This window comes from Amblyraja radiata, chromosome 22 (genome assembly GCF_010909765.2).
Source record: "Amblyraja radiata isolate CabotCenter1 chromosome 22, sAmbRad1.1.pri, whole genome shotgun sequence".
Classification (NCBI taxonomy): domain Eukaryota; kingdom Metazoa; phylum Chordata; class Chondrichthyes; order Rajiformes; family Rajidae; genus Amblyraja; species Amblyraja radiata.
Window position 1 is genome coordinate 17579052 of NC_045977.1, and position 139673 is coordinate 17718724.

General features: G+C 41.4%; 2 protein-coding genes and 1 pseudogene across 3 annotated transcripts; 1 reads left to right on the plus strand and 2 right to left on the minus strand.

Moving 5' to 3' along the window:
- The first annotated feature begins 234 nt into the window (after positions 1–234).
- b9d1 (B9 domain containing 1) lies at positions 235–17215 on the plus strand. 2 transcript variants are annotated; one of them, XM_033040492.1, is made up of 7 exons: positions 235–367; positions 1785–1853; positions 10800–10911; positions 11368–11464; positions 12798–12860; positions 13885–13952; positions 15071–17215. In XM_033040492.1, exons 1-7 carry the CDS (start codon positions 305–307, stop codon positions 15193–15195), a joined length of 597 nt encoding a protein of 198 aa, XP_032896383.1. In that variant the 5' UTR covers positions 235–304; the 3' UTR covers positions 15196–17215. The 2 variants fall into 2 exon arrangements, with proteins under 2 accessions (XP_032896383.1, XP_032896384.1); XM_033040493.1 differs by lacking the exon at positions 12798–12860.
- A 2154-nt stretch (positions 17216–19369) lies between these two features.
- epn2 (epsin 2) lies at positions 19370–83696 on the minus strand. Its single transcript, XM_033040495.1, has 9 exons — positions 83386–83696; positions 56144–56924; positions 48000–48112; positions 39688–39795; positions 38462–38615; positions 36753–36911; positions 35283–35378; positions 32503–32715; positions 19370–24858 (listed from the first exon to the last, which is right to left on the minus strand). Exons 2-9 carry the CDS (start codon positions 56739–56741, stop codon positions 24539–24541), a joined length of 1761 nt encoding a protein of 586 aa, XP_032896386.1. The 5' UTR covers positions 56742–56924; positions 83386–83696; the 3' UTR covers positions 19370–24538.
- A 34203-nt stretch (positions 83697–117899) lies between these two features.
- Positions 117900–118006, minus strand: LOC116986034 (annotated as a pseudogene).
- Between the last annotated feature and the right edge of the window lie 21667 nt (positions 118007–139673).

A 139673-nucleotide genomic window follows, 5' to 3' on the forward strand; every position in this document is an offset into this window, starting at 1 on the left:
GTCATGTAGAGATGTAGAGATAGAACAAATGAATGAAAGATATGCAAAAAAGTGAGTGATAAAGGAAAGAGGCCATTGTTAGCTGTTTGCCATTTAGTGTGTCTACACTAGTAGGCACAGTCAATGCTGTGTCTATACTAATAGCAATCTGCTTTTCTTTATTAGGTGGTCAGTGTAGATGTGGTATCAGACCCAGGGCTGGCGTTCACATGATGCGCATGCGCAGTGGCGAGGGAAGGGGGCGTTGGCCTGGAGACGCGACGCCGGCAGCGGGAGGCGCGTTGCAGGCACCAGATCCACGGTTATGCTGGGCGTAAAACCCTCTGTGTTCCTGCTGATGGTCAACGGACAGATCGAGAGTGCAGATGTGCGTATGATATTTGTGTCATTTCAGCGAATAGATGTAAAAATTTAGAGCAAACCAGATCTGTGTACGGCGCGCAAGGCCGCTGGGAGTTGTAGTTCGCTGTCTCTGACGATGCGCTGGAAATGAGCAGCGGGCCGAGTACGTGGACTACAACCCCCAGAATGCCCCGCGGCCCGGGCCTGACCATCCCCGTGGTAACTGCTGCAGGAGTTGCAACTCTTTGTATCTCGCAGTAGTTTGTATCCTTTTCTCTGGATACATTCTGCTTCAAAGGCTGGTGTTACTTTTTGTCACTAATTGTAACCTTTTAAGATCTAAACTCTCCACGGAGAGACCTTTTACATTTAGAAAATTCTAAATGCCTCACATGCTGCAGGGAGAGTGGGAAATCTCCAGGTTAGAATTATTTTTAATTATCCTAGGAATAATATTACTATTTAGCTTCAATTATGTGTGCAATGAAAGACCTAATTATTTATGGGATGTCGGAAGATCACGAAGATGCTGAAATGATGCAAAATCTTTACATAAATCTTTACACAGACTACTCCACCCAATCTTCCACCTAGTTGCCCAACTTTTCAAATTTGTTATCATTCCTTTTCAAATTATCATTACGTTTCCTTTTAATATAGACTGATTCTGTATATTTTGCTTCTGTATTCAGAGATGAGTAGAACAGGAACAGACACTTCAGCCCACAATGTCTAGTTTAGGGACACAGCGTGGAAACAGGCATTTGAGTCCACCGAGCCCGCACCGACCAGCAAACACCCATACACTAGTTCTTTCCTACACACTAGGGACAATTATATAGAAGATAATTAACCTACAAACCTGCACGTCTTTGGAATGTGGGAGGAATCTGGAGCACCTGGAGAAACCCCAGACAGTTCATACGGAGAACGTACAAACTCTGTACAGCCAGCACCCGCAGTTGGGATCGAACCCAGGTCTCTGTCAACTCTACTGCTGTGCCACTGTGCCCCCCCTGTACTAACCATGATGCCAAGTTAAATTAATTGCATCTCCATTTCCAGCAAGCGCATGTGCCTCTTATGTGTATGTTTAAATGCCTCTTATACGTCACTATCATGTCGGTTTCCACCACCACCCATGGCAGTGCATTTTAAGCACCTTCCACTCTCTGCGTAAACCAACCTAAACCTAGGTCGGAAAGGAGTGCAGGAGAGTGCTGGAATCTCGATGAGTTGGAAGTAGATGAGCAAATTTGCCATACACCAGGGTATAGATGATGCTGACAGAATGTTCAGAATGTTCAGAATAATGTGTATGCATCTAAGTCTACACTAAACTTGCATCAGTTGTTAAATATCAATTCCTTAGATTATATTAGTCGGATAATTTTCCAATGGCAATTTATTGTTGTTTAAATTTGCATATCCTCTATTTCTAGTTTCCTGAATTTGATGAACTGTATTGCAAATATTCTTATGTCTATGGACATGACTGGGCTCCAACAACTGTGAGTATTCAATCTTGTTTGTTCAAAATAATTAAATGACAAACTTCCTACTGAGGGCCTGAGCTGTCGGGAGAGGTTGGCAAGCTAGGACTTAATCCTTGGAGCACAGGAGGGTGATGGCAGTTTTTATAAAATGTATAAGACGATGAGGGGATAGATGGGATAGATACACAGACTTTTACCCAGAGTAGGGTAATCAAGAACCAGGTGACATATACAGTGCCCTCCATAATGTTTGGGATAAAGACCCATCATTTATTTATTTGCCTCTGTACCCCACAATTTGAGATTTGTAATAGAAAAAATCACATGTGTAATAGAAAAAAAATCAAATCACATTTGTAATAGAAAAAATCACAAGCACTTTGGTCAACAGAGTTGTTTTTAAATGTGCTATAGAAATAAAATTGACTTGACTTGACATGTGGTTAAAGTGCACATTGTCAGATTTTAATAAAGGCCATTTTTATACATTTAGGTTTCACCATGTAGAAATTACAGCTGTGTTTATACATAGACTCCCCCTCCCCCTCCCCATTTCAGGGCACCATAATGTTTGTGACACAGCAATGTCATGTAAATGAAAGTAGTCACATTTAGTATTTTGTTGCATATCCATTGCATGCAATGACTGCTTGAAGTCTGCGATTCATGGACATCACCAGTTGCTGCGTGTCCTCTCTGGTGATGCTCTGCCAGGCCTGTATTACAGCCATCTTTAGCTTATGCTTGTTTTGGAGACTAGTCCCCTTCAGTTATCTCTTCAGCATATAAAAGGCATGTTCATTTGGGTTCAGATCAGGTGATTGACTTGGCCACTCTAGAATTTACCATTTATTAGCTTTGGAAAAACTCCTTTGTTGCTTTAGCAGTATGTTTGGGGTCATTGTCTTGCTGTAGAATGATGTCTTCTGCAGACAGTAGTCATTGACAAATCCACATCTGACTACTGACGACTGTCTCTGATCTGTCGGACAGGTGTTTGGGTTTTTACTTTATTATAGAGAGAATTCTTCTGTCATCAGCTGTGGAGGTCTTCCTTGGCCTGCCAATCCCTTTGTGATTAGTAAGCTCACCAGTGCTCTTTCTTCTTAATGTTGTTCCAAACAGTTGATTTGCGTAAGCCTAAGGGTTGGCTGATGTCTCTTAATGGCTTCTCTAACTTTCATTGACATAACTTTAGTCCTTATGTTGATAAACAGCAATAAAAGTTTCCAAAGGTGATGGAAAGACTGGAGGAAAGACTAGGTACTGATAGCTCTCTTATACCTGCATCAAGGAGGCATTTAAATACACCTGAGCAATTACAAACACTTGTGATGCCATGTGTCCCAATCATTATGGTGCCCTGAAATGGGGGCACTATTTTCTACATGGTGAAACCAAAATGTATAAAAATCCCCTTTAATTAAATCTGACAATGTGCACTTTAACCACATGTGATTTTTTCTATTACAAATCTCAAATAGTGGAGTACAGAGGCAAATAAATAAATGATGGGTCTTTGTCCTAAACATTATGGTGGGCACTGTACGTAAGATGAGAGGAGAAAGATTTAATAGGAACCCGGCGGACAACTTTTTCCACACATGTTGATGGGTATATGGAACGAGCTGTCAGAGGAGGTAGTTGAGGCAGGTACTATAGCAACATTTAAAATATATTTGGACAGGTACATGAATAGGAAAGGTTTAGAGGGATATGTGCCACATGCAGCAAGTGGGATAAGTGTAGCTGGGGCATCTTGATCGGCATGGGCAAGTTGAGCCAAAGGCTCGTTTCCATGCTGTATGATTCAATGACTATTATTAATTGCAGGCTCAATTGCTTTGATTATCCACATTTGAGTGTTTGACCAAAGTAACATAACTTATAACCTAGCCTCTTGAAACAGCCGTTGTTGATTTCCAGTTGTCCTGCAACATTATTCTTGCAATCTAGTAGCTATTTAAAAAAAAATGAAGACATAGGAGGTGAATTAGGCCATTCAGCCATTGAGTCTGATCCATTTTTCTCTCTCAATTCCATTTTCCTGCCTTCTCCATGTAACCTTTGACGCCCTTCCTAATGAAGAATCAAGTGAGCATGTGAAATTTTCAAACGTGAAAAGCACCAATAGCTTAATAGGTTTGATACTTTGTAGTGAACCTGAAGAAAGTATTTTGAGTTGCTATTCAGTGTGCTAATTTCTCTTTTGTTAATTTTTTGACAAATTGTATTGTAAATTCATAAGAGGTTTATTCATAACATAGCTGGAAGTGAAAGCCTGTTTACTTGGCACAGAAAATTTGGGAAGAGGTTACAAGCATATTTTAGTTTAGTTTAGAGATACAGCATCGCGCCGACCAGTGATCCCCGCACACTAGCACTATCCTACACACACTAGGGACAATTTATAATTTTACCGAAGCCAATTAACCTACAAACCTGTATGTTTTTGGAGCATGGGAGGATATGGGATCACCCGGAGAAAACCCACGCAGGTCACAGGAAGAATGTACAAGTTTCGTATAGACAGCACCCATGCAAAGGAATACTTTGTTATCTGTTTTAGTTTAGCTTAGAATTACAGCGTGCAAACAGGTCCTTTGGCCCACCTAGTCCACACCAACCACGACCACTAGGGACAATTTACAGAAGCCAATTAACCTACCAACCTACACATCTTTGGAATATGGGAGGAAGCCGGAGCAGCCAGAGAAAACCCATGCGGTCACAGGGAGAATGTACAAACTCCATACAGACAGCACCCATAGTCAGGATCGAACCCAGGTCTCTGGGGCTGTACGGCACTTGACATTATGGAGCATCACAAATGGAGTCATACAGCATGGAAACAGGCCATTTGGCCCACCATGCCCAGGCTGAGCAGGGGGCTCCTATCCATATTAATCTCATTTTCTCTAATACTTGGCATGTGGCCGAGACGATTTCAGGGCTCATCGAGATGCTTCTTGTTCTTGTCAGTGACTCTGCTCCCACATCTCGCTCTCTCTGCCGAAAGAGCACAAAAAGTGCTGGAGTAACTCAGCGGGTCAGACAGTGTCTCTGCAGGACAGACGACATTTCGAATCGGGATCCTTCATTAAACTCGAAACGTCACTTATCCATGTCCTCTAGAGATGCTGTTTGACCCGCAGAGTTACTCCAGCACTTTATGTCTGTGTCTGTGTGTCTAACTCTGGCAGAGCATTCCAGCTGCTCATCACTCTCTGGGTGTAAAAGCTCCTCCTCCGATCTCCTCTAAATTTCTCATTCTTTACCCTTAAATTTATATTCTCTTTTTTTTTTATTCACCTCTGATGAGGGGCTTAATACACATGGGTAATGTGGATGGAACAGTTATAGTGAGCAGTTATTGCCTTTATTTCTCACTCTGTGGTTCAGTGAGGTTTATTAGATGCATCATTAACACTAATATAAACTATAAGGAAATTATCTGATTTTTCTACAACTATTAATCATTTGGTTAAAAGCAAAAGAAAATAGTTTAAAATTCAGTGTACCAATTCAATCATGCTCTCAATTTGAAAAGGAGTTATTGAATCAATCTTTGAATTAATCTTGAGTCCAGAAAATTAGGGTTGAGCTGGCTGCTTATTGAAATTCAATTTCATAGATAATTGATTTTTACTTGTATTCTTTGAAACCATTAACCATATTAATGAATTAATGGGATTGTGCCTGAGCTGCGTTTCTTGTTAACAGGTTTATTCATTTAGATTAATTCATTTAAAAATTATTTTTTTCTAGTTATCAGCTTTCCAAAATTGCTTGACTAAATGCTTAAACTCCTCTAAGATACTATCATGTCAGAATGTGTGTTATACCAGTCCAAAGATGTAAATATCTGAGAAGGCGGCACGGGCGCAGCGGTAGAGTTGTTGTCTTACAGCGTCAGAGACCAGGTTTGACCTTGACTACGAGCGCTGTCTGTACGGAGTTTTACATTCTCCCTGTGACCGCATGAGTTTTCTCTAGGTGCTTCAGTTTCCTCCCACATCCCAACGACGTGCAAGTTTGTAGGTTGTAAAATTGCCCTTAGTGTGTAGGATAGTGTTGGTCGGCGTGGACTCGATGGGCCGAAGGGCCTATTTCTGTGCTAAAGTTTCATCCCTAAAGTTTAAATGTCTAATAGATGGCATAAAGAAGGCAGAGTTTTTAATTTGAATCCATATGCCTGCTAAAATCAAGGCCGATTTGTATTATAACCTTCACGTACACCTTAATTCGAATCTGCAGTACGGTGGCACAGCTGGTAGAGCGACGTTCAATCCTGACCTATGGTGCTGTCTGTGTGGAGTTTGCAAATTCTCCTTGTGACCGCATGGGTTTCCTCCAGGTGTTCCACTTTCCTCCCACATCCCAATGACGTGCGTGTTTGTAGGTTCATTGACTTCTGTAAATTGCCCCTAGTGTATGGAGAGTGGATGGGAAAGTGGGATAACATAGAACTAGTGTGAACGGGTGATCAATGGTCACCGCGGACTCGGTGGGCCAAAGGGTCTGTTCTCATGCTGTTCTCAAAATCTAAAAGTTTATGTAATGGAAATTTTACCAGGAACCTACTGCACATTCATACGGTACTCTTTCACACCTGGGCATGGATTTTGATTGTGATTTAATCATGTCACCCTGGCATGAAACTTTAACTAATAGATAGAATTGAAACTTTTATCTGCAGAGGTTGGTGTTTATTTTGTACCAAGGCACACCTTGTACAATGACCTGGAAACTCCTCAAGCTTCAGTATCATGACAGAATATGGTTACACAGGTAGTTCTGCTATAATGCAATAATTGATTATTATTAAACGACACATCATGGAAACATACCCTTCGGCCCACCAAGTCCACGTTGACCATCGATCACCCATTCACATTAGTTTTATGTTATCCCACTTTCGCATCCACTTCCTGCACACTTGGGGAAGAGGCTGAAGAAGGGTCCTGACCCAAAACTTGTTCAATCCATGTCCTCCCACTGATACTGCTTGACCTGCTGAGTTACTCCAGCACTTTGTGTTCTACACAAGATTACAGCATCTGCAGTTCCTTGCATCTGCCTCGTTAGATTGCTAAATTGCTTTGTAATACTGCCACTAATATCAAATATTAGTCACATTTAATAAGTTAAACTGTAATGGTTCATAGATCTATAACATGGTGTTGCGTCTTATATAGTGTGCTTTAATTTTAACTGAATTTATCAACGCAATAATTGTAAAGCAAGTATAAAGTATTATTATTAAATGGTGGCAGAGTGTTCATCTAATTCATTTTTTCATTTGTTGGAATTCTAAGAAATTTTTTTTTTTTCATTGATTGCAAATTTTTTTTTTTTGTTATAAATATCTCATCTTTATGTCCCTTCTTGTGCAAAGGTGGTGTGGATTTGGCAAAGTAATATAGGAAGCTTTGCCAGACATTGCACAGTGACCCATAACAGTGGAATAATTGTAAAGTAAGAAGTATAAAGTATTAATTATTAAATGGTGGTCTTGTCATTCAATTTTTCATTTGTTGGAATTGTAAGGAATTTTTTTTCAATTTTTTAATTTGGAAAATTGTCATTTTTGCTAGACTACTATCCCATAACTTTTTGCAGCCTTCAAATATCTCATCTTAATGTATTTCATGTGCATACCTGTGAATCTGGCAAAGTAACATTGGAAGCTTTGCCAGTCCTTGCACGGCGTCCTAAGTATATCCTTCGCAGAAGAGACTATTTGATCAAAGGGGTATTATTCTTCCCAATGATAAGGTCCCAACAGCAGTCCAGACTGGAATCTGCAATACATTTAAGATCAGAATGCAAATCTTAAAACATAGTTTACTTGATAATACAACATACAAGTTCTCAGATTCTTAGTGCTATGTGGAGAGGCCATTTAGGTTTCACCACAGAAAATGTCTTCCTTATACCAAATATTAACTGTTCAAGAAGGAACTGCAGATGCTAGTCTGACGAAGGGTTTCGGCCCGAAACGTTGCCTATTTCCTTCGCTCCATAGATGCTGCTGCACCCGCTGAGTTTCTCCAGCTTTTTTGTGTACCAAATATTAACTTGTAACTTATAAATGAGTTTGTGAGAAATTAGAACACAGACCAATACAGCTCAAGAACAGGCCTTTCAGCCCACGATGTCTGTGCCGAACATGATGCCAAGGCCAATGCTAATCTCCTGTACATAATCCATATCCCACAATTCCCTGCACATCCATGTGCCTGTGCAAAATTCTCTTAAATGCCACTATCACATTTGCCTCGGCCACTATCATATCTGTCTCATCCACCACCTCCAACCAAAGATCTTATAGCAGCTCTGCTATAAGATCTTTGCCTCCAACAGCACGTTCTAGGATCATGCCACTCTCTGTGTAAAAAGATCTTTCCCCACACATCTCGTTAATGCACATTTAATTAAAAAATGCACATGTCTGATGTTGGCCTATTGTGACTCGGCTTCACTTGGATTTCTGCATCTGCTCGGCCAAACGCAAGGCAAACCTGAGGTCAAATGCCTGTGATTCTAACCTGTGCCCTCCACTGTGGGACTCGTCAATTGATGAGAGTGGCTTGATGCACTTCTCATCCAGCTCCCGAACATGGTGACCCATTGAATGGAGTTACTGACCCAGTAGAGGAAGATATGTGCCTTGGTAGAGTTGCTTCCTTACAGTGCCAGATTCCCAGGTTTGATCCTGACTACGGGTGCTGTCTGTACAGAGTTTGTACGTTCTCCATGTTACCGCATGGGTATATCTTCAAGTGCTCTGGTTTCCTCCCACACTCCAAAGACATACAGGTCTGTAGGATAATTGGCTTCGGTAAAAAGTGTAAATTGTCCCTGGTATCTAGGACAGTGCTAGTGTACGTGGTGATTGCTGGTCGACGCGGGCTAGGTGGGCTGAAGGGCCTGTTTCCACGCTGTATCTCTAAAGTCGAAAGATTGTTTACTTTACTTTTTAGTAGTTTAAAGTCTCTTTTATTGCATATTTTTGATAACTTTTTAATGTCTGCATCACAAATATCTTTGATGCTGGAGGTTTGTTGTGGTAGGAGTTCAGTCGTTGAACAGTTGAAACCCACATGCTGCTTGAAGCCCGCTAATACTCATGGGGCACTCACTGGGGGCAGAGGTATGGCTTGTACAGTCCTCAGCATCTGAAAAAGATTAGTCCGGATGGATGGGGATCAAGGTCAATAAGCCCAGGCAGACAGCCAGCCAGCCAACTCTGATTCGATCTACTCGCAACTGTTTTGTGTTTTTTTCCTTATTGGAATGATTTCTACACCTTTCTAAATATAGCAGTTTAATTACTCAAGGGAACAGAGCAATTTAAATAAAAATCTTACTGCTGCTGATTGGCAAATTTCCCATTGCTGGAAAAAAGGTTACATGGAAAATAATTAGTGAGCTATGTGGAAGTTTATAGTAGTGCTTTAAGTGGGAAATTAAAGACCCAGGAATGCAGATCAACTTAGTGTGTGCCTGTGTGTTTAAATGCATAAGCACGTCGTTTCTGCATCCAGCTAAATCCACAATATATGGATATCCTATACAGACTGTTCTCTGAAACACACTGTCCTTCACATGCATTTTTTCTTCAAACAATTGTTAACATCATTTAACTAGCTTTTATCTGGTATGATTGTTCCCACGCAAAGACACAAAGTGCTACAGTAACTCAGCTGGTCAGGCAGCATCTTTGGAGAACACGGATTGGTGATGTTTTGGGTCAGGAGCCTTCTTCAGACTGATTTTTTCAACAATCCTTTGTAGCAATGAATATTTAAAGGGAAATAAAGATAGAGCCGTAGGTTAATTGGCTTCTGTAAATTGCTCCTAGTAAGGGATGGATCCAAAATTGGGATAACATAGAACTAGTGTGAATAGATGAGGCCTGTTTCCATCTCTATCTCTAAACTCTAAATGACAAATAAATTGTATTGTATTGTATTAAACTGCCTATGTAAACTTCTTACGTTTCCCATATATTCCATACTTTTAGTGCTATGCAACCAGATGCGATAATGAATCTGCCTGTTTTTTTGCAGTTGGGGAATGTTATTCCCATTTAAAATAACAATTTAATGTTTGTTTTGTTCCCAGATGACCTGTGGCAATGTAATTTCTGGTCCAAAGAAAATCAGATTTAATTTAAAAGCAGTAAATGATGAAGAAGGGTTTATGTGGGTGAATTTTCTAAGCAAGCAAATCTTCCCCTACCCCAGTTGTAATTTTTATTTCAATTTAATGTCTGGATATATTGTCTATTGTCTATTGCCTTGTACAGAGCGAATTTAACAAGCAAAAGGGGTTCTCTAGCTCATTCACTATTGTAGGATGGGTGAAATGAGTGTGAATATAATTACATACCAGGCAAATTAGATAATGCTTTTTAATCAAATACCACACATGCATTTCAAAAAGTGTCTCCACCCCAAAGTCTTGAACCATAGGGGTTGAAATAGGCAACATTTATTAGTGATTATTAAACATTCTGCAAGAATTAATTAAAAATGCATCATACATTAGAAAGTATCTTAACTTTTTAATATGATAGCAATTTATTCTTGCTATCATATTCAAAGGCATTAGAGAAACAGTAATAAACACAGATTATGTTGCAGGATTGTCGATTAGCAATCCAGTTGTAAAATTTGACCAACTGTCATCCTACTTGTCATTGTAAACTGTGATTCACTTAATATATTACATTAAGGTGGTTGTTGTGGTGTAGAATTACAAAAATACATTGCAGTCAGGTTCCAAAACTCAGCAGAGGTTTTAATGAGTGGCTTATTAGCCAGATACAAACCATCAGCAACTAAAATAAAACAAGTGGAATGTAAAACCATCTGCTGGAATAGAAAGCACTTAACTCTTTTTAATGGCAATTGCTATTTTATCAGCTATCGATTTTCATCTTGAAATGTGTAGGGTCTAGAGGAAGGGATATCCCAGATCACATCTAAAAGTAAGGATTGCAATCAAGGCTTTGTGTGGAATTTCCCCATGGAGATCACATTCAAGAGCACCAACCCATATGGTTGTAAGTATGTCTCTAAACTTCTACTGTTAAACAAAACTGCATATATTTTAAGTTATTTACTTTCACACTATGTGAAACAGTAATGTCTCCGGTAAAAGGGAAAGGGTGGCACGGTGGCGTAGTGGTAGAGTTGCTGCCTTACAGCACCAGAGACCCGGTTTCGATCCTGACTACGGGTGCTGTCGGTATGGAGTTTGTACATTCTCCCTGTAATCGTGTGGGTTTTCTCTGTGTTCTCCAGTTTCCTCCCACACTCCAAAGACATGCAAGTTTGTAGTGTCCCTAGTGTGTGTAGGATAGAACTAGTGTATGAGTGATTGTGGTCAATGCAGACTTGGTGGGATAAAGAGCCTGTTTCCACACTGTATCTCTTCTAAACCTAAAAACAGCTGAATTTATGCCAAATGTTATTGGAAACCTTTGTAGCAGTTGAATACCTGTGTTTGTTTTCCAAAGGGCCTCAGATAGTAATTAGTGTTTACGGAGCTGATCTGTTTGGGAATGATGTGGTCCGTGGCTACGGAGCTGTTCATGTTCCCATGACTCCTGGAAGGTGAGTCATTAACTTTTTTTAAATATATAAGTATGCTTTGATAGGGTACTAAAATAAATTGGAAAGCTTTGTAAACCCAACCTTTGTCTACCTTCATTTCAAAACTATAATGAAATCTAGAATGAAGTGGTTCTATTAAAACCAGACTTATTCGGTGTGTGATAAGTGGTGTCTCTTGACGGGATATCTGATCATTTTCCAATTCCTTGCCAATGATCAAGTTGGATTGGGGCCACGTTGTCAGAATTTACAGGGACAGTATTTGGATGAGATCTGCAGCTCCGTCCAAAACAATGATTTAAATCCTAGCAGTTGAACAGGTCTATTAAGAATTAAAATTGCTAATTTTTTTTTAGCAATGTCAATTAGAAAAAAGTGCTGGAGCAACTTGGAGGGTCAGGTAGCATCTCTGGAAAACATGGATACGTGACGTTTCGGGTAGTGACCCTTCTTCATACCCTTCTGCAGAAAGGTCTCTACCCGAAATGTCGCCTATCCATGTACTCTAGCGTTGCTGCCTGATCTGCTGAGTTACTCCAGCAGTTTGTGTCTTTTTCTATTAGTAACTTATCAGTCAGTGTCTGTTTTCCTTGCTAAATTACTGGTCACTTAAAGGTCATAGTACATTGGAAAAAGGAACAGAAAATAATCTTGGTAACTTTACAAAAGGAAAAACAGACCAAAAAGATATATACCCAAATCATCTACGACCATCAGAATGAAGAAGGGTTCCAACCTAAAACATTGCCTGTCCATTTCTCTCAGGAGATGCTGCCTGACCTGCTGAGTTACTCCAACTTTTTGTGTTTCTAATATTCCTCCTAATATAAAACTCCTAATAATGCTTATGCTATAAACTTTATCTAAATGTGCTTAGTCTAATGTCACATCCATGATTTATCTATACATTTTGATGCCAATGGCAGTGTAGTTAAACAACTGATAATACATGGTCTGCAAATAACTTTGTCTCATTGCAAAGTACTAACTATATTTTACTTGGTGAGGGGTTGTTTAGAAATGTTAATACCTGCAACCATCATAATTACTAGAGTAGTTCAAGTACAGCACTTTAGCACAGATGCATTCTCCCATCAGCACCAATGGTTTGTGGGCTTCAACAGATATTGTTGAAGCCCACAAACCATTGTGTCCAACTCATTGATTTTTTTTTAGTGGTGTGGATTTTGCATCCAGCATGTGCTTTAATTTTAAGAATGTTGGAAGAAATCTACAATTAATTGCGATAGAGAAGTTGAATGAACTGTTTTAAAAAAGGTGAAATATTTATAGGTGCATTAATAATTTACTTTTGAAAACTGCTTTTATCTAGGCACAAGAGAACCATTCCAATGTTTGTCCCAGAGTCTTCGTCCAAACTGCAAAAATTTACAAGGTATTAAGATTAAGATATAACAGTTTGAGAAAATTGAGATCAATCTAAATGTTGCAGATCGCAAAATATGCAGAACTGTAAAAAATGAAAGAAAACTCGCTTGAATATTTTTTTGCTTCTATATCCAATATAGTTGAAATAATTAATTTAGCTGGTTCATTCTCTGGCATCTTGTCCAAGTCATCATCCATTTGTGCACTTTGACACTAAATGCTGCCAAATTATTTTACTGCATCATCTTGGTACTTAATTTACAACCGAGATATAGAACTGCCATAACAGCAATACTTTAAGCCGCTGAAATGAAAATCAATTTCTAGAACTACTGTGTAGGAAGAAACTGCAGATGCTTGTTTAAAAACGAAGATAGAAACAAAGAGCTGGAATAATTCAGCGGGTCAGATAGCATCTCTGGAAAAAAGGAATAGGTGAAAGCGATTTCTGTAACTTCAAGTAACCATTGAATCCCCCCTCTCTCTCTCTCCATCCCTCCCCCACCCTAATCGTTGTCCTGGTTTCAGTGTCGTCCTGGTGAGTCTCATTGTCTGTAACTTGTTTTCATCTAGCACACAGCTAACAATGGCCTGTTCCTTTTATCATCGTTAATTTTTTGCATATCTTTCAATTTGTTCAATATCACTATACAGTCTATATATATAATTTTCCTTTCTCCTGACTCTGTCGGGAGAAAGGTCTCAACTCGAAATGTCACCTATTCCTTTTCTCCAGAGATGCTGTCTGACCCACTGAGTTACTTCAGCTTTTTGTGTCTATCTTCTAGAACTATTGCCAATGGTTCTTACAGCGGGGGTTACTGGAGATAATGAGTAGTTTTAACCCCAGAGGGCTGGGATCAGAATTTGCACAAACTACTAATGTTTAAGTCTACATGGTTTTGCTCTACAGTAAGATTCTTGTTCTCAGGACAGAAATATCTTTGCCGTGCCTCCAAAGAAAAACATCCTTTGAGATTTTAAGAGGCTGTACTTTTAAGAATCTGTTTTTCTTTTCTTCTTTGGTTTAGTTGGCTCATGGGAAGACGCCCAGAATTCACAGATCCTAAAGTGGTTGCACAAGGCGAAGGAAGAGAAGGTGTGCCTTAAATAAAGTCTAGTTTCTAGTTCACATATTGTTGGTTGGACAGGAGATGACAGCTGAATTTGTTCACGTTATATACGTGATATAGAAATTTAAAATTATATAATCCACTATTATCATAGTAGTTTTGATGCATCACTTGATTTTCATATTTAAAGTCAGTGTTAAAGCTGATTTTTTTTTTTTAAACTGCATTAGGGAAAATTCACATTGTGCTTCCTTGGTCCCAACAAGTATCTCCTGAGTAAGGACTGCTTAATTAGGGTAAAAAAAAAAAGTTCTGCACTAAGCCGGTTTACGGAATTGATCATGCTGTCACGACTTGTATATAAGTTGCAGGTTTCTGGACAAGTAATTGGATGGTTATTTTGTTAATGGTGTAATCTTAATTTACCTAATTTGGGTCTTCTAATTTCAAATTGGGCTGCAATTTTAAGGATTTTCTGTAGATTCTACTAATTGTAGCCATTGGATATCTTGATGACATGAAGACCAGAAATACTGTCACCAATGAGAACAGTGGAATACAAAATTTGTTTCAAGTCTCTCATATTCTGTATGCAACATTGAGTTGTTCTAATTTACTTTGCAGTAATGGAAGGTGCAAGAAATTTGTCTAACAAAAGAACCCACAAAGTGTCCTTATTGAGGCTAGCATGATAGGGCGGCACAGTGGCGCAGCAGCAGAAATGCTGCCTTACAGCACCAGAGATCTGGGGTTGATCCTGATGACAGGTGCTAGCCATACGCAGTTTGTACATTCTCCCTGTGGCCATGTGGGTTTCCTTACACATTCCAAAGATGTGCTGGTTTATAGGTTAATTAACCTGTAAAATTGCCCTAGTGTGTAGGATAGAACTAGTGTATGAGTGGTGAGCCTGAACAAGGCGGGCCACAGGGCCTGCTTCCACACTGTATCTCTGAACTAAACTAAAACTAATAACAAAGAAATCCTTTGCATGCTAGCATCTGCATGGTATTAGTAAACCTTTCATAAACCCTTTAAGTAGAGTAGATACAGGAATAATTTTGCAACCTATTTCTTAAAGCTTAAACGTTTATAATAATTGCTGATGGAATTAATAAGTCCACCATTTATCTTTGCATTTTAGTTACACGGGTTCTGTCGCAAGGATTTGTTACCGTCTCTTTCAACATTGTCACCAAGGATTTGAAGAAGCTGGGATATGACACCATCCCTCCTAACAATCAGACTTCTGCCATGTCCGATGGTTAAATGGAATTGCAGCATGATGAACCAAAAGCAGAATTTCTAATTAGGCATTTAGAGACAAAGAAAGAGTTAATGTTTTGGGTCAGTGCCATCTCATCTGAACTGGGAATAGTTAGATTAAAAACATACTTGTCTATCTATTCCCCATTTGATTCACGGAAGTCATCCTCCACAGATGATGCCTGATCTGCTGAGTATTCTTGGCTGATGAATTTCTATTTGATTGTCTGGTGACTATTTAAATTTTGTTTCTCCCAAAATGCCATTTAGTTCCCGATTAAATATGACTCATGGCCGCAGATTGATTGGAATATATTTCACAACACTATAGTTTCTAAAAGATCACTCTATCATGAAATAACACAAAGATACGTTGACGTGTTCTTAAATTATTTGTGACTTGTACTGGCATAAATCCACACTCGCACCCTAAAATTAAATAATTTCTGTGCTGTAAGTAAACTTTATAAATGGAATTGTCACTTTGAATACAAGAACATACACTAAAATATCTTCCAGGCAATTTGTACGTATCTAAATGTTAATTTGAAAAATTTAAAAGAAACAAGATTTAAAAAGTGGTGAAATCTTTTTTTAATGATATGACTATTTTTATTCAAAATTTCTCCATGCATTAATTTTGTCTCGGTAATACCATTATTACCCATGAGTTAATCGTACACAGGAAGCAAAAAATTGTCCTGCCTCATTGTAAATATTTTAATATGGGCAAAGATTTCAAATGGAGTATTAAATCAGATTGACAAAACAAAGATGAATTTACTGTATTCTTGATGTTCTTTGCTACAACAGTGCCTGAAATAAGTTACTGTTAAAGCTCACCAATAACTACAGTTATGTTAGTGTGCATTTTAATAAGCCTATCTTCAACACAAAGCTTTTTATATGAACTATTTATCACAACACTGAAAATGTGACTTGTTGTATCCATGTTTGTCATTAAATGTCTATGAAACGAATATTTAATGGACCAATAAAAATAATTATTTAAGAATAATTAATTCTATACAATGGAAATAATTTCATAAGTGCTCGTGAATGGTAACTATTTAGAAAACACGAAGATCGCCACGAACAAGTGGGAAATCTAGTTTCCTGGTTTAGAATGTCTTATGAGCTCTTGGTAAAATATGGAGGGAGTGGGTGGAAACACGCATCACCTACGTTAAGAGGTGCAGAAGGTCGTGTTGAAGGGACATTATGATCCAAAAATAACCAGTTAACAGATTTAAATGGTTTTAGATTCCTCTAAGCAGCTGGCATCTATTTTGTTTGCTGTTTCCAAGTGAATTTGCATTTAAAATCAATATTTCTCCGATTCACCCAGTTGTAGCCAATTTGCAGCCCATCCATTCATCTGATTCCATACAATCAGATCTTTAGTCATGGATTCGGAAGGTGTTTCACCAATAACCTTTTACAAAGCCAAATATCTTGTCATCTACAAGACAATGTCCATCTTTCATTACTTTAAAAAAGTTCAAGCTTCGTCAAATTAATTCCCGTGTCAAAATCCATGCCGACTATATTTTCAGTTTATCAATGTACTTAAATTATTCCTTCCATTATATTTAATGCCATCCACATCACAATAATTAATCTGTTATTACTGAATGTTATATCTTATATTTTACAATTAGCAATCAAATTTGTTGGCTCCAGTCATTCAGCACTAATCCCTTTACCAGAAATTTTCTTTATTCCAAGATGCACAATTATCTTCTTTTTTTTTTTAAAGAAAAGGTAGATTGATGAACTGGGTGTTATCTTCAAATGCTTATTAAATAGACTTATTTTCTAATCTGGTAATTACTAGAAAGTTATTTATTGCTTTAAACTTTGCTTTAGGCAGTTAAGTTTTATATTTGGATCCTAGTAACAAAGTTAAAGGTGACTAAAATTTGTTAGATACAGTAAGAATTTGCTTCTAATTTTGCTGGAATCCATTCATCCTTATCATTCTGTGCTGTTGTGGATGTGATTATTTTGCCTACACCTTAAATCTGTCCCTTGTGCTTATTAATATTGAACAATTTCTGCTTATTAATACTATTCATGCTTTGACCATCCTCAAACCTAAAGAAATACACCTTCTCCATTCACTCCACATAACCGAGCTTCCTCATTTTTATAACAGCTCTCGTGCTCTTTTCTAAAGCCTTGACAGGACTTAGAACTCTAGTCGAGGTGCATCTTTTATTTAAGTTAATGTTTGTTCTTCCCACTCTGTATCATTATGACTAAATCATGCTCTAATTGCAGAAATGGAACTTGTAATATGTATGGGCAAGACTTCTAAACACTTGCTCTCCAGCATAAATTTGGTAAGAAAAAGCCTAGGATATATATACCATTGAGCCTAACATCTGTGGTAGGCAAATTATTGCAGAGGACTGAGGGAAAAGACATGTATGCAGGGTTAATTAAGGATAATTAGCAGCATTATTTTGTACATTGGAGAGCGTCTTGATTGAATCTGTTTGAATTTTTTGATAAAGTAATCTAAAAGGTTAACCAGAGCAAAGTCGTAGATGTTGTCTATATGGACCTGCAAGGTTCTGCATGGTATGCTGCTATGGAAGGTTAGAGCACATGGGATCCAGTGAGAGCTTGCCAACTGGATCGAGAATTGACTTCATGGAAGGAAGCAGATAGTGATGGTGGAAGATTGCCTATCTGACTGGAGGCCTGTGACTGGTGGTGCTCGTCAGGGACTGGTGCTGGGCCCATTACTGTTTGTGATTTATATCAACGATTTGGATGAAAATGTAGGAAGCATGATTAGTAAGCTTCCACATAACACTACAGTAGGTGGTATAGATAGTGAAGTTGGTTATCAAAGATTACAGCAGGATCTTGATTTGTTGGGTAAGTAGGCTGAGGAATGGTTAATGGAATTTAATGCAGACAAACGCGAGATGTTGCACTTTGGTAAGTCAAACCAGGACAGGATCGTCAATGTGAATGGCAAGGCCCTGGGGAGTGTTGTATAGCAGAGGGATCTAGGAGTACAGCTACATATTACTCTAAATGTCACGTCACAGGTAGATAGGGCGGCTTTTCGTACATTGGCCTTCATCAGTCAGGATATTGAGTATAGAAGTTAGGATGTTATGTTACAGTTGTACAAGACATTGGTGAGGCCACATTTGGAGTATGTTCAATTTTTGGCACCCTGCAATAGGAAGAATGTCGTTAAGCTGGAACAAGTGCAGAGAAGATTTACAAGGATTTAGCCATGACTCGAGGGGTTGAGCAATGGTGAGCAATTGGGCAGGCTAAGATTATTCCTTGGAGAGGAGGAGGCTGAGGGGTGATCATATAGAGGTGTACAAGATCATGAGGGGACTAGAGTGAATGCACACTTTTATCCAGAGTAGGGGAATCCAGAACTAGAGGTCATAGATTTAAAGTGAGAAGGGAAAGATTTTATAAGAGACATGAGAGTTTTTCACACAGAGGGTGGGTAACCGAATGAGCTGCTAGAAAGGGTAGTTGACGCAGGTAATATAACATTTAAAAGACTTTTGCATAGGTATATGAATAGAAAAGGTTTAAAGGGATATGGACAATGGGACTGGTGTAGATGGGGACATCTTGGTCGGCCTGGGAATGTCGGGCCAAAGGGCCTGTTTCTGTGCTTTATGACTACACTTTCCTAAGTTGCCTGATATCTTGAAAGGCACAGATTTTCCAGGTAGGTTGGTGGACAAACTGGACAGGAATCACTTATATTATTTTCTATTTAGACAATTAAAAATGAGTTAGTTACAAAACACAGTCTTTTGCAATATTGTTTCTGAATCAACATGGCGATTCCACTAATTGGTAAAAATTTTATAGTTAAGGATATTGCATTCCATGCTATGCAATGCCAGAAAGGCAACAACTTTCATTTATACAAAATCTGCATCCGAGGGAGTTGCCAAAATACTTCACAATCAGTTCATTACAGTAGAATTGCTATCTACTGTTAGGTCATAGGCCAAGTAATATTCCCGATTCAAACACTTGGCACTTAAAGCCCACATGTTAATACAACAGCAGTTTACCTTGCTAATTAAACATAATCAGGAACATGTTTAAGATCTTAATGGAAGTTAGTACGATTGCAATTGTGTATTTCTAATGTAAAAGAAATGAACTAAAACTATAGTTCAGATACCGACAATTTAATTTCCTTTTTTGAGCAACAGGCCCCTGATCTTTGCTGCTGTTTAAATGGCAGAAACAATAACTGCGTGATTTGCTACAAAACCATTACATAGAAAAAAGGATACAGAACATATGTTACAATAGTACAAATGATAAGTTATATAATACAGTAATGACAGTTGAGCACAATAACATATAAAGCAGCCTGCTCCCAGCATCATGAATAAGTTTGTGGATGAACAGAACAAAATACATGAAAAATGTGGGTACTCACCATTATGTGCAGCAGTCCTCATTCTTTAAACATAGTTATCTTTGCCTAATAAAATGCAAGCCAAATAACTGGAAAATCAATAAGTACCAGTCCCTCTAGTGGCCTTTAAAATTAAATTCAGATTTATTTTGTTCATCTCAGCATAATACTGGTGCCTCACCCCACTGTTTCTCACCAAATGAAAAATAGGTTAGCCAATCTCAAGGGTTGTCAAGTTGGTGCATTCAAAATTAAGATGTCTTGACTACATTGTCTCCACTACAATGTATCAACTCCAAGCTAGTCTAACTTGCATCATGATAATCACAAAACCAAATGCTGGTGACAGCACAAATTAAATTGGTATAGAACACAGCAACCAGCTTATAAATGATTATTCAAATAAAATAAAATGGAGATCCCTGAAACCAAGCTAAAGAAATAAATCCTGAATGAATCTGGGACATGTTCACCAAGTTTTGGAGGAAACCAAAGTTCTCCACTGTGACGGAAAGACAAAACTTTTTTTTGTTCAAAGAATTATTGCGGGCTGCACTGGAGCGCAGCTGGCAAAGCTGCTGCCTCATAATGCCAGACACCCAGATTTATTCCCGACCTCGGATGCTGGATGTGCGAACTCTACACGTTCTCTCTCTGACTGCGTGGGGTTTCTCTGGGTGCTCCGGTTTCCTCCCAAAGTGCAGGTTTGTAGTTTAACTGGCCTTTGTGAAATTGCCCCTGGAGTGTAGGGAGTAGATGAGAAAGTGGGATAACATAGAACTAGTGTGAACGTGTGATTGATGGTCATGTGGACTCAGTGGGCCGAAAGGCCCGTTTCCATGTATCTTTACAGTAAAATAAACACCCATTCCAAAGTGATTAGATGAAATGAATTCACTCATATTTGGAGGATATCAGGTCATTTAGGGCTAAACAGGTGCTATATCATATCAAGAAGTTAAGGCTATAAATCAAAGAGTAGTTTCCTTGTTAGTCCATCAGTTTATTGAACATTTCTATTGTTTCCTCGAGGATTGGGAAAATCACGATTCAGTGTTGTTACCCGTAAGAAAATAATCCAAGTGCATATTACCATGATGATAGTAATACATAACCTGAAGACCTAATAAGAAACATGATATACACTTATTAGGGTATTGGATTGAGTTCCACCAGTGTCAGAATTTTTTTTAACAGGTTCTTAAAATATAAATATGCATCAAGAATGGATTTTTTCGAGCTGTAGTAACCACTTATTGTATACCTTTGCTAATTAATACAATCATTGTTTTTATCTCGGAGGCTACAAAATGTTTTTATGAGTATTATTGAAGAAAAGCTGTGGGTGAAGGAGATCTACTGATCTAGTTTTATGTTGCATATAAAATGTAAAATACTGGTAGATAGTTTTTCAATGAGAAATTGTTTTGACAATATTTTGAAAGAATACAAACAATAAACAAAAATGATCTGGTGACTAAAATAGTTTGGTGTGACTTTGCAGCTTAATGCACCATATTTATTTCCACCACCCCAGTTACCCCAACCCCACAGCCCAGAAAATTGTCTTCTGATAAAAAAGCCTTTTTGTATTCTGGGACCCAGCACTTTTAAAGGAATTCTGTGGCATCTCTCCTGACTTATTCACCACTGGGTTTGGAGCACCCTAGCTCTCTCTAATCTGTTAGCATGTTTAGGGGTAAATATGTAAATTCTTGAAGATCAGATACGTAATAAATAAATGGAGCCAACCAACAGTGGGTGCAGATACCACAGGACAAGACCACTAATTAATTTACAGGCCGTTAGGTTATTCATCACCTCGATACACCCCAGCCATGAAAAAGAATATTTGAATACTGAATTAGCCAAGTTCTTTGAAATATTTTGTTTTACAAGACCCCTAGAACTACTTCTCTGGTCTTTGTAAAGCTTGTGAGAAACTGAGCTTCTGGTACATTGCTACGTCAAAAACACGCTGGGAATATCCATCATAACATTAAAAAGAAATGGAGTGAGTGCGGTACAAAATATCAACTGGGTCCTGCGTGGATAAATAAAAAGGCGCTTGTTGCGAAGTGTCAGTTTCCATCTTCTAGAAAGAGAGTCATGACTTTTTCAATTGAGATGTCTCACACTGATTTTCCAGTTGCTTGACTTTCTTAATTTGTGTGTCAAAGATTTTTTTTAAAGGCTTTAAAGATATAACTATGCTAGTGAACTATGAAATTCTACTACATGACTTATTTTAGTAAATCCAATACAGTTACAGTACACATGAAATTACACAACAGGTACAGATGGTAGACTACAATACATTACATTGATGCAGAGTTATTAACAGAATGACAGCAAAGACATTTTACAGTACATGATGAAAACAATTAATACAAATCTTACCAGAAGCTTTGTATACATTTTAGTGACTAGATGCAAGACTTTACAAGTAGTGGCTGCACTCTCAGCATGCATATTCTCACGCACTCACATGAACCCTTTGAAGAACTAAAATCAATTCAAATAACTGGAATCATAGAATATAAATATATATGTGCAAGGTCAAACAGGGTTATGTTTCAAATGAACTTGCTTGGCATGAATTTCATTGTGGCATTTCCATATCTGGTATATAGATGACCACTTTCTGGATATAAAAATGCATATACTTATGTGTCAATCTTAAAAGCAATAGAATTTTCATTTTCAGAAATTTGGAAAATTCTAAGTTATATAATATGCCATACTTGTATTGCTAATAGTGACTTTTTTTAAAATAAGGTGCATACCACCATAGCTATATGCTATAACTAGACAAATTACTTTGACACATGAACAAATATTCCACACCCATATTTTAAAATAATTATTATTGTAGGTATTTTCTTTTTCTCTATCTTAAGCAAAATGATATCAGCTGAAACTCAGTATTTTATTTAAGCATGAATGACAGGTGATAACTTCCAAATGTAGATCCGAGAAGCATTAAGTTCATAATGGTCTTTAACGTGGGTATGAAATATATGCACGTCAAGTGAATACTAAAAGATAGGGTCTGGCAACTGATTTTACAATGAGTAAATACTGACCACTACTATTATAATGCCAGATTGTTCACTATCAAATCACTCAAGACATATTATTTAATGAATGGTATAGAAATCCAAGTTATTTTATAAAAGTAAATGAACTGTGGAAGGAGAACAAATACAAGCTTTTAACTTTCCCTTTAAAAGAAATACTAACTTGCTGTTGGCCATGTCTCCAAAACTCATTTCCTAGCTAAAAAAAACAAAACCAAATGAAACTGTAAAACACACACACTCCAAAATGTCAAGATAGAAAATTTCTCACTTGTTAAGAGCACAGACTGATCATGCTTGTTTTCCCATAAGTTATTAAAATAAAACTTTAGGACTACTATCTACCTTCTCTGCATAGCAATTCATCCTTAAGTAACCAGTCTGACCATTCATTCATTTCCAAAGAAAATCTGTTATCAATTACAAAACTCAATAACTTGCTATGCACTTAGTGTTGAACCAACATGGCAGACTAAACACAATAATACAAGTACACTCTCAATTGCAGGATTCCCTTTTCTCTTTCTAAAATACAGGTCTTATTCTCTCAACAATGAAGCAAAGATACAGTTTGGACTGCACATATGGCACCTGTCAACACAATGTTTTAAAGCAGATAAAAAACACGCTTGCAAAATCTTACCAAAACCCCTAGACTGAAAGATTAAAAATAGCATTAAGCTTGTTTTAAACTAGAATATGGTTGCAAAGAACAGACTCATAACTTGGCTCCTTGACCTTTACATGAAGATTTATCTATTAAAAATGCTGTGCAAAGTGTACAGGATTAACTGCTTATACGGATGTCGAGTCTGAAGTAGCTTAATGTTTGCTTTACTTAGTAAAATCTAAAACAAAAGAAAGTAAAAAAGCACCTAGAATCCAAGGTTACACTGATGTATTTTTCCTTCAAACTCTATACTTTACTGCATTAACAGTGATGAACACTACAACCTCTCACCTAAATGTGTTTTATACTGGAGAATAGCCAGAAAGTAGCAAATTTTAGATTTCAATAACTGACTGATGCATGCAACTTTTCTTTTACATTAAAAAAAATCCTCCTTGATGTTACTTGTATGTACAGTTTGTCCCTATTCACTGCATTTATTTTTTAATTAGAACTCTACAAAAAATTCAATCTTTTCAGTGCTCAACCATTATTAATACTGAATAGCCAATACCATCTTCCAAAATAGCATCCAGAGCTTGGAATGATATTCCAAAAAGCAATTAAAGATGCATGCAACAGTCCAAATTCAAAAGCAACTATTCAGCAGCATATTTAAGACACAACACGATTCAAAAATCTTTACTGCTATAAAAAAATTGGAAGAATTTATCAATTATGAAATCTATGATGTAGGCATTCTGATTTGGGATCCTTGTTTCAGATTTGCTTTTTTTTTTAAATTAGGAAGCAAAGCTCTAATTTTTAAAAACAGTCAGTGGTCTTTATATTTTTTTGAAAAAGATGACATGAGAAATATGCAAAAACTTAATATACTGCACAGAAGACTATGTTACCTTTGGACAAACTGTAATATGCACTTAAGGACTGAAGGATTCAGGAGGTATGAATATTAGATTCATTTTACTGGTATTCAACTACATGTTCAGTCACCAAACGATACCTCCATTGGCAGCAAATAGCTTCTTCAGAAAATTGAGAAAAGTAACCCACTGTCAATATGTATTTCATAAAAACCAACACAGCAAAACCTAAATCCACTGTGACGGTTTCCTCATCTCACCCATAAATGTAGTCTAGAATACATTTAACTCAACTAACCGCACTCCTGTCTAGGTTTTCATTCTAATGACGATCTCTCATCTTTTATAATAGGAAAGGGTTAGTTGTGGTGGTCTGAGATGTAGATGGAGGAATGCCTGTTGATACAAGTGGCTGGGGCATTGTTCCAGTAATGTTCATTCCTGTACCCATCCTACCAATCATTGGCACTGGAACCATGCCCATTGCCACCTGTGGTGCTGACATGGAGGTGCATGGCATGGGCTCCATATTAACTGTAGGCATAGTACCGAACGTCGACTGTCCTGGGGCCAAAGGGCTGGCTCTCATTTGGTTCAGTGTTGGAGGCTGTGGTTGGTTAACTTGAAAGGGATTTATCTGAGTGACTTGGACTGGAGCTGAACCTACAAGGAAAAAAAACACATTATTAGAATGGAACACAAATATAATAAATTTTAAAATAAAAACATATTACAAAGTAAGTCTTTGAAAGTAGACAATTTTATATCCTTTGTCAAATCAAACAATGCAAGAATTAAAAACATTTTCTTTATTTCACTTTGCCACAACTCAAGTCATCCTTAAAAATACCATGCTCCAATTATATCCGATCTAAGCCATAATGTATATTCCAAGTACAAATTGGCATCCAGTCTAATGCTATATGCAAAAATAAATCAGTATTAAAGTTAGTTTTAAGCAATTCAGAAGCAATAAATTCTAAGCAAGCAATCCTATCTCCAAATTGATCTAGCTAATTAGGAGACCTTTCGCTAAATGACAAATGACAAAGACACACACCCCTCAAAATGGCGGCGGCGCGGGCACATCGCAACGCCCCGTGTCTCCCAAGAATTGGAGAAATAGCGACAATTCCCCTACCTGTTTCAAGGCTGCTCACACGGAGCAGTCTTGTATCCGTCTCGTACAGCCGACAGGAACTTCTGGACTTCGGTTCCTGCGGCTGCAACAACTTTCTGGGCGATCTCCGTCTCTCTCCTGAGCTCGTCAGAGCAACGGAGCACCGGAGCCGCGGGGCTGGAGAACTCCTGCGAAGCCGCGGGGCTGGAGAACGCCAGTGAAGCCGCGGTGCTGGAGAACGCCAGCGAAGCCGCGGGGCTGGAGAACGCCAGCGGAGCCGCGGGGCTGGAGAACGCCAGCGAAGCCGCGGGGCTGGAGAACGCCAGCGAAGCCGCGGGGCTGGAGAACGCCAGCGGAGCCGCGGGGCTGGAGAACGTCAGCGGAGCCGCGGGGCTGGAGAACGCCACTGGAGCCGCGGGGCTGGAGAACGCCAGCGGAGCAGCGGTGCTGGAGACCGCCACCGGAGCAGCGGGGTTGGAGACCGCCACCGGAGCAGCGGGGCTGGAGACCGCCAGCGGAGCCGCGGGGCTGGAGAACGCCAGCGGAGCAGCGGGGCTGGAGACCGCCACCGGAGCAGCGGGGTTGGAGACCGCCACCGGAGCCGTGGGGCTGGAGAACGCCAGCGGAGCAGCGGTGCTGGAGACCGCCACCGGAGCAGCGGGGCTGGAGAACGCCAGCGGAGCCGCGGAGCGGCAGAACACCAGCGCGCACCAAGCCAGCTCGGCCGACCGGAAGCACCAACAGACGGCGACGCGTACGAAAGCACCGCAGAGGTGGGTTAAAGGCTAGGTTAGAGCTAGCCCCACACAGGCTAGCGATTCCTAGCCTTTTCCTCGCCAACGTGCGCTCACTGGCAAACAAAATGGACGAACTCCGGCGAAGGATCATCTCCCACAACTAGACCCAAGACTGCAACATCCTGATCTTCACGGAAACTTGGCTCAACATCGGCGTTCCTGATAGCGCCATCCAGCTAACGGGGCGTCATTTACTCCGAGCGGACAGGACAACAGAGGTGGGGGTCTGTGCATTTATGTAAATAAAGCATGGTGCACGGACTCCACCATCATCGAGAGTCACTGCTCAGCTAACCTTGAGTTCCTCATGGTTAGATGCAGACCGTTCTATCTGCCCAGAGAGTTTACCTCCACTGTTGTGACTGCAGCCTATATCCCTCCTGATGCTAATGCCAAGCTTGCAATGAAAGAGCTGCATACTGACATTAGCAAACAACACTCACAACCCCGAGACAGCCTTCATTGTTGCGGGTGACTTCAATCACTCCAACCTGAAGACTGTACTCCCCAAATTCCACCAACATGTCTCCATCGCCACTAGAGTAGACAAGACACTGGACAAAGTCTACACTAACATGGCTGAAGCTTACAAAGCCGTCCCCCTCCCCCACCTTGGTCAGTCTGATCACGTCTCATTGTTCCTGCTCCCTAAGTACTCCCCACTCATCAGACGGGTTAAACCCATTGTGAGGACAGTTAAAGTCTGGTCAGAGGAGGCGGACTCCACACTTCAGCAGTGTTTTGGAAACACTGACTGGAAGGCGTTTGCAGCCCAGGCCACCCTTGACTCCCACACGGACATTGATTCCTACACATCCTCCGTTCTGGACTTTATAAACTCCACCATCAATAGTGTCACCTCCCTCAAACGGGTGACCATATTCCCGAATCAGAAGCCATGGATGAACAGCGAGGTCAGGCTACTGCTGAAAGCACGGGACACCGCTTTCAGGTCAGGCGATGCTCGAGCCTATAGTTCATCCAGGGCTAACCTGAAGAGGGGCATCAAGAAGGCCAAGCACTGCCATAAGCTCAGGATTGAGGAGCACTTCAACAACAACTCCTACCCCCGACGCATGTGGCAAGACATCCAGGCCATCACGGACTATAGACCCACCAACACCACCCCCACATCCAGCGGCGCCTCCTTCCTTGAGGAGCTTAACCACTTCTATGGCCGCTTCGACAGGGACAATCTAGAGACAGCCATCAAGGCTGTGCTCCCTGCTGATCACCGACCCCTCACACTCACCCCCTACGACGTGTACGTGGCACTGAGTAGGACTAATGCACGTAAGGCCGCTGGCCCTGACGGCATCCCCGGGCGCGTCCTCAGGGCCTGTGCTGCGCAACTGACAGACGTCTGGACTGACATCTTCAACTTGTCACTTGCCCAAGCAGTTGTCCCCACGTGCCATAAAACCACCTCCATCGTGCCGGTGCCAAAACACTCCACTGCGGCAAGCCTCAACGACTTCCGCCCAGTTGCACTTACTCCCATCATCACCAAGTGCTTCGAGAGGCTGGTCCTGGCACACCTCAAAGGCTGCCTACCCCCCACATTGGATCCCTATCAGTTTGCCTACCGCAAGAACAGGAGTACGGAGGATGCCATCTCAACGGCACTTCACTCCGCCCTCTCCCACCTCGACAACAGAGACACTTACGTAAGAATGCTGTTCATCGATTACAGCTCAGCATTCAACACCATTATATCTTCTAAACTGATCACCAAACTCGGTAACCTGGGCATCGACCCCTCCCTCTGCAACTGGATACTGGACTTTCTAACCAACAGACCCCAGTCTGTTAGGTTAGACAAGCACACCTCTTCAACCCTCACCCTGAACACCGCTGTTCCACAGGGCTGTGTGCTGAGCCCACTCCTCTACTCCCTCTTCACCTACGACTGCACACCTGTACATGGTACTAACACCATCATCAAGTATGCAGATGATACAACGGTGATTGGCCTCATCAGCAACAACGATGAGTCGGCCTATAGGGAGGAGGTCCAGCTCCTAGCAGCATGGTGCGCTGACAACAACCTGGCCCTTAACTCCAAGAAGACCAAGGAGCTCATTGTAGACTTCAGGAAGTCTAGGGGCGGCACGCACACCCCCATCCACATCAACGGGACAGAGGTGGAACGTGTTTCCAGCTTCCGGTTCCTGGGGGTCAACATCTCCGATGACCTCTCTTGGACCCACAATACCTCAACTCTGGTCAAGAAGGCTCACCAGCGTCTCTTCTTCCTGAGGAGACTGAAGAAGGTCCATCTGTCTCCTCAGATTCTGGTGAACTTCTACCGCTGCACCATCGAGAGCATTCTTACCAACTGTATCACAGTATGGTATGGCAACTGCTCTGTCTCCGACCGGAAAGCACTGCAGAGGGTGGTGAAAATTGCCCAACGCATCACCGGTTCCTCGCTCCCCTCCATTGAGTCTGTCCAAAGCAAGCGTTGTCTGCGAAGGGCGCTCAGCATCGCCAAGGACTGCTCTCACCCCAACCATGGACTGTTTACCCTCCTACCATCCGGTAGGCGCTACAGGTCTCTCCGTTGCCAGACCAGCAGGTCCAGGAAAAGCTTCTTCTCTGCGGCTGTCACACTACTCAACACTGTACCTCGGTGACTGCCAATCACCCCCCCCCCTCCCCCCCCGGACACTCCTCCCACAGGAAAAACACTATGACTGTATGCATGTAAATAGATTTATTTATTGAAATCATATTCTATGTCGCTCTCCAGGGAGATGCTAACTGCATTTCGTTGTCTCTGTACTGTACACTGACAATGACAATTAAAGTTGAATCTGAATCGTTGAATCTGAATCTTGTGGTAGGGATTTCATACCATCACTGACTACAAGCCCCACCCCGCTGCGGATATGCCAAAACGAACCCTCTCTACCAGATGAACTGAACGAGTTTTACGCACGGTTTGAGGTTAAAAATACCACCCAGATACAAGCACTCCTGCCATCACCCAGCGACCAGTCACTCAGGCTGTCCACAGCCGGAGTTAAAAAGGCCTTTGCCAGCATCAACCCACGCAAAGCTGCAGGGCCGGATAACACCCCTGGATGCGTTTTAAGGGATTGTGTCGAGCAACTAAAAGATGTCTTTACAGACATTTTTAACATCTCACTCAGCCAGGCAGTAGTGCCCAACTGTCTTAAAAGTGCCACCATCGTTCCTGTCCCGAAGAAACCCAACCCAGTCTGTCTCAATTACTTTCGTCCAATGGCTCTCACACCCATATTAATGAAGTGTTTTGAGCGGCTGGTTATGCAGCATATTAAAAATTGTCTCCCTGCCGCCCTAGACCCACAGCAGTTCGCTTACAGAGCCAACCGGTCCACAGAGGACGCAGTCTCCACAATACTCAACCTCGCACTATCACATCTTGACCGGAAGAATACCTATGCCAGGATCCTCTTTATAGACTTCAGCTCCGCTTTTAATACAATCATCCCACAACAGCTGGTGGAGAAGCTGAAGCTATTAAAGGTGGATACTGGCACTTTCAACTGGGTCCTTAACTTTTTATCACAACGGCAGCAGACAGTCAGGGTGGGCAGTCGGACATCAAGAACCATCGCTGTGAGCACTGGCTCACCCCAAGGCTGTGTCCTAAGCCCCCTGCTGTTTAGTCTGCTTACACATGACTGTACTGCTAGACTCAGCAACAACTATATCAACAAGTTCGCTGATGACACAACAGTGGTGGGTCTCATCAGCAACAATAATGAGTTGACGTACAGGATGGAGGTGGAGCTGCTCACAGAATGGTGCAGATCCCACAACCTCACTCTCAATGTGGAAAAAACTAAGGAGATGGTGATCGACTTCAGGAGGGCTGGAAAACAACATCACACTCCGCTGCATATTGATGGAGCTGCTGTGGAGAGGGTCAGCAGTGTGAAGTTCCTAGGACTCCGGATGACCTGACCTCTACGACCAACACCACAGCAGTGATCAAAAGAGCTCAGCAGCGGCTCCACCCTCTCCGGAGACTAAGGAAAGCAGGTCTCCCTACTGCTCATCTAAGGACCTTCTACAGGAGCACCATCGAAAGCATAATGACCTACGGCATCACTTCCTGGTTTGGGAGCTGCAAGGCTTACGAACAACATCAACTCAACAGGATAGTGAAGACAGCCAGCAGGATCATTGGTGCCCCACTCCCTTTCCTGTTGGAGATCTACAAGAAGCGGAGCATCAGTAGAGCCATCTCCATCATCAAGGACCCCTACCACCCATCACACCACATCTTCTCCATTCTGCCATCTGGGAAGAGGTACAGGAGCATCTGCTGCAAAACCAGCAGGATGCTCCACAGCTTCTTCCCAAAGGCAATAAGACTGATTAACGGACTGTCCCCTCCCCAAATATCGTTCACCAACACATTCAACCTCGTCCATACTTTTACAGCTAGGCACCTGTCAAAGTAAAGCCACTGTCGGTCGGAATGTCTGTTTTTATTCAATTGTAAATTTTAGGCCTACTTTCTGTTTTTAGACGGTAATTTTAATTTGTTTTTAAAGCTCTATGTATTTATCCTTTTTTACTAACTACACTGAATGGAAACTGATCGAGCAACGTTTTTTCGTTTCCTCTGTGTATGCAAGTACTCAGTGAAAATTATATTAAAGAAATACTGAATACTAAATACTGAAATGAAAGTCTCCTATTTGTATTTTGAGCATGTAGGGAACTGGACCAATTAAATATTTTTCTTTAATTTTTAATTTTCTTGGTGGCTTATTCTGACAAAATTCAGTGCAAAAAGACTTGCGAAGGAACATTTAAACACATCTGTGGTTACTGAATAGATTACATTTTTGTAAGCTCTTACAACTTTTCAAAATGATGGTAACACATTTATTGAACTTACTGCAGAATTCCTATAATGCAGATTGATTCATGAGAAAACTCTAAAGTCTAGGCTGGCATTCCTGTGCACCCCTGAAAGGAATGCCATAGCTGGTCTTTCAGGAAATAAACTTTATTTGACGAGCAGGGATTAGGATTCCTTACTTTCAGTTTACAAATGAGAGGCCTCATTTATGATGCTGATCCCAAGTGAGAATGTAAGAATAACAACCACAAGAACAAAGAAAATAGTTAGGTCACATTTTCAAAAACAGAAGCAAATTAAAACAACTGGACCAAAAAATACAGGACACATCTGCTACTTCCTTTTGTAATGTGGCTGCAAAAAAGGTTGTATTTTGATTTGTTTGCAAGCTTCTCAGTTTAAGGGGACACCATATAGAAAATGCTGGTCTTGCAAAATGTGCCCAAAAACACATGAACAAATAATAATAAAACAAAACAAATAAATATTTTTTCTATTTAGTAGAGGCACATTACAAAAAAAAGGTAGAAAGCAACAGTGTATGATGTATGATGTCACAGATCAGTTGGTGAAGTTAGGCTGCAGAAAGCAATTTATTTTGTCATTATATTTCCTGAGCTCCCATTCTCGTAGCAGTACGATTCAATTGCAATGGTGGTAATGACATATTTATTAAAATGCCAGAACCAATTTCCAAAGCTGTTTTATATCAAATACATCAGGTTAACCCATGTCGGATAAGTAACAAAATGGCCCAGCATTTACAGTCTTGCTGCTGACTGATGAATAAAGTTCAGACTTACATTATGCAGTTCCCCAAGTGGGAACTTGTAGAGAGAAGCGAACTCCATCAGTCGCAATGGGCCCTCTGCAGCGACAGGGCCTTCCATGACATAAATGTCATCACATGGAGGGTCAGAATAAGCCTTACCCATAAAACAGATGGAAAAATGACAGCTGGTTAAGCTATACCCCACTGTCAAACACCCTGGCATTCAAACATGAGGCAGAAGTTGTTCAAGTGGATTCTCCAACACATGGTCAGGAACTAGCGTGGACATCAAGTTATGTGGAATCAGAATGCAATTGAGGAAACTGCAATACAAGACTTAGGACTTTGCATTGTGAGCAGAAATCCTGAAGTTGCAGAGTTATGCAAGGAATATTTTGCAGTTGCACAAGGCACTGCCAACATTTCCCTACAAAATTTGAGCTATTATTTCTCAATGCATGCAAATACCTTGAGGAAAGTACAAATAACCACAGTAAAGCCATGATGGGCCTGGGGATATTAGATTGGATTGGATTAGGAATCAGCCTGCAATATTGTTGAATGCTGGTATGAAAACCCTCAAGTCTACTTTTCAATCAGTTTAAATTTTGAATGAATTTCACCTTTTAGAGAAACTAGTTTAGAGCCTCACCATACCACAACACTCTGAACAAATCAGATTTTTATGATGTTTTAACTTCAAAGCAGGTAGAAGAGTTCAGTTTAAAAGGAAAACAAATTCTCAAATTCATACCTGTAGCTAGAAAAGGATTAGATATACTGGATGGGTGTATAGGTTTGGATACCAGGGAATCCAGATTCACTAATGCTGCATTAGGACCAAGGAAGGATTCTGGTGTTTTCCGAGCTGCAGTCTGTTGTGCTGAACTACCAAACTGAGTGTCAAGTAAATCTGGGCTAATCGAACCACTTAGCCGGGAACTCCCTCCCAACACATCAGTCTCATCTAAAGAAACAAAATCATAAACACAGCCATAATTAAAAACATTTTTTAGATCATTTAAGACAGCCAATTCCCAAATGTTAAGAGCAAGTATTTAGATCCACAGGTCTATGTAAACCTATGTTCCATTTTCTGCACACATCTTCTGTCCTCCTACGCACAAGGATAGAAATCCCCTTTCCCTATCCCACCAGTCTCCACATTCAACGGATCATCCTCTCTTTCAATTCAACGGTTCTTTATTGTCATGTGTGCACTGCCCAGTGAAATTCTTTTTGCATAGAGCACACTTGCATGAGTCGCCGTATTTTGGCGTCATTTACAAAAAGTCCAATGTTCGGCCCACATGCTCAATGTATTGAAGCAGCTCCCGATCCAGGTAAGCCCCAGGCTGCAGCAGGGACTACTCCATCATCTTCGACCGGCCCGGTCCGTGGACTGATGTCTCTCTCCTAGCCCGACCTCCTTTGTGTCCCGGAGGCACCTCTTGCAGCCGACCTTGAATGCGTTGGAGGCAATACCCCCGGTACCTCTCCTACTCACCTAATTGTAATTTATGCCTTCCCCAACGCAAATGTCACCATCAAGTACATTTTCTCCCCCTTTCATATTTTTGAAAGAACCATTCCCTGTGTAAATCCAGTCAACCCTTCTATTTCCACCAAAATTCACTTTCCCTCTCACCTGCCTTAATAAGCAAATGCTGCCAATTCCAGTTGGAGGTGATAAGTACAGACGACAAAAGAGTGCAGATGTTGCGATTTACTAAGGAAGGTGGAAGTGAAATGCGGAATCCGGAGGGAGGGTTGGTGGTTAGAACAGAAGTGGGAGGAAAATGGGGGGGTGGGGGTAGAAGATGAGCAGGTGGAGGAGGGGAAAGGAACAGGCAGTAGAAGTAGAGGGGAAGGAGAAATAGAAACCAGAAGATGCGTCTGGTGGTGGGTTCCCATTGAAGCTGGAGGAAATGTCAGATAATGATGAATAGGATGCTGTTGGAGGGGGCAATAGGTTAAGAAGGTTAAGGACCAGAAGAACTCTATCCCTGTTCTGTCTTTGGGGAGTAGAGAGGAGTGAAAGCAGAACTGCAGGAAACAAAGAATATATAGATGGGAACTCCATCCACTGCTGTTGGAGTGGAGTGGGGATCCATGTATTCTGAAGAACAAGGAATTTCACATGTCCTAGAATGGAAAGCCTCTTCCTGAGAACAGATGTGGTGAAGACGGAGAAACTGCAACAAAAGGATGGCATCCTAGCAAGAATTGAGGTAGAAGGAGGTATAATGAAGGTAGCTGTATGAGTCAGTGGGTTTGCTGTAAACATCTGTGGATAGTTTCTCCCTTGATATGGAGGCAGATCAAAAAAGGGGAGAAATGTGTCAGAGATGGTCCAAGTCAATTTAAGGGCAGGATGGAAGTTGGTGTGAAGCTGATGAAATCAATGAATTCTACATGGGTGCAGGAGGTAGCCCCTCTGCAGTCTACGTAGTGGAGTATGATTTTGGCAATGGTGCCAAGATACGTTGGGAACAAAGTGTGTTCAATGTAGCCAATGTAAAAACGATGGTTGGCAATAAATTCTTGAGTAACTCAGCGGGACAGGCAACATCTCTGGAGAGAAGAATTGGGTGAAGTTTCGGGTCGAGACCTTTCTATGTAAAAAAGCGGCATAGCTAAGGCCCACACAAACACCCATGACTACACCTTTAATTCGAAGTGAGAGGATCAGCGTAGATCAGACTTAATTGAAACTTAGTTCAAATGGTCAAGTGGCTTTTTCCTGCTTCTATTTACTGTGTTCTTGCACACTTAACCATGGCCTGGGAGCTTGCACAGTAATTAGTAACATACACTCTGCATTTTGGTTTTAAGATACCAAGTTTTAAGTTTGATATGTGGGACAAGTTTAATGTATTCATGAGAACAAAGTGTATGTAAAGGGCCTCCCACTTTCGCGACCTTTACAGGCGACTGCTGGCATCCGTGATAGGCCGCCAAAATTTTCAACATGTTGAAAATTCAGCGGCGACCAGAAAGACTCTGGAGACCTCTCACAACCATAGGAGACCTCTCACGACCATACAGGCTGTATGGTCGTGAGAGGTCTCCTACGGTCGTGAGAGGTCACCCACGGTCGTGAGAGGTCACCCGCGACATGTTGCCAGGGGTCGCTTGTATGGTCTCCTATGGTCGTGAGAGGTCTCCAAAGAGTCGTAGCGTCTTTCCGGTCGCCGCTGAATTTTTAACATGTTGAAAATTTCGGCGACCTATTACAGGTGCCAGCAGTCGCCTGTAAAGGTCGAGTAAGTGGGACAGGCCCTTTATTGAGAAAACTATTTATATTGTGTTCCCTAATTGGGTTTCCTCATTATTGATATACGGTTTTCAACAAAACTGTTTCTCTTTCTACAGATGCTGCCCGACCTGCTTTGATAACAAGCTGGTGAGACATTTTTCTTGAATATCATACATTGAGTACTTACTTAATATGATTAACATTCTAGAAACTATTAAAGTTGCACTGACCAAGGTTAACTGGGTAAAATACTGAACAAATAATCACTTTAGTACCTGGCTTTTTTGATGAAGCTCTAAGGTCCTCAAAATCAGCAAAGTCATCCTTTGCTGCACCATTTAACGTGCTGAAGGGATCAAAAGCTGTACTGCCTGTAGAGGGAATTGGAAAGAAAACGCAGAAGGAATATTACAGTGAATTACAAAATTTCTTCTAAATTACAATTCATTCAAATCAGTTTTGTTCCCCATTATGTACTTTATTCATGTTTAGACTATACCAAGCTCAATTTAAATAAACAATCAGAATACTACTCAAATACAATTATGTTAAAAATTCTGTCAAATCCTGTTACATATTTTAGTTTTCAATTCAATTTTCTATTTGCCCAGAAAAGATAATCGTATGAAATGTTTGCTGTCAATTGGCAAATTATCAAGTAGAAGAAAATTACAGCCCTGCAGTGCTAAATAATTTAAATTAGCCACAGATAAACCAAAGGCAGTAAACAAAAATGTTCTCTATATGTATCTGATATGCTTTGTAAATAAAATTTGATGAGTTCCTTGTTGTTTAACTACAGTTATGTTTAAAAAGATGACGGGCTTCTGAATGCAGGCTGGATCAATTTGAATGCAGGCTGGATCAAGTTAAATAGCTTAAAATTGCTGGCATATGAAGGTTTGGGTTTTCACTATTCAGTAGAGTTTAAAAGAAGAATGAGAAGGACCATGACAGGACAGGGCAGATTAGATAAATAAAGGATGTTCCTTATCTTGTGAAGTTCTAAACCTGTGGGTCACAATGTAAACTGGGAGAAAGTCTATGACAGAAGGTAGTTGAGGCTAAATCATTAAAATAATATTCAATATAGAATTAGATAAAGTTGTTATGGCTCAATAGATCAAATGGTATAGGGAATACAAAGCAGGAACAGGATACTGAATTCGGCTGCAATTGTACTGAATAGCAGAGCAGGTCAAAGGGCCAAATAACCTATTGCTATTTTCTATATTTCTGTTTAATTGAATGGTTGCCATTGGACCTGAACCTACAATTGACAAATGACAAACACATCTACTATTTCAAACATAATTTTTCTTTGAAAAACATAGTTAATGGAAACAAATATTACATTATTAAAAAAACATTCAATTTGACAGGTGTGTGCAATATAACATGGTAGCATGTTTTCCTTTCACTTTTAAACAGAGGTTTTAATTTTGGCTATGTAGATTCAATGGAGAAAAATAATTTTAGACAGCATGAATTTCACATTCAATAGGTATTAAAAACTGCTCAATTCAGCATTAACTGCAATTTATCAGGTTTCACACAGGCAATTCAAAGATGAAAGTATCCCACTGTTGTTGTAGGAAGGGTCTTGAGAAACAGAGGCGGGACAAATTCTAAAACAGTCTTCAATGTCCCTGTACCCATATTATGCCTACATATGGGTGTGCATGATACTATCAAAATACATCAAACAAAAAAATTACAATTTCCAGAGTTTTAAACAGGCTTACCAGAAATAGTATCAGCTGAAGGGCCTGGTCCCCATGGATCAGCTGATGGTGTCACGACAGTAGAGGTGGTCTGTGAACTCCATGGGTCTACGCTTTTAGTAAGTGTCTGTGGGGCAGATGAAGCACCCCAAGGATCAATGGCAGCAGTGGGTTTTGTATCTAATAAAAGACAAAAATGTTTACACCATCTGACAAAATGTATTTATTGTAACGTGTAACATAGCTGGGAACAAGAACATTCAGACAAAAAACAGATAATTTGGCACATTTCAAGTCCTTCCAACAACTAGGGAGCAGTCCTGAGCTACTGTCTACCTCATTGGAGACCTTCGGACTATCTTCATTTGGACTTTATCTTGCACTAAACATTGATCACGTTATTCCCTTTATCATGTATCTGTACACTGTGAATGGCTTGATAGTAATTATGTATTGTCTTTCTGCTGACTGGTTAGCAGGCAACAAAAGCTTTTCACTGTACCTCGGTACACGTGACAAAAACTAAACTTCACACATTTTGGGCACCGACCTGTAGGGGGTATGGCTGCCTAGCCTGCAGCTGTCTGTTTTTCATCTGTTTTTTCTTATTTTTAGTTAGTTTAGTGTTTTGTTTTTAAGGAGTTCTAGCTTTTTTATGTGTGGGGAGGGGGGGGGGGGGGGGGGGGGGGAAGGGGGAAACTAATTTTCAGGGTCCCTACCTGGTCGGAGATGCAGCTTTTCTCCGGGCTGCACTTTCGACCCGTCCTCGCGGCCTACCAGCGGGCCTGGAGCGGCATTTCCTGAGGGTACCGCCCGGAGCCTCGGCATCGGCTGCGGAGCTGCGGGTCCGAGGAGCGACGGGGCCGTCCGGAGCCTCGGCATCGGCGGCGGCGGCATCGGCACCGGCGGCGGCACCGGCGGCGGCGGCACCGGCATCGGCGGCGGCGCTGCGGGTCTGAGGACGGCGGTGCAGCGCTGGAGCGCCATTGCGGGGCGGGCGGTGCCTTGCCTGAGTCGCCGCGTTGGAACTCCGGTGAGCTGGGACCGGCGTTAAAAACATCGCGGAGCTGCGGGCGGCGGCGCTGAAACTTTACATCGGGAGCCTGGGATCTCGCGACGAGATCGCCAGTTGAGCTCCTTTCGGCGCGGCCTTGTCGGCTCCGGAAGCCACGGTCTCGAGTAGAGAGGCGGCCGTTCCAGGGTTCCCAGGCCGCTGGGAGGACTCTCCCGACGCCGGAACATCATCACCCGGCGAGGACGGTCTGGAACATCGGGCCTCCGTAGAGGCAACTGTGGAGGCCTCAATAGGCCCGACTATGGGTGGACATTGGGGATGGGACTGGACTTTGTGCCTTCCCCCATAATGGGAACCATTGTGGGGGGATGTTTTTTATGTTAAAGCTATTTATTATTGTTATGTTTGTATTCCTTTTTAATGTGCTGCATTGGCAAAAAGAATTTCACTACATCTAGGTGTATGTGACAATAAATCAACCTTTGAACCTTTAACATAAGCGTATTTTGAATTAAGTTAATTATCTTGCCAATTCCTGGCTATAATAAAAAATATCATTTAAAAGTAAAACTTGAGTATCTATTTCAATTTCAAGATATCCTGCATACTGAATTTTAGATTATTAATTACTATACTTCGGATTTAGTGTGTTATGATTGTTAGGATATGCGTGTTATTCATCTTAGAGAAACTTGCCTACTTCCACATTACTTACCAAGTGTTTGCCATGGGTCAGATGCTACTGGGCTATCTGCTCCTCCCCAAGGGTCAGGTTTTTCTATTAGAACCGGTCGGACAGATATTTCCCAGAGTCCATTTTTCTTTGATGTTGCAGCTGGCAAGGGATCCGTGAGAGTAACCATGGATGCCTGATAATGTGATATTTAATTTAAAAGATTAAGAAACATAATTATCTGATAGAAATATAACAAGAAAACAAAAATGTGATCTGCAATAGACATGATGATGTATTATTCAAAGTAATTTGCAGATTTATAGAATTTCAGATTAGGGTTTTATAAAAAAAAGTATACCATTTAAAAAAAAAATCATTCTATGTTTATATTATTGTACTTTTACTCTCAGGACAAAAAAATCATGTATGATAGATAAACTAAATTCTCATTGTCTGATACTTCTCTTCTACATTAACCATGTGCGAATGACAGTAAGAAAATTACTCTCAATTATAATTTCATACCTGGGGATTGGGGGTAAAATTATGCAAGAAGAATACAATTGATTATTTTCAATGGAAAAAGAAAGGTGCTCAGTTTCTGGTTTCCACCTCTCATAACAGGATAACATATGATGAAATTAACAAATATAAATTGATTTGGTAATGCACCCCTACTTCAAGGGGAAAAACAAATCTTGAATATTGATCTAGCAGCTAGATCAGTTTTGGCTTTTAATCAATCTGAAAATGATCTACTCGAAAATTGAATTATTAGATATGATTTTTAAATTGATATTGTAAGCCAGTTTTATTTTATTTTATTTTATTTTCTGATCAAAGACATCAAGATCCATTCCCCAACTAACAATGCCACATTTAAATGTTCTCCTAACTGCAGGCCAAACCTATCTACAAACCATGAAAATGGAAAAAAACCCATAATATTAACTATGAATAAACTAAATTTCACAATTAATTCAACAAGCCTTTCAGCCCAACAAATCCATGCTCCATATGCATCTCCTTGTACCTTTCAACAACTAAACCACCAACATATCCTTCCACTCTATTCTTGGTTGCATGCTTAACTACCTTCTCTCAATGTGTTTCTATTAATTTCCTCATTTAATTATTATGTAAAAAAATCCTGTTTTCCCACCCTATGTTTAAATAACATTCCATGGAATTCCCTAATGCAATTTGTGACTCTCTTATATTTATGACTTGCGTGCTACTTTGGGTGCAGGCAGCACTACCCTCACCTTTTTCTTCTTTGGAGCTGTGCTGCCCACTAATACAACTGAATTTCTGCGACTCTCCTCCAAGGCCATCTGAAGTCGTAGATCATCACCACGGCGGAGGCGGTCCTCCTACAAAGATTACCATGCAAAATTGTAAAATATTAGCTCTTTTGTTTTTAAAAACTTTCAAAAAGAAAAGTTTTAACCAGCGAAAGGGACAGCACTAAACCAGAAAAATCCGATTAAATTTATCCTAAAGTGTCAAAGGGGCTGAATAATCTTCTTTCCCTGACCAAATGTGTAGTTATTAATAATGGCATATTTGAAGATTAGTAACATCTGCCTTTTCATATGGCTGTTCATATTTTAATCTGATTACTGTGTAGAAAACATACCTGTCATTTATCTTTAGTCAATATATATTTGCTTTTAAATTCAATTCTTAAGTACAATGAAAAAAATAAAATACCATTTAGCAAATTTGACTTGCAATTCAAAATTGCCTTGTTAAAAGTCGATAATGCAAGTTACTACACGTGGTATCATCAAATTCCAAACTGCACAATTAATTTTCATTGTTCTGAGATGGGACACCTGGCAATTATGTCACTGTTCTAAACTAAAATACTAACAAAACAGATGTGAACATATTTTCTCCCATATTAGATTCAATTCTATCTCACAAATTTCCAGTATTCAATATTTTCTCTGCTGCAGCCTATCTTGTTTTGTACAATGGGATCAATGTTGTTATGATCAGCACTCTTCAGAAATGTCCTTACTTACTCGAGAAAATTCTACATTGTTCAGAAAATTAATTACCGTATTTTAAACTCACACAGTTTTCAAGTTTCACAATATAATGCAGCACATGTATTTCTGCTATGCACAAAATGCTCCCTAAATGGTATCTAAATGTGTACAGCAGTTGAAATTTAAATAGCAAGTTTCACAAGATATCCCTTTTAGGAGAACAAATAAATCAATGGTTATTTGATTAACCGTTACAGAGTGCAGAGTTATATTTACTGTGCACTTTTCCCACCCAAAATATCATCAGCAACATATGTTTAACAAAAGATCCAAAAGTTTTTTTACAGATTATTTAACACCGTCTACCTAAGGTGTCAAATATAATCTGTTACTAAATTTCAAAGCATTCAAATTTTTGGTTGGAATTTGATTAATTTTCAAAGATCCATTGGAGATATCATGGAATAGGCAGAAAAGCACAATTTAAAACAGTGTGTAAATTACAAACCGTGCATAGCTGGTTAGAGCGTGTAAATATAGTAGACACGATTTGATAATACAACAACATTTAAATTGGAGATAAAGTGCACACTCTTGTAATCCTTTTTGTTCATTAAATGTTTTTCAAACAATAATCATACATGGCCACATTTGATAAGCAAAAAGTGGAACAATGGGAACTGGGAGCAGAACAACATAGCCAATAGGACCCAAATTGTCTTGGAACTGCTTTTTCTCAAATTAGTGAATACATTTACTACTTAAATATCATTGACATTGTTTTCATAATCCTAGTGAGGCAAAAAAATAAAAATGTGTTTAAAAAAATAAAAAATTCCGAGTAGCTGTTCAGATTATTAACATTCGGTACTGTGCCCTCCATAATGTTTGGGACAAAGACCCATCATTTATTTATTTGCCTGTACTCAGAGCTTGCACACCTCCATTTTTTTGTGTGCTGAAACTGATCCCCAAATTTCCTGAAATTTAATGGTATTTCCTGAAATTTAAACCTTCCCCAACTGCGCACGCGTGGATACCGGGCCCACTGCGCACGCGCAAGAAAATGGCGTCATTTTGCGTCCCTACCGGGTCACCGGCGCCAATTTCCTCCAAATCCCTTTGCGTCATCCCGCGCGTGTGTAGTGGGCCGGGTATCCGCTCGTGATCAGTTGGGGCAGCAGTCGCACATGCGCAGTTGGGAAATGTTTAGCGGGCCGGGAAATTTCCCAAATTTATTTAATTTCCCTAAAATTACCTGAAGACAACCAGAATTTTGGGTAATTCCCTTCAAAGTGGAAACACTGTCTGTACTCCACAATTTGAGGTTTGTAATAGCAAAAATCACATGTGGTTAAAGTGCACATTGTCAGATTATATTAAAGGGTATTTTTATACATTTGGTTTCAGCATGTAGAAATTACAGTTGTGTTTATACATAGACCCTCCATTTCAGGGCACCATAATGTTTGGGACAAATGGCTTCACAGGTATTTGTAATTGCTCAGGTGTGTCGAATTGTCTCCCTAATGCAGATATAAGAGAGCTCTCAGCAACTGGTCTTACCATCACCTATGGAAAGTTTTATTGCTGTTATCAACATGAGGACCAAAGATGTGCTAATGAAAGTCAAAGAAGCCATGATGAGACTGGGAAACAAGAATAAAACTGTTAGAGACATCAGCCAAACCTTACTAATTGCAAAGGGACCTGCAGGCCAAGGAAGACCTCCACAGCTGATGACAGAAGAATTCACTATATAATAAAGAAAAATCCCCCAAACACCTGTCCTACAGATCAGGAACACTTTTCAGGAGTCAGGTGTGGATTTGTCAATGACCACTGTCCGCAGAAGACTTCATGAACAGAAATACAGAGGCTATTCTGCAAGATACAAACCACTGGTTAGCCGCAAAAAAAGGTTGTCGGTTACAGTTTGCCAAGAAGTACTTAAAAGAGTAACCACAGTTCTGGAAAAAGGTCTTGTGGACAGATGAGACGAAGATTAACATATCAGAGTGATGGCAAGAGCAAAGTATGGAGGAGAGAAGGAACTTCCCAAGAACAAAACATACCACCTCTTATGTTAAACACAGTGGTGGGGGTGTTATGGCCTGTGCATGTATGGCTGCTGAAGGTACTGGGGCTCACTTATCTTGATTGATGATACAACTGCTGATGGTAGTCGCATAATGAATTCTGAAGTGTATAGAAACTTAGAAACATAGAAATTAGGTGCAGGAGTAGGCCATTCGGCCCTTCGAGCCTGCACCGCCATTCAATATGATCATGGCTGATCATCCAACTCAGTATCCCGTACCTGCCTTCTCTCCATACCCTCCGATCCCCTTAGCCACAAGGGCCACATCTAACTCCCTCTTAAATATAGCCAATGAACTGGCCTCAACTACCCGTGGCAGAGAGTTCCAGAGATTCACCACTCTCTGTGTGAAAAAAGTTTTTCTCATCTCGGTTTTAAAGGATTTCCCCCTTATCCTTAAGCTGTGACCCCTTGTCCTGGACTTCCCCAACATCGGGAACAATCTTCCTGCATCTAGCCTGTCCAACCCCTTAAGAATTTTGTAAGTTTCTATAAGATCCCCTCTCAATCTCCTAAATTCTAGAGAGTATAAACCAAGTCTATCCAGTCTTTCTTCATAAGACAGTCCTGACATCCCAGGAATCAGTCTGGTGAACTTTCTCTGCACTCCCTCTATGGCAATAATGTCCTTCCTCAGATTTGGAGACCAAAACTGTACGCAATACTCCAGGTGTGGTCTCACCAAGACCCTGTACAACTGCAGTAGAACCTCCCTGCTCCTATACTCAAATCCTTTTGCTCTGAAAGCTAACATACCATTCGCTTTCTTCACTGCCTGCTGCACCTGCATGCCTACTTTCAATGACTGGTGTACCATGACACCCAGGTCTCGCTTCATCTCCCCTTTTCCTAATCGGCCACCATTTAGATAATAGTCTGCTTTCCTGTTTTTGCCACCAAAATGGATAACCTCACATTTATCCACATTATACTGCATCTGCCACTCACCCAGCCTATCCAAGTCACCTTGCAGTCTCCTAGCATCCTCTTCACAGCTAACACTGCCCCCCAGCATAGTGTCATCCGCAAACTTGGAGATATTGCCTTCAATTCCCTCATCCAGATCATTAATATATATTGTAAATAGCTGGGGTCCCAGCACTGAGCCTTGCGGTACCCCACTAGTCACTGCCCGCCATTGTGAAAAGGACCCGTTTACTCCTACTCTTTGCTTCCTGTTTGCCAGCCAGTTCTCTATCCACATCAATACTGAACCCCCAATGCCGTGTGCTTTAAGTTTGTATACTAATCTCTTATGTGGGACCTTGTCGAAAGCCTTCTGGAAGTCTAGATACACCACATCCACTGGTTCTCCCCTATCCACGCTACTAGTTACATCCTCGAAAAATTCTATAAGATTCGTCAGACATGATTTACCTTTCGTAAATCCATGCTGACTTTGTCCAATGATTTCACCACTTTCCAAATGTGCTGCTATCCCATCTTTAATAACTGACTCTAGCAGTCTCCCCACTACCGATGTTAGACTAACTGGTCTGCAATTCCCCATTTTCTCTCTCCCTCCCTTCTTAAAAAGTGGGGTTACGTTTGCTACCCGCCAATCCTCAGGAACTACTCCAGAATCTAAAGAGTTTTGAAAGATTATTACTAATGCATTAACTATTTCTGGAGCTACTTCCTTGAGTACTCTGGGATGCAGCCTATCTGGCCCTGGGGATTTATCGGCCTTTAATCCATTCAATTTACCCAACACCACTTCCCGACTAACCTGGATTTCACTCAATTCCTCCAACTCCTTTGACCCGCGGTCCCCTGCTATTTCCGGCAGATTATTTATGTCTTCCTTAGTGAAGACGGAACCAAAGTAGTTATTCAATTGGTCCGCCATATCCTTGTTCCCCATGATCAACTCACCTGTTTCTGACTGCAAGGGACCCACATTTGTTTTAACTAATCTCTTTCTTTTCACATATCTATAAAAACTTTTGCAGTCAGTTTTTATGTTCCCTGCCAGTTTTCTTTCATAATCTATTTTTCCTTTCCTAATTAAGCCCTTTGTCCTCCTCTGCTGGTCTCTGAATTTCTCCCAGTCCTCTGGTATGCTGCTTTTTCTGGCTAATTTGTACGCATCATCCTTCGCTTTGGTACTATCCCTGAGTTCCCTTGTTATCCACGGATGCACTACCTTCCCTGATTTATTCTTTTGCCAAACTGGGATGAACAATTTTTGTAGTTCATCCATGCAGTCTTTAAATGTCTTCCATTGCATATCCACCGTCAACCCTTTTAGAATTAATTGCCAGTCAATCTTGGCCAATTCACGTCTCATACCCTCAAAGTTACCTTTCTTTAAGTTCAGAACCATTGTTTCTGAATTAACAATGTCACTCTCCATCCTAATGAAGAACTCAACCATATTATGGTCACTCTTGCCCAAGGGGGCACGTACAACAAGACTGCTAACTAACCCTTCCTCATTACTCAATACCCAGTCTAAAATAGCCTGCTCTCTCGTTGGTTCCTCTACATGTTGATTTAGATAACTATCCCGCATACATTCCAAGAAATCCTCTTCCTCAGCACCCCTGCCAATTTGATTCACCCAATCTATATGTAGATTGAAGTCACCCATTATAACTGTTTTGCCTTTGTCGCACGCATTTCTAATTTCCTGTTTGATACCATCTCCAACTTCACTACTAATGTTAGGTGGCCTGTACACACCCACCAGCGTTTTCTGCCCCTTAGTGTTTCGCAGCTCTACCCATACTGATTCCACATCCTCCAAACTAATGTCCTTCCTTTCCATTGCGTTAATCTCCTCTCTAACCAGCAACGCTACCCCACCTCCTTTTCCTTTCTCTCTATCCCTCCTGAATATTGAATATCCCTGGATGTTCAGCTCCCAGCCTTGGTCACCCTGGAGCCATGTCTCCGTGATCCCAACTATATCATAATCATTAATGGCTATCTGCACGTTCAACTCATCCACCTTATTACGAATACTCCTTGCATTGAGACACAAAGCCTTCAGGCTTGTTTTTACAACGCTCTTACCCCTTATACAATTCTTGAAAAGTGGCCCTTTTTGATTTTTGCCCTGGTTTTGTCTGCCTGCCACTTTTACTTTTCACCTTGCTACCTATTGCTTCTACCCTCATTTTACACCCCCCTGCCTCTCTGCTCTTGTACCCATCCCCCTGCCACATTATATGTATATATGTATATGTATAGACATATCCTACCTGCTCAAGTTCAAACAAATGCCTCAAAACTCAACCAGCGGTTGGCCAGCGGTTCATTCTACAGCAAGACAATGATCACAAACAGTTGGTTCAAGAAGGAACTATAGATGCTGGAAAATCGAAGGTAGACAAAAATGCCTGAGAAACTCAGGGGGTGAGGCAGCATCTATGGAGCGAAGGAAATAGGCAACGTTTCGGGTCGAAACCCTTCTTCAGATCGCAAACATACTGTTAAAGCAACAAAGGAGTTTTTCAAAGCTAAAAAATGGTCAATTCTTGAAAGGCATTCAATCTCCTGATCTGAACCCAATTGAGCAGGCCTTTTATATGTTGAAAATGAAACTGAAGGGGACAAGCCCCCAAAACAAGCAAAAGTTAAAGATGGCTGTAATACAGGCCTGGCAGAGCATCATCAGAGAAGACACCCAGCAACTGGTGATGTCAATGAATTACAGACTACAAGCAGTCATTGCATGCAAAGGATATGCAACTAAATATTAAACATGATTACTTTCATTTACATGACATTGCTGGGTCCCAAACATTATGGTGCCCTGAAATGGGCAGACTATGTATAAACACTGCTGTAATTTCTACATGGTGAAACCAAAATGTATAAAAATACCCTTTATTAAAATCTGACAATGTGCACTTTAACCACATGTGATTTTTTTCTATTACAAAACTCAAATTGTGAGTGCAGAGGCAAATAAATAAACAATGGGTCTTTGTCCCAAACATTATGGAGGGCACTGTATATTGTAGTCTCCAGAATTTAAATGAATGAGATCATCTGGTTAAAACTTTAAAAAATATTTGACACTTTGGCAGGATGTTTCCCTTGGCTGAGTACTGTAGAACCAGGAGATCACCGTCTCAGAATAAGGAGTATGCCATGTAGAAACAGTCACTGTCATTCGTTTATTGTCACGTGTACCAATGTACTGTTAAAAGCAGCGTGGAGAATCTTTGGATGTGGGATTGAGTAGATGCGATTGTTGGATATCTGCATATCAAATAAATTATGGGATATTAAAATAGAAGAGGTAAATGGCTTTTGAGGCAGAAGATTGGCTATAACAGAGCCGGCTTAAAGGACCAAATTATACGTTTCTGCTTCAATTTCTAATGCTTTCATGTTTGCGTTGTATGATAGCATTAGAAACTTGCATGGTAATTAGTAATACAAAGACTGCATTTTGGTTACAGGCAATCTGTGGGACAGGCTTAGTGTTTATGCAAGACAGCTAATTGTTCAGATTGTCAAGAAATGTACTTACATTAACTTCTTCAATTGAATTAAAAAGGGTTGGTAACTAATGTTAAAGCTCCCATCTATTCAATGAAATGTTATGCTGATATGATAAAGGTTAAGTGGCAATGCTTTCGGAAATGAGGTTATTCATGATGCTTACCATGCTGCTGGTAAAAGATTGCTGATGAGGGCTTGGTCCCTTTTCAATCAATTAACAATTACTGACTATCCCAAATAAGAAGGGGAGGAAATACATAAGCATCTTTAGCATCAGGATATTTCCAAGATGATCTGTCATTCTGGAAAAGGCGAACTTTTTAATATCTGACAACATCAACCTATACTTAAATTGGTCAATCAATTTTACCAATGATTGCCTACCTAAGTTGTTAATGGAACCTGTAGAACTAGCCCGTCCTTGAAGCTGGGATTCTTTCCACTGAGCTCCAAGAATCCTGCAAACCACTGCATATTGGATAGCAGTGGGAAATTTACCAAGCGTAGGAAGGTAGAACAGCCAGGAATTAAACAGAGTACACAAAAGGATCTGAAATAGAAATTAAGAATCGGAAAGAGAGAGAACTGCAACAGAAGGCAGGTAGGAGAAAAAAAAAAGGTAGGATTTTAACATTATTTTCTGTTTCTTGCACAGGGTGTTTCTGCATAAATCTGAAAACTAGTCTCAGTGCTTCCTTATCAAAAGGAAAGCATTCATCAATTCGCTTGCAAATATGATAGAATTTCACAAGCTTTGTTTTTGTATGAAATAACTGGGGAGCAATAAATCCATCAAAAAACTGCTTTTAAGGTGCCTTAAAAGACTCTGATGTATTTCCTGGAGTCCCCAAGCCTTATGAAACTCAAGACTTGCAAAAAATATGTAACCTGTTAAAATATAATAACCTTACATGTCATGCATAGACATCAGCAAATAAGTTCCTATTACATAGGATCACAAATCTGATTGACAATAATAACATACCAGGATGATGGAATGGTTAATTAGTGTGAAGAATACCTGTTCTGCTGCTTCCCTACTCATGGCCAATGCCAATTGCAGCTGAAGTTCTTCCTCTCCACTTGTTTGTGGTCTGGCCTGTTCCAACTCTGATGAAGCTCGTGGAGAGGTTGCTAAAAAGAAACAAATACACCAATGCTAAAGATCAAAAATAAGACTCGATTGTATATTGCACTACAGCTATCAGAAATGGTATGAACCAGCATATTTACCAAACAATTAACCGTAATGGGATACTGTCAACAGCTTAAAATACAGTTAAAATACATCCATTGTAAAGGAAGCAGAACACAACCTGAGAACATACTCATGCTAAAATAAGATGCACTCAATCTACATTAAAAAATAGTTTACAAGTAAATTTGGGCTTTGATATTAACTAGAAATTTAGATTCAGTAATGGCCATGAGGGGAACATTCTTATGTTTAATATTTCCCATGCTCATGGCCTCAGTTTTGCAGATAAATTTAAAAGAAAGACGCCCTTAGCTTACCACACTAGTTATGAATTGTAAGCAATTGTTTATGATAGATAAATACTTTATAAATGTACCCTACACTGTTGCACAAAACTGTGCAAGTTTACTAAACAATTACTTGGAATCACTAAATAAAATGTTATTTGCATTCCTGTTCAGTTTTTGGGCTAGACATCTGACAATTCAAAGTCTGCATAACTTTTACTCTCATAACTGAATATGTTACTAGAGTACGTGACTGAGCTACCTTTTATTATTACACTGTTGGCCTTCCTCCATTGCAAGAGGTTTATCATGTCTGTGGAAAGTTATACTCAAAACACACATCCTTAGTAGAGAAAAAACATCAAAATATTTCACAAATGGAAATATGAAAAGATAATTGACTGAGCAAAGGAAAGGGAGTCAAAAACTGACCAAGATCTTGGTGGAAAGCATGGTAAATGACCAAAGCTTGGAAAAAGTTCTTAAATATGGGAAATTATGACAGACAAATCAAGAGAATACCAGGAAAGAGTAAAAAGACGGCCGAAGACTCTGCCCATTAATCATGATATTTCGCTTAGTATCACTTTATGGTCCTTGTTAATTGATGGGAATTAATTTCTTGAGAAAGATGACTAACGCAGGATATTAAGAGTAAACTATTAGTTTAGAGATACAATGAATAACTCTGTTATGCATATTATCCAGCCAAATCATACCATATATGAGGAGATCAGGTAGTATAAAAGAAAAGTGCATAAGGTGTAACAGCTATAGAGAAAGTTCAGGTAGTGCAGGGAATTAAAGGCTTTGCGGTCAAGTTTGCAGATGATACGAAGATAGATGGAGCAGCAGGTTGAGTAGAGAAAGCAGGGACTCTGCAGAAGGACTTGGACAGGTTGCGAGAGTGGGCAAAGAAGTGACAGATGGAATACAGTGTAGCAACGTGTGGAGTCATGCATTTGGCAGTAGGAATAAAGGCGTAGACTATTTTCTAAATGGGGAGAGAATTCAGAAATTGGAGGTGCAAAGGGATTTGGGAGTGCTGGCACAGGATTCCCAAAAAGTTAATTTAGTCAAATAGGTAGTAAAGAAGGCAAATGCAATGCTAGCATTTATTTTGAGAGGCTGGAGTATAAAAAAACAGGGATGTAATGCTGAGGCTTTATAAGGCACTGATCAGACCGCAATTGAAGTGTTATGAACATTTATGGGCCCCATATCTGAGGAATGTTATGTGCTCACATTGGAGAGGGTCCAAAGGAGGTTTTCACACAGAGAGTGGTAAATCTCTGGAACTCTCTGCCACAGAAGGTAGTTGAGGCCAGTTCATTGGCTATATTTAAGAGGGAGTTAGATGTGGCCCTTGTGGCTAAAGGGACCAGGGAGTATGGAGAGAAGGCAGGTACAGGATACTGAGTTGGATGATCAGCCATGATCATATTGAATGGCGGTGCAGGCTCGAAGGGCCGAATGGCCTACTCCTGCACCTATTTTCTATGCTTCTATGTTTCTATGTTTATGAGAATGATCGGGTTAACATATGATGAGGGTTTGACGGCACTGGGCCTGTACTTACTGGAGTTTATTTAGAAGGATGAAGGGAGGACCCCGTTGAAACTTACCGAATAGTGAAAGGCCTAGATCAGTGGTTCCCAGCCTTTTTTTGGCCATGCCCCACCTAATCACCTCTAAAATCCTGATGCCCCCCCCCCCCATATTTTAGCACGAGCAGACAAAGAAATAATTCTCAGAAAATGGAATTTACTCAAAATAACATCTGAAACATAAACTACATATGTTTACCTGATGCCCCCCTTAAAAATCAAATTGCCCCCCTGTGGGGCGTACGCCCCACGTTGGGAACCACTGGCCTAGATGGAGTGGATGTGGAGAGAATGATTCCACTGGTGGAAAGTCTAGGAATAGAGGCCATAGCCTCAATATAAAAGGACATACTTTTAGAATAGACATGAGGAGGAATTTCTTTAGCCAGAAGGTGGCGAATGTGTGGAATTCATTGCCACAGAAGGCTGTGGAGGCCAAGTCAATTAATATTTTTAGTATGGGTGTCAGGGATATGGGGAGAAGGCAGGAGAATTGGGCTGAGAGGGAAAGATACAGTCCCCTCCATAATTTTTGGGACAAAGACCCATAATTTATTTATTTGCTCAAGAAGGAACTGCAGATGCTGGAAAATCGAAGGTAGACAAAAGTGCTGGAGAAACTCAGCGGGTGCGGCAGCATCTATGGAGCAAAGGAAATAGGCAACGTTTCGGGCCAAAACCCTTCTTCAGACTGATGCAGGGTGGGGGGGCGGGAAGAAGAAAGGAAGAAGAGGAGCCAGAGGGCTGAGGGAGAGCTGAGAAGGACAGGAGACAGCAAGGGCTACCGGAAATTGGAGAAGTCAATGTTCAGGCTACTGGGGTGCAGACTGCCCAAGCGGAATATGAGGTGCTGCTCCTCCAATTTCCGGTGGTGCTCACTCTGGCAATGGAGGAGGCCCAGGACAGATAGGTCGGATTCGGAATGGGAGGGGGAGTTGAAGTGCTGAGCCACAGGGAGATCAGGTTGGTTAATGCGGACCGAGCGGAGGTGTTCGGTGAAACAATCGCCAAGCCTACGCTTGGTCTCACCGATGTAGATCAGCTGACATCTAGAGCAGCGGATGCAATAGATGAGGTTGGAGGAGGTGCAGGTGAACCTCTGTCGCTCCTGGAACGACTGCTTGGGTCTTTGAATGTAGTCGAGGGGGGAGGTAAAGCGACACATGTAGCATCTCTTGCGGTTGCAAGGGAAAGTGTAGTTAACTTTCTGTGCAGTTTTCTTTTCCTATCTGTTGGACCCATCTCATAGTGTGGTACTGCTAATGGAAACACATAGCACGGACAAAAAAACCCAATCTGAATCTCTATGCTACAATACATCATTTGGCCTCACCCACAGATACTTCCTTTGGCTACCTGTCCTCCCCTGCCTTTGTGATATTGAAAACTGATGTTTTTTTTCTTTTCCCATTCCAGCCAAGGGTTTCGGATTTGAAATGTTAACCTTTTCTATTTCCATTGATGCAGCCTGACCCAGGAAAGCTTAAGCATGTGGGGAGTGGATAGCAGGAAGCTAATCCATTTGCTCATATTAAGACCATATCCTCCTATGCCGGGCCTTTTTAAGTGCTTGCTTAAATGTTTCTTAAGTAGTAATTCTATCTAACTGCCCACCATCTCTGGTAACCCAAATCAGATATATCATCTACTCAAAATATACCCTTTTGATTTCACTTTGTACTAAAAAGATCCTTGTGGGAGGAAAATACATTTATATAAGAAATCTCAAGGCACTTGTTAGGAGCAATAATAACATTTGAGACTGCACAACATACGAGACTCAGTAATTAAAAATTTGGCAAAAGAACTAGGATTAGAGGTATTCTCAAATAACGCACTTTTTGTCCTCCGTACAAAAAACCTGCAATATCAGATGCAACCTCCAAGGCATTAAGATTAAGCCTAGTTTTTGAATATTAAGGCACATTATAAATTCAAGTTCAATAGGCATATGCAGTGATTTAAATGAGAACATGAATAACAAAAATTGACCATGCTTATAAGGCCCTTGAAAGAAGTGGGCCTGGAAACTATACTGGACAAGTTAATTGGAGACTTAAACTGTTTCTGCAATGTCTTATCCTTCCCAGAATAAGGCCAACAAATCCAAAGCAACAATCATCCTCAAAGAAGATTTTTATTCTTCTTATCCTTCCTTTGCAACCCTGTTCTTGTCAACATCCTCAAAATCACTTTGATCTCGTGTCAAGTTAAATGCAACCCAAAAGTCATCACTAGGTTGCACAAAATCTATGGATTAGGGGAGGTGGGGAGGCATAAAAGTAGCAATTGGGATCTTCTCCAGAGAAATCTAAGAGAACATATTTGGGGAATGCAAACAAGGCAAGATAAGATACTAAATATACAGAATTATAGAGATCTTGGAAAGCATAACCTCAAATCCTTAATGGTAACATAATGGGTAGTTAAGGTGGTTAAGAAAGCATATGGAATTACCTTTCTTAATTAATTTAAGGTACAGAATACAAAAGCAAGGAAGTCGTGCTGGGACTATAAAACTCTAAAATGTTTTAGCAGGTCAGGCAGAATCTGTTTCTTTTGCCACACATGCTGCTTTATTTATTGATTACTTTCAGAATTCATATATCCAGAATCTAGTAGTAGTGTGGCTGTGAAGAAAATACAGGAAGGTTTCATTGCACAAAGACAAATAAATTGAACTGGCAAGGATGGCGCGGAAATATAATGCGGAAAAATTTGATAATTGGTTAAAAAGGTGGGATTTTTTAAACAATGAGAGACGGTGTTTAAAAGAAACTAGATGTCCTTTACACGAATCACTAAGGGTTAATGTATTGATGGCAGATGTAATTAAGACTTATCAGATCGATTCCTGACATGTTTGTCATACGAGGAAAGATTATGCAGGTTGGGTCTTGCTCAAGTTTAGGTGAATGAAAAATGTAAGTGTACTAACAGGTGAATGATGGTTGGAGGAGTGTCTGTGGCCAAAGGGCCTGTTTCCATGCTGTATCTCTAAACCAAAATGTAGTGTACAAAATTCTTAAGGATTTCGCAAGGTAATAACAGAGGTGGAATTTCTCCGGGCTCGAGTATCTAGAACAAAGGGTCATGGTCTCAGCCATTCAGAACTCAGATGAAAAAAGAAACTCATCAACTAGGAGTGAATCTTTGGAATTTCTACATAAGAGCTGCAGATGTTCATGAAAGAGTTTGAAGGACTTAAAATATCTAAAATTAATTGGCAAGTTAGTGTAGAAACCATGGGCAGACTGAGTGCACAACAGGCAGGAGAAACTGAATGGTGTACTCCTGCTTCTATGTCTTATATTCAAATAATCAAGGCTAGGCATGACTGTATTGCAATATTTGAGTCCAGGAATAAAAAGTGGGGTTAGCAATTAATGAGGTAAACCCGTGACAGAATCAAGCAATATGATGAGGTGGAAATATGTAGTTTTAATTATGATATAATTTACTCTATATAAATATAGAGAAATAAGTGTGGAAATTCAAACCCTGCAGCTGGAAATCTAAAATAAAATGGAAAACTGTAAATACTCAGGTCAGATAGGATATATGGAGGAAATTCAGCATTAATGTTACATGCTAACTTGGCTTGGCTTGCCTGCTGACACGAGGCCTACGCTATTTCCTGGCCCAGCGCATTGCTGAAAAATATCTGCTCATTGCTAGAGAATAAGAGAAAAAGTAGCATGTTTGCAGGATCAAAGGGAACATATATTCAAATTTGCAGGTTGTGTTGATAAAACTGCCAAAAACATTGGCTTTTATTAATATGCCGTACAAAAATGAGAAAGTTATATTAACCCCTATGAAATGCTGGGTAGATCTCCATTGAGATTGGCTGTTCAATTGTGTACATACTTTATGAAGGACGTCCAGACCTTAGGGAAGGTGCAGAGGAAATCTGAAATAAAAACAGATAATGCTTGCAATGCTTAGAAGTGAAAATTTATTCTAACAAGCACCAATGCTGAGGGACTTCAGCAAAGTCGATGAACCAAAAAAGCTGAAGCTGTTCTCAGTGCATGTTTAACATTTATATTCAAGCCATTTATGATTCTCAACAGGTAGAAATAAAGGGAAACTTACTAACTCTTCTGCCTTCTAAAAATAGAGTTGACAAAACTTAAAGTGATTGGCAAATAAACTAGGGAGTTATGATCTGGAATTCATTGCCCAAAGGAAAAGTGAAGGCATACTAAATGGCAACTTTCAAACAAGAATAGGTAAATATATTAAAAGGAAACACTTTTGATAAGGGTTTGGAGAGACTATCAGAAGCGAGACAAAATGAAGAGGCCCTACCAATCAATGAGCAAAACAGCAACTTTTTGTGCTGTATCATATATTGAAGTAAACAACATGGTCCCATTTAATCATTAAATGAGATGTTATCACAGATAATTTTTAGAAAGAATTCCTCATTTGGAACGGTGTCAAGTCCAAAACAAAAAAGTGCAATTGTAAAATAAATTGTTTGGCCCAGGTTCTCCAAAAAACATTTCTCTCCATTGATTATTAGAAGAGACTTCTGCAGCAAAAAGCAGTTGGAACAGGTTGCCAGCGACATAAAAAGCAGGGTCCAGAAGACTCAAGAATATGTTCTTCTTCAAAATAGACAGATACACTTCTCTAGTTTAATACCACATTCATGTGATATGATCAATCCTCAAGAATATGAATGTAATTTTAAGAGTGCCCATGGCATATATTAGATAGGATTCTCCAGCTTTTTAATACTGAGGAAATTCTAGTTACACTCTACAGTTCTGCATATTAACTTCATTGATGGGAATTAACTATTATTTGAAATAAATAATAACTATCTTAAACGCTATCTGTTTACCAGACTAGACACTCCTACAATACCTCCAATAAATCAGTACCATGATTTACATTTTCAATTATTCGCATCGTCTAACATGTTTACAGGGTTGGCTAACAGGCAAAAGCAGAGAATAGAAAGTAAAGAGGGTCATTTTCAGACCTGGAAGTAGTGAATACCACTGTGATCAGTGCTGGAACTGCAACAGTCTACTATATATATAAATGACAGTGGAAGGAAAGCCAATACATGTCTGCCATATATACAGACAGCAAGTAGAGAGACAAAAATACAAAAATGTACAGAAAAAATGACTTGTTTAGGTGATTTATGCAAAAGTTTGGTAAACAAAGAGTGATTGTTCTTTGGAAGGAAGAAGAAAAGGACAGTACTATTTATATAGACAGAAAGCTGCAAGTTGTGTTGGAGATGGTGCATTTGTAGAGTAGATTCACCAGCACATAACCTGGACTGGAGAACTTTAATTATAGGGAGAATTTGGATAGGCTGGGTTTGTTTTCCCCTGGAATGAAGGAGACAGAAAGGTGACCAGATGGAATTATATAAATTTGTAGGGGGCATAGACAAGGTAGATAGTCAAGAATCATTTCCCCCAAGGCATGAGTACTAAATAAACAAGAGGGTGTAGGTTTAAAGTGACTGGAAACAATTTTAAAGGGTGATTTATGTGACAAGATGTTTTAAATCAAAAAGTGGTTGATATCTGGAACTCACTGCCTGAGATGGTGGTGGAGCCAGTTACAATTAAAATACAAACTTAATGTGGGCAAATAGGATGATTGTAGATGTACAAATAGTTTGGTACGGACATGGTGGGCTGAAGGACCGGTTTCTGTGCAACTGACTATTTCTGTGCTCAACCCGTCGTCCTGGTCTTTTCTGTGTTGCAACGTCCCTTTAGATCACCGTCAGAATTCCTTTGAAAATGTCTTACAATGCTTTACATAAATGTAATTTGGAGTATTTTCCCTAAGTTTCCTTTGGCATTCTCATTTAAAACAAGCTTTTGCTTAATAATGCATTTTAATAGTTTATTATTTTCGTTAAATGTTTCCTCAATATGATGCCATGGTGCCATAACACACAATAGAAAATGTACAATTTCAACTATATAGTCACCATAATTAAAACCATAAAATTAAATAGTAAATGTAAGGATGCAATGTTCATCAAGAAACATCAAAAAAAGATGCACAAAACTGAAAAAAGTTTACTCACAGCCATGATATGAAGCAGGTGATCCTCCCGATTTTCCATACTCATGTTCTGAATAACTGGTGGACAGGTTAGGCTGGCTAGACCCACGACCAAAAGTAATTTGATTATTGCTTCCTACTCCTGTTGCCACTTGAGCCATACGTTCTTTTGTTTTAAGAGCTTGGCTTCTCTCTGACTTGAGCCTTTCGTCATCCTTCAACAAAGTGACAAGCTGTTTTGACTTCTCACGTACATTTATACCTTGATCTTTACCATCACGATCAATGTACTGAAAGTCTTTCAAGGTCTGAATAGCAAATATATTTTCCTTACACTGTTGTGCAACTCTTTCAGATCCAGTTTTTATCATATAGTCTAACAGCGTCAGAGCCTTGTAAACATGCCGCCAATTCTTGCCATGATCATTGAGACGCTTCCATATCATACTCATTATTTCTGAAAATGCCACAACGTTATAGGTTAGATCTGCAATTTCGGTCATTAAGGAACTAGAGGGTCCCCAAGGGTCATTCGATGTTGCCTCACGCACTTTAATTTCAGCTTCAGAATAATTGTTCACAATGTTTTTCATTTGCCGTCTAATAGCTGATGTAGTCATGATGAACCTCGTCAAGACGTAATTGATCAGAAAAGGTTTTTCTCCAGTTACTCAATGGTATTCAATGATTTTCACATCCAACAACTATTGCTGGGAACACCACTTTGTAATTTCAATGCCTGTTGCGTGCCTGTTGGTGAAATCATTTCCACTCAAAGCGAAATCTCAGTTTTGGCAAATAACCTGCGAAAATAAACATCTATAAATAACGGCATCTTATTTTATTATTTTTTTTTAATTAGAAGTACAGTAAATTACAATGATACACATCCGATATATCTTATTACATTTGTTGTACCACTTCGTTTTTCGAGCTTTAAAAAATATAGAAATAAAAGACATACGGCATTTTAGATCAGCTGAACCAACAATAATTTCAATCATCTACATTTTAGGAATACATTGAGCTGCAATAGTACCAATTCCATTATTTTAAATATATACTGATGAAAATAATGAAAATGAATAATGTTGAAATGTAATGTGGTTGAGAAGTTTTCCCATCAACATTACACATCAAATTAATTTGGATTATTGAGCATCTGCGCCAATATTAACATGCTATAGTCAATTGGACTTTTTATTTTTTTTTAATCCAATTCGAAATGAAAAAGGAAACAATTGGATTTAAAAAAATCCAATTCAAAAGTAAACACTTACACTTTAAGAGGGCCAGATATTTATTCAGCAAGCTATTACGAAAATTACTGGCCTATCATTTTAGACCAACTTTGCTAAATAAAATGGAACAAGCTTTTGTTAAGTTGACTCAGAAGCTTAATCAGGTCAATTAAGCGTCACAAGGGATGGCTGGTCCCCGAATGCAATATTCCACCACTCACACATAGGTCCTAATACTCACCACTCCCTAGAGAGGGAGGGGTGGTAGAGGGAGGGGGAGGGGGGTAGAGAGGGAGGGGGAGGGGGGTGGAGGGGGAGGGGGGTAGAGAGGGAGGGGGAGGGGGGGGGTAGAGAGGGAGGGGGAGGGGGTAGAGAGGGAGGGGAAGGGGGGGTGTACAGAGGTAGGGTAGAGGGAGGGGCACGGAGGGAGGGGGGGGAGAGACCCTACCCCATCTCCTCATTTCCCTCATCCTCCTCCCCTCACTCCTATTCCCTGCTCTAGGACCTACCCAGGTCATAGATCAGCGCCAGGGCCTGGAACTCGTACTCGACCCGGCCCTGGCTGTGGACCCAGGCTCTTCCTTGGTTCCAGCAGCAGCAGCATCCAGCTGTCAGCTCGGCCGTTTTTTTTTCACATCTTTAATACTTTCCTGGTACAATAAACAGCCCGGCCAGCAGCTCTTCCATACTAGTGAGACCACTGAATATTTAATGTTTAACTGTTCCGTTCAAAATCTAGATTTACCACTGGCACCCTAATTTAATCCAGAGGTTGGTAATCCTGAGGAGGCGCTGTCCTATATGGCTGCCTGTCCTGCAGCTGTCCGTTTTTTTCACTTCTTTTTTATTATTTTTAGTACGTTAAAGTGTGTAATCGGGGGGTCTAATCTTTTTATGTGTGGGGGCTGGTCGGAGAGGCTGCCTTCCTCCGAGCAGCACCTTTGACCTGTCCTCGCGGCCTACCAGCGGGTCCTGGAGTGACGTTTCCTGAGAGGACCTGGCCAGAACCTCGGCTTTGGCAGTGGCACAGCGCTGGAGCGCTATTGCGGAGCGGGCGATGCCTTTCCTGGGTCGCTGCGCTGGAACTCCAGTTTGCTGGGACCGCCGATGAGAACATTGTGGAGCCGCGGTTCTGTGGAGCGGCCAACTGCGGCGCTGAACTTTACATCCCGGAGCCAGGGATCTCTCGCCGAGATCGCCAGTGTGTGGAGCTCCGTCAAACGTGGTCTGTTGGCTTGGAAGAAGTTCTCCGGTAAGAAGGCGGCCGTTCCTGGTACCCCAAGCCGCTGAGGGTTCTCCCGACGCCGGAGCACCATCACCCGGCGAGAACATCGGGCGCCGTGGCGGCGACTGTGGAGGCCTCAATAGGCCCGACTCTGGGTGGACAAGAAGATGGGGACTGGACTTTGTGCCTTCCCCCACAGTGGGAACCACTGTGGGGGGATTTTTTGATGTTTTTGTGTTTTGGTGTTGAACTTCTTGAATGCTATGTTGTATTTTTATTAGTGTGCTGCAAGGGCATCTGAATTTCCCCTGAATAAGGGGATTAATAAAGTAAATCTAATCTAATCTAATCTAATGATAAAGAGGTGGGTATTTGAGTTAGAATCAGGAATCAGAAATGATCATTTTAAATTCAGAAGTGAACTACATTTTTAAAATCAGAAGTGAACTAAATTAGATCTGAAGAAGGGTCTCGACCCGAAACGTCACCCATTGCTTCTCTCCAGAGATGCTGCCTGTCCCGCTGAGTTACTCCAGCATTTTGTATTTGTCTAAATTAGATCTGATATTAACTTGCTTAGCAATACAGGAGTTTTTTCGACAAAATAAATTAACATCTGGGCTCATTGTCCATTTACACAAACTTCCTGGTGTCATATATCTTCCAAAGTTTCCATCATTATAAATTCTAAAATCCATTTTGTTGATAGAAATAGCTCACATGATCTCCTTAATATAATTGCGCAATCATCCATACTCGACTCAACGACGACATTTGATTTTAAGTTGCTGAGCAATACAGGAGTTTGACAGGCATATTAAAAGAAAATTCACATCTGGACTCATTTCCTATTTACAAAGACTTCCTGGTGTTGTACATTTGCCAATGTTTCCATTATAAATTCCAAAGTCTATTTTGAAAATGGAAATGGCTCACAAAATCTCATCAGCTTAGAATTGAACAATTATCCAATATGTTCCCTCTTCAGCATGACATTTGAAAAAATATTGCACAACAAACATATTATACATATATGTGGCGTGGTCTCGGCGGGCAAAAGGGCCTGTTTCCACAATGTATCTTTAAATTAAACTAAAAACACTAAAACCAGAGGAAATCTAAAGAAGGGTCTCTACCGGAAACGTCACCCAATTTCTTCTATCCAGAGATGTTGGCTGCTCCATGGAGTTCCCCCACACAATTAAAGCATGGAATAATTTTCATCATACCATAGTTACCCAACCAAACGCAACTAAATTTAAGTTAACTCTTATTTCCCAAGAACCCTTTTTTGCTTAAGTCCAAGTCAAGAGCCAAGAGAGTTTTATTGTCATATGTCCCGGATAGGACAATTAAATTCTTGCTTGCTGCAGCACAACAAAATATGTAAACATAATACAGAACAGGAGATAAAACGAGGGGGGGGGGGAGAGAAGCGGGGGGGGGAGAAGAGGGGGGGACGAGAGCGGGGGGGGGAGAGAGGGGGGGGCGAAGGGGGGGAGGAGAGAGGGGGGGCGAGAGGGGGGGGAGAGAGGGGGGGGAAAGAGAGGGGTGGGGGAAAGAGGGCGGGGGAAAGGGAGGGGGGGGGGGGGTGAAAGAGGGGGGGGAAAGAGGGGGGGGGAAAGAGGGGGGAAAGAGGGGGAAAGAGGGGGGGGAAAAGAGGGGGGGAAAAGGAGGGCGGGGGAAAGAGGGGGGGGAAAAGAGGGGGGGGTGAAGATGAGAGAGAGGGGGATAGAGCGAGGGGGGGATAGAGAGAGAGTGGATAGAGAGAGAGGGGGATAGAGAGAGAGGGGGGGATAGAGAGAGAGGGATAGAGAGAGAGGGGGGATAGAGAGAGAGGGGGTTAGAGAGAGAGGGGGATAGAGGAGAGAGGGGGATAGAGAGAGAGGGGGATAGAGAGAGAGGGGGATAGAGAGAGAGGGGGATAGAGAGAGAGGGGGAGAGAGAGAGAGGGGGATAGAGAGAGAGGGGGATAGAGAGAGAGGGGGAGAGAGAGAGAGGGGGATAGAGAGAGAGGGGGATAGAGAGAGAGGGGGATAGAGAGAGAGGGGGATAGAGAGAGAGGGGCGATAGAGAGAGAGGGGATAGAGAGAGAGGGGGAGAGAGAGAGAGGGGATAGAGAGAGGAGAGAGAGGGGGATAGAGAGAGAGGGGAGAGAGAGGGGGAGAGAGAGAGAGAGGGGATAGAGAGAGAGGGGATAGAGAGAGAGAGGGGGATAGAGAGAGAGGGGGATAGAGAGAGAGGGGGATAGAGAGAGAGGGGGGATAGAGAGAGAGGGGAGGGGGGGCGGGTCGCAAGGTTTATTTCAAAGCTCGCTTGCCTGCTCGTAAGATTTTTTGAAAGGAGTTCGGTTTGCAGCTGTGAGTGAGCGCCGGCTATGAACGGTCACCTCCGGATCTGCAGAACGCTCGTTCTTTCCAAAGATCCTTTAGCCGCTATGGGATCTTTGGTTATTTCTGCGCAATTTGAACAACGGGGAGGGGGGGGGGGGGTGTTGGAGCGTGTGGGCGGGCGTGGGGACACCGAGGCACACAGAGAGGGGCACACAGTGAAGACTGGAGTTCGGGGGGAGGAACGCGTGTCGTCACACACACTAAGCACCCGCCCCCACAAACAGATGAGAGTGTCTGCTTGAATGTAGAGCGCGTGCCCGCCCCACAAACAGTCAAACACCCACACACACACACACGGGCGGGAATTTTCCCCTGAAGCAGGTCGGTTGGGCACAGTTGCCAGAAGCTGAAAAACTGCGGCTGTGGTTCTGGCAACAGCCGGCGTTCTGCTCTGTCTGGGGGGAGAGGGCGAGTGGGAGTGAAGGGGGAGAGGAAGGGAAGGATGGGGGAGAGGTGGTGGGGGGAGGGGGGGGGGGTTGGAGCGGGCGGGTGGGAGTCGAGCTGCGGGAGGCATGGAGCGAGCGTACTTGGCATGGTGCGGGCAGCGGGGGGGGTGTGGGGGTTGGAGGGCAGGGCTGCCAAATGAAGAGAGAGAGAAGCGGCTTCTGACTCTGTAAACCCACAACTGTAATGAGCACGCAAGGCTTCATGAGCTGCGCCAACAGTGATGATAAGGTTCAGCGCGTGAGGAGTCGATGCGCAGAGATGTGTAGAACAAAGAAGCTACAGCGGAACGGAGCTCTTCTCGATCTCTCTGCACCTTTAATCCACAGCGGCGGGGGGGGGGGGGCCTGGAGGCAGGTCGGCATGTGGCATTGTGACGTCAGCAGCTCGTGTCCCGTTTAGATGTTAAAATGAGTGAGTGGGGGGGGGGGGGGGGGGAAGGATTTTATTTAAAAATGTGTACATAACAATGTCCAAATGTAATGAGGAATGGATTAGCGAATGTAAAAGTGAAATCGCCCGCGAAATTGAAAAAAATCACGCAATTTCAGCATGTAGTTTTGGCGGACCAAGGAATCAAAGGCCAAAAATCTAATCTGAAAAAATATCTGAAAATGGACACACACGCGCGCACGCACGCACGCACGCACTTACTTAATATATAGACAGATATCCACAACAGTTTTAGTGACATGTATTGTGCAAAAAGTGATTATTTTGATTATATTGGAAGTGGATGTTTCTAGATTAATTTATGGGAATTAAACATTAAATTCCTTCCATTTGGCATATGTCCATGACAGTGAGATTTAAAAATCATGTTATATTGTGAATTCTTATGTGAATGGGATTAGTTTGTTATTTGGATACTTAGGCTTTTAAATTTTTTTTGTCTTTTTAAGAAATGGATAGATGTTTATATCTAGTAATAGAATTTAGATGAATTTAATTGATTAGATGAAGTGGATGAATATGAATTTTTTGTTGGGTATTTACTATTTGTTTTAGCGTTTAACTTTATCATTTCTACCTTTTTTCTAAAACTGCAAATAATAACTTGTTGCTGTTAATGCTGTTCAGTGTCTTTTTTCCTTTACATTTTAAACAGATGAAGAAGAAATGCAAAATTGTCAATCCAAATGCTCATCAAAAGAGATTGATTTAGACAGCATTCGCAGAGATTATCCGGATTTGTACTACTCCAAATGTGATGATCTATAGGACATTCTTAAAGGGAAAGTAGTGGGCAGAAAGGCATGTCATGCGTGGTTTGAAGAGCAAAAACTTGTAGTTTACATTGCCAAAATTGAAAAGTTGAGGAAAAACAAGGTGTACAGAGTTGCTTATTGGTTACAATCTGAGCAGTATGATGATGCTACTGATTATGATATGCCAATGTACCAGCTAGCAACTGATCTTCTCCATAAAGACTTGGTCTATTGCTAGAAATTGTAATTTATTTACCTATCTGTTACAGACTTACAGCATATAATACAATAATATTAAAGTTCTGATCTTGAGAATATCACATTTTTTAATTTTCAAGGCAGTTTGGGTGTTTATTACTATTTCCGTCACCGGTCAATTTTGTAATTAGCTACAATTAGGTCACTAATTAATTATATGCTTTAATTTCAGGTCATCCAAGTAAGATGTTTTATATTTATTTCAGAATGCTTCAATCTATAATAACTGAAAATTTCATTCAGTTCTCTTAATTTTTAAGAAAGTTATGGGATTTTGACTGTCCTCGATCACAGCTTTTGTGTTAAGTCAATGGAAAAGCAATAGGGAACAAGATGCTAATTTCCGAGTATGAAAATGGCTATAACTTTTTTAATACTGAAGATATGAAAGTGAATTAGGTATCAAATTAACCTTTTTTTGCTTTATCTGATGGGATAAATTGCAGGCTTGATTTTTTTTATCTCAAAATGTTGTAACATTGCTACTATATACCATAGACCATATATGTACAACGGCTGCATTGGGGGAGCAGACCCAACGGGTCTGCCATTGGTCTAGTATACAATAAATACACAGATAAAGTGCAATAGGCTATTACTTTTCAGAGTTTGGAGTTTGGTGGTGGTGGGTCCATTCCTGTTTAAATTCCATTTGGAATATTTTTGAAGGACTAGGAAACCAAAAAGCAAGAGTTACTCCAGGGAGTTACTCCAGCTCCAGGGAGTGATTCTGCGTTGGTTTTCAGCGGTCGCGGCGAGGCGGAGACCCGAGACCGTGACACAGGCACGGATGGCAGGCAGAGACGGAAAGTGAAACAGAGGGAGATAGAGAGGGGGGCCCGCTCAGAATTAAACGATAGGTGTCCCGGTTGTTTGCCAAGCCGGGTAAAATAGCATGGCATTTAGGTTGCCCGGCGGCACTTTAGGTCGCCATTGGCAACCGGGCAACCGCTAATTTTGAGCCCTGTTAATACAGTTCATACAGCAGATCAGCTAAGAGGATAGTAAATACAGAAGGGATATGAATGTTTGAACGGCTACTTTTGCTTCTATTTCAAATGTTCTTATTGGTACTCTGGTGCATTATTATAGATACAGATGCACAACCTTTTATCCGAAAGCCTTGGGACCAGACACTTCTCGGATTTCGGAATTTTTCGGATTTCCGAATGGAAGATTTTTAGCGTAGATTAGGTAGGTAGCGCAGGCGGCTTGAAAAGTCTGGAGCGGCTGCCTCCTCCCCGGAGACCGGGGAATCATTGTAAATCATTGCTTAAATGTTAGTCAGTTAGTTTGGAGGGATTTTAATGTGGTGGGGGGGGTGAAGGGGGAAACTTTAATTCTTAGTCCCCTACCTGGTCGGAGAGGCGGGGAGCGGGCAATGCCTTACCGTGTCGCCGTGCAATAAGCTCCGGAGCGCTGTGGCCGCCGACTCCCAACATCGCGGAGCTGGGGCTGCGGGCGTCCGGCCGCGGGCGGCGCCGGTTGGAGCTCCGACCCCGGCGAACTCTACCCCTGGCTGCGCGGCGCTCCAAATCCAGCGAGGCTCGCGGCCGGACGCCTGCAGCCCCAGCTCCGCGATGTTGGGAGTCAGCGGCCACAGCGCTGGGATACCAGCGGGGAGCGGGCAATGCCTTACCGGGTCGCCGTGTGGTAAGCTCCGGAGCGCTGTGGCCGCCGACTCCCAACATCGCGGAGCTGGGGCTGCGGGCGTCCGGCCGCGGGCGGCGCTGGATTTGGAGAGCCGCGCAGTCAAGGGTAGAGTTGCCGGGGTCGGAGCTACAACCGGCGTCACCCGCGGCCGGATGCCCGCAGCCCCAGCTCCGCGATGTTGGGAGTCGGCGGCCACAGCGCTCCGGAGCTTACTACACGGCGACCCGGTAAGGCATTGCCCGCTCCCCGCCTCTCCGACCAGGTAGGGGACTAAGAATTAAAGTTTCCCCCTTCACCCCCCCCCCCCCCCTTCACATAAAAGCCCTCCAAACTAACTGACTAACATTTAAGCAATGATTTACAGATGTTTAAGTGTCTCCCCGCTACAGTAGTACAGACCTGGGTTGACCGTGGGTCGTTTCGGGTCAAGTTTGGCGCCAAACGCGAGCTTTGGTGTGCAGACGACATCCTGGAAAAAATGTCCGGTTTTCGGAGCTTTTCAGTTTCCAGAACTCCGGATAAAAGGTTGTGCACCTGTATATTACTTGGCCACATTTCAGTATAGAGTTTACTAAGAAAATGTATACCGAAGATTTGGTTTTCAAAAACAAAGATATCAATGAACATTACAAAAATGAATTCACCCTATTCTCTCTCACATCTTTCCAAACTCAACCACTACAATAGCCTCCAATTAAACAGATCACATTGAATTTCACAACACATTAAGGACAAATATAACAGCGCATAACTACATGAACAAATCAATTTATCAAAAATGTCTTTGTATACAGAGATAGCCAGAAATCTGCCTTCCCATGCTTCCACATTTAAATATATCTAATGTATCTAATGGTACGCCACAGGGTTTGGTGCTGGGACAGTTACTGTTTGTCATCTATATCAATGATTTGGATGAGAACATACACGGCAAGAATAGCAAGTTTGCAGATGATACAAAAGTGGGTGGTTTTGAAGATAGTGAAGATGGTTGTGAAAAATTGCAGCAGCATATTGATCAATTGTCCAAGTGGGTTGAGGAATGGTTGATGGAATTCAATGCAGAAAAAATGTGAGGTGTTACATTTTGGGAAGTCTAACATGGGCAGGACCTACACCGTGAATGGTAGGGTTCTGGGTAGTGTTGTAGAGCAGAGGGATCTAGGAGTGCAGGTGCATAGTTCCCTAAAGGTGGAGTCGTAGGTAGTTCGGCTGGTCAAAAAAGCTTTTGACATATTGGCCCTCAGCCAGAGTATTGAGTATAGAAATTGGAAGGTCATGGTGCAGTTGGAGAGGCCACATATAGAGTATTGTGTTCAGTTCTGGGCACCGTGTTATAGGAAAGATGTTGTGAAGCTGGAAAGGGTACAGAGAAGATTTACAAGGATGTTGCCAGGACTAGAGGATCTGAGCTATAGGCAGAGGTTGTGTAGGCTGGGATTCTATTTCTTGGAGCACAAGAGGATGAGGGGTGGTCTTTTAGAGGTGTATAAGATCATGAGAGGAATAGATCGGGTAGATGCACAGTCTCTTGCCCAGAGTAGGTGAATCAATGACCAGTGGACATAGGTTTAAAGTGAAGGGGAAAATATTTGATAGGAATCTGAGTGGTAACTTTTTCACACAAAGGGTGGTGGATGTATGGAACAAGATGTCAGAGGAGGTAGTTGAGGCAGGGACTACCCCAACATTGAAGAAGCAGTTAGACAGGCACATGGATAGGACAGGTTTAGAGGCATAAGGACCAAATGCTGGCAGGTGGGACTAGTGTAGCTGGGAGATATGTTGGCCAGTGTGGGCAAGTTGGCCCGAGGAGCCCGTTTCCACACTGTATCACTCAAGGACTCTCTAATGATTGGGGCACTTTCCTTCAGTTAAAGTCGTCTTGAAGTTATCAGCTCCATATATTCCCAGTATCATAAAAAAGAGTACATTTCAAAAGTAGCTCAAGCCAAGTGTTTAAATGTTGGAAACTAGTCAACTGTTCACAAAGATAGCCACCGGAGTTTATAATCAAATTAAATGTACATCAGGACAAACAGAGCTCATAAACAAATAAAGCCGATCATCCTGAAATAAACCTTCCAAAAAGCCAGTGCAGATATTGCTGAAAAATATCTTACTGTTACCAGTGGAGGGATTTCATGCTGAATCATTTTTAAACATAATTTAACGAGGTTTTAGTATGATACCAAATTGTGTTTATTTGCAGCTGTGGCTGCACTGCAAAAAAGAACCAATGACTTAAAATAGAATGATTTATATGCTGCACTGAGGTACAAAGCCCAGGTGCAAAAACAGATAATAATCTGATGATCAAATTATAAATGGTGTATTTCGACATATTATCAAAATACTTTTTTCCAAAGACTCTGCGTTGTCAGATTTTTTCAGACTATTACACACTTGGAACTGCACTGAAGATTCTTACCAAAGCATTTTATAACAAATTATTAAAACTAGTGTATTTTATTGTACAATGAGACCACTTCAAGTTATTCCCTCCAATATTATTACAAAGCTACAAATTCTCTCCACAGTCGCAATACGTAGTGTGAAGCTCAGAAGCTCCAATTGTCCTGCCAGGCCTTTATTTTATTTTAATTAGTACAAGACAAGAATTCCACATTCCCACCAATATGTTATAATAAGATGCGGTTACCAAGCTGAGTGTTATAATTTATCTCCGATCAGAAAAAACTGTTTCACTTTCTATAGATGCTGGCTGAACTGCCAATTCCTTTTTAGCATTTTCCATTTTTTGTGCTGGATTCCCAGCACCTGCAGTTTTGTTTTAACTTTTAATTTGGAATTTAGATTAGTCCTGGCATGTACCTGCCATGACATAACATAATAGATTATTAGAATTAACTATTCAAAAACATATATAACTTTACAAATATTGTGTTTGTTAATAAATTTGTCAAAGTTTTATAGAGTTAGATTTCAGATGTTTTTGGACCATAGCTAACAAGCTGGACATCTTGTAATATACCATTTTGGAACAATAAACATAATAGACAATGTTACACTAATAAGTGTTTCCATGAAACACCTCCAAGTTGTTCCACTGTGAGTGCCAATATACATAGTAAGACAAAACCTTGCAATTTGTAATCTAACTTGTAAATCACACACACACTGAACAGTGATTATAGTGCCTGACTCTAATATTAATTCCTTGAGCCAAAAGCAAACATGGCTAGCTTTCACTCTCTCTCCACACTCAAATATGTTTACCAAGGGTGAAAGTAGAAAGTTTAAAATCCATTAACTTACATTACCAATATCACATTATAGTCCAAGTAATTCACAAATATAACAAATATTTTTAGTGCATTTAAAATATACAAATTTACAAATGTGCAATACAATAACGTTGAAATTGAGATATCCCAAATGATCACATTTCAGTTAGCTCATCTGGTAATTCAACAAAGTATTACCATCCTCAAAATGGGTTTGTGGCATTGCTTAGTCACAAATCAATATAATTATTTTACTAGCTTACCATTTAACGTAGACATGGAGGGTGTTGAAAACTAAACATGAAATCCATGGATATTTTTTCAGCTCTCATAGGCTGTGGGCCGAGGAGCTTTATTTTACTGTTTCGTGACCCAAGTCGCCAAACTACATGAAATTTTCACATATTGTATAAAAAAATTATATAAATCACCCCTGAAACACGTCATGAACAAGACTTGCACATTTTTTTTTATTAAATTAGAGAAAAACCGGAAAATCTTCGTGTAATTTTTAGTCCAATCAAAGCACATTTAACATTGAGTTGTATGCAAGTTGGTCAATCACGCGCTTTGCTTCAGGCTAGCACACAAAATGGCTGAGGGTGCCTCTACAGATGCCTGTTTTACTGGAGATTCTGATTTGTTGTTCTGTGGAATACATGTCGTGGAAACTTGCAGCAGGGTAATTGAATTTAGTGAGAAAAGCATTAAAAAGGCTGAAGAATGTGCTGCTAAGTGGATAAAAGAGGAAGAAAGCCTTCAAAGCAATGTCGCTGCTGAGGTGCTGGAACACAAAGAAGACAGCCAGGAATCAACTCTAACTGAAAGGTAAGATCTAAAGTCTGAATTTATGAAAATCTATCTGTATGGACTTTAATTAATTTAATTGCACCCTTTTATAATGTGAATAAATTCATTCATTCATTCATTCATGAAGTTGAGGGTCTAAACTATATGTATCCATAACACAGTCAATTAAACATTGTCACTAATGCCAGCTTGTAGTAGAGTAATAAGTCTTTAACAGCTAATCTCGGAGCTGCCTGCGATAACTCACCGGGAAAAAGTGCTCCGACCGCGGGGCCTAGGTACCCGCGGTATAGTGAAGCCGCGGTCTCAATTAAGAAGCGGCCGATTCGCGAACTCGGAACTGCGGATCATCTCCGCGGGCGGGGGGGGGGGGGGGGGGGGGGGGGGGGAGGCTGTTCATAGTGCCGTCTGTAGCTGCCGTTTCCAGGCCACGACCACGGGAGAAAAACGGAGGGATATTGATCGCACTTTATAGGCTTCCATTGCAGTGAGAAATGGTCAGAAATGGTTGATGTTTCTGTAGAAATGAATTGGTGATATGTGAACTTGAACTAATTTTTCTATGGTAGTAACCTATTGTTATTCTCATTAACATTCTTCTTGGTTTCTTGGTCCTCCAAAATATTCCAAATGGAATTTAAACTGGAGGTGGAATTTTATTAAGATTAATTAACATTATTTATTAACAATTATTAATTTATTTATTAATTATTATTAATTAACAGAATTTATTAACATTAAGAAGAGGTTGAAATTTTATGAATTGAAGTCCATGCAGACTTAATGACTATGATTTTTTTTTTCTGTAGCCTCTACTTAAACTTGAAATAACTTATCAATTGTAGTAAATGACAGTGTAAGTCTCATTGACATTAAATAGAGGTTGACACTTTATGAATGGAAGTCCATGCAGACCTAGGTACTATGAGATGTTTCTTTCTCTAGCTATTCTGCACCCTCTGCTCCTGCACTTGATCTTGAAGTCTTATCTATGGCAGTAAATTACAGTGCAAGTCTCATTGACATTAAGAAGAGATTGACATTTTATGAATTGAAGTCCATGCAGACCTAAGTAATACGAGAGGTTTTTTTTCCTGCAGCTTCTGCCCCTCCACTCTTCAGAGCCTGTCCACACAAAAGTGTTTTGTGTGGACATGTACTGTGCTTTAATGAACACTAATTTGATAATTTGCAGGCTTGCCATCCCATCTACCTGGACATGCATACATGTTTAATTTCCTCATTGATATGTCGATATTCTTACATAATATAAAACATGAAAAGATGTAAAATACACCCTGACATATATTATCTTCTATTATTAGGAGGCAGCAGTGTATCCCGGGTTATCATGCAGAGTGCTATCGTCACTTCTGCAACATAACAACAATAAATCGAGCGATAGCAAAGTCTAGAAGGAAGAAAGGTAATGATAGGACTCAAACAACAAATCTTTTTACTTATGGTCATATGATGTTACTTTGAAAAATGAAAAGATATATTTGAGGATGTCGATTTATTTTACTTTTCATTCCTTTTCTGTTTTCTTTTTCCTCTTTCAATTGAGTTAAAGACGCTGAAAAGCCTGAAGCAGGTGAATCACCTCAAGAGGCAGTTCCTGATGGTGAAGCAGATGAGTCGGCCCCAAAGAGACTGCTTCGATCCATGACAAGTCATAGTCAACAAACAGCAACTGTCGAGCACACCGACCGTAGGCATGTCCTACCAGCGCATTGCATCATTTGTAAAGGTTCAAAGTACACAAAATAAATAAATTGTGGGAAAAAAATGATTATATAAAGTTTTATTTTAATGTGGATCGTTTCACTGTTTATTTGGTCAAATTATTTAAACAATGAGTGAATTACTTATGATAATGGCGTGCCTGTTAATGACTGCGACAATCCACCCACCGATCCACACATACATACATACGCACATCCACACACACACATCCATCCATACGCACACTTCCATGCATGCAAACACACACATACATGCACACATAAATCCGCACACACATCCACTCGCACGCTGACATACATGTACACATCCAAACATACATGCACGCATACATCCATCCACACGTACATACACACTTACATCCACAGATACACGTTTGAAAGGCATACACAGACACACACACAAACTAGAGATAAACAATGCAACACATTTAGGGTTCTTTTAGGTCAAAGGTAATAGCCCTCATTTGCAAAGGCACCATCGGGGGGGAGGGGGGGGGGGGGGGGGGGGTCTATAACATAAATATAAGCTCATTGTAGCTTAAAATGAATATTAATCGAGTAAACATCAGAGCATTCGATTCTTGGCCAGGATGTGACATTTACATCAGAAATAAGACAGGTCTCTTACAGGTCTGGCACTACCCCAGTCCCACTATGGCCGTTACCCCCACTCTCCCCAATTTGGCAGTCAGCGGGGTTCAGTAATTGGGGAAACCTAGAGGATCTATCCTGACCCTTTATTTAGGCAGGTTTATGAGCCCTTAAAACCTGGGACATCTGCTGCAGTCTCATTTAATTTCCTATTAAAGTGACTGGAACATGCCTGCCTGGCACTGCCCCGGTCCCACTATGGCCGTCACCCCCACTCTGCACACTGGCAGTCAGTGGGGTTCAGTAAAGAGAGGAACTCACAAGAACTGCCCTAACCCATTAATTAGGCTGGCTCAGGAGCAGGACCTCTGCGACAGTGTCATTTAAAAAAAACACACTCACAATTATATTCATATTATTTTAATATCGTGGGTCACAAAAACCTATTTCTAGACACATTTTTTATGCTCGGCCCACAGCCTATCAGTGCAAAAGTACAAAATGAATGAAATCAATCCTAAACTCATCATTCCTATTTTGTATAATAATGTGAATGTTGACACACACACACACACACACACGGTAGCGCTGTCTGAAATTCACACTCACGATGAAGAGGAAGGTAAAAGACGGCTGCACAGTGTACGGTGTCCTTTAGCGATCGCGCGGGGTTGGGGGGGTGAGAAGGGGAGAGAAGGAGAGAGAAGGAGTGGAGACACTTTTAAGAAAACAGAAAACGTTTAATAAAATTTAGCGGGCATTTTATTTACCGTTCGGTTTTCCTTGGTCCTGAAAACTCCAATGAGCCAATGCCTGGTCAGCGAAGGAGATTGCCTACGGCTGCCTACGACTGCCTGTAACTAAATAGCGACCCCACTCCATTGCACTACGTTAAAAAGAACCACACCGACCAATTTTTACTCAACATGCTGAAAAATTTCCCGCGACCTAGCTGAGGCTGCGGGTATGCGGGAACTTCCCTCGAGCATGAATGAGTGTTTCAGTGACCTCATAGGACATCCTTGGACCACGTGTAGACCATGCTGCGAGTTTGAGTCGAGGGCAAACTCTTCTAAATTCGCAGATTATGTTGCCGCAGTGGGACAACCCCTTAAGAGTGGATGGGGGGGGTGGTTAAGGGGGAATGGAGTGAGTGCGTGGGGGGGGAAGGGCAAGAGGCAGAGTGGGGGGGGGGGGGGTGAGGGGATCAGGGGTGTTACAATGGGAACCCGTCAACCGTGCCTGCGCAGTTAGGGGCTATGGGTGAGTGGTGGAATAATGCATTGGGGGACGGGTTGCGTTGGGGGAATGGGTGAGTGGTGGAATATTGCGTTGGGGAATGGGTTGCATTGGGGGAACAGGCCTCCAGTGTGACTGGGACCCAACGGATCCCACTTAGTCTAGTAGTGTTATAATAATTAAGAAAGCAAATGAAAGAGTACTAGCTGCTTCAGTGGAATCCAAAATGTCAAAATGTCCAACCAATGTGGACGTATACAACAAAATATAACATAATAAAATTTAGCTTTTGAACTTGGATAGATGGCACAATGATATTTTAAAGCAAAAAATAATTAAAGGGTAAGAATTAATGCATAATAGTTCCTTAAATTCTACTGTAAGGAGAATTAAATGGAAGGCTCAAAGTGAAAGTAATTTTAGAATTGCTGCTGTCAAATTCTACTTCATACCAAATGATCTATGTGTGGAATAAACGTTCAAAGTGTGAAGGTTGAAACTGTGGGAACATTTAATAAACAATTGCAATACCACAGTATTGTAGTGGTGTGGATGAAATTGCAGAATACCAGGGCCTCAGATAGATACATTGATATACAAGCAGAAGACAATGCATCAAATTATCTTGCAATTGCTGGATTACTTTGGGAAAGTGAGACTACTTGTTAATTCTGCGTTAAGACTGAATTATTACTGACCATTCACATCTCTGACCAGAAGAGCATTATTTTCTAAGACTAAAAACAAAGGAGTAAACATGATAAACAAAGGGAGAAAAACAAAGCAGCATTTCATTGAATTTATGCTGCATTGTTTAGTCTCTAACTGTACTCATTTTAATAGTTTTTATTTTATTGCATTCTCACTTTAGCTGCAGTTATTAGTTTTACTACTAGATAACTGCATTAATAGCTTACCCTGATCTAACCCTATCAGAAATATTCCCCAAATCCCTCCTTCCCCCACTAAAATGTTTTCTGTTTTCCTGAGATGTTAACCTAATTTCTTCAACAATAGATGCTATTTGCTAAATGATCAGATGTCAAAACTAAATCAATTAAAGTTATCTTATGAAGAAATAATGCTTTAACATGTTCCTATCCACTATTATGGATAAAAAATAAATTCCATAATTATGTTTGTACAGTAATTTGATTTGGACTTAACAGTTAAAACACAAGTATCTAGGTTGAAAGTTCCGGGTTAAAAGCTGTCTGATGCATTTTGTTTTTATTCGTTCAAGGGATGTAGGCTTTGCCAACTGAGCCAGCATTAAATTGCCCATTCCAAATTGCCCCAGAGAAGATGGTGGCAATTTGCCTTCTTGAACAAATTCTACATTGTTTACCATATTGGGGTAAGTGGACAAAAGCTTGGTCACAGAGGGAGATTTTTGGGTGTATTTTAAAAGATGAAGATAGAGAGGCAAAGCTGGTCAGGATGGGAATTTGAATGCTTTGACACATATCAGCTTAAAGCACATTAGCCATTGCTGACGCTATAAAATACATACTCAATCTAAAATGTATACTCAATCAAAAATCTAGACTTGGTAGACCATGCCTTGATTATAAAGTTAAAAGAAAAGACAGAGAAAGGGTAGTGGATGACCACACCAAGATCTGAAAACAGTAAATCTGAACGTTTCTATAATATGGACTGGCTGCAAACCTGACTACATGGAATGACCTCACATTTAAAAAAGTTGAACAAAAGAGGCTAAGGCAGGGATGTAGTGGAATATTCAAGCCTAGGATAAACATTTTAGCAGAGTCAGTCCCTAGTGACCATATTATAATTTAGCCCTTCAATACAATTGGGAAAACATTCTACATCTGAAATAACAAAGTGTATGTTTTTATAGATTATTATCAGGCTATCCATACATATTACTCAATTTTCAAAAACAAAGAGACACAACCCACTATGTTCTTCCTGATGGGCAGGACTTCCATATTTGGGATCACCATTGTTAGCAGTGTCAGATTGCTACACTCTGCATTACAAAATATTATGTGTCATCAATCCTTAAAGAGACAAATTTTTTTTACGAAACTACATCACAATACGTAAGTGCACTCATACATTCCCAGCGCTCGATATTAAGTCGCCCGGTTGCCAATGGCCACCTAAAGTCCCGCCGGGCAACCTAAAAGCAGTGTAATTTTGCCCAGCTTGGCCCCCCCTCTCTATCTCTCTCTCTCACTGCCACTCTCCGTCTCCGCCCCCGCCCGCCATCCGTGTCCGGGCCACCGGGTCTCTGCTCTCTGGCCGATCCTCATCCACCGGCATGGCCAGCCGCCCTGCACATGCGCACTGCCACGGCCAGCACATCCTCGGTTGCCCTGCACATGCGCACTGCCATGGCCTGCACATCCTCCCCCAGCACTTGCGCACTGCCACGACCTGCACATCCTCCCCCTTCACATGCGTACTGCCACTGGTCGGTGCCGGGCACTTCCTCCCTCCCTCCCTTTGCATTGTGAGAGATCTGGCCGCCATTGCTGTCCGGTCGCCGCCTCGCCGCGACCGCTGAAACCCAATGCAGAATCACTCCCTGGAGCTGGTGGACAAAATGCTGGAGAAACTCAGCAGGTGAGGCAGCATCTATGGAGCGAAGGAAATAGGCGATGTTTCAGGTCGAGACCCTTCTTCAGACTGATTTGGGGGTGGGGGGGGCGGGAAGCAGAAAGGAAGAGGTGGAGACAATGGGCTGTGGAAGAGCTTGGATGAGGAGGGGAAAGAAGGAGAAAGCAGGGACTACCTGAAATTGGAGGTCAATGTTCAAACCTGCTGGGGTGTAAACTACCCAAGCGAAATATGAGGTGCTGCTCCTCCAATTTACAGTGGGCCTCACTCTGGCCATGGAGGAGGTCCAGGACAGAAAAGAGTTGGAGCTGGAGTAACTCCCTGGGGTAACTCTTACATCTTGATTTCCTGGTCCTCCAAAAATATTCCAAATGGAATTTAAACTGGAGGTGGTAGAGGGTGGACTTAAGCAAAAAAGGGTTCTTGGGAAAAAAGAGCTACCTTAAATTTGTTGCGTCTGGTTGGGTAACTATGGTAGGGTGAAGCCTATTCCATGCTTTAATTGTGCGGCAGAACTCCATGGACCAGCCAACATCTCTGGATAGAAGAAATTAGGTGACGTTTCAGGTAGAGACCCTTCTTTTGACTCCCTCTGGTTTTAGTGTTTTTAGTTTAATGTAAAGATACAGCGTGGAAACAGGCCCTTCGGCCATGCCTACGACTAGTTCTATCCCACACATTAGCGACGCAAGTCAAGAGTGTTTTATTCTCTCACATCCCAGTTAGAACAATGAAATCCTTACTTGCAGCAGCACAACAGAATATGTAAACATAGTCAGTCTGAAGAAGGGTTTCGGCCCGAAACGTTGCCTATTTCCTTCGCTCCATAGATGCTGCTGCACCCGCTGAGTTTCTCCAGCATTTTTGTCTAACACTGAACACAATGTTATAACCGAGAAAACAAAACAGTGTATATTTATATATGAATATATAACTATATATATATACACACACATATAGACATATACAGTGTGTGTGTGTGTGATATATATATATATACCTACACACACACACAATTTCCCTCCTGAGATTAATAAAGTTCTATCGTATAGTATTGTGTGTGTAGGAAGGAACAGCAGATGCTGGTTTAAACCGAAGATAGACACAAAAAGCTGGAGTAACTCAATAGGTCAGACAGAATCTCTGCACAAAAGGAAAATGTTACATTTTGGTTTGGGTCTGAAAAAGGTTCCTGCACATCTTTGGAATGTCGAAGGAAACAAGAGCACCCGGAGAAAACCCATGCGATCAAAGGGAAAAGAAGCAAACTCCATACAGACAGCACCCATATTCAGGATCAATTCTGAGTCTCTGGCACTTTTAGGCAGCAACTTTATGGTCAATGTTAATGCCCCATAGTCTTGAACTGAATTAAAACATCCAGTAGCTGTAAAGGGCGACATAGCATGACTTAGAGATTTAAGACTGAAAATGGATAGTTTATGTTTTTTAGTAACCAAAGTTATCAACGTATAATTTTTTGTGTGTTGGAAAACAAAAAATATAGTGGCACAGCTGGTAGACTTGCTGCTTCACACGCCAGAGATCTGTGTTCGATCCTGTCCTCGGGCACTGTATGTTGAATTTGCACATTCTCCCTGCAAGCATGTGGGTTTCCTCCCACATCCCAAAAACACATTGGCTTTGTAGGTCAACTTGTCTCCAATGTGTAGGGAGTAAGTGAGGAAAGTGAGATAACAGAACTTGTGCGAATGGGTGGTAGACAAAAAAGCTGTAGAAAATCAGCGGGTGAGGCAGCATCTATGGAGCGAAGGAATAGGCGACGTTTCGGGTCAAGACCCTTCTACAGACTGATACCTGAAATTGAAGCCAATGTTCATACCACTGGGGTGTAAACTACCCAAGCGAAATATGAAGTGCTGTTCCTCCAATTTGTGGTGGGCCTCATTCTGCCATGGGGGAGGCCCAGGACAGAAAGGTCGGATTCGGAATGGGAGGGGGAGTTGAAGTGCTGAGCCACTTGGAGATCAGGTTGGTTATTGCGAACCGAGTGGCGGTGTTGTGCGAAACGATTGCCAAGCCTGCGCTTGGTCTCACCGAGGTTGATCATACGCTGAATAATCCAACCCCATTTTTGTTTGGAAGTGGAAAGAAACAATAGAAATTGCATTCATTGCAACATGTAAAAAGAGTTGAGATACTGTATTGTAATTTTGCAGCATGTCATTGTTTGTGACTTTATTTGAAGCAAAAATAATGTGTGAATGCTTCATTGAGCATAATTCCGACTGGTAATTCCAACGCACTTCGTCCAAGCACATTATCGCACGCGTCATGCAAGCCGTCTTAAATGACCATCTAAACTGTCATTTGGCAACCTAAAAAGCTGCCTAGGTTGCCCGACTAGCAACAGGGAAAAAAGTTAAGTGAGAGCCCTGCATTCCTCTCTCGGGCTGGAAGTATCTGTAACGTGCATCCACTGTAATCAAACTATTATTAGTGGATACTGGTATATTAATACAGTATCCACTGTAATAATAGTTTGATTGTTGCAAATTATCTATTGGCAAGATAGTATCAATGACTGTGATAAATTATATAGGTAGATTATAAATCTGGTAATAGGAATTTGCAATAGAACAACGGCCATAGTACATGTAGATTCAGAATTCTTAATCCTTTTCAACGATATAATACTGTGTAGCGGGGACTCACAGGAGTCCAGCCAAAAACCAAGCAGAACACAAGTTGTGTGAATGAGACGTATTTTATTCTGTTACAGTCCCTACTCCTCCCTGGTCACGGGCATTGCCCGGCCTTAAATACCCACTCAGGTAAAACCCCCCGTGACTAGCGCCTCCCACACCGAGACACCTCCCTCCAGAGCCGAGGATTTGTTGTGCCCGTGGCTTGCCACCAGTGCTGCCATATGACCCCCCCCCAGAACCAGAGGCACCGAACCGGAAGCCGAATGCGGCGGCCAGAACGTGTAGATACGTCCCCACGTCCCGGGGGCTTGCTCGGTTCGGAAGAATCTCTGGGAGCCCGGGACGGCGGATGCCCACGACGGGGTGGTTGAACCACCTGGACTGGCTCGATCAGGTCCAAATGGGCCGCCTTCAAACGAGCCATGGACACAGTTTCACAGCATTCGAAAGGGACCTTCATACGAGCGACCTGTGGGAGTCACGGCGAAGAAAGACGTACGGGCAGCCCATCAGCGGCAGTGGCACATGTGAAGGGGCCATCCCATGACGCGACGTTGGAACGGGAGACAGGGCCCGACCCTCTCCCGCAAGCGCACCAGCACCTATGACAGCGGTTCCTGGGACCCATCAGCAGCAGGGACAAACTCCCCGGGGACGGTGAGCGGAGCACCATAAACCAACTCCACGGAGGATGATGACAGGACTGGTGGTCGCTCATGAGCGTGAGCATCTCGCTCATGAGGGCTAAGGGCGCCCATGTTGAGGACCCGGCACGCTGGATCCATTCAGTTCGGCCCATAGATCCGGAGCAGAAGCTCCTTGAGGCCTGTATATTTCCCCACCGCCGGCGGATTATCAAGGTAAGGTACGACCCAACTGGCCGTTTCTTGATCGAGAACGCTTACCACGTAGTGATAACGGGTCTCGTTGACTGTTACACCGCGGATGTAGAACTGGGACTTGGCCTGTCGGAACCATACCCCCAGCTGCGAGGTCCAAAATGTAGGCAGCTCCAGGGAGACCGCGTTGAGTTCGGCCTCGTAGGCGGCAGTGGCAGGTTGCATTTTTTCCGGAATTTTCCTTTCAGGATTACACTCCTGGACGTCGGGGTCACCAGTGTAGCAGCGACTCACAGGAGTCCAGCCAAAAACCAAGCGGAACACAAGTTGTGTGAACAACCGATAGGTATCCCTGGTTTTCAATTACACCGTATGCTGATAGCCATACAATGGGTATTTAATGGGAAAGCTGCATTATTGGAGTTAACAATTAATGACACAATATTATATCTTGCATTGCACTTTCGTGCTCATCCCAACAATAAACCCCACCCAGATCCCATTCCCTCAATCCTTATAACCAAATCCAACTTTCTAGGACCATGTAAGAAAATATTGCTAAACTGATAACTCAAAATTCTAACCAATCCCTGGGTAAAGTAATCTTTTCTTCTTTCAATATCCCAGGTAATACCCCTTTCAAATTAGCCATCACTCCTACCTACAAAAAAAATCTATCATCATCTCTAACCAGCCACCACTCACCTCTAGCATCAGTTTGCTCATTAAAGTCTCTGAACTGACCTTCCACATCCATGCCCATGTTCTCTGCATTTCAACATGCAAATCCCTCAAATCAGAATTTATAACTGAAAAGATTCTTACTATAATTTGTTAATATAACATGGCAAACCATCCCTCCACCCACTCCTTGATCGACAGAAGCCTTCAACAGCTGATCACATCATCCACCTCCAACATTGGTTCCATACTTCGGTTACATTTCATCACGTTACTTACTAACATTGCCTAATTCTAATCCAATCTCAGTAGGATACCTTATAGTTTAATTTACTGTGTACCGATGTCATGAAAAGCTTTTGATGTGTGCTAACCAGTAGGCAGAAAGACTATACATAATTATAATCGAGTCATCCACAGTGTACAGATATATGATAAAGGGAATAACGTTTAGTTCAAAATAAAGTCCAGTAAAGGCCGATTAAAGATAGTCCGAGGTTCTCCACTGAGGTAGATTGTAGCTCAGGGCCACTCTCTAGTTATTGACAGAATGATTCAGTTGCCTAATAACAGCTGGGAAGAAAATGTCTCTGAATCTGGAGGTGTGTGTTTTCACATTTCTATATCTCTTACCTGTTGGGAGAGGGTAGAAGAGAGAGTGACCGGGTTGAGACTCGTCTCTGATTATGTGGGTAGCCTTGCCATGGCAGCGTGAAGTGTAAATGGAGTTAATAAAAGGTTGGTTGGTTTGTGTAATGGTCAGGGCTGTGTCCACAATTCTCTGCCATTTCTTGCAGTCTTGGATGGAGCTGTTCACAAACCATGCTGTGATGCATTCCAATAAAATGCTTTCTATGGAGCATCTGTAGAGATTGGTCAGAGTAACTGGGGCCATGTCGAAGCTTTCTCAGGAAGTAGAGGCACTGGTGTGTTTTCTGGTCATTGCTTCAATATGGCTGGTCCAGGACAAGTTGCTGGTGATATTTACTCCTAGGAATTTGGAACTTTCAGCCATCTCGACTTTCTATATCTGTCAATGCATACTGACATATGTGTACCACTTTGCTTCCTGAAGTTGATCACTATCTCCTTTGTCTTGCTGACATTGAGAGAAAGGTTGTTGTCTTCACTCAAGGTCACGAGGTTCTCAATCTCCTTCTTATACTCCATCTCGTCATTATTTGATATCCGGCCCACATCGGCGGTGTCGGCCACAAATTTGTAGATTGAATTGGATTTGTACTTGGCTGCACAGTTGTGGGTATACAATGAATAAAGAAGGACGCATCCTTGAGGAGCACCAGTGTTGAGCAACAGGCATGGACCCGTTATGGTGAAAGGCAAACTGCAGTGGGTTAAGGCTGCCTGGTAGACTGGATTTAATGCATTCCGTAACTAGTCTCTCAAAGCATTTCATGATGATGTCAAGGACACTGGACGGCAAGGCAATATCACTTTTCTTCGGCACTGGGATGATAGTGGTCTTCTTAAAGCAGATGAGTACTTCAGAATGGAGTAGGGAGAGATTAAATTTGTCCGTGAATACTCCCGCTAGTTGTTTCTCGCAGCTTCTAAGGAAGCGGCCAGGGACTCCGTCTGGGCCAGTAGCCTTCTGTGGGTTCACCCTCGGGACGGATGATCTCATTTCTGTAACAGTGACCGTGGGAAGAGGCACACTTGAGTCTGAAATTTTTTAAATTTACATTTTTTATTTTTAAAGTGTCAAATTTTCATATATGCTCATCACCAGAATGGCCAGCATTAAATGCCTGTCCCTTACTGCCCAGAATCGTGTGGCTTGCAGGGGTCATTCAGGAGGCAATATCATCACTTTGGTCTTGTCTCAACTTGTCTGCTGCTGGAATTATCATACACGTCTCATTTATTCCAAGAGTATTCGAATATTTCTTGTTAGTCCCCCAACTTGTACCACCAATAAACTGTGTAGGGAGGAACTGCAGATGCTGGTTTACACTGAAGATGGACAGAAAATGCTGGAGTAACTCAACGGGACAGGCATGTCATGAGTAGGAATAGGCGACATTTCCAGTCGAGGCCCTTCTTCAGACTGAGAGCCAGAGGAGAGACAAACTAGAGATATCGGTTTCAAAGAAAATGAAGGTGTGAAAACAACAGATAAAAGCAGTCAATGGTGAAGGAAATGTAGAGTGTTTGGAAACACTTCATTTTCAAGAAAAATAAGCCTTAGTAATAGCCAGCTTTACTCCAAAGACTTGGTTTGTAGGTTAATTGGTAAATGTAAAAATTGTCCCTAGTGGGTGTTGGATAGTGTTAATGTATGGGGATCGCTGGTCGACGCGGATCCGGTGGGCCAAAGGGCCTGTTTCAGCGCTGTATCGTTAGAATAATCTAAAAATTAACAGCCACGTGCTATTTTATAAAAGTCATGAATGGACATATAATACCAAACAAAACAGTACACAACAAATACTAAGTTCCAAAGATCTAGATACTTTTCCCATCCAAGCACATATGCTTATAGGTCAGGTCTTCAGAAAAAATATAGCTTCTGTCATCCAGTTCATATACACACTGAAATAATTTCATTTCTTGAAAAAAAAAATCTGAACATATTACTCAAATTAAAACTCATTCCAAAATGTCATCTATTCCTTTTCTCCAGAGATGTTGCCTGACCCGCTAAGTTACTTCCTCATTTTGTGTCTATCTTCGGTGTAAACCAGAACCTGCAATTCCTTCTTACGCATTAAAACTATATAACCTACGTTAATAAATACTTCTAATGCAATTAGAAACAACATTCTTGTTCTGCAAGTATCAGTAGCACTGCACTTTCCATGCAAAAATTCAACCAATTCAAACTTAACAATACAAATGTAATAATTTTTGCTGGAGTGTTCTGGACAGAAACTGTGAACACCGAGGAACATCCCTTCATTACAGTTTAAGGTGGGACAGAATTAGAAAATAATTTAAAACTTAGTCAAAAGAAAAATAAATTTAAATATTTTGATTCATAACTAGTTCTTTGACGATTAGTTCTTAGAATCTGGGTTGTTCACCACGTCACAAATGTTATAACTAACCACAGCTTTATCAGTATGTTCCATTTAAAAATCTTCATCATTTTTCTAGGGGTAACATATCAGTTGACCCATTATCAGAAAGTTAGGAAAAATATAAGATTTAATATAAGTAATTTAAAATGTATTTATTTCTATATCATAGTGACTATATTTCAAAAGTACTTCAGCAGCTATAATGCAATGAGATAAAAATTAGGTCTTAATTATTTTACTCATTCCCTTATGCTAAATATATTTCAATGTCTCAGCCATTTTATCCACACCCCAATACACTTAATATTAAATATGTTTCTCCTGCTTGACTCCTACAACTTGCCCTCTCCTCCCCCAAAGCAAATACTCAATTATAGACACTTCCAACAACGTGACAAAATAGGGCAAATTTCCTTTCAGGTTCCAAGAATGTCATCATTCAGGATCAAAATTCCCCCAACATCATCCATTTTCCAGTGAAAACCATAAATCCTTTGTGATGAGCCAGAGTAGACATGCCTTCTGTTACATTTAATAACGAGGAGAGGAAAAAAGATATGCCGACAGAAAGCTGAAACTTAAAACCACCCCAGGTCCCTGATGAAGGTAAAATGAATGTACATCTAGTACATGACCTGGTTGCTAAAATGAACTTCCTTCCAGGAATTAACATCTTAAAATACATGTGTAATACAAACTCACTGGTATTTTCGTTTACAAAAAAAAACAGAACCCAAATTGCATAGTGGCAAGTGAGGCAGGGTGCAGGGATGTTAAGCAGGCACCTTAAACTTCGGTTGATTAGGCAGCAAGAGATGCTATTTAAATCATTTAAAAGCCAAGTTGACAGCTTGCAGCCGTGGCCTGGCTGGATGGGAGAGGGAATTGGAAATTGGAAATTGGATGGATGAATGAATGGAGAGGAGGGAGGTGGATGGATGAATGGAGAGGGAGGTGGATGATGAATGGAGAGGGAGGTGGATGGATGAATGGAGAGGGAGGTGAATGGATGGATGGATGAGGCGGAATGGGGAGGGAGGAGGCAGCCGGCTTCTGGGACGTCCAGAGCCGGGGCACAGACATCGTCCAACAAGCCTGTAACAAGTGGAAAGTTTTCATCCTCCCCTCTTTAACCGCAGGACGCTATTAGTAATTACAGATGGTATATATATATATATATATATATATATATTAATACGAGGGCGGGCCTAGTCGACGGAGGCCTGAGGGCAGCCCTTGGCCCAGGCTGGTTTAAAGTCTCTCTGCAGAGGTGAACATAGGGGAGGGGGTGGTTAATATTGCTGCTGCCCTTTGCTTCTCCTTCCCTTCCGCCTTGGTGAAGCCCCTGCCACCCTCCTTCTTCTCCTCCTCGACCTCTTCATTCTCCTACCTGCTCGGCAGCTCGGGGGGTCCCGCAACCAGCCAGCCGCTCATCCGACCACCCATCCGCCTAGAAGCTTCTGGGCGTTTTCCTGTGAGGTAGCGGGCGGGACGGGCGGGACGCGCGGGCGGGCGGCGGCGGCGAGGAGGAGGAGGAAGCGGCGGCGCGGCTCGAGCTGCTGCTGCAGCTGCAGTCCGCCTGACGACAACATGGCGGCGGCAGCGGCAGCGGCGCCTCCTCGCCTCACGCTGCCTCCACCCCCCTTCGACGACGACGACGACAACAACAAGATAGGGAGGGCGAGAGAAAGCAACACAGACGGTAGACCCCCACCCAGATAGAAAACTACGAACCAAAGATCTTTGCTACGAACTGCAGATTAAACATGTAGGAAGGAACTGAAAATACTGGTTTAAGCCGTAGACACAAAGTGCTGAGGCAACTCGGCGGGTCAGCCGGCATCTCTGGACAACATGGGTCGGGACTGTTCTTCAGGCTGATAATGTATGGTATTTTTGTCGTCTTGGTGTATTTAATGTGCCTGTAAAACTACAGCTGGCTTACATTGTTTTAAATCTCACACGCACAAAGTGCTGAAGTAACTCAGCAGGCCAGGCAGCATCTCGAGTGCACAACAAGACGGAAAGTTTGTAGCTTAACAGGCACGTTAAATGCAACAACACAAAATACCATACATCTTCAGCCTGAAGAAGGATCCCGACCCGCAACTTCACCTAAGATAGACACAAAGTGCTGAGGTAACACAGCGGATCGGGCTGCATCTCTGGAGTACAAAAAACACACACAAAGTCTTTCTGGAGTAGGGTTCCGACCTGAAATATCACGTATTGTATTCCTCCAGAGGTGCTGCCTGACCCGCTGAGTCGCCCCAGCACTGTGTCTATCTGCAGCTTTACATGCACGTTAAATGCAGCAACACAACAAAAATACATTATCAGCCGAAAGAAGGATCCGGAAGAAACTCCACCTAGTCTTTTTCTCCAGAGATACTGCCTGACCCGCTGAGTTACTCCAGCACTTTGTGTATAGCTGCAGATTTATGGGCACGTTAAATGCAGCTTTACATGCACGTTAAATGCAACAACATGACAAAAATATTTTATCATAATACATTATCAACCCGAAGAAGGGTCCCAACCGCATACTTCACCTATCCTTGTTCCTCGTCGACACAGAATGTTATTTACAAATAAAACACACAAATGTGCTGAGGTAAATCAGCGGGTCAAGCAACATCTCTGGAGGCCATGGATAGGTGACGTTTTGGGTCAGGCTGATAATGTATGTTATTTTTGTCGTGTCGTTGCATTTAATGTGCTGTAGATGGTTTACATTTGAGAAATCTCACACGCATGAAGTGCTAGAGTAACTCAGCAGGGCAGGCAACATCTCTGGGGTGCACAAAAGGAGACAAAGTCTGCAGGCAAGTTAAATGCAACAACACAACAAAAATACCATACATTATCAGCCTGAAGAAGGGTCCTGACCCAAAACTCCACCTAGGGTATACTCAAAGTGCTGGAGTAACTCAGCGGGTCAGTAACTCTAGAGAAAAAGGATGGGTGACGTTTTGGTTTGGGACCCTTCCTCACCTATTCTTTTTCACCCTAAACTTCACCTTTTTTTTCCTCCAGAGATGCTGCCTGATCTACTGAATTACTCCAGCACTTTGTGTCCATCTGCAGCTTTACTGGCACGTATAATGCAACAAAAATACCATACATCATCAGCCCGACGAAGTGTTCCGACCCAAAACTTCACCTATCCTTGCCTCTTTAGACACAAAATGTTGGTTTACAAATTAAAAGACACACAAAAGTGCTGGAGCCACTCAGCAGGTCAGATGGCATCTCTGGAGGACACGATAGGCAATGTTTTGGGTACGAACTCTTCTTCAGTCTGATAATGTATAGTGTTTTTGTCATGTTGTTGGATTTTAATATGCCTATAAAGCTGCAGTTTCATTTACACTGAAAAATATCCTGCACACAAAGTGCTGGAGTAACTCAGCAGGTCAGGCAGCATCTCTGGAGTGCACAAAAGTAAATTTGGTCACCCCAGTCAGGAAGGATGTGGAGGCTTTAGAAGGGGTACAGTGGATGTTTACCAGATTATGCCTGGATTAGGGGGTATTAGCAACAGGGAGATTTTGGGTGTGTACGGAAAGTTTTCTCTGAGACATCGGAGGCTGAGGGGAAGTATATAAAATTATGAGAGCCATAAGGTAGGTGTTTTTCCTAAGAGATATATCAAATACGAGAGCGAATCACTTTAAGATAAGAGGAGCAAAGTTTAAAGGGAATGTGTGGGTCTTTTATACAGAGGTGAATGCCTGGAACGCGCTGCCAATGGTGGTGGTGGAGGCAGATATTTTAGTGGCATTCAAGAGATTTTTGGATAGGCACATGTCAGGCACATGTCATGAGTAATTACTCAGGGTAGGTAGTCAGTTGGCTTAAAATAAAATCTTAAACGGCGCATGCGCAGATTGTTCTCCTCTCCGTAAAAACAAAAAATAAAAATAAAGAAAGTAACAATTCAATTTGCCCGGCTTCCAAATCTCCTTCATTCTGAATTACTGAATGGGTGGGGGATGAAGGGTGACGGCAGGTGGAGAGATGGTGGGAAAAACGGGAGCACACCGGGATAAATTGAATCAGTTGTGATCTTATTGAATGACAATACTAGTTCAAAGAACCAATTGGGGGGGAGAGTTCCTTTCACAGCGTGTGGGGAGTCTGGCCAGGGGTAACATTGTGGGGAGGGCAGGAGCGTTGAGAAGGAGGGGGTCGGGGATCATGCCAGTAACCCACTCACTCACTGCTGCTGCGGCTCTCCGGGCGCGGAGCCACCGCATTGTGGCCGGGGAGGGAAGTAGCTCGGGTGGCTGCGAGTAGCTGCCGGGACCTCAGCGCATTCTGCCGGCCCGCTCACCTCTGGCAGTGCTCTCCGTCTGAACAGTGAGGGGACCAACTCAAGAGCAAAGATCATAGAGCGGAGCGGGTGAGCGGGGGATGGATAACAGGACAGCGGGCAGTGGACACTCCTGTGTCAGCGTGAACAAGGGAGCAATTGAGGTTACTCGCACTGACACATGGAGTAAGCTCCACCGCCCGCTGACCTGTTAACCATCGCCCGCTGACCCGCTCTTGAAGTGGCATGATCCCCGACCCCCCTCCTTCTCAACGCTCCTGCCCTCCTGTAACTTTATCTTTGGCCAGACTCCACACATGCTGTGAAAGGAATTCTTCCTCCCCCCCCCCCCCCCCCCCCCCCCCCCCCAAGTCCTTTTACAGCCGCTCCCCACTTTACAGCCACTTCCCATCAGCAGCTAGCAATGAGGAATAGACTTGGCTATCCCTCAGTCCAACAACATTTTTCTTGATGTTGCTATACTGAGGGATAGCCAAGTCTATCTTTCTTAGCTAACAAACCTCGGCCTCCAAGATGCAGGTACATTTTCGTGCCTTATTTTTGGGTAAAAAATAGCGTCTTCATTGCTGGGAAATACGGTATTTAAAAACATATAGCTCAAATAAATCTACTTACCACATTATTTGTACACAAACTCCATTCTTCTCTCTTTGTTTCTTAAGATACTCTTAAGGTAATGACAATCCATGTTTGAATAACCCGCCAAGAAACTTGCGCTGCGCCTGCACAGTAGGCTGCTGCACATGCGCAGTACGCAGTCCACGCTGCAAAGGCAGAATTTCAGCTGCCTTCAGCTCCCCTTCAAATTTACAGCTTGAAGCAGCGTCGACGGCACGTGGGCTGCACAGACTTTCGTGTATTACATGTACTGTGCATGAAAGGCACGGAGAATTATGCCTACCTACGAGATTGATCTTTTTATATTTAATAATTATCGTTTTATCATTTTAGTCAGGGTAGGCATTGCCTACTTTGCCTACCCTGCGGCACGTGCCTGGCACATGTATATGCAGGGATTATGTGCAGGTAGTTAAGAGTTGGTCTTGGCATCATGTTCACCACTGATATTGTGGGAAGAAGGTCCTGTTCTTGTGGTTACTGTTCTATGTTCTAATGTAAACAAATAAGTCTTCAAAAGTTTAATAATGATCATTATTGGTCTGCCATATCTATTTCTTAAATCTCATAATTTTCATAACATAACAGGATTTCCTCTTCAGGCTAAAAACTGTTATGCAATTTTCTTCTGAACTTGTGAAATTTGCTCTTGTAAATAATTATGATTTTCTGATATAGAAACATAGATGCAGGAGGAGGCTGTTTGGCTCTTCGAGCCTGCACCGCCATTCATTGTGATCATAGCTGAACTTCCACAATCAGGTACCCGTGCCTGCCTTCTCCCCATATCCCTAGATTCCGCTAGCCCCTTGAGCTATATCTAACTCTATTATAAATTCATCCAGTGAATTGGCCTCTATTGCCTTCTGTGACAGAGAATTCCACACATTCACAAACTCTGGGTGAAAAAAGATTTTTCTCATCGCAGTTTTAAATGGCCTCCCCTTTATTCTTAGACTGGTTCTGGACTCCCCATCATTGGGAACAATTTTCCTGCATCTAGCTTGTCCAATCCTTTTATAATTTTAAACATTTCTATAAGATCACCTCTCATCCTTCTAAATTCCAGTGAATACAAGCCCAGTCTTTCCAATGTTTCCTCATATGACAGTCCTGACATCCCGGGGATTAACCTCATGAACCTATGCTGCACTGCCTCAATAGCAAGGATGTCCTTCCTTACATTAGGAGACCAAAACTGCACACAATACTCCAGATGTGGTCTCACCAGGGCCCTGTACAACAGCAGAAGGACCTCTTTACTCCTATACTCAAATCCTCTAGCTTTGAAGGCCAACATGCCATTAGCTTTCTTCACTGCCTGCTGTATCTGCATGTTTACTTTCAGTGACTGGTGTACAAGGACACCCAGGTCTCGTTGCACTTCCCTTTTTCCTAATCTGACACCATTGAGATAATAATTTGCATCCTTGTTCTTGCAGCCAAAGTGGATAACCTCACATTTATCTACATTATACTGCATCTGCCATGCATCTGCTCACTCAACCTGTCCAAGTCACACTGCAACCTCCTAGCATCCTCTTCGCAGTTCACACTGCCACCAAGCTTTTTGTGTCATCTGCAAATTTGCTAGTGTTACTTTTAACCCCATCATCTAAATCATTAATATATATTGTAAACAGTTGCAGCCCCAGCACCGAGCCTTGCGGCACTCCACTCGCCACGGCCTGCCATTCTGACAGGGACATGTTTATTCCTACTGAGAGACTCAGTGCCTAACTTAAAAATCTGCTATTTATTTATTTGCTCCATGACCTAATTCGACTGAGTTTTTTTTTAACTTAAAATAATGTGAATTCAATGAGTTTGACATTTAAATGCATGAGGCAGATGGAATACTTTGTATTTGGTGGCTACTAAATTCATTCTCTATTTATGTTGTTAATTACAGCCTATATTTAACAGGGAAATAAAGTAGTGAATGGCAAGAAATTATAATATCAACATGTTATTTGCAATGCTGTGGAAGATCATACATATGTAACACAGTAATAATTAACCTCATTCCACTATGTAAATAGTTAACCAGCCTCTTGGGAAAGTTTTGGTTGCCCGCCTCCCTCTTACCATTGATAAAACAAGAAATAGGAAAAATGAGGTCAAGTTTCATATTTTTAGAACTGTGATTTACAAACTCTACCAATTAGTGGAGTTAAAATTAATCCTAAATCAATGTCAATCATTTAACTATCAAGCAAAGTGGGAGTTTTGTCAAGCATCCTCATCCAAACACTACTCCTCATGGTTAATAAAACAAAAAGTCTAAAAAAAAGCTCAATGGGACAGACAGCATTTGTTGAGAGAAACAGAGTTAATATTTCAGCTTGACCTTTCATCAAACCTTGAAACATTTCAATTTTCTCACACAAACTGCGCATCTGGGCAAGGCTGCCAAGTTATCTTTCTACTATGACCTCATATGTGACAGGAACTGGATTCAGACTGCCCATACTTGTTTCAGGAGATCCTATCTTCACCCCAAGTTATCTCCAACCCATATCTCATTCCATGACTGAGCCCGATTCAAAGTAGACTCTGATGAAAGGACAATGGTTTGACAGTAGTTGGCTGGGTTTCCAGTGGTATATTCTTTGCACCAAAATCTCTGGGGAAATGATAGGCAGAATAACTTTGCATTGAACCTCACAAATTAGCATTATTTCAGAAAACAGCAGAACTATTTTCAGCCAATTCCAGGAATATACACCTATCAAATAAAATGGAAAGTCTGTGTGCTGAAGATTTAATTAACAATAATATAGCTGACCTTTCGATGTTAAGTAAAAAATAAATTTGCAGTGGTGGCGTTTGCGTGTGCAGCTGTTTTGAATGGGTAGGGCAGTTTCCTGTGGATCTGGTGAGATCACCTAATTTAGATACCCTCCCTCTATATATTTCACTGTCTCTAGGGAACCTTATGCCTGTGAGTAGGTGATAGATTATTTTGTCCAACTACAGTTCACTTTTCTTCTCGGTCAGATCGCATTTGTAGTGGTCAGACCGCATTTGGAGTATTGTAAGCAGTTTTGGATTCCATATATGAGGAACGATGTGCTGGCATTGGAGAGGTTCTGGAGGAGGTTTCCGAGAATGATTCCAGGAATAATTGGATTAACATATGATGAGCATTTGAAGGCACTGGGCCTATACTCGCTGGAGCTTAGAAGGATGAGGGGACACCTAATTGAAACATTGAATAGTGAAAGGCCTAGATAAAGTATATGCGGAGAGGATGTTTCCATTAGTGGGAGTGCCTTGGACCAGAGGACATAACCTCAGAATAAAAAGATGTCTTTAGAAAGGAGATGAGGTGGAATTTATGTAGTGAAATGGTGATGAATCTGTGGAATTCATTGCCACAGCAGGTGTGGATAGATCAGTCATGATTGAATGGCGGAGTAGGCTTGATGGGCTGAATGGCCTAATTCTCCTATAACATGAAATTATAAACTTCATTGGCTGTCAAAACATCCTGTGGGGAAGGGGTATATGCATCCGGAAGCAAGTGAGGACAACTGTGTTGTTTAGTGATGAGACCCTGAATGTGCTTTCAGAGGAGGCACAGCAAAGAAGATTTGAACAGATCCCAATCTGGTAGAACTTGACCTGCTGAATAACTGATATCGATGTCCACAGCATGTGAGAAAAGTTACTAAGAGAGACTGACAAGGTGATGTTAACTAAAGGCAACACCTGAAGTGTTCATGTGCGATGTAGTAATTGCACATAAAGAGACAGGCAAATACATTTAATGCTGAACTAGGCCTGCTTCACCACTATTCACAGTAGTAGGATAAGGAACAGCAGAATATTCCACTCCTGAATGCTCTGATGGTAGGGTCATACTGTCTGGTAACCTGATATCAGGTTTGCCAAAAAACACTCTTCCCTGAGTTCTGTCTTGGCAATAACGTTCATGGCAGAAAAAAACACTGCAAGGACTTTCTCAAGGTCTTCTTAGAAATGTAACATTCTTACTGGGTGGGAAATCCAGACATGATTGCTCAAAATACAGAAGAATCATGCTGGTAGGCACTAAGACAGTTGAATCTCCATTAATACTTAGAGGCCATGTGCAAATTGCGCAAGGAGTTAAAAAATCCACACACTTGCTCTGTCAGGTACTACCTGCCACACCTGTGGCAGAGCCTGGGATTCCTCCATAAGGCTCTTTAGCCACAAACTGCAAAGGGTACTTGGTGTTCTCAACACTGAGGTGTTGCCTGAGAAAGAGGAAGGGAAAAAATAAACAGCAGCTAAATTATACTCAAGAGTTTGGAAAGGTAAGAGAAAGCATGGTCAAAGTTTTATTTTTCGAGACTGAATAAAGTTCTAGGGACATGGGAAGTATGGCCTTGACAGGATTGAAAGACAAGAATAAGATCCTCAATTAGATGATTTTGAGGGATGGGTCTGAATGGATCAGTGAGTACAGCAGCAAACATAGTAATCATTATTTCATAGGGACAGTATTTATGATTAGATTCAGTGCAAAACTAGTCCATTCTCTCACCAGTGCCATTTTCTGTTGTGTCATTTTGGTCAGGTGTTAGACAATGTATTCATCTTTTCTTAGCCACAACTGGTGTTAGGGAAAGGATTGCTCCAAATAGGATTGTTTCTATCGTAATGTCAGAGCACTTTTGAGTATAGTGTATGCGAGTCGCAATCCCCAGCATGGAATGATTCCATGGAATGGAATGGCATTGATGCTGACGGGGAAAAACACAGATTCTCAACTTAGTAGCTTCCAGTAAAAAAGATGAAAAAATCAAGATCAGAGGAGCCATGTTTGTTGTCTAATCCTAAAACACACACAAGATCAAATTCGAATTTCATTGTACCTTAATTGGTACATGTGACAATAAACTGACCTTGAAACCTTGATCTGCAAGATGAATTTTCGTTTCACTTCCCCTGCTTTAACTTATTCATTCAAAAAAAAAAATCAAGAATAACAGGAATTCCTTTTTAAAACAATGGACATTCCAGAAATATTTAGGTAGGGATAGGCACAGCTGGCATTTTAAGTATAGGGTTTATTTGTATATTAACAGGTATAATTGTAAGAGTCTGAAAATAAATATATAATTTCCATTTTTCTAAGTATTAAATTTAGAATTAAACATTGAAAATAATGCGCTCCAGGATTACAATGTTTATGTTCATGTAACTACATTTCCCAGTGACAGAATGCTAACATGTTTAGCACGGTTCTTGGTCTCTACATTGCCAGGAATAATAAAGCCAAATATAAATATGCAAATGTTTTGCAGTTATTCATATTTATATTTATAGGATTTATGAATTTTCGTTCAAACCTTGTCTGTTTGAATGACATTAAAAGGCATTCTATTCTTAACCATATAACCATATAACAATTACAGCTGGAAACAGGCCATCTCGGCCCTACAAGTCCGTGCCGAACAATTATTTTCCCCTAGTCCCATCTACCTGCACTCAGACCATAACCCTCCATTCCTTTCCCATCCATATACCTATCCAATTTATTTTTAATGATAAAATCGAACCTGCCTCCACCACTTCCACTGGAAGCTCATTCCACATGCCTCTGATTTAGCAGTATCAGCAAGGAGGACGACCAGTGGCTTTCATGTCTCGTACTCTCCAAGGTAGTGAATTGCACTATCCACCCGTCGAAAAGGAAGCTACAGCAATTATTGAAGCAGTGAGGAAATTGAGTCATTTCCTTGCTCGCCAGCACTTCACTTTGATAACAGATCAGCGTTCAGTAGCTTTTATGCTGGATAATCGGGAACGAACGAAGATTAAAAACAGTAAAAATTTTTACTGGAATAGTTGTGATTCTCCGGTGGGCGGCGCGACTCTCGTCAGCAGCGGCCTCTGCAGTCCGTCTGCGTTTTTTATTATTTTATGTCTATGTTTTTATGTAGTTTTTGTTATTTTTTGTTGGGGTATGTGTGTGGGGGGGTGGGGGTGGTGTGGGGGGGGGGGGGGTTGGGGGTAACTTTTAATCTCTCCCTGCACGGGAGACCCGACCTTTTCTTTGTCGGGTCTCCGTTGTCGTTGGGGCTGCAACGAGGAGCAGCCTCCAACAGGAAGACCGGGGGCTGTGGTGCCGACTACTCACCTCACCGTCGCGGAGCTGGCCGAGTCCAGAGCGGGTGGAGCTGTGGTGGACGCTGCTGCGGCCTGACCTCCGGAGATTCGGTGGCTGCAACTGCGGGTCTGGCGGACGGCACCGGGAGCCCGCGGGTCCCTGGAGGGAGTCCGCTTTTCAGGGCTCCCGCAACGGCGACTTCTCCCGCCCGAGTTGCGGGGTTGAAGAGCTCCTGGAGCGGGGCCTACATCACCGCCCCGCGCGGCTTGGAATGGCCGCGGGAGTTTGCGAGCGCACGCCGGGGGTTCTAACACCAAGACCCGGTGCGCGACCTTGCATCACCCGGCGTGGCTTTAATGGCCACGGGACAATTCGCCATCGCCCGCCATGGGCTTTGACTTTGACTCTGACATAGGGGGGGAGAGTGCAGTGGAGAGATAAGTTTTTTTGGCCTTCCATCACAGCGATGTGATGGATGTTTATGTAAATTATGTTGTGTCTTGGGTCTATTTGTTTGTAATGTATGGCTGCAGAAACGGCATTTCGTTTGGACCTCAAGGGGTCCAAATGACAATAAATTGAATTGTATTGTATTGTATTGTATTGTAAAATTCATGAATGGAGGATTGAATTATCCGCATATAGTTATTCAATTGAGTACCGCCCTGGTAAGGATAATGTTGCTCCGGACACATTAACTCGAGCATTTTGTGCATCTGTTCATTCTTCTGCACTCACTGATCTTCACAATGGGCTGTTTCATCCTGGAGTCACTCGTTTTTACACTATGTTCGTTCTTCTATTTTATTACTTTGACATTTGTGTGTATATCACTTTAGGAGCGATGTCTTGGGGTGATTTTGTTGTATTTGTTGCGTGTTAGTGATGACATTATCATCTTTATAATTGTATAATATTTAGTTATTTTAATACTGAAATTATCTTCCCAAATATTCCTCCTTTCCTGAAAGCATAAGCTCATGGTTCCTGCAGGTGTGTCACCCATTCTTTGGTGGCTTTTATGCAAGTGGTATTTTTCATGAACATCCTGGAATTGAATTTCCATAGGCTGTGCAGCTGCACAGGATCACAATTATGTTTGATCCCTTTCATTCATTAATGCAATTTTGAACAGGGAGAAATTGGGTGAACATCAGGAATTCCAAATTAAGTTTCCCCTGTATTTCAGCTGCAGACAATTGTAGTTACACCTTCAGACTTGTATCTGTGAATTCGACATAGTAATTCAAAAAAACTATTTTGAACATATCAAAATTCTGTGATGGAAATTAATGTTTTACTTGCAAGTGATTTATGTAAACATCTTATAAATGATACAGCGAATGCAAAGCTATCTCATGTAAACTGGCAAATTAGACTAAAAGGTCGGTCAGTTGTGATTCAGCAGCAGATGTTTAAGGAGATCTTTCAGGGAACATGGAATAAATACATTCCAACGAAAGAAAAATTGCAAGGAGAGATACCTATCTTTGGCTTACCAATAAAATTATGATATGAGTCTTAAAGAAAAAGCATATTATTGAACAAATACTTTTGGCAGATGAGAAGAATGTATAGAACACAGCATAAAGAATGGAAAAGAATGAACAAGGGACTAATACGGAAGAAAAAGGTGAGGGAGATAGAAAGCAGGAGCTTACTTACAGGAACTTGGTGTATTATTTTTGATTCAAAGAAAATTTTAATTTATTTTATAGATCTGCCAAGAAAAGAATTTAGATAAAGTTTATTACGAAATAAAGCCAACACTCATTACCGGTTTCAGGGGTTATGGAGAGAAGGCAGGAGAATGGGTTTAGGAGGGAATGATAGATCAGTCATGATTAAATGGCAGAGTAGACTAGATGGACCGAATGGCCTAATTCTGCTCCTATCACTTATGATATAACATATTATAACATATTAACGTGGATGGAATATTGGCTCGGCAACGGGAAACAACAAATAAGCATACAATTGTCTTTCATTGGCAAAATGTAATAAATGGTGTGCTGGGGTCTTAACTTTTTTACAATTTATATAAATGCTGTGGTTGAAGATGCAAAGGTAATCTGCTAGCATTGGCTGATGACATAAAAAAGGATAGGAAAGTAAATTGTGAAGAGAACATAAGGAGCTGCAGAGGTATAAGTAGGTTTGTAAATAAGTAGGGAAATATCTGGGAAATGTGAAATTGTCCTTTTTTCACAGGAAGTATAAGAAAACGTATAATCTAAACAATGAGAGATTGTACAGCTCTGACATCAAGAATGATATGGATGCCCTGGCTAATGATTTGCAAAAGATTAGAATGTAAGTACCTTAAGCAAATAAGCAAGTGTACTTTTCTTGGATAACATTGGACAAAAGTAGGGAGGACATGCTTCTGTTTCATTGACATTAATAAAACCACAACTTGGGTAATAGGTACAGTAGCGGCCTCTTTATTTTAAGGAAGGACGTTAAAGCACAGAGAGCAGTTCGAGAAAGGTTTACTGGATTTGCAACCTCCTGACAATGTGGAAAACAGCACATTTATCCTGCAGAAAGTAGGCTAAATCCAACCTGACTAAATATGATCCAGTTAATCTACTCTAAATGATCAGTGGTGATGGAAGACAGCACTGACAATCGAGTTCTATTCAACACCCTAAGCATTAATTTCTCTGCTTCTGAGGCACCATCGCTATAATGAATACCATTTATAAAATACACCATTGTTATTTGTACAGTATAAGATACTTTAATCGCACCTCCCGACCACTTCTATAACTAAGAATGGCAGAGCTGCAGGGGGAAGGAAATATCACCACCTGAAAATGGCCTTCGAACACTCAAATATAGTAAACCCTCGTTATAACGGACCATAGAGTGGGAATGGTGTCCATTATTGCCGATTGTCCGCTATAACCGAGTGTAATATGACATTTCATGTGTGGAGACCCAACAATAAAAGTTAGGCTGAGCAAGAACTGCACTATCTATTCCTTTCTTTCAGCTTACCTGCCCTACGCTACAAAGCTCCACGGTCTCAATGCAATAGAACAGGCGGCGGTAGGAGGCAGCCAGAGAGGGTGTCTGGGCCGGCGTTGGCAGCTTGGCCTGGATTTGGCCAGGGGACGGGTGAGGGTGCGGGTTAGCGTCGGTAGCCCGGCCTGGAAGCGACCAGGAAGCCGATGCGGTCTGGGGGCGGCGGCGGCAGCAGCCTGGCTTTGAAGCGACCGGGAAGATGGTGCGGTCTTGGGGCAGTGACGGCTGCCCGGCCTGGAAGCAACCGTGAAGGTGGTGAGGTTTGGGGGCGGCGATGGCTGCCCGGTCTGGAAGCGGACGGGGGTGGCATCGGCAAAACGGCCGGGGATGTGGAGCAGCCCTAGGGTAGCGTCGGCAGTCCGGCGCGGAGGTGAAGTTGGGTAGGTCCGTCTGCTATAACCAAAATCGAGTACAAAGAGGTCCGTAAAAACGAGGGTTTACAGTATATTACTATTCCTTCATCTTTCCTTAGTTTAAAACACAGAACTCTTTACCAAGCAAAATCTTTGTGGAAGATCTTTAGTGCAAGATTCACCACTACCTTCTTAAGGACAGTTGAGAATGAGTAATAAATGTTTGCCTTGCCACCGCCACCCACATCTCTAAATTAACTTTAAAAAAATTGAAACTTTATGGCTGGCTGACATTGCACTATCTGGGTGTTTTTTTTTGCAAGACCTTGCAGAAAATTGTAATCATGTCATGTATGCATATATGCATAATTTGTTCATCATGCTGGAAATCCCCAGTATATCTAATTCGAGCATCAGGCTGCAGACAGAATGTAGAAATAAGGAACTGCAGATGCTGGTTTATGCCAAAGATAGGCACAAAGCGCTGGAGTAAATCAACGGGTCAGGCAGCATCTCTGGGGGAAAAGGATAGGTGACGTTTCAAGCCAGGACCCTTCTTCAGACCCTTCTACAGACAGTATTAGAACGGGGGGAGTGGGTAGATGGGTGGGTTGTATTCCTAGAAAATTGTCCAGATTCTCCGTAACACAAAGCCAAATCATTAATGCATGCATCAAGGAATCCTAGTTGAATTTTGTATCTATGCAAATAAATTCTGTGAGGGCAAATTTTATTCCATTTATCATTTTTTTGGATCGTGATTTGTGAATTCTGTAAGGGTAAGATTCTATTAACTGCTCAGCTGCAACCTGTATTTGCACATTCAAAAGAGACACTAAATTTTTGCTTAGAGGAACCTTTTTAAAATTCATTTAAGGTATGTGGGGTTTGCAGGTTGAGCAGCAATTAATTGAGTTCTATTAGTACCCTTGAGAAGGGGGTGCTGAACTGCCTTCTTGAACAGTGGCAGTCCTTGAAGTGTGGGTACACCCATAATACAGTTGGGGAGGGTGTTACAGGATTTCAATCCGCAGATAGTGAAGGAATGATGCCTACTTCCAAGTCAGGATGGCGTGCAACTTGGAGAGCAACTTCCAGGTGATGACGTTCCTTTGCTTTTACTGCCCTGTCTGGTAGAGGTTGTGGGTTTGGAAGAGAACATGTCCCCCAACCCAGTTTAAGGCGTATTGGTGAGTTGTTGCAGTGCATCTGTAGATGCTGAAAATTGCTGCTACTGTGTGGCTGTGGTGTAGTGGCTAAATAGTTGCGGGTGGGGTGCCTAGCAAGCAGGATTCTTGAGTAGTGTTGAAGCTGCACTCATCCAGGCTTGTAGAAGGTATTCCATCACATTCCTGACGAGCCTTATAGATGGTGATCAGCTTTGGAGAGCTATCAGGTGAATTACTTGATACAGGATGCCTCGCCCCTGACCTACACTTGTGGCTCAACTGTGTATATAACTACTGCAGTTCAGTTTCTGATCAGTGGTAACCCCTAGGATACTGATGGAGGATTCAGTGATGAAATGTCATTGAGCGTCAGTGGGTGATTGCTGGATTTTTTCCTTGTGGGAATATTGTCATTGCCTGGCACTTGTGCGGCACGAATGTTACCACCAATCAGCTCAGGGCTGGTATTGTCTAGATTGCTGCATTTGGGTGATACCTTCAGTATCTCAGGAGTTGTGAATAGTGCTGAGCATTGTGGCAATCATCAGCAAACATTCCTGTCTTTGACTTTATGAACGAAGGAAGGTCATTGAAGAAGCATGCAGAGTCAAGTGCAGCAGTGATATCATTAACATGACTTGGCCTATAAAGTCAAAACTTTAATAACTGCGTGGGAGTCCAAAATATGCTAGCACTTAGGTAGATAGATGCTCGCAGTTCTGTGCAGACTGTTAACAAAGCCAGCAAAATCTGGGCCAAAGTGAACTACCTTTACCATTTCTTTCATCTCTCCTGAAATATTACAAAATTATGGAGGACAATAAGGAGAACTGCAATATCAATAAAATCCCATTCAGCCAATTTAATTTCCATTGGTGTATCCACGATGTTAATTTTGTTGAACAAAACTGATCAACAGATCTCTTACCTCTTACCAAAGGTTACAGGGAGAAGGCAGGAGAATGGGGTTGAGAGGGAAACATAGATCAGCCATGATCGAATGGTGGAGTAGACTCGATAAGCAAAATAGCCTAATTCTGCTCCTATGTCAGCATTCAGGATATAGATTGGTTCCTCCAGTGTTCAAAACGGTGAAAGAGAAGAATAGTATAGGCAAAGGCACAATATATTGGAATGATTTAACCAATTATGAGTATTATAGCCAGGTAAAATAGGTGAGGGGAGGGGGGGGGGTGAGGGGTGGAGATGGGTAGCAGAGGCAAATAGACAATGAATGGAGACAGACAGAAGAAAGATAAATAAAATGTAGACAGATGGAACTAGATGAGTGGAGGAGAGTGTGAAGGGGGAGGCATCATTAATATCGTAGTGGTTAATCGGAAATACTATCCAGCTTAATCTTTCTTCCTGGATCTTGGTTAATACCCTTATATTCTACAATATTTAAAATGCCAAGTCAAGTATCTTTTAAACACCATAATATTTTTCTGTCTCCACTGTCCTTTCCGGTAGTGAATTATCTTATCCTTTGGATTTATAAATATCCTTCTGTATTTCACTTTAATCTTATTCCCAATAGCTTTAAATCTCTGCCTCTTGGAAAAATAGGTTTTTCTATTCACTCAGTGCAGGCCTTGCATAATGTTATATATATTTGGAGTAGACAGATTACTATGAATTGTTGTTCCGTTTAACAAATGCTTTGAATGAATACCGAGGCTTTGTTCAAAATTGCTATTCACCTGTGATTATTGCAATACTATGGAATTTATTTTGACTCACAGTGGGTGGAATTGAACTGGGTGGAGTGCAAAAATGGTTAGAACAAGAACATTGAAAGGGCAGGTAGTCATCACCAATAATCAAGATGAATCTAGCACAGGTTCTTGCATATCCTCTTTGCGTTTCAGTGTATTTTGGTAACTAGCCTTATGCAGTGGATTCTTCTTTAATTTGTAATTTCCTGCACTTTGATTACCTAATGCCGAAGCAAAACTCATTTCCCAATCCATTCCCTCCTCTCCCCCTCCCATGGGACCATGAATACAGATATAGGAATCAGTGGCTTCACTGATTACAGGAAGAGCTGCAGTAAAAATATCACATTAATTGCTTCTTTCATATTTTTTGAGTGAAACACCTGTAAATAGTGCAACAGCTGTATGTACAGGGAAATAAAGAAATGACAATTTCAGTTCAATGTTGCTATACAGCTGTGGCCCTTTCATGTGACACCAGCATCTTACTACCTTAATAGAACTGGTTTTGCTAACACAGCTATGTCAACGTCAAGCCAAAGTCTAGCACATTCCCATTGGCACCTCGCCAAGAATTCAGCTCACTGTGAGCAGTCGTCTCCATGCAGAATTCAGCCAATGACTTTGCTGGGAGTATTTCCTCATTCTACCACATTACTGTGAATACTTTTAGCAGTAAAGGTCATCAGAAATATCTACGTTTTCCCCTCTGCACTGTGGAATTCACATCAACAGGTCAGTTACCACAGCTGATAACCTTTCATATTGCAAAGCAAAAGGGCTTTTGTTCAAAGTGATTAGAATCTTGTCAGCTTACATACACATCTTTTTCATTTTTTTCCAGGTTACTTGCATGTCACTGTAGCACACAAACTTAATGATGGATGAGGTTTTTTAATGAATTTTTTGCTCCAGAGAATCATGTCTTTTAAACTTGCTGGAAATCTGAATTAGTTGTGAAACGAAAATCCCAGTAGTCAAATTCAATTATGTTCACTTTTCTACATTATTATACCTCAACTCTATCACTGTTCCATCTCCAGTTATAACTTGAAAAAGTCTTGCGTTTAATGCAGATGAAATCATATGGGATCCACAATGAGTTGGTAAGTTGGATCCAAGATTGGCTGGCTGAAGTAGTGAAGGAATGTTTCTTTGACTAGATATGACCAATGGTGTTCTGTGTGATGGCGTGGAGTCATGCATTGTTATCATTTGATCTACTCTATTTCATCATGTAAGAAGTGATGGCATGCAAACCCAGCTACAGTTGCCGAGCATTCATCTGAGCCTCCAATTTAGACCAGGAGTGTTTCTTTGTGTTCTTGATGGCTTTTGTAGGTCATAGCTGGATTTCAGACTCTTGATTGTTTGACTTGAATGCCACAAATCTGGTCCTCAGCAGATTGGACTGAGTTTATCCAAAGCTTCTGGTTAGGGACTCTATGATCTTGCTAGAAACACACTCCACACATTTCCTTATGATGTCAATAATAACTGTGGCATGTTCATTCTGGTCCGTTGCCAAAAAGTTGACCATTACACATTCTATCAAGTGCAAGCCGTTGTGAAGTCGCTCCTCTGCCTCCTCTGACTAGCTCTGTACAGTCCGCATTACTTAAGGGCATAGCTTTAAGGTGAGAGGGGTAAAGTTTAAAGGCGATGTGGAGGGGCAGGTTTTTACACAGAAGATGGCGAGTCCTTTAGAACATGTCACGGGGGGTGGTGGTTGAGGCAGATCAAGTCAAGAGAGTTTATTGTCATGTGTCCCAGATAGGACAATGAAATTCTTGCTTGTTGCAGCACAACAGAATATTGTAGGCATAAATGCAGAATCAGTGTGTCCATATACCATAGAATATATATATACACACCAGGCACGTGCCATCAGGGTAGGCGAGGTAGGCACTGCCTACCCTGACTAAAATTATAAAATTATAATTATTAAATATAAATAGTAATGGCACGGGAGATTTATGCCTACCTAAGAGATCGATCTATTAGGTAGGCATAATTCTCCGTGCCTAACATGCGCAGTTCATGTAAAAAGTCTGTGCAGCCCACGTCCCGTCGACGCTGTTTCAAGCTGTCAATTTCAAGGGGAGCTGAAGGCAGCTGAAATTCTGCCTTTGCCGCGTGGACTGCGTACTGCGAAGCAGCCTACTGTGCAGGAGCAGCGCAAGTTTCTTTGCTATTCAAACATGGATTGTCATTATCTTAAGAGTATCTTAAGAAACAAAGAGAGAAGGAGTTTGTGTACAAATAATGTGGTCAGTAGATTTCTTTGAGCTATATGTTTTTAAATACCGTATTTCCAGGCAATGAAGACGCCATTATTTACCCAAAAATAAGGCACAAAAATGTGCCTGCATCTTGGAGGCCGAGGGTTATTAGCCAAGAAAGATAGACTTGGCTATCCCTCAGTACTGCAACATCAAGAACGATGCTGCTGCACTGATGGCTAGCCAAGTCTATCCCTCATTCCTAGCAGCTGATGGGAAGCGACTGTAAAAGAACAGTTGAAGGATCCTGACCCAAAATGACATGTCCATTTCCTCCACAGAAACTCTAGCCCGCTGAGTTTCTCCAGCACTTTCTGTTTTGCTCAAGATTCCAACATCTGCAGTTCCTTGTATCCATTCTTGTAACTTTATTGTCCACAAGACTAAGTGGGATCCGTTGGAATCCTGTCACACGGGAGGCCTGGTTCCCCAACGCAACCCGTTCCCCAATGCAATATTTCACCACTCACCCGTTCCCCCAATGCAACCCGTCCCCCCCAACGCAATATTGCACCACTCACGCATAGCCCCCAACTGCGCTGGCACGGCTCTCAATCCTTCCCTCACCTCTCCCTCCCTCTCCTTTTCCCTACCCTCAGTCACTCCCTTCCTCCCTCCATAACTCCTCTCCCCTCCCTACCCCCCCTCTTCTCCCTCTATTCCCCCTCCTCCCCACTCTCCTCACCTCCCCCATATTCCCCCTCTCCCTCCCTACCCCTTCCTGTCCCTCAATCCCCCCACTCTCCCTCCTCATTTCCCCAGGATCTTCTCCTCTCCTCCTCCCCTTCCCAAATCACTCCTTCATCTCTACCTCCCTCCCCTTTCCCCTACCCTCAGTCATGCCATCCCTCCATCCATAAAAAGCAGCATCTGCAGTTCTTTCCTCCACAGGTCATTCATTGTTAGCTGTGGTTTAGAGTCAGTTGTCTTGACGATTGGACCAGGTTGCATCGTGTGTGTGTGTGAGTTACTCAAACTCCGCGCAAACAGCTCGGCCACCCTGCAACTCGGCTCTCCCTCCCTCCTTCTGCCAACTCCGGCTCAGCCGCCGCTCAGCCCGTCCCCGCCCTGCCCTCCCGCCCGCTGCTGCCGCTCGGCCCATCCCCGCCCTACCCACCCGCTTACCTGCTTGCCATCGCCGCCTGGTCGGGCCACGGGGGGTGGGGTGGGGGGAGGATGGAGTCTATGTTCGTCACGTAGACACCACGAGTTTCGATGAGGTGGAGGAGAAGATGTCCTCCGAGAGGGCCGTGAGGGTGAGTTACCGCAACTGCGCCGACAGAGGAGACGGACCATTGGGGACGGGTAAATGGGGGAGCGGGGGAGAGAGGTGAGTGATAAAGTAGAGAGAGATGGGACCATGGCCTCCACTGGGCCTCCACTGAACCCCTCTCCCCCACGGCCGCCGCCGGTGATGGGGGAGACGATAGACAAGTTACTGTGAGGAGGGGGGAGAGAGGAGTTTGTGAGTGAGGCGGGACAGGCCGCCGCCAGTGGGGCAGGAAGGGGCATCGTCGTCCCGGCCGTGGCTTTGACTGATAGGAGAAACGACCAATCTGCGTGGCGCTGACTGAAGGAATCTGCGCATGCACGGTTTTAAAGTTTTTTAAACCTTGATAACTTTTACAATATACCACAGATCGGAAGGAAACTTGTAGCACTCGCAGCACAGGAGAACGCTGAGTAACCTGGCGAAAAATCGTAGCGCTATCGCGTACCGTTTTTGCGCAAATAGAAAACCCCCGCAAACCGGGAGAGCACAAGATCAGAGTTTTAGTTATGTAAAGATAGATACATAGATTGTGGCTTGGCACCAATTAATGATCTGAATCATCTGGAAACCAATTTCTTGCATTACTTATTACACATTTTAGGATGTATATTTTACCTATCACAAATTTTTTTCTCTTGTATTTCTTGTGGACTGTATGATGGAATATTATCTCTCAGATAAAAGTTTTATACAACTCGCATGCTGTTTCACATGAATAGGTGTATTATCCATTCCATACAAAAGAATCCTTTGTTCAGTTAATGAATTATAAGAAATGTCTTGAACAACGAAACATTCATATCCTGAGTTCTACTGCTAGACAAATAATCAGCTGCTTTTCTAAATGCAGACCTGGCATTGAAGTCTGTGAAGCATATAAACTGGTAATTTCCCCTTAACTATTACTTCCAAAGAGCATATAATATAAGAGGAGCAAATATTTTATTCATAAACATATAATTAAGAATTAATGTATACAATTCACATTTATTCAGATCAACTAATGAATGTTGTATATGGTTATGTTCCTATCCAATGTTGTGATTTTGTTTACTGTATCTTCAGCATAGCACTCGATATTTTAGGTTCCGTGAAGATAATGACTTACACAGGATCATGATTCCATTGTTGCCTGCATTACATACAAATTATCCAGGCGGAACAGCTAACAGATGTTACAGATGGCCATGTTTGGTCATTTTTTATAACATCCTGAATAGCTACCTCTACTCTCCTGAAAATATGTCTCATGCCAGAACATGGGTCCATTGCTGCCATTATCTGCCTCATGTTGAATGCAGCTGTAGCAACATAATAGATACCCTGTACCAGTTTCCTCCACATCCCTGTGACTGCTGTAAATTACCCCGAATGTAGGTGGTGTGAGGGAAATTGTTAGGAAACCGCCATGGGATTTGATGGGTATGTGAGAACAGGATACTTGGCAATAAGTGGAATGGGCCTGAAGGGACTGCTAGCATAGATTCAATAGGCCAAATGGCTTCCTTGTTTATCATAAGGAAATATAAAGATGTAATTTCACATCTCCTTAAAAAAATGAGATCCAACTGGTTAACTTAGTCAGCTGAGATTCATGTGTTCAAATCACTGGAATAGGATTTGAAACCACAATTTTCTGATTCAGAGACAAGTGAACTAATGCCGGGACTGTTATTGAGTATAAAGAATAAAAGAACAAGAGAAAGATTATGACACTATACAGCTAATAATGCTTACTTTTAGTCTGTTTTAAATTGTAGTAATTTGACCCATTATCAATCCCTCCCTCTAATATTAGATATATCGCTCTTGAACTTTAAACATTTGAACTGATCAATAGGTTTCCAACGTTGCCTAAAGAACAGTTTTCTTAGCATGCTAAGTAACTTGTTGTTTTTGACAGTGTTAAAGCTGCCTAGTTGTGGGCATGTCTTGGCCATCTGCCAAGTCGTTTTATGAGCTCATTTGTTGTGGGCAGAACCTCATCAAGATTGATTCTTCCCATTTCCCAGAAATACCCATTGGGAGGATCTCCATGAGACAAGTTTAAATGTGCCCTGCAGAATTCCCGTGAATAACATGTTTTGACTCATTATCTAAGGAGGCATTACCGGTTCTTATTTTGTGGAATGCGGTGAATCAAATGTACCAGTGTCAGTGGGCGAGCATTTTGAGAATGGCAACCATTGTTCCATGAAGTTTAAATTGATAATAATGAGGAGAAATCTCATGTCCAACTCTTTAACCAGACGTAAGTTATGTTTAACGGGAGGACAGGGAGCCTGGCCAGAGTAAATTAAAACCAAGAATAGTTACTGGATAGTGGAAAACATTTAAAGGAGTGATATTTAAGTTGCAGGCTAGGTATGTTCTCACAGGGAGAAAAGTAGGGGAAACACTCCAAAGATCTTGGGAGTGATAAAGGGGAATGTGATGAAAGAATAAACTAGGGTGTCTGATGCCGACCAAATGTGTATCCTGATAGGAGAGATAGAGAGGATGTGTGTTCGATAAATCACCGGATTCAGACAACAGTTTGTATATCACAGTATTTTCTTACACTGCCTAATAAGACTCATAGACTCAAGTATCCGCATATGCACTCACAAAACCCCGAGTACACAGCAACGTGCGCCGCCGGAGAGTGACCTGTTGTCAATCTCCTGGCACCGTTCGCAACACAGTCCGAGGCTGGGGTTCTCTCCTCCTCTGGAAGGGCCCCAGGCACGGTCCTTTATAGCGTTTCCTGTCCATTTAGACTGTGCCATGCCCCCTCCCGTGAGCCAATCATTAACCCATCTAATCAGGACATACCACACTTAGCCTGTTGTGCACACTGTTTCTGCACCACTTAAGGGGGCTACCCAACTATTGCAGTGTTTTGCTCACCAATCCCAGACATAACTAGATATTCCCAGACTTGTTATCTTACAATACTGAGGAAAATAAGAGCGGTCAGGAGAGAATAGGAGAATAGAATGGCAAAGAACATAAAAAGTACCACAATATTTCTTTTGTGGAACTGGATGGCTATCTCTTTATAGAAACACGGTGCAAACCAGGAATATTTTATGTATGTTTTAGTTTATTTTAGATTTAGAGATACATGGAAACAGGCCCTTCAGCCCAGCAAGTCTACGCCGATCATCAATCACTTGTTCACACTAGTTCTATCTTATCCCACTTTCCTTTCCATTTCTTACAATACAGGGGAATTTTTACAGAAGCCAATTAACCTACAAACCTGCACTTCTTTGGGATGTGGGAGGAACCTGGAGCACCCAGAGGAAACCCACTGGGTCACAGGGAGAACGTGTAATAGCCACACAGACAGCACCTGATGTTAGGATCGAACCGGGGCCTCTGGTGCTGTGAGACAGCAGCTTTACCAGCTGTGCAACTGCACTGCCCCTTGTATTGACTTTTACCAGAGAAGATACTGCCAATGTCTTGCTCTGAACAGAATGAGTGAAAATAGTCAGTAAGGTGAAACATAAAAGGGCTAACTTTTTTTAAAGTAAGTAAGTCATCTGGTCCAGGTGGGGAAACTTTCTCAGTTGCTTAGGGATATGTGGGTGGTGTTTTCAAAAGGGTTTGTCATGATCTTTTTAAGCCTCCCTAGATAAGTGGAGTTGCTAGGGTGCTAGCAAAAAGCAAATATACGCTTCTTCAAAAAGGAATTTAAGGACCTGACAAGCAACTACAAAAGACCAGGAGAACTTTAAAAACAGAATTATGTCATGTTCTCTCTTGAGCCACCTCCACCATTCATTAAGATCATAGCTGATATAATTGATGACCTGAAGTTCACTTCCTTGTCTGGCCACCATTATCCTTGATCCCTGTAGACCTTAAATATCTATTGCCATAAACCTTAAGAATCCTTAATGAATGAACATGTATGGCTCATTGAGATAGAGAAGACTAAAGATTCAGAACGTCTAAGTGAAGTAATTCATATTATTTATTTATATCACTCTCAAATTCCTTTATGCGGTTGGTAGCTAATTAATACTGGATTCCTCTACCAGAGAAATATCCTCACAGCATCTACCCGAGGAAGCTTCCTACCAATTTGTGTCGCAATAAAATAATTTCTCATTCTTCGGAACTCAGCCCAAGCCTAGTCAATTCAAGCTTTCCTCATGATATTCCATTCATCTCGAGTAAACTTAATGAACCTTACTATATAGTCTTCAAGGCAAATATATAAATATATTCTTCTATAATAAGGAGACTAATGCATATGTAGTTTTCTTTGTGTGGTCTCAGCAAAGCCCTGTACAGTTAGTTGTAGCAAGGAATCATTTGAAGTCCTTTCCCCTACTAATGACTAACATTTCTTGTGCCTTATAATCACTTACATGCCAACTTCCTATAGTTGCAGATCTCTCTAAACATCATCATTTGCTTCACACCAGTTGAATAACATTATGCTTCTCTATTCATTTTACTTTAAATGTTCTCAGATTGCACTATTAGCCATCCCTTTGCCTACTTATTTCATATGTATTTATCCTTTTGCAGGCTCTTTATGTCTTCCTCGTAGGTTATTTCCCAGTTTTCTTTATACAAAAACTATGCCTCATAAATACCTGCAGCACCCCATTAATTACTGCTTGCAAAAGTGAAACTCACCCATTTATTTCTGTCAGTTAACTAATCCACTCTTCTTGTTAATGAATTACTTCACTATCTTTACTTTGCAGAGTAACCTTATATGGAACCTTTATAGGGATTGGAAATGCTAATTTCCAAAAGGTCAGTACCAGGACTGTTGCTTGTGACAAATCAAACAGGGAAAAATGTCAACATTTACAGATAGTGCCAAACTTGGTAATTGATGCAAAATGACACGGTGGCAAGTGACAAATTAAATTCAATACAGAGAATATCACGTGATGCATTTTGACAGAGAAACAAGGGGAGCCACAAAATGCTAAATGGTTCTTTTCAAAATCTTGTGCAGGAACAAAGTGACAAAAGTGCATTTTGAGCATAAATCTTTGGAAATGATGGGATATGTTGAAGGAGCAGTAAATGCAGAATCATGGGCTTCATAAGCAGAAACACACAGTGGAAAAGCAGTTAAATTGAAACTGGATTGGTGCATTCTAGTTGGGGGCATCACATTTTACGAAGGATGTGAAGATCCTAGAAACGGTGCAAACAAGATTTTCCAGAATACTTCTATGGATGAAAGATACAGTTAGATTAGAGAATCTGCCATTGGTTGGATGATCAGAATGAGAGGACATATGATAGAATTGTACAAAATTATGACGTTTGGATTGGTTTACTATGGAGAAACTGTGAATGACTCTCGGACGAGGCACATCAATTCTTTGCAAGGGGCAAAAGATGCATGCGAGGAAAAGCTATTTTGTTACATAGCGAATATTTATGATCTGTAACTCATTGCTTGTAAGTCAATCAAGGCTTTCAAAAGGAAATTAAGAATACTAATTTAAGGCTACAGAGAAAGAATGTGGAAATGGAGCTCCACAATGGCCTTGACTATCTACATGGCCCATCTACATGATACAACGAGTCAAATGGTCCCCTCTCTATCTAATTGATTATAAGATCGAATCATATGTGTGTGAATCATCATTTAGCCAACAGTCCTCAATCATCAGAAGGTTGCAAAATCCTGGACCTTCATGGAAATCAGTTTACTCTGGCTAGATACAGCCTCACACTTATTCAGAGCCTCAATCTTTGATGGTCTGGTGCTCTGTAGATGAATATAACTGATGGAAAAGGCATTATACTGACAATGGATAAAATAAGGCAGCCAATATTTCCTATAACATGGTTCAGAAACAAAGTAATTTGTGCAGTTGAAACACAAAATCATCTGTGATTTATGTTGTTATCAATCTGTAAGCCTTCTGAGTATTATTTTATTGCCTGTTTCCCCTCTTTGAGTGACTTCTTATCATTTTCTTCCTGTCACTGCCAGTGGCGGGTTAATGTACTTCCTGCTCCATCAGCCTTTGTTCTTGCGGAAATATATGGTTTCACGGAGAAGTCCACATTTATTTTAACATGGAGGATGATTAATCTAACTCTGATGGTTAGATTACGCCATGATATATTTTAACTGCTTCATTTAATACATTTTTAACCAAGTCAAATTCAATAGACTATAAAAACATCAGGACGTGGATTTGTAAATCTAAAAGTACATCAGACCACAGATTTCCTTTTAATCCTTGTAATTTAGGGGGGTTTATTGTAAAGTAGCTGTAATCTGGAAGCTATGATTAATGATATCTTGAGAGGCCACTTTGCTATATGTAATGTCTATCTCTGGTTTTCATGCAGTTGCCCTTATTGAATTCCTCATGTTGGAAGCAATTATTCTTGAATACATCTTTGCCTATTATTGAAACTTAATTGGTGAAGTCTTTTTTCAACATAAACAGTTCCTATTTATTTCAAATTATTATTATTTTTTTTTTTATCATAGTTTCTTCCAATTTGCACTGTTCATGTTCTGCATTTAATGTTCCTGTTTTTCTACATCATAAGAAGGAGAGGTTTGAAGAAAAAAGACACTGTAGGAAAAAAGTGCTGCAGGAACTCAGTGGGTCAGGCAGCATGGCTAGGTGACGTTTCGGGTGGGGATCCAGACTGATTGTGGGGGGGGACGGGAAGAAAGCTGAAAGAGAGCAGGGGCAGGACAAAGGCTGGCAGGTAAGATTTGAAGAATACTGATTGGCATCATGAAGCAATGAATGAGAAGTGGGCAAGTTCAGAAGTGATATCAATAAGGTGATCTGATTGAAATATACCAGTCATACAGAGTAGATGCAGTACAGACATTTCTCCTGTCTGGCATTTCAATAAATAGTACATAATAAATTAGACATAAGACTAGTCACAGTCTTATGATAAGCATTCAAAAATTCAAAACAAAATGAGAAGAAATTACTTCATCCTGAGGATGTTGAAGTTTTGGAACTCACTACCCAAGAGGGCTGTGGAGGCTAAGTTATTGAGTACATTCAAAACAGTGATCAACGACACATATACATATGAAAATATTTTTATACATGGGGATGGCACAGTAATTGAGTTAAATTAAAGTTTGGTCAAAAACTCATTGAATGGTGGAGCAGTCACAATAATCTAAATAGCCCACTCTTGTTTCGGTTTTCTTTCTCCCATGTTTTGTGTAAACTGGAGATGTGACTGGTTTGGAGAAGAAACAGGAGATCATTTAGAAAATAAATTATTCTTTGGATATGGATATCGCTGACTAATCTCCTTGTGTCATTTCATACTTTGGAGTGGATGTATGGCCACTTTAGGGAGCATTAAAGAGCATTGTTATGGGTATGGGACTGGAATGATATGCAGGCGATTCTGGATAAGAATGGCAGGTTTCCTTTCTGAAGTATTGAACCCAATAGGTTTTATAGATTATCGTCACTTCCACTGATAACAGGTTCTAATTTGCAGATATAAAAACATGAATTCAAACTTACAAATTGCTATGGCTGAATTTGAATTTACAGTCGGTGGATTATAGTCTAGGCCTCTCGATTGCTGAATGAGTAACATAACTGTGAAACAAGGCACCTAAATGGAATGTAATCATGTCTAAATGATAGCAGTGAAATTTTACAGAAGCTGATGGATCTGCCATCACAATGTCATTAAAGGTAAAGGTTAAAACATAGACCCAAGAACATGGAGCAAGGTTACGCAAACTTAACTCGGGCATTGATGCTTTGCACCATTTGAAGTTTAACTGTGTCACTGAATACACTTTTTCTCGCACTTTTAGCTTGGGAACGTGATGGAAGCAGAATTCTCATAGATTTTCTGCTTGAATTTCACTCTAATTTAGATGGAATTCAGGTGAAAAAGCAGGTGGCATTGGCAGTCAAATAAAAGGTTGTGCATCAGGGAAAATGTGAAGTTTGGGAGTTAAGGAACTGGATCTTCCTTGATTCGGGAACAACCATGGAGGTGGGTTGTCAGCCCTGTGCATTGGGGGTGAGGGTCAAGATCAAATAGTCAAGAAGTATGTTTGCTGGTCACTTTAGCAAGAAAATTGTTGTCCTGGGAACACTAAATCTCGTTGCACTGACGTGCAATGACAATAAAAGATATTATTATTATTATTATTATTATTATTATTATTCTTGGGACAATTAAGTCAAATTTCCAAAATAACTGCTGTACACAATTATGCTATCTTTTTTTTAAATTTTATTTTTTTATTTTTATTTTATTTCGAACGATTAAAAAAAAAAGAAGAAAAGAAAAGATGAAAATGAATAAATAAAAAGAAAATTATATATATACATATATATATACATAAATACATACACACATACATACATATACATATATACATACATACATATACACATACATAGCATATATGTACATACATAAATTAAAAAATCAAAAGCCAATTTCAACATAATACACATTAGACTCGTTTGAAAAGGGATAGGAAGAAGCCTATGCTTGTCAAGTCCTACCCCCATTCTTCACCATTAACAAATGCAAAATTCAATAAAATAAACTAAACAGACAATTCAAATAAAACTACTCCAATCAAGCTATTAAGAAAAAAAGAACAAAAAAAGAAAAGAACAAAAAGAACAAGCACCATTAACATCTGTGAGATTTACATTCACCTTCCTCATTACTGTACTTTTCAAAGATATATCTTTTGTACATTTTTTTTAAATTGCATTATATTCATACTTTGTTTAATCGTTTCGTCAAGACCATTCCACAAAACCACCCCACAAATGGAAATACACATACTTTTTAAATTGGTCCGAGCATAATGCTTTCAAGTTTAGTTTCCCTCTAAAGTTATAATCCCCCTCTCTGTCTTTGAACAATTTTTGTATGTTTACAGGTAGCAGTTTATTTTTTGCTTTAAAAATGATTTGTGCAGTCTTAAATTCTACCAGATCCTTAATCTTTAAGGTGTGTAATTTTAAATACAGTATATTGGTGTGTTCATGATATCCTACATTGTTTACTATACGAATAGCTCTTTTTTGTAGTGTGCTTAGTGATTGTAAGGTGGTTTTGTAGGTGTTGCCCCATACTTCCACACAGTAATTTAAATACGGTAACACAAGTGAGCTGTACAGAATATACAGTGCTCTCTCATTCAAAACATGCCTTGCTTTCCCCATCACTCCAATACTCCGTGCTACTTTTGCTCTCACATGTTTTATATGGGGTTTCCAGCAGATTTTGTGATCAAGAATCACACCCAGAAATTTATTTTCATACACTCTTTCTATTTCAACATTATTTATCATTACTTTTACTTGTGTATTTATTTTGCGTTTTCCAAACAGCATAAGTTTGGTTTTGTTTAAATTTAATGATAATTTATTCAAATCAAACCATGTTTTTAGTTTACTCATTTCTGCTGTGACCACCTCCAAAAGCTGCTGCAAATTGTCCACATCACAGAAAATATTAGTGTCATCTGCAAATAACACAAATTTCAAGAGGTTTGACACCCTACATATATCATTAATATACAAAATAAATAATTTGGGGCCCAAAACCGACCCTTGTGGGACTCCACAGGTTATTTCTAAGCATGTTGATTTGCAGTCCCCTATTTGCACAAACTGATGTATTTTACTTATGTAGCTTCTCATCCACTCTAGTACCACCCCTCTGATTCCATACTTTTCCAGTTTTTTGATTAGCAAATGATGATCAATTGTATCGAATGCTTTTTTCAAATCTATAAATACACCCACTGCATATTTCTTGTTATCTATAGAACTGGTAATGTCTTAAATTAACTCCATTAATGCCATGGATGTCGATCTGTTTGACCTGAATCCATATTTACTATCAACTAGCAATTCGTGCTTCTCGATAAAGTTATCTAATCTACTTACATACAGTTTTTCTAATATTTTTGAGAACTGAGTAACGACACCGGCCTGTAATTTGTAAATTGATTTCTGTCTCCAGCTTTGTATAGTGGGATGACTTTGGCAGTTTTCATTTTACATGGAAATACACCAGTTTTGAAAGATAAATTGCAAATATAAGTTAAGGGTTTTACAATTACACCAATGACTACCTTGATTAAAGCCATATCAATGTCATTCCAGTCTGTAGACCTTTTATTCTTACAATTACTAACAATGTCAATAATCTCCTTTTCATCAGCTGCTTTCAAAAACATTGAGTTTGGGTTGCTGTCTAACAAATCCACAACATTCCACTCTCCTTCTTCTGACTGTGGATTATCGATTTCTTCTGCCAGTTTTGGTCCCACACTTACAAAAAATTTGTTAAACCCATTAACCACATCATTCATATCGCTTACAATTGTATCATTGTCTTTAAAATACTGAGGGTAGTTTATATTCATTGATCCATTCCTGATAATATTATTTAACACATTCCATATGCCCTTGATATTATTTTTATTATCGTTTAATATTTTATTATAATAATCTTTCTTACATATCCTCATAATACTAGTCAATTTGTTTTTGTATCTTTTGTATTTACTTTCTGCTTCTATAGTTCTGAATTTTATGAATTCTTTATACAAGATATTCTTTTTTTTGCATGCATTTATAACCATATAACCATATAACAATTACAGCACGGAAACAGGCCATCTCGACCCTTCTAGTCCGTGCCGAACTAGTCCTTTTGTAGTCCTTTTGTCATCCATGGCCTATCTATATATTTTTGCTTCTTGTTGTGTTGTTTCAAAGGACAGTGTTCATCATATAATGATTTAAATATTATCAGGAATGTTTCATACGCTTTGTTGGTATCAGTCTCTTTAAACACTTGTTTCCAATTTTGGGTCAGTAATACATTTCTAAATTTATTTATAGATTCTTCTGTTCTTACTCTCCTGTATCTAATCTTATTAACATCCTTACACTTAACATAATCACAAACAAACATTACAAAAACCGGCAGATGGTCACTGATGTCATTTAGTAGTAACCCACTCTTTATGCTGTTGTCCATACTGTTTGTAAATATGTTGTCTATTAGAGTTGCACAGTGAGATGTTATTCTACTTGGTTTGGTGATAAGTGGAAAAAAACTCATACTGAACAATACATCGATAAATTCATCAGTCTGTTTGTGCTTGTTGGGATTTAAGAGATCTAAATTAAAATCCCCACAAATGAACACAACTCTGTGATCTTTCTTGGCAAACAATCTTTCCATACTATTCTTGAATATTTCAATATTGCAACCAGGTGCTCTGTATACACAACTTACAATTACATTTTTCTTTTTTTCCAGGTAGATTTCTACAGTAATAATCTCCATCACATCATCAATATTAGTTGTCATATTTTCCACTATTTTATAATGTAATCTTTTATCTACATACAAAGCCACCCTTCCTCCTTTTTTATTTTTCCTATTTATGTAATTCAGTTCATATCCATTTAACTCAAAATCCACACCCTTTTCAGTACTAAGCCAGGTCTCAGATATGTCTATCACATTGAATGGTTTGTTTAGATGACTTAAGTAATCTTTGATGTTGTGAACATTTGGATATAAACTTCTGCTATTGAAATGAATTATTGACATTCCATGATCTGATTTTATGTTCATGTTGAATTGATCTTCAGAGTAATAACAGCAGTTATTGTTTATATTGTTAAGAAAATTATTTTCAGGGTCAATATCTTGTTCAAAATCATGCATATTATGATCAGTGAATTTAAATGATTTAAAGTTCCAACCATCACAGTCATCATTGTCCTTTTCATTTCCAGCTGTTGTCAAGTTTAAACAGTCAAACTCTTCACAAGAGTCCATGGTCATAATAGTTCAAGTCAATCACACTGATAGACACAGTCACTGTTCTGGAGTCACTGGTACTTGTCCAGCTCCTCGATGTATCTTATGGTCAGCACTTTAGCCTCCTCTGGTGACCCGTTTAGCTTTATGAACACCTTACAGTTTGTTGTCCAGGTTGACTGGATTTTTTTCTGCTTCCTTAGGATGCGTGCGCTTCTGGCGATATCTGCATTTTGTTTTTGTAAGGTGCTCATTCACATAAACATCAGATCCCTTGAGCTTGTTCCCTTGTCTGAGCAATGCATTTTTGTGTTTTCTGTTCGTAAAACGAATTATTATGGCTGGTTTGACACTTTGGTTTTTTCGAGGTAAAGGATGACATGCTTCAATGTCTGTGTTGGATATGGATATGCCTTTGCTATGAAAGAAAGCAATTACCTGTTGCTCCACGGAGTCCATGTCTGGAGCGGTGGGCTCCCCATCGGCCGTTGCTGTTACCGCCCTGGCATAGGACCGGGGCCTGGTCTCCAGTCCGCTGACAATAATGTCATTCATGCGGGTGTACTGCTCCAGGTCTGTTACACGGCATTCTAGGCTGGCGATCCTCCTATCCTTCTCCTCATTTTGTTTTTTCAGTTCTTTAATTTCACTCATCAAATTAATAGTAAGATTAAACGAGAACTTACCAGTTCGAAGTTTGATCTGTATTTTATGAGGAGTAACGTTGAGGGAATACATGAAGAACCCGCCAGTACGCATGTGTACCATTCTTCAAAGCAGCGGAGTGAATCACAGATACCTGTAATGACTTAAGCATAGTAAGATTAGAGAAAAGATACCAGTTGTGTTTATGATCAATGGTGGGAGCGGAGGGCATGTATTCCCTCAACGTTACTCCTCATAAAATACAGATCAAACTTCGAACTGGTAAGTTCTCGTTTAATCTTACTATTTTACTTCGGAGTCACGTGAGTGACTACATGAAGATTTCAAAGCTCTGTGATTCAAGCCGTGGAACGAGTCCATCATCACGTCTGCCTTGGTTTTGGGGAGAATAGTGATAACATATTGAACACCAATATGATATATATAAATAACCATAAAGTTAATAATAATTGATAGCCCCTGTTTTTTGGGGTAAATTATGGTACAGAAACTTAACAATGTTTCTGAAAAATTCCAGTTTCCATTACTGGTTAGTTATAATCTTTAAAATGTTCTTTCCGATGGCCATCCTGCAGTCCTGAGGATTTTATCCATAGGAACCTCCAATTTAAATGCTGCCGACGTTGCTGCAGCCTGGTGGAGTGAGATTTTAACCCAGTTAGTGTTTACACCAACTTTTGTCAATACTATGTTAGCCATTTAGCTGGCCTGGCCTGTTATTCTTTAATGAGGCTGTCTGTCGTTGATGAGAAGTTCCTCTTCAGTGCCACTGATGGTCTGGGTTTGTTCCATGTATATTTGTAGATGTCTCACAACACAGTCAATCATCTGTAGGGTAGGCTCTAAATTTTTATTTTATTTTAAGGCCTACTGACCCCTGTCTGTTTAGTTCCCTAATTCCTGAGTATAGAAGTGTAAGTTGCCAGGTGAACTGGTCAAGGTATCTAGCCTTAATTTGGTAGGGACTGAGTCCTTAGTGCCGTGACCTAAGCCATCAGCATGACAGTTTTGTAAAATGTCAAAAACTGTAATGACAGCGCTGTGGCTGGAGCCCAGTTCTTTAACAACGTTAAGACGATGCTGATGTCCCATATTTGGGAATACCTGGTCTTTGGGGAATTCCCATAAAAAGTGTCCCTCATAAGCTGTTGTTCCGTTCTCTTGCCATAGGTAAGTAGATGGGCCACTTCTGGCACAGTTGATGTCACTAATACTAAGCCCCTGTAGGTTAACAAAGCTTCCAAACAGGCTGGATGATGTATTATGGTTGCAACACATCTCCCATTAGTTTATGTATTTTAGACATTGTCTTTAGGTTGATTGTCTGTGGCCCGCTGTGATCATGTCCATTGCTCTGGCCGTCTGTTTTGGATGGTGCTGCATGGTTCTAATCTCATTCCCAGTACCACCTAGAACCATGGTTGGGTAGGTCAGTCGGGTACTATTAAAACACCAGACGCAGAGTCTCGTAGTATTTCCCTTAGTACCCCCCCCCCCCGATGAGGTTGCCAACTTGTGTTGGCCAGGTTTACATGATGTAGATTCCCTTTCACCCATGTGGTTGATATGTGCTACCACAGTAGTGTTGTTAATTTATAATTTAATAACCTGTTTAATATATTCCAGAGCAACATGACTTTAGGCCATGAAAAAACACCCAACATTTCCAGGTAGTAATGCCCAGTGTTAGTAATAATGATGCTTGCTGTGTATTCCATCTTCCTCCACAGCTGGAGATGGAATTGGTAACACACCATCCTAGTGCATAGTATCCATATGTAGGACCATAGACTGGTTGCTGACAATGATAGGATTGGAGCAATGCCCAATGTTATCTTTCCACCATTTAGTTCCAATATGGCTTCTGTATGGCTTCATCATTCTATCGAAATGATCACCATTAATTTTAAGAGCTCATATTTTGGCCCTCTGTAAATCTTTATAATGTAAGGGTCTGAATTATGTGGCTGGAAACCATATGTTGCCAATATTCTTGCTACCAGTCTGATGGATGGTTTATCCTCATGTCAATGATTTTGCTGTATGCCTCTATTAAGGTTGTAACCTCTGTTGGCAAAGTTACTGACATGAGGAACTGAGTTAATGGTGAACCCCAAATAATCCCTTTAGTTTGAAGGCTTTAATTTTGATTTAATTGGATGGATAATGAATCCTAGTTTCCAAATAATTGTTAAGTGGCTGTTACCGTTTGTTCAGCCCGTCCTAAGTTTCCACACAATTAGTATGTCATCCAAAGAAGCCATTACCATTGTGTGGCTGGTTGTCATATTTTGCAAATAACCTAGGTGCTAATGTAAACACATTAGGTAGTGCTCTATACTGCTAGAGCTGAGCCATCCAATTAGATAAAAATAACGTCCGTGGTCACCTGTTATGGGTACTGAAATTGTAAGCATCCTTTGAATCAATGCTTGCCATTTTCGTTCTTAAAACGAATATACTTAACAATAGAAAAGGTTTCTGTTCTTAAAACGAATATATCGTTTTATTTATTTATTTATTTATCTTTTAATTTTATTTTTTTAAATTTAAATTTTATTTTATAATATATGGTCCCTAGATAAGGGACATATCAGATATTTAAACTGATAAGAACAGATATTATACTTGATCTTAGCCAAAAAGCCGAGATCTGATCTATGATTGATGCGTCAAGCGCCATATCCTATTTTGTTAGGAAGGGAATGCGTAGATAATAATTCTTCCCTTGCAATGCAGCTAAAACCCCATCTGTTGCTGATGTCCAGTGTCTGTATCCCATATGACATATTTGGTAATTGGTGATTATGTCTGGATACGAGTAGATCGGCATCTGGTGTTCCATATCGTGTAGAAACATCAGCAAATACTATAGCCCAGTATCCATTTGGTGTTCTCCAAATTCCTCTCTCGATATATCAGCTGGACTAGAAGATTATGTGTTGTAAAATTCTATTGTGTATCCCCGGATACTGTTTAAGATATGAGTGTCAAAAAGTTATTTATTCGATGTCTTCTCGCACCAACCTCCTTGCTTCCTTCTGGTTTTACTGTTTTCTTCTGGATCCCTGAGGCCATGTGTTGTGGGTGTACACATCTTCCAGCATAGGGGCGATACCTTTGAGGATGATGTTTGGACGTTTAGATGAGCTCCAGTTTGGCTTCATTGTCCAACTCCTTGACCTTCTAGATAGGTCACCCCTAAATAAAAAGATTTTGCTAGGAGGTTTCGGGTTTACACAGGCCCGCATCAATCCCGGTTGGATGTAACCAGATGCATAAATTGATTAGTTTAGTACATTCAGGGATTTACAATCCCCGGTGGCAAGTGACAGCTATGGTGTCAGCTAATGTTTGCCCCTGCAGTAGATAGAAAACATATGGTCTATGCTGGCTTCTAACCTGGTTTGTAGATCTTTCCCAGTTAGCTTTACTCACAGCTGTACTGTTGTTCCCCCTGAAACATAGACAGACATTCCCGTGTGACTTCCCAGATGGGAATGGAATTTGTCAGTAAATTTTTGGACTGCTAAATCCTTCAGTCACAACATAAGTATTCCTGTATTTCTATCAGGAAAGGACCAATAATGCACTCTATGTACTTTGTGACTTAGAAAAGGCATCACCTCATTGTTACAGCTCTTACATCTGTTTACCTGTCCAGGGTTTGCCCTAGACTTGACCCCAGCACTCTTCTGACAGAAGAGTCTACTGGGGAGAGAGAAGCATGATTATAGCCCTATAGAAAAGGTGCTGCTTCCTTCTCCCTGAGTCTATCTTTTCCTCAACCACTTCCCTGTAATAGTAGAAGTGAAATACAGCCCTGTATAAGGTGCTGCTATGGGACTTACCCACTGGAGGATTTCTTCTTGGACCTGCATCGCTGCAAAACGGTATGTTCTCGCAGGTGCAGGCCCCGCAGTGCCAATGCGGTGCAGTGTACACGGTCACTGTGCCGCCTGTATCCTCGTTGGCCTGCGGTGCTCCAAAGCGCGGTGCAGTGCTCACAGCACTGAGCCGCCCGTACTGCCGTTAGCCTGCGGTGCTCCAACGCGGTTCAGTCCCTCGGGGAGCTGGCCGCTCGCAAACCGCAGGTATGGCAGTTTTAACGCGGTGCAGTGCTCCGCACTGTGCCGCTCCTTCTCTACTTGGGCCTGCGGTGCTCCAACGCGGTGCAGTCCTCTCGGGGAGCTGGCCGCTCGCAGCCGCAAGTCTGGTAGTTTTAAAAAACGCGGTGCAGTGCTTCCCGCACTGTGCCGCTCCTTCTCCACTTGGGCCTGGGGTGCTCCAACGCGGTCCAGTCCTCTCGGGGAACTGGCCGCTCGCGACCCCGGCCCAGCGGCTCCAACGCATACTCAGTGCTCTCGGGCACTGACCGCTTGCCGCTATTTTTAGTGCTGTGGAAAAAACCCCGCACCTTCCAGCCCCTCGGACCCATGTAGTATAGGTCCGTGGGGCTGTTGTCCGAGCCGTCGGAATGATGGCTCCAGAATGCTCCACCGCTGTCGGCGTCCTGCTGGAGCTGAGGTCGGCTCCGGCTCCCGTTTAAGGGAGATAGTGGTGCCCCCGGCCGTTGCTGGCTGCCTGCAGTTCTGCAGACTCTCCCCAGCCAGTTTTCATCAGCCTGCCTGTAAAAAAGGTAAGTCAAGAAACTAAGTTCTCCTACCTTACTTGTTGCAGGTTCAACCCTGCCGTTTGGGAGGAACGTCCTCCCCTCGTAATGACGTGTTCACAATGCGTGTAGCGATAATGGTACACATGCGTACTGGCGGGTTCTTCATGTAGTCACTCACGTGACTCCGAAGTAAAATTATCATTTTCTGCTGCTTAGAGACAGTAGCAATCTCCTCAGACAGAAAATCAAGCGCCTTCTTTATATCCTCAATTTCCTCGTTCTTCTTTGGTGGCATTTTGACTGCTCAGCTCCGTCCGTCCGCAGCGAGGGGTGATCTTAGAGGTGTATAAAATCATGAGTGAAATGAATAGGGTGAATCAGGAGATGTGGAGTCAGTACGGGTAGAACTGAGGCCCGGACCACCGAAACTGCCGCCCGCAGCTGCCGACTCTCACCGCCGACTCTCACCGCCTCTAAATAACTTTAATCTAAATAAAACCTCTGCAACAAGGTTTCTTGTGTGCAATGAAGTGCAGTTGAATCCAAAACCCTGTCTCTGTCCGTGTGTCCGCCCGCCGCCTCGGTCAGGGCACTGCAGGCTCGTCCACCCGCCGCCCCTCCTCGCCGCCGATTATGTTATTGTATGTGTGGCCATTGCTGAATTCAAGAGTCAAGAGTGTTTTATTGTCATATGTCCCAGATAGAACAATGGAATTCTTACTTGCTGCAGCACAACAGAATATGTAAACATAGTACAATCTATATAACTAAAAGTCTCATCTTGACCACTTCCTGTCTGCGCTGTATATTGATTTTAGAAAAAACACTATCCTATATCGCTATGATTTTTGGCCATCTTACTCACAGTCCTCCTCCTCTGAGGCAGCCTTGAGGATTTTTCCGATCGATGAAAAATAAAAAAGTTGCGAATGTTTAAAAAAATCTTGAGATCAGCTGATTTGTCCTCTAGCCTGTCAATCACCATGATGAAGGTAACGTCCCTTCCGGGGGGGGCAGGACTATAAAACCCCGGATGCCTGGACGTGAGTCAGTCACTCTGGAAAATCGCGAGGGAGAGGCCACAACTGTGATTCTAAGCTGTGAATCAACTGAACTGTGAGTCTGCATTGTACTTGCAATAAATAATTTGTTAGCCGTTAATGAAAATGAAATGAGTTGTTTGGCCTGCCCTGTGCTTGAAACTGCAATGGAAATTGAAATGAAGTGAAATCCAATGAGCTGTTTGGCTTGCCCTGTGCTTTAAACTGCAATGGAAAGTGAAATGAAATGAAAATGCAATGAGCTGTTTGGCCTGCCCTGTGCTTGAAACTGAAATGGAAATGAAATGAAAATGCAATGAGCTGTTTGGCCTGCCCTGTGCTTGAAATTGCAGTGGCAATGGAAATGAAATGAAAATGCAATGAGCTGTTTGGCCTGCCCTGAGCTTGAAACTGCAGTGGACATGGAAATGAAATGAAATAAATGCAATGAGCTGTTTGGCCTGCCCTGTGCTTGAAACTGCAATGGAAATGGAAAGGAAATGAAATGAAAATGCAATGAGCTGTTTGGCCTGCCCTGAGCTTGAAACTGCAATGGAATTGGAAATACCTCTTTATTGCTGCACTGCAAAATATCCTTAAGGTATGCTTTCTTTGAAGACATTTGCCACTATTCTGTGAGACCATCTTTGACTGCTGCCCTTCTGTGATTCCTGCTGCTCTCATGCTCTTCAACCCTGTTCTGACCTGGACTTGCTAGCACATCCATGTGCATAACAATCTTCCATTGCCACAGTGAGGCCATTAGTAAATTGGAGGAACATGACCTCATATTACACTTGTGTAGCTTATAACCTAATGGTATGAACATTGAATTCTCCAATTTTAGGTTACAGCCACCTAATTATTTTCCTTTTTCCTCCCCACCCCTCCTATGACCCCGGTGCATACCCATTCTTCCACTCTCCTGTCCCTCTTTCCACCTCTTTTCCCCCACCCCTCCCCTACCTCAATACCTTGAGCAACAAAGGCATGGAAAGAATATCAACAGGAGAAAAAATGTTGGGCTGGTGAGCTAGAGGGAGGAGATGGGCAGGCTTGGACTTTATTCCTTGGAGTGCAGAGGCTGAGGGGTGATCTTAGAGGTGTATAAAATCATGAGTGAAATGAATAGGGTGAATGCACAGTCTTTTAACCAGTATAGGCTAATCAAAATCAAGACGTTTAAGGGGAAAGGGGCAAGATTTAACATGAACCTGAGGGGAATTTTTTTTCACTCAAAGGGTGGTGGGTATATGGAAAAAGCTACCAGAGGAGGTAGTTGAGGCAGACACTATAACAACACTTAAAATACATTTGGACAGGTAGATGGATAGGAATGATTTGGAGGGATATGGGCCAAACACAGGCAGGTGGGACTAGCTTGGATGAGGCATGTTGATCATCATGAATGAGTTGGGCCAAAGGGGCGATTTCCATACTGTATGACTCTATGACTCTAACCCTCATGGTTCACAGGGAAAATGTGCAAATCGACACAAACAGCATTTGAGATGAAATTCAAACCTGGGCCATGCAGCTATGTACAACAACACCAATGTTGCAACACAATGCACTGTATCACAGAAAATTGTACTAATGCAGTGGCTGCTTACTGGTGAATGGATTGTTGACTCCCCTGAAAAGTTGTACGTGAAACCTAAAGGAGGCTGAGTTGCTGGATGAGGAGAGATTGAATAGGCTTCAACTTTAAAGTTTTGAAGAATCATTAACATCTTCAACATTCTAAAATGGCTTGGCATGATAAATGTAGAAATGTCTGAAGAAGGGTTTCGGCCCGAAACGTTGCCTATTTCCTTCGCTCCTTAGATGCTGCTGCACCCGCTGAGTTTCTCCAGCACCTTTGTCTACCTTAAATGTAGAGAGGATGTTTCTGCTGTCTGAGCAATGGCATAGTGTGAGAATAAAGGGAAGCCTACTTAAATCTGTGATCAGGAGAAATATCTTCTCTCAGGGTGGTGAATATTTGGAATACTCTACGTTGAACAGCCATGGCAACCTAATAATTGAAAACAGAGATCAAGAATCTTCTGGATATACAAGGGATATGTGTTCACCAGCAGAAAATGGCAGTGAGGTAGAGGATCAGCCCTGTTCTCAATAAATGGCAGTCATCAGTGAATCAGCCTTGTTCTTGATGAATGGCTGTGTTAGAAAGGGATATGTAGTCAGTGCTAGAAAATGACAGTGAGGTAGAAAATCAGCCCTGTTCTTGATGAATGACATTGCAGGCTTGAAAGGCTTACTCCTGCTCCAATTTTCTGTGTTCATATGTGAAAGAAATAAACAAGCTTTCCTCATTATATATTTGTTTCAGGCCATGGAATTCGTGGTTCTGTCCAGGCCTATATACAAAGCTGAGCACCTTGCAGTGGGTTTCAGGAATTCTTGGATTGTCTGGTAGCTGGTAAATTCAATGCCTTCATGCATATTTGCAAAGCTATCACTGTAAATAAGCATATGTTTAATAATGTATTAACCATGACACCACACTGATTGCCGGAGTCGTTGACTTCATGCAGTTGCCCGCCATATTTTCCCAATGCCAGTGTCCTTTGACCTATGACATTTATAGATGCAGAAAAATAAGATTTCACCTTTATCTAATTTCATGAAGTTTAAGAAATGATTAATGGTACTCTGTAAAAGGAACCATAAGAAACCAAACCTGGGATGTCTAAGAAGCGAACCGGCAGATGTTTCCACATGCGACAGTCATGTTTCCAACTATAAAAAACCCAGGATCAACGTGGCCCAGGTTAAACCCACTTCTCCAAAAGGGATGATGTGTAATGTTGTGTCATGCAAAGAAGTGTTAATGTCTCTCCATCCAGAGAACATCTAACCACTAATATCCATACTTTAATATTCATAGATAAATAAGTACTTTATAACTAATTGTTTGGACGAGTGTAAAGGTAGTGCAACATTAATGCTTTATGACCAACATCCATTTTGAGCCCACAGATTCCCAGACCTATTTTGAATATACTTCATCACACTTGGCTTCCTGTAAGGACTTCATTTCATTCTCCCAGTTGCTTTGTTTCTGTCATAGCTGTTCTGATGACAAAATTTCCACAGAGGTTCCTCTGAAACATGTCTTATTTATCCCTTACCTATGGCTTACCCTACCCATATGTTCTCAACTCTTCTCTTCCTGGCCAACGCATGTGTAGAGCTCCTCTGCTCCTCTCTTTTCACTTCACCCGCCTCTATGCTGAATAGATCATCTACCACCAACCTCTTTGCACGCCTCCATCCCAAAAGAGTTAATTGTAGGGGTGGTGATCCCTCAACTTCCAGGTCTCAAAATCCAGACCTTTGTAATCAGCTCGACAAATCTAGATTTTTTTTTTAATTTGACGCTTTGAAAGAGGTACTACTGCACATGTATTGTACTAATAAACATGGATCATTTATATCTGTACTAATGTATTTAATCAATCATTCAATTCACGTATAATTTACATTTAATATGTGTTTACTTAAGTTTCTAGCAGTCCATGGTGCTTTAGAGACATGGGTGGAGTATAATTATTGGATCAGCGGGGGTATTGTTGTAATATTATTACGTGACCTCTGTTTGACCGGCAAAATTAATAACACGGCAAGGCTCTGGAACCAAGGGTGCTGGATAATCGGTGGTGGACCTGTACTAATTTTGTCTGATCCATCTCACCCCCCAATCTCTCTACAGCCTAATATTGCAATTTTTCCCCAGTTTTCGCAAATTGTCTTCAACTTGAAATAGAACCCAAAATGCTGGAGTAATTGAACGGGTCAGGCAGCATGTCTGAAGGACAAGGATAGGTGGCAGGCTGACGATTCCTGCATTTGAATTTCCCTTCAATTGGAAATATTAGCTGTTTCTCCTTCCATAGGTGCTGCATACCTTCACTGTCCTGCGTTTTGTTTGTTGATTTTCTATCCGCTTATCTCAGATATTCAAGAGCATTACTATTGCAGAAACCCTCTGCCATTAACATTGCATTTTATCACCACTGGCTACTAGAAAAGGTGACAGACCGGTTATCTTGTGGTGAGTGGCTCACCTCCCAACATCCCGAGGTTTTTCCATATTGGAAAAATAAATCTGGAGCATGCTCTCCACTTGTCTGATGAGAACATTTCCAATGTAATTCAAGAACCTCAATCCACTATCCGGGGATATTTTGCGTTGGAGAGACTGGTGCACGGACAGCCTCCACACGGTCCTTGACAGAGACACATTCGAGTCCAACAGCATAGACTCACAATGGTTGAGTCGCTCGCTGCTGTAGCCTTCTTCTTCCTTCTCAACCATTGTAGTGCTCCTCCTGCTTGCCACCCACCATCCTCTGTCTGTTTCACAAGGTTTTCTTCTTATGATATGCTATATCAGGAAGCTCCCCTTGACCTGCCCGTCATGTGTTACCCCGCCAGGAGCATAGCTCCAGACGGTGTAGCTCTCAGAATCTTAGTCACATGCAAGCTTCTCCACCATGATAAGGATCCTTGGAGAATTATACCAGCTATAAAATGCCACTAGGTAATCCGTACAGTTCCTTCAAGACCTACTGCCTCTGCCAGCAAGATGCATAAGACTAACTGACACATGGGAACACCACTACCTGCAGGTTCCCCTTCAAAATGCACACCACTGTGACTTGGAAAGGTATCGTTTTTCCTTTATCATTGCTGGGTCTAAGTCTTGGAACTCATTCCATGACGATATGAATGCACCTTTACTAAAAAAACTGCAACTTTAGGGTGGCACAGTGGCGCAGCTGGTCGATCATCTGCCTCACAGGTCCAGAGACCCAGGTTCGAACATGAAGCTTGCACATCCTCCCTGTTACTACATGGGTTTCCTCCAGGTGCTCTGGTTTTCTCCCACATCCCAAAGACGTGTGGGTTTGTAGGTTTATAGGCCACTATAAACTACTCTCGGCGTGTAAAGAGTGGATGCGAAAGTGAGATAATATAGATGAACAGGTGATTGATGGCATGGACTCGGTGGGCCGAAGGACTTGTTTACATGCTATATCTTTTAATCAATTCAATCAATCAATCAATCATTCAGGAAGGTGCTTTGCTACTTCCTTCTCAACGGGAATTAGGGTGGGCAATAAATGTCGGCCTAGCCAATGATGAATCGTAAAACATGAATTTACAAATTCATCTGGACACTTACTGTTCTACGCTGAACTGAATAATTGACAATGTAATGTGCTGTTGCTGTACTTGTCGATTACTTACGTGCAAAATATTTGCTGTTGAGTTAAATGATCAGGATTCCTAGTTCAATTTTTGGCTCTAACGTTTCTTTTGAAACGATAACCAGAAATAATGAGAAGACTGCAATTGTTTCAGTTAGTATGCACTTAGTAATTAATCAAGACTTCACCAAATAATGTCTGGTAGGTGTAACTCAAAAGTAGGGAGATTAGTTTACAGAATTTTGAAGTGTCATGTGTGAAGTATCTATGAGGTGATTGAAGCTTGTATTTTGGATGTAGTCCAATCGCAATTTACATCTCATGCCTTTTGAGACGAAGCTTTCTTAGATTCAGTGGAAAGTCAAAATGAAACTGATCTTGGTGACTTTTTGAACAAAGGTCATCTAATATCCGCTCCAACACTAAACTCACGTTGTAGATAAATATCCTAATTTGCAGACTGGCTGGAAATTCTGGCAGTAATTCAATAATCTTAATTTTCAATTTTCTTAATTGTATTTAACAAATTTGAATTAAGTTTAGTTAACTTCAGTTTTTACATAGTTTGGTTCTGAAAATTATAATTTCCTTTATGTATTTAAATATTGTTTATTACTTACCTGCAATGGAAAAGTTCTTATTTTCTGAGCAAGATTTATACTATTTCCATAATCTCCAAACCAATCAGGTGGCTCATTAATTGAATTCCCGCTTAAAATGTGATGGATGTGTAAAGATAGTGAGCAATGTAAGGCAATATCATTAATCTTAATAACTATTCAGTCCTTTTAATTGTAAGAAGCTCATATATAATTAAACATCTGTGACGCTTGATTAAAATGATTGAATTAGACACATTCCATCTAACATTGTATTAGCCACATTGAACAGGGTTTATTTGAACAAAACATGGAAGATCTACCTGATAATTGAATTAATGATCCATACAACATGTTAATAAAAAATGAGTGCTACAATAATATGTCTCAATAACTGGTATAGGAACCCTGATATCATTTAGTTTCTAATAATATTCTAGTAACAATTTGGTTAATAAAGCAATGCAGAATCTAAATTTCACCCAGAAATTCAAATAACACTTACACTAATGGTCCAAAAAGAGAACTTGGCTTGGGATGTCATTCAGTGCCAAACCCATGTAACATCAACGGGAAACATACCATTCGAGCCACATCACACCATAAAATACAAATAGGAAACCTGCTAGGCGGGGAATTAAGAAATACATAAGAATACAACATAGGCCCTTCAGCCCACAAGGTCTGTGCTGAACATGATGCCGTTAAACTAATCTACTTTGCCTGCACATCCATATCTTTCTATACCCTACATATACATGTGCCTAACTGTATCTCTTAAATGCCCCTATCGTATTCGCCTTCACAACCACTATCCGAGCAAACAGCTCTCTGCTGAATATGTATGGTATAAAACCAATAGCTAATTTGCCATCAGCCAGTCTAATCTGACCATAATGACTAATATAACCCCAATATATTCAGCACAGATATTGTGAACCAAATGGCCTATTTCCAAGTTACTCCAGCACTTTGGGCCTATTCCTGTGCTGTACTGTCTATATAACTGTAACTCTATAAAATAACCTGACTAAACTCAAATTATGTGGGTCAGACAGAATTGAGTATATAGAGTGCATTCCAACACACTCAAGTTAATTGTTCATTCAGGAAACATCCTTACTCACTACAATTCAGTTCCTGCATGCTCAGATGGTATATTGGCCTGTTTAGGTGTTGGCCACCCTTTAATAAGAAACTGCAGATTGAACATAGAATATAAAACAGTACAGTATAGGAACAGGTCCTTTGCCCTGCAATGCCTGTGCTGAACATGATGCCAAGACCAACTCTTACCTGCCTACATTTCATCCCTCCATTCTCTGCATTTCCATGTGCCTATCCAAAAGTCACTTAAATGCCACTATTGTATCTACCTCCACCTGTGTCCTCTAGTTTAAATCCCCACTACCCTTAGATAAAGATTGTGACCATTCACCTTATCTATAAGGTCTCTTTCATTCCAGGTAAAAAAAAGTCCCAGCCTCTCCAACCCCTCTACATAACTCAAGCCCTTGTTTAGAGTCGGCAACACCCTTGCTGAATCTTTTCTGCACCTTTTCCAACTTAAACGACAAGTAGCTGGTAATTGTTGGTGCTTATTGGGATCTGGGGCTGGTGTAGATCAGTACAGTCAACAGGGTCAGTGAGTGTCATAACGGTGCAGTGATTATGGCCTTGCTACAAAACCCAGGGAGTCTTAGTGTGGCTAAACTGAGCACTAGTGGACCATGTGCAGCTGTGGTTTCTGCAGTTGAGGGTAGAGATTGGCCCGGTGTTTAGTAGGTTTAATCCTGGGCTTCAGGGGAGTTGGATGAGTGGGAGATGACCTGGAATCAGGACTGTTTGGACCCTGAAAGAATCACAATATTGGAATCAATTAGAAAGCGGGCAGGGCAGGAATGACCAAAATCATACGGTGTGACTACAGAAGCCTAAGGGGCTGAGTGGCCTGTCCCTACTTCCTTTCTTCTGCTCTTAGTACAGGGGTGAGGAGCAGCAATGTTACAAGGGAATGGTTCATGGTAAGAGGGAGGTAATGAATATTCCAGAAGGGTTGGAGCATTGTCTGTTAGAACATTGAACAGTACAGCGCAGGAACAGGCCTTTCAATGTCCACTTGGGCCTGGAATCTTGAATCACAAAGTGCTGGAGTAACTCAGCGGGTCAGACAACATCTGTGGAGGACATGGATAGGCAAAGTTTCAGGTCAGGACCCTTCAGACCGATTGCAGTAGAGGGGAGATTGGGTTGTTTTAACTTCTCATTAGTATGATTCCTAAAAGTGAGTTTTTTTGTAGCTTCTGAAGCAGTGATCAGGCATCTTCTCCTGACATAGCATGCATACTTTACTGCTCTTTTCTCATCTGGGTCAAGCATCTGCTGAGCTTCATCCACATTCTGGACATTTTTCTTTGGTCTGGATTGTCTTGCTTCTAGCTCGAAAAAGTATCTTCTTTGACATTGTGTCATAGTTGTCTCGTTGTAGGACACTAATTGTTTTAATTCTTGATCTTAAACCATGTATTGTGCTTTTGTGTGTAATTTATTATGCTTTTGTATATAATTCATTGTGCTTTTGTATATAATTCATTGTGCTTTTGTATGCAAATTATTCTATGTAATGTTTTGTCTTGTATCTGGACCTTGAGTCTGTAATAAAAAGTAAGTAAGTTGGTCATTGATCATTTGACCTCCTTATCAGTAAAGGTCCTTTCTCGTCCACTGGTACCCATTCACCAAGACGCAAGAGACAGCAGATGCAAATTAACTGCTGGAAGAACTCGGCCAGCATCCGTGGGTGAAATGGACAGCCAACATATCAACGGTCAAGAGGGACAGAAGAAGGTTCTCAAACTGAACCGTTATCTGTCCATTTCCCTTCACAAATGCTGTTGTTTAATCAAGCCCCGAGTCTAACTCACTTGAATTACCGGAATTTGATTATGAAATATACTGGCATGCATTTATCTCTAAAGTTACTCACCATTAATGCAATTGGGATTTTTGGGAAGGAGTACTCTCTGGGGACCTGTCTTTTTCCCAGTGACATCACTGGGTTTAATTGAGCTGCCATGAAGCCAACATTTCATCACATGTTACCACGAGAAATCAACAAAGTACACAAAGGAACATTTTGCAGCAACAGCAGTCCTGAAAGGATTTGAGCATTTTATGTTTTTGTTTACTGGAACCTATTGACGATTTGTCCACTCAACCAGAGAGTATTATAAAGTTGCCTGACTCGTCGCACAGCTAGGATAGTTTCTCCACCATATTAACCTTCTTTTAATTTTATCTCTTGAACTACACCAGTGTTGGTTTGTGAGATCTTATACCAGAGCACAAGGAAATATGAGGAGTAGGCTACCAGGCTGCTCAAGCCTGCCCCACCATTCAATGTGATCATGGCTGATCAATGCTGGCCTCAACTCTTTTAGGCCAGTTCCCTAAAATCCCCAATTTCTCGATCTTGTAAATATTTATCTCTCTTCACTTTAAATATATCTAATGATCTGCCTTCTACAACCCGCATGGGCAGAGTATCCCAGAGATATACTGCCCTCCATTTCAAGTATTGCGTGCAGTTCTGGTCACCGCGTTACAGGAAGGATGTGGAAGTTTTGGAGGAAGTTTATCAGAATGATGCCTGGATTAGGGGATATCAGCTAAAGGGAGAGGTTGAGCAAACTCGGATTGTTTTCTCTGGAACGCCAGCGGTTGAGGGGGAGACCTAATAAAACTATATAAAATTATGAGATAAATTGTAAGGTAAGATAGACAAGTAGTGATAGATGCCTGGAACTCAACTGCTAGGAGTGGTAGTGGAGGCAGATACAATAGTCACATTTAAGAGACTTTTGGATAGACACATGGATATGCAGTTAATGAAGGAATATGGATTATGTTCAGGCAGATAAGAGTTGATTTTAGCATCATGTTCAACACTGACATTGTGGGCCGAAGGACTTGCTGCTGTGCTATACTTTTCTATGTTCTCTGAGAGAAGAAATACCTGGCCGATTATTTTGTAGCTATCCTTTTATTTGTGACTTTCCCTCTGATAGTTACTTCCCAACATCTACCCTGTCGAGATCTTTAGGATCTTACTTGTTTGAATAGGGTCACCCCTCATTCTTCTGAACCCTAAACTCTCCAGGTTGAACAACCCTGTAATCCTCGGAATTAGCCTGGAGACCGTCTCTTTTGGACTGTACCCAATGCTACTATATCCATTTTTTGTAAGGAATCAACAACTGTCCCAGTTCTTCAAGTGTGGCCTCACCATCACGCTGTACTAAATTCGGCATGGTGGTGCAGCGGGAGTGATGCCACCTTACAGCGCCAGAGAACTGGGTTCGATCCTGACTGTGGGTGTTAGTACGTTCTCCCCGTGACCACGTGGGGTTTCTATGGGTGCTCCGGTTTCTTTCCATATTCCAAAGACGCACAGGTTTGTCTGTTAATTGACTTCAGTAAAAATTGTAAATTGTCTCTAGTGTGTAGGATAATTTTAGTGTACGGGTGATCACTGGTTTGCATGGACTCGTTATCTCTAAACTAAACTAAACTAAACTAAACTAAACTAAACCTCCTTATTCCTAAACCAACCCCTTCACAATAAGACTAATATTACTTTCGTGCTTCCACATTTAGCTTAACTTGTGAAAGCCAAATTGCATGTAACACATTCAGCAACAATTAACTAAATATTGAGGCATTTCAAATGGTAGATAGGCATTTATAGATAAATATAGTAAGTTTGTTTTGCCAATATTAAACCAATCCTGCCCCCTAGTGGGCTTATGAATATTTATTTGTCTCTTTATTTATTTTATTTATTTGAATATTTATTTATTTGTTCCCTTACCTAAAATAAAATAAAAATATTAAATGGATGGATAAATAAAATGCATACCTAAACAAAATTAAATGAAATGTAATTAAATCATAACAATCAAATTTGTGTTTTGGAATAATATTGAAAAAAACATTCAATTCTTAATGCAAAATGATACAGCATGATACTGAATTTAATACAAACTGGCTAAAGTATTAAATCTTGATGGATTCTCAAAATTATCAAAGAGGAAATATTTTAATGGAGTGGGCCAGGCAGCATCTGTGGAGAGAGAAAAACAGAGCTGACATTTCATTTGGTCTTTGGAGCCTTAATACTTTTTCTAATTTTATTAATGTTAGTCAGAAAGATCTCAAGTTAAATTATTTCTTGCAAGATCAGCCAAAGAATAGTGCCTTCGGAAAGTGATTTAAAAAACCCCCATATTTTTGCTTGCAACATGCTTGTAAATGAGTGTTGTAGCCATAATTAACATGTTGATATAGAAAGAATTGCAGATGCTAGAATCTTGAGCAAATTGCAAAGTAGAATCTTGAGCAAAATGCAAAGTGCTGGAGTAACTCAGCTGGTCATAAGAAGTGTCCTAACCCGAAATGTTGTCCTATCCATTCCCTCCACAGATAATGCCTAATCTGCTGAGTTACTCCAGCACCTTGTGTTTTGCTTTTTATTAGCCTGTTTATACATTTACTTATTTTTCATGCAAATTGGTATGTCATTTTCTGAGCTGGTTAGATTGGAATGGTGTCTCCAAGCCAAAATATCACCTTATAACACAAGTAAGACAGAGCATGTCTGTTGACCCAGGAGGTGGGACAACTGAATCACAAAATACAGAATCTGCTGATCTGGCATGATCTATACAGTTAGATTAACAAACAAAAATACAGCATTCACCCGGTCGGCACAGTTTCAGTGGGTCAGAGCGCTAGTTTCCACGCTGCATCACTAAACTAAACTAAACTAAATACTCAAAATTTACAACTATCTCTCAGGAGAAGGAATTTCTAGATTTATAACTTCCCCTCAGACCAGTTAGGTGTTGTATATCAGAATTTAACACAAATTGGCTAAAACAGGCACCATGCTAATGATCAAAAGCATCCTGATCTCCCCATAGCTAAACACTTTAATTCTTCTTCCCATTCCCACACAGACCATTAGACAATAGACAATAGGTGCAGGAGTAGCCTTCGAGCCAACACCGCCATTCAATGTGATCATGGCTGATCATCCCCAATCAGTACCCCGTTCCTGCCTTCTCCCCATATCCCCTGACTCCGCTATCTTTAAGAGCTCTATCTAGCTCTCTCTTGAAAGTATCCAGAGAACTGGCCCCCACCACCCTCTGAGGCAGAGAATTCCACAGACTCACAACTCTCTGTGAGAAAAAGTGTTTCCTCATCTCCGTTCTAAATGGCTTAACCCTTATTCTTAAACTGTGGCCCCTGGTTCCGGACTCCCCCAACATCGGGAACACGTTTCCTGCCTCTAGCATGTGCAAACCCTTAATAATCTTATATGCTTCAATAAGATCCCCTCTCATCCTTCTAAACTCCAGAGTGTACAAGCCCAGCCGCTCCATTCTCTCAGCATATGACAGTCCCGCCATCCCGGGAATTAACCTTGTAAACCTATGCTGCACTCCCTCAATAGCAAGAATGTCCTTCCTCAAATGAGGGGACCAAAAATGCACACAGTACTCCAGGTGTGGTCTCACCAGGTCCCTATTCAATTGCAAAAGGACCTCTTTGCTCCTATACTCAACTCCTCTTGTTATGAAGGCCAACATGCCATTCGCTTTCTCCACGGCCTGCTGTACCTGCAAGCTTACTTCCATTGACTGATGAACAAGGTCCCCCAGATCCTGTTTTACCTTTTCCCAATTTGATACCATTTAGATAGTAATCTACCTTCCTGATTTTGCTACCAAAGTGGATAACCTCACATTTATCCACATTAAACTGCATCTTCCATGCATCTGCCCACTCACCCAACTTGTCCAAGTCACCCTGCATTCTCATAGCATCCTCCTCACTGTTCACACTGCCACCCAGCTTTGTGTCATCTGCAAATTTGCTAATGTTACTTTGAATCCCTTCATCTAAATCATTGATGTATATTGTAAATAGCTGCGGTCCCAGCACCGAGCCTTGCGGTACCCCACTAGTCACTGCCTGCCATTCGGAAAGGGACCCGTTAATCCCTACTCTTTGTTTCCTGTCTGCCAACCAATTTTCTATCCATGTCAGAACTCTACCCCCAATACCATGTGCCCTGATTTTTCCCACTAATCTCCTATGTGGGGCCTTATTCAATGGGACCTTACCTTTCTGTCCTATTGTCAGAGCAAATTGAAGGAACAGCATCTCATATTTCGTTTGGGCAGCTTGCATTTCAGTGGTATGAATATTGATTTCTCTAACTTCAGGTACCCCCAGCATTCCCTCTCTCTCTATCCCTCCCCCACCCAAGTCACACTAGCTTCTCGTTTTCACCCAACAAACAGTTAATAATGGCCTGTTTCCTTTATCATCATTACTTTTTTGAATATATTTCATTCATTGTTATCTCTCTACATCATCGCCCATATCTCTCATATCCATTATCCCTAACCAGTCTGAAGAACGGTCTTGACCTGAAATGTCACTCATTCCTTCTCGCCAGAGATGCTGCCTGTCCCGCTGAGTTACTCCAACTTTTGTGTCTATCTTCGGTTTAAACCAGCATCTGCGGTTCCTTCCTACACATCCTGTTTTATACTTGAACCACATCACTCACTGTTGCACTATATTCTGTATAACAAGGACATATTGTATAATCTGCCTGGCACATAGAACAGTACAGTATGGGACCAGGCCGAATGTGATACCAAGTTAAACTAATCTCCTCTGCCTGCACGTGATCCATATCCCTCTATTCCCTGCATATCCATGTGCCTTGTGACAGGATAAATGAGCAAATTGCTAAGCCACAGGTCATAGTCTAAAGTAGAATGGTTCAAGTGGTGTTCTGTAAACCAAATTTCATTTTCAGAATTTACTATTGAAGCTGTCTCCACCACCTCTTTAAGCAATGCATTCCAGATTATTACAGATAATTATTATTCACAAATACATTGAGATTCAAAAGGAAGTAGAGGTGTATTAACCAGCTAACTCCCTTAAAATTGTTTATGTGTTCACATTTTAAGACTTGCTGCAGTTGGAGTGTCTGTAATATTGTTGAGGAGCAGCCACATCAAAATGACTGCAGTTCAATAGAGGAACAGTGTGAAATTACACAGATGTAGAGAAAACAGCTTGTTGCATGATTCAAGTCAAGTAAGTCTGAGTAAAACTTCAAGGAGTCGATGCAGTAGTTCAGTTGGTAAGAAAACCATATGGAGTGTTACTCATCCAGGAAGATCAAACATTTCCTGGATTCAATCCCATCTGTTGACTTGGCCAACTTCCATTATTTTCATTTATTTCAAAAATAAACTTTAAACAGGACAAAAAATACATACAGAAAAAAAAACTAGGCCAAAGCACTTCATACATTCTTATTACATAAAATAATGTAATACTCAATAGTGTTTGCTCCTATCTTTAAACAAAACACATATTCCACTCATGTGGCACCATGGGGTTAAATCCCTACTCTTGCTCAAAAGGGTATTACCACCAGACTCAAGCCACTCAATGTCCTGCAGTGATGAGAGACTGTGGCCCCCTCCCCCGGTACCTTCGAGCTGGCCGCACCAAGCTTCAGTGTGCCCTTCAGCATGTACTCCTGTAGTTTGGAATGGGCCTGCTGGTAACATTTGACATCTCGCTGTGCTGGGAGACTAACATGTTTCGGGCAAACCAAAGAGCATCTTTTACTGAGTTGATAGTCTCCCAGCAACACTTACGATATGATATGATACGATAGAACTTTCTTCATCCCAGGAGGGAAATTGATCTGCCAATAGTCATAAAATACAACAATTTGAGCATTTTACTACAGGCGTTTGAAAGAGTGGAGCCTCCTCAGAAAGCACAGCAGTTTCTGTCCCTTTTTATACAGTGCCACAGCTTTCCTGGACCAGCCCAGTTTACAGTCCAGGTAAACTCCAAGGTACTTGTAATCCTTGGTAAACTGCACATCCACACCCTTGATGGAGACATGGGTGTTCCTCTCCTCCTAAAGTCCACCACTAACTCCTTCGTCTTGTCGGTGTTGAGCTGCAGGTGATTCAGACCACACCACTCAACAAATTTGTTGACTACACCTCTGTATTTAGCTATCCTCCCCTCACTGATGCAGCCCACAATTGCAGGGTCATCCGAAAACTTCTGCAGGTGGCAGGAGTCCGAGTTGTATCTGAAGTCCGAGGTGTAGATGGTGAACAGGAAGGGAGAGAGGACGGTCCCCTGTGTTGCTCACTACCTTGTCCAAGACAGCTCTATAGCCTGACATACTGTGGTCATCCAGTCAGGTTGATGGTGATCCAGGACACAGATGGAGCATCCACCCGCATCGTTGTCGGTTTGCTCGCTAGCAGTGCAGGCCGGATGGTGTTAAAAGCATTGGAGAAGTAAAAAAAACATTTTTCTCACATGCTTCCAGGCATATCCAGGTGAGCATAGGAACGATGGAGCAGATGGATGATAGTGTCCTTAACACCCATCTTTGTTTGGTAAGTGAACTGCAGGCGGTCCAGGTAGGGTTTAATCAGAGATCGCAGGAGAGTGAGCACCAGCCTCTCCAGGGTCTTCATGATGTCTAAGGTCAGCGCCACAGGTATGTGATGATCGGAGGAGCTGTCCTCTTATGTACAGGAACCAGGCAGGATATCTTCCTCATCACAGGAACCTTCTCCATGCTCAGGCTCAGGTTGAAGATATGTTGGAGTACTCCGCACAACTGACTAACACATGCCTTGAGTACCCTAAGGCTAACACCATTGGGACCCGTGGCTTTGCTTGGGCGGAGTCTGCTCTGCTCTTTCCTCACCTGCTCAGCCTTGATGGTCAGGTGCGACAAAGAAAGGGCAGAGGAAGTGGACCAGGAGGATTGAGAGGGAGAGTCCGTCGGGGAGCAGGGGGGAGGGTGGGCAGATGCCCCTCCATCAAATATAATAAAAAATAGGTTTAGCTTGTTGGCCCAGTCGTGATTGCTTTCCCTCCCCAGGCCACTAGTCATCTTGTAGCCTGTAATGCTCTTCAAACTGCTCCACACATCCCTCATGTTGTTCTGCTGAAGTTTCAGCTCCAGCTTCCTCCTGTAGTCGTCCTTGCCATGTCTTAGTAGTGATGTCCATCTCCAAGTGTGTACTTGGGAGCAACCAATAAACGAGAGAGTCCTCAGTTATGGACCCGCACCACCTTGGTCTCTGTTATGGTGGAAAGTGATTTAAGGAAATGCTTTTATAAATACTTTTTTCACTCTCATTCCTTCTATTGACCAATGGTCCAATTGAATCATTAAATAATCATATTAGTTAAATTTAGAGATACAGCTTGGAAACTGGGCCTTCGGCTAACTAGGTCCATGCGGACCAACGATCACCTGTGCACCTGTTCTTTCCTACGCACTATGAACAATTTACAGAAGTCAATTAACGTACAAATCTGCACGTCTTTGGAATGTGAGAGGAAACCAGAGCACCTGGAGAAAAACCCATGCAGTCACAGGGATAACGTATAAACTCCATACAGACAGCATCCTTAGTCAGGATAGAAGCTGAGTCTCTGGCACTGAGCCATTGTGTGCCTCTGTGCCACCCTGGACCTTATTCTAGGCCTGAATTCCTGGCAGCAACAAATAACAACTACCAGTGCACAAGAGAAATGATAAAGATAACAGGTATCTGATTGCAGAAATATCATGAACAATGTTTCCGCTCAGAAGGATAAAACTAAGCAGAAAAGACAGACACTCTTCACTGGTGGTGTGTCTGCTGTTACCTACTTGGTTGTTAGTTTGAAGAAAAAATATAGTCTAAAGAAGGAGCTCCGTTAAAAAATCTAACATTCAGAATCTTTTCAATCCAGCAATATAAAGACTGAAGATTAAAAATTAAAAATGGGGTGTACTGAAAATTTATAAGAGGCATAAAATATTCTACAAAGCTAAAAGTAAAGCAATCAGCTGGCTTTGGATTTATTGTAGGTACACAAAAATGCTGGAGAAACTCAGCGGGTGCAGCAGCATCTATGGAGCGAAGGAAATAGGCAATGTTTCGGGCCGAAACCCTTCTTCAGACTGATTTGGATTTATTGTTATGGATTTATTCAGCATGGAAATAGGCCGTTCGGCCTAACGACCATGGCGACCAAGATGCCCATCTAAGCTACTTCCATTTGCAAGTGTTTGACACCGATCCCTCTTAACCTGATTGAAAACCTTCATCAAGTCAGGTGATCCTGTGCTTGGTGACCATTGTTCTGTTGTTCAAAGATAGACACAAAAAGCAGGAGTAACAGCAGTTCAGGCAGCATTTCTGGAGAAAAAAGATATGACATTTTGGGTCAGGACTCTTCATCAGTCTGAAGAAATTCTGTTCTCTGCTTCTTCTCAGAAGTTCTTCTGTTGTTCATGGTGGATTTTCAATTTGCCAAGCAGTAAAATTTGTTTTGTGTAAGAAAGTGAAAGCAGAGTTAAACCAGTCCTAGATGCACCATTGAATGTGTAAACTTCAAGGGGTCTTCGCATCTTCAAAAGACCATTGTTATTGTGTATGTGTGTAAGAAGGAACTGCAGATGCTGGTTTAAACCGAAGATCGACACAAAAAGCTGGAGTAACTCAGCGGGGCAGGCAGCATCTCTGGAGAAAAGGAAAGGGTGATCTTTTGGGTCGAGAGCTTTCTTATTGTGTGAATTGCATCTGAAAATAACACAACATAATTGAAAGAACCTGTGTTTTGAACGATCTCCCACCGTACCAACCACAAAAAACTTTGCATTACTGCAGACAAACAATGTCAATGTTTTCAGTCAATTTCATGACAAAGTTATAAGAGACCAGTGTTTTGCCTGTAGGTTGCCACCACAGGAATATTCCTGAGTTCGATCTCCTGGCTTTGATTTTACTTCGGAGTCACGTGAGTGACTACGTGAAGAAGGGCCGTCCGTCTGCGTGCGCGTCATTACGTTTGAACGCAACGCACATGACGGACTGAAGAGGCACTGTGTCCTCCCAGCCGTCAGGATCGGCAGGTAAGGAAAGTTGAACTACTTACCTGCGTTTTCTCGGACTTGAAGCTTTTTGTAGTTTCAGAGCACAGATGTCGAGGAGACGGTCCGCGGGGAAGTCGGCTGCCGAAGACCGCAGCATTCCCAGTAGCGGGCGACGGTCTTGTTCCCGACATTACCGCCGGCAGAACCGGCAGGAAAGACTTGGTGCAGGAGGAGGAGCTCCGTGGTGGTCCTGCGGGACGTAAAAACCACCCGCAAGTCTGACACCCATTGACTCAGATGAGTCCGGGGAAGAGGGATACCCTTCCTCAACGGAGAGCGTCTGTGGACGACTCTCCCACATGGAGCAACTTATGGAGAAGTTGCTCCAACAATGATCTGCTCCGAAGGAGGAGCAGTATCAGCACGGGCCTCTACAGCAGGCCGTGCCAGCAGCCTCACACATGGGGAAAACAAAACGGGCCAGGAGTACCTAGGCAAACCCAATTGGAGGGTTAGCCACTATTTGATCTCTCGCTCTGAGGAAAGGAACGCAAGGAGAAAGCCCGCAAATAAGTCTGGCCAGGAGGATCCCGGATGGAGAGGATAACCTCCTTCATGGGTAACGTGTTTAAACGTTCAAAACACACATGGAGCACCTGATGGAGAGGCGCTCCACAATGATATACTCCAAAGGAGGGAGTTATCAGCCCGGGAATTATGGAGAACCCGCAGGCAGCGGCACCTGTTTCAGGGCTGCACAAATGTCTCCTGCTCTGAGGAGAGGAGCATCCACGGTCAGTTTCAGTCTGACCCAAAGCAAGAATCTCATTTAGGTCCGCTGGAGG

Bases quoted from the DNA above. Each gene is read 5' to 3' on its own strand.
- b9d1 (XM_033040492.1), top strand. From the start codon at position 305: ATGCTGGGCGTAAAACCCTCTGTGTTCCTGCTGATGGTCAACGGACAG. The intron at 1,854-10,799 runs GTGAGTATTCAA...TGAAATGTGTAG, and splicing joins ATGACTGGGCTCCAACAACT to GGTCTAGAGGAAGGGATATC. The intron at 13,953-15,070 runs GTGTGCCTTAAA...TTTGCATTTTAG, and splicing joins ACAAGGCGAAGGAAGAGAAG to TTACACGGGTTCTGTCGCAA.
- epn2 (XM_033040495.1), bottom strand. From the start codon at position 56,741: ATGACTACATCAGCTATTAGACGGCAAATGAAAAACATTGTGAACAAT. The intron at 39,796-47,999 runs GTATTCTTCACA...TAATCTTTGTAG, and splicing joins GTAGGGAAGCAGCAGAACAG to GAGGACCGCCTCCGCCGTGG. The intron at 38,616-39,687 runs GTGAGGGTAGTG...TCACATTATCAG, and splicing joins CAGCTCCAAAGAAGAAAAAG to GCATCCATGGTTACTCTCAC.